The sequence below is a fragment of the Molothrus ater genome, chromosome 1 (genome assembly GCF_012460135.2).
Source record: "Molothrus ater isolate BHLD 08-10-18 breed brown headed cowbird chromosome 1, BPBGC_Mater_1.1, whole genome shotgun sequence".
Classification (NCBI taxonomy): Eukaryota; Metazoa; Chordata; class Aves; order Passeriformes; family Icteridae; genus Molothrus; species Molothrus ater.
The window spans coordinates 31,977,408-32,104,436 of NC_050478.2; the positions used below are offsets into that span (position 1 = coordinate 31,977,408).

Here is a 127,029-nt window from a genome sequence, read left to right on the forward strand (position 1 = left end):
TCAATGCCTAAATGTAACCACAACAATCAACATAAACACATGAACTGACACAAGGCATTATATTAATTCTTCATTCTGACCAAAAAAAGTCACTGAGCCCTTGCATAGTAAAGATGATAATTTTGTGTTGCCAATAAACCCGTAATTTAATCCACAGATCTAGGGAAAGTCCTCATCATGTACAATTCTGAAAATCTAGTATAGGATATTATCCATAGTGATCTTCTGTGCTTGAAATTTCAAATGTATTTCTAATTGTTTAAGTCTGCAATTTAGAAACATTGACAGCAGATGTTTCACTATATGCTAAAAAAGTATTTTTTGTACAAGTTGAGAACCCTGTTAAGAGCAATGAAATGATTTGTGGTGTTTAACATGCATAAGTTTCTTCATGGTGCATATTGAAAAAGGCATTAAGCTTGCATGAACAGAAGTATTCTATGTTAATGATTCTGCTAAAACCTGTAATTTTTATCTTGTTGAAGAGTTTTAAGTTATCAGTGGTATTTGCAGTTCTCTCTGTTCATTTTACTTTTCCCTCATATTCAGTCTAAACACTGTCAAAATAGGTGTTTGTGGCTTTAATAATTTTTCTTTTTCCATCTAAGAAATAGAACTTAAAACAAGCTGATGAGGTGTATTCTTACAGCTCTTTTCCCCATGTTTTTATTGTCCCAGTTTAGTAAACTATATGAAGTAGAAAAAATAAATTTGAGAGTTGAAATAGCTCCCTTTCTTTCTGTACAGCAGTTGATGATTGACATAACAAATAATGAAAATGTGATGGAAGCTACAAGAAAGCCAAGGGTGTTTGAAAGTTCTGAAGCTCTTCAGCAGAGGTAAAATTTCCAGTATGATTACAAACTGTTCCAAAGTGTAGTTCTGCAACAAGCAGGAAATGAGAGCTGTCAGATTGTTTCCTTTTTGTGCAGGTGTGAGATGTTCCGATGATTTTTTTTGTCATTTTTCCTATCTGACATACTGGGTTTCTACTGCTTTTTACAAGACCAGCTCAGCTTGAGGCACTGGCTCATTATTTAGGGATGGCATGATGTCAAAATTGTCAAATGTCTTCGAAGTATATCAAATTCACTTTGTCCCTATCCATACTCTGGGAGTCCTTCTTTCACACCTGCAGCAGGATGTGGTGGATTTGTGCAGCCCAAGTCCTCTTTCCACCCAGGAATGCCTTGAACTTCCCACCTGCATTCACTCTTCCTGGCTTTAGAGGCAGCCATGTTTAGAGTCACAGTCTTTCTTCTTGCAGGAAAATGTTGCAACAGGAAGTTAAAAAAAAACCAACAAAAACAATACAAACCTGTTTCTTGAGACGTCACTTTTGTTCTGAGAGATACCAAGCTAAAAGCTGGAGTGCATAAGTCAAATATAAATAATTTAATCTTTTGATCCTTAATTGTTCTTGTGTCAATACCAACGTGTGTTTTCATGTTTTTAACTCTTTGTACATCAAAAATAATACATGTATCTTTTAAAAAGTGGTTTATTTCCTCCTCCACTCAACTGATTCTTATCTACTTTGTTACTTGTTGTTTTGATGGTTTCTTTTTTTAAAATTGATCTGCACATTACTGCCCTGTTGAGTTAGAAATTTTTTTCCTCATCCTTTACTTGCTAAGGCTGGACTCTTTGGAAGGTTGAAGAGGAGTTTCCCCTGCCTAGACTTACCTTTTGGGGAGACTTTTCTGGCACAGTTCCATTGCCCTGGTTTCCTTAGTCTGAATTAAATTATGTGCCCTTTCATTTTCTGGAAAGGAAACGTAAAAGGCTTGCCACCTTCTCTGTTCCTTACGGCTTTGTTCATTGTTATTATTTTAAATCAATAGTGGATTATATCGTTCTGTTCTAATGCTTGGTCTGACTTTTACCTTAACTGGGAGGGAATTCCTGGCTTTAAGGTGATCATTAAAATCTCTGTCTCTTTTTAAGACTCTTTTTTGTGAAGAAGCTTTGGCTGTATACTTAGAAAGCAAGCACATAAGTTCTCTCTTTTTCCTTTCTTCTATTTTGGTTTTTCAGCAGACTTGCTAGACATCCTTTAAAGAGGAACGCAGCCAAAACAGCTGAGCCTCTTTGTGTATTAATATACTTCATTTTCTCTACAGAAAGGGAAGTTTTCCAGCTAACCTTGTGAGCTGATAATATCATTGAATTGCGCCTTTGTTCTGAGCAAATTTCTGAATTACTTTGAAAACAGGAACATTTTGCCTAAGGAAGGTAGGAAACATTTTTTTTTCTCCCAGCTAAGATGAGTACAAGGTGTTCAGCAAGAGATGAGAGACATGATACAAATCCTGATCTGTTTTTGCTGCGAATGGAAGATGATTTATTTGGGTTTTTGGGTTATAGGTCAATGAGATCATCAAATCTATTGTTCTAGCATGGATTGATCAAATTTCAGGCAAGCAATGCATAGTGATGATAAGTAAGACTGGAAGATCTATGGTGTGTGGTAGGCAGTTACTGACTGAGCTGCTGCCCCTTGCACGAGGAATGTTTTGTAGCCATCCTTCTGTGTTCCTCAATTGAACAATGATCTCCTAGGTTTTGTTACACTCAGCTGTATGAAAACACAGGCACTTTGATGTATTTCAGAAGCTTCTATGCATAGTATGCAGAAGCATACTATGTTATCTACATGCCAGATGATACTCCTGGCCTCCTGGCCTGGCTACTATCCAGCCACAGCCTTCAATTTTCTGAGTGCTGCAGCTTTGAGTGTGTCTCAGGCAAAACCTTTTTTTTGAAGGGCTGTGAGTTGTAACTCAGAAGAACTGATGCTTTCAGAGGTGATGAAGGATTGAATGTGGAGCCTTTTCAAACATGATGGTAGGCCCTCATAGATTCTCCACATAACTAAATGTCAGTGATTTGTTTCATCCACACATAAGGCCAGCAAACAAGTCTTCTGTCTTAGGCGTCAGGCCTAGAGCATGCTGGTGTGTAGACAGTGATTTCAAATTCCACGCTCTTTGGAGAGATGTGTAGCTACAAAAGGCATTTAGACCTTAAAGGCAATTTGTAGTATAAGCATTAGCCATAAATAATAACAATTTCAAGACTTCTCAGTTTTATATTGAGCTCTGTCCTTCAGACTCTTCTGACAACTGACAGAAGTGTAATTAACTCCAGTCACTGATTTGTCATTTTGGCCCAGCTTTTCCCCATAAAAACCTTGTGTGTAGTAATCATGCAGCAGTCAGAGAGTCATCCACTTTAACAGAGGCATGCATTAGTGTGATTGACACAAATCTAATGTAAATGGTTTCCTTATATATCTGGTATTTTTGGATGCAAATAGCCCATCATCTTACCAAACTTTTTGACAATGCTGCTGATCTTAAATTTCAAGAGAATACAGGGATATATATAAATATTGCCCTTGGGAAATACAGACCAGAAAAGGAGCATGTTCTGTTCCATGACAAATGTAGATCTAATGATCAGATATGTTGAGTTATGTGAAATCTCCTTCATGAATTTTGTCCTCTTTGGGATGTAGATTAAATAGACACTTTCAATTGCATGAACTGTTACTTTTAGTTATATAAATTTGGAAAAAATAATAAATAATAATAAACCCAGAACATTTTGCTACCCAACACTGTGTCATTTACTATAATTTAATAAATTGTCTATCTTTCTCTTGTGCATAAAATGTTTTTAAAAGAAGTCTAGACAGTTTACTGTTTGGAAGTAATGAAAATGAAAATATGAGTACTAAAAGTCACAGTACTGATCAAGGTTGAATATTGCATTTCTCATACTTTCTCTCTCCTGCTGCTCTTTTTACTTCATCTTCTGTTATAGTTTCAGATCTCCTCCTCTCTTATCTTTTAGCACATACCTCTCCAAACCTCCAGTGGTCTCACACATCTCCTATCAGCTGAACCTTTCCGCTGGTTCTGAGCCTCATATTTGCCAACTGGCCCCCTAGCATGTGTGCTAACTGGGTAGTGGTAGGTCAGGGAGAGCAGATCAGCAACTTCTGAGACAATAACTTATTGTTCTCAGAACAGTGCTGAATGCATAAACATTGCATAAAATCAATGTTGCCTGTCCTTCTAATGATTGATTGTTGCAGCAGGGAGGCCCCAGACTGAATGGACAAGTATATGCAGCTTGCTTCTTGGAGATAGCTGTATCTTGGAAAAACTATGTTTGAGCACATGGAGACAGAAAATGCTGTATTGTCTGTGCCTACTCTGGGGCTGTGAACACAAAAACTCAAGACTTTCTTGTTTGGAGTTTTAAGACAGTATGTCTGTGTTCAAATCAAGTGGATATGTAAAAAAAAACCCAGTATCTGGTGTCTCATCTAAATCCTGCTGAAGGTACAGTGACAGAGAAAATGGAGGGAAAATCCACTCTCATTTCAAGTTTGTAAAAATTACTGGTGTAACAAAAATCCTTTGTGAAGATTAAGGAGATGAACTTCCTTTATTTTTAGTACAAAATATACCCTTAATGTTACGTGCATACATTTATGCATGCTTGGGGGTTTTTTTGCTTCAAAAGGTGGAGTCTTGGTTGCTGCACCTTGAGGAAACTGTGTACAGTGCAGTACATCTCTGCTCATGGAGGCCACACTGGCCTATGAAGAGAGGCAGAGAGAACAGTGAGTTTTTGACTACCCAGCCCAGGCTGAGCTTAGTACTTCACAAACCTGATGGGTTTTAGATGTAGAAATGGCATCTGGTAGGCTGAAAGAGAGCTTGGCAACAGCCCTGAAGGGCTGCCACAAGAAGCAGGTTTGGACATCTCCTTTTTGCTTAATTCACAGAAAGTAAATATAGCTACTACTAGTAAATATAGCTTACTAATATGAAAATAGTCATATTAGTATAGTTTACATATTAAATGTTAAACATATGAACATATTACTATAACATATTAAACAATACAGCATCTACTGAAAAAAGAAACATGGCTTTTTCTTCATTTTCTGCTACCTCAAGGGCATCACATCTTAATTACTGGGGTTTTGTAGGATTATTCTGAACTGAGACAAAAGCTAAAAGTGAACATAGTGCCACAATGGTGTGCTAAGAACAGAGTACACATTCAGTATGGATACATACAATTCAATACATATATACCCATATATTAATGTAAAGAAGCCAAAACTATAGGGTTTGTTTATGTCTAACCAAGCAGTTTACATCTATGTTTGGTTTTAGTCCCATTTCAGATGGATACCTTGTGCCATTTGATTTTTTGCTTTACCCATTTTTACCTCAAACTTCTCCTAAATGTTTTTCTCTTGGTGTGAGTACTCTTTCTCTTTGTGAAAACTTTCAGTAGTTTTGGTTTTGTTTTCCGACATAGAATATCTGCTGAAGGGAAATACAAAATAGGAACGAGACTTTAAAGGTGAATATCTGACAGAACTGTCTAAATTTTCCCTGTGATAGAAAATGCATTATATCTTTCTATTGATATTTCCATGTATTTTTACATTTGCCTTCTTTGAATTACATGCATTAGCTGACATTGTGGTTTCTTCCCCTTTTAATATGAAACCTGAGAAACTCCACAGTCACTTTGTATTACATAACTCTGTATAGTCATTTATATCGTATTTTGTATTCATCCCCTTATTGCTTTGTCTATTTTTAAAATGTCTCTGATCTTTCCTAAGGACTATTTTTGGTTTGCCAATAAATGTTCTTGTACAATTAGTACAATTTCATAAAGTCTGGTACATATCTCTATGGAGATTATAACCACAGAATTTTAATTCCATTTCATTTACAACTCCTTATCCATCCATTCCTCCTACCCTGCCTAGCTGGCCATCTGCAGCATTTGTGCTCACCTGGATTGTTGTTGTTTTGGAGATGGTTCAAATTTCTGTTTAAACCAGGATTTCTTCTGGCATCTCATGTTGAATATCAGAAAATTCGTATGTACAAGCCAGTTTTTATGGTGAATTAGTTCATAATGTAGACAGAACTAATTTCTAGTAATAATAATGGTAGCAGTACTGGAAGCCATCTGGTTTTAGAGGGTTACCTAAATCTTTTCAGGTCACTGAGCTAAATGCTCTTTATTACCATGCTGCTTGGAGAATTTTCCTCGGGTGATCATGAAGAAATCATGGCCATTTGTACCAAAGATGTTCATGGCAGAGAGGTATCAGCAAGCCTTCAAGCCCAGAGGATGCATGTTTGAATCAGCTGTATTTTGCATTCACAGTTTGTTCTGCCTTCAGCAACTCACAGGGTTTTGCTCTCCTTTCAGAGGCATGTGCACTTCCACAGCATCTCCTCTTCCTGTGGTGACTTTTTGTATGTGCAGAAAACTGAAATATTGCATGTTTATTTAAACCAAAGTGCTTACTCTATGTACAACTTTAAATCAGGTAAAACTAATGCTGTTGGTTTGAATGTCCAAAATGGTTCACTGGATTGGAATTGAAATAGGAAAGAATTCTTTTTTTCCCCCTAAGCCTCAGAAATAAAATGGGCTTTTAAAGTGGCATTCAGATAAGAGGAAACAAGGCTTGAGGAGTAAAATGAAACTCATTGTGGTCAAAGTAATATCAGCTCCCTTGCAAAGACTGCATTGTTTGTATGGAGAGCCCTTGTGTTCTGCTGTAATAGCTCTATTAAAATTATCTTCTATTAAACTTGCATCTGTATAAAAGCACAAATGCCTCGAGGTGCATCTAATTATAATCCTTTATAATAGATTGAGGTAGTTATTAGTCATAAGTGGCTAGGAGTGAGTTGTGAGACCTGCTGATTACAGCTGCAGCTTTGTGATGGGTGGCATTTGTACCACCTGAATAGCTCCTACATGGCATCATGGCTCTTTGATGGCTCTTAGGTCTCCAGTTCCAGAGCTTTTGCTTGCTGTCACAGGTATGCCACAGATGGGATGATGTCCAGAAACAGTTTTGCCAACATTTGTGATGCTCAGTTTCAGTACTTTTATGAGTACTTGGGAAATACCCCTTGGCAAGTTATTACACCTTTGACTGACAGGTAATGACTGCTATAAATAACAGTGCCTGCTTTATCTGTTTCAGGAATTAAAAGTTAAATGTTTCTTAGAAGTTTAGAGTTCTTTCCTACCTCATAGGTATATTATGAAGTTATCAAGGCACAATATATTTCAGAATCTATGTGCATGTAGGTGCACATATTTAAGAAATGGTATGATTTTAATGGCCACTACATTTATAAAAACTGAAATATTTTTTGCATAACTTAAGCTAACATATTCATTGTCTAGTCTGAAGGGGAATATGAGCAGATCTTTGCCAAGGTTAATCAGGATTTTTCAGCAATTTTTTTTTTATTTGTGAAAGTCCAAACTACTTTTTTTTTATATCACGTACAGTGAAATTTTTTCTTCTGGGCATGTTTTGGCTCCAATATGGAATTTCTTGTTAAAATAAGTGATCAAAAAAGATGCACTCAGGCATCTTGGCTAGCTTAATGCTTTCAAACCTCAGCTGGGAGGTCAAAGTCAAATCTTTGAAATAAGCAAAGCAGCAACTACAGCCTCCTATTTCCCATCCTCTGTGATCACTGATAGGATCTTCCTTCTTGATAAAAAATGTCGATGTAGTTAGTTTTCTTTTCTAAAATAAGCACTTTCCAAGTAGTACCACACCATGATTTTACATGAATATGGAAGAGATACATTTGTGGTTTAGGACATTACATTGTAATGAGAAAGTGGACTTGGAATAAATCATCCATGAAACATAAGAGTTATAAAAAAATTTCCGATATTGTGGAAGTTCATTGCAACCCAAAAGATCTTTTTTCATATGTTAAGGTGTTCTATTACTCCAACCCAGGCTCTCTACCTAGCAGTGAGTGGTGCTCCTGCAGGAGCAGCTGGCACAGAGAAGACAGAGACCATGGAAGATTTAGGCTGTACCCTTGGTATGACGGTGAAAATTTTCGACTATTCAGAATACATGGATGATGAGGTGAGATGTTCTGTTAAGCAGTATGGAGATTGTTGTTTAGCTTCTTTTTCATGTGAATTATACTGGAAACTGCTGCTTTCAAGAAAAAGAAGTTAAATATTTTAATTTTAGTCTGTAGGGAATATCTATAAAGGTTTGGTCCATACAGGAGCTGTGAGAAATTCAGTCATCTGTTGGTGGAAGTCTAGTCAGTACTGGCAGAACAATTAAAGTCTATCCACAGTAAAACTGGGAAGAAAAAGAAGTGAGTGTGCTAGGAGTGTTTCCTTGTCCTTTGCAGGCTATAAATACTGAACCAGTAATATCTTCCTCCAAAGTTCCTCTGAAACTATTTGTAAATGAAAGACTAGATGGTAACACAAAATCATCTGTGTTATGTACTACCCAAAAATAACTTTCTCTTCAAACTGTAGGAATAAATGTGAGTGAATTCTGGTCCTACCAGATTACAATTAAAGTTTTGTTATTGAAACCAGTTCAAGTCCTACCATGTGAGATCATGGCAACCCTGTGGGTGAGAAGTTTGGAGGGATTCAACTTTGCAAGAAGTCTCAGTGATTCCAGTACTTTCCAGTGCTTTTGAGACATGCCTTGTTTTTCCACTGTCCTATGTTCTCCATTTTGGGTTTTTTCACTCAATATTGTCTCCTGGCCTTTTCGAACCCTCTGCATCCCTACCAGTCTCCTTTATTCTGTGTTTCCAAAGGTGATTCTTCCTATAGACATGCTTCAGCCACATGCTCTCTCTGTGGCTCTAATAGTCCAGTGCTTTCCTTCTGAATTCAATGCCAGACAGATTACTAAAAGCTAAAATACCTCTGCTTGCCGAGGTCTAGTGAGTTTTCTTCTTTTGTAAGTAGTAACTTTCTTTTAACACTTCTTTAAGTTATTTTTTTTAACAGATTTGTATTTCATGACACTGAAATCCAGAGTTGGAATATTTATTACTATGATACCTGGATATACAGGTCAGACAAAACTACATGAGAAGTTCCCCATTCACACTCAAATATGACAGAATTAAAACTGGTCATTTAGTTCAGCAGTGTATTTCTGGATGGGGAAAACAAAGACATATTTGGGCTTTTTTCAGTAATAAGAAAGAGTTCTGAGGTACAAATATGCTGGTTTGTAGCTGGCTTGAACACGAAATTCAAGATCTTTTTGCTCATATGTAAATTAAGTAATGATTTTTAACGAGGAAATTGTGAAATTGTTTAGCAATAACATTATTACTTCATGTTCATTTAAAAATGAGATTTAATGAGATATTTTTCATTCATGTCATTAAAATTTCTGGGTGTTAGTTCTAAAAATTTGAGCAGTTATATTTAGAAAAGAAACAGCAAAACCTCTAAAGGCAACCAAGCCTTCATATAAAAGCACTAAAGTTCTCAAAAAAAAAAACTTTAAAGAAGGCTGGCATTTTTAGCAATGGTTGTGTTGCACTTGGCTTCCAGACCCTGCACAGCTGCTGACTGTGCCCTCTTGATCAGTGGCAAGTGCCACCACTGCAGCCTGTGCCTGCTCTGAGTTTGGGCAGTACCTGTCTGTGTTTCTCAGATGCCTTTTTTGTGCAGCAATGTTATGGAATATTAACAATCACCAGTGCCTAATTAACTCATTTTGCTTTGAACTAGAGTCCTTGTCAGCTTTGATTGACACTCTTAATTGTGACTCTTTTGAGCTCTGTTTCTAAAAATGTTTGCACACATCAGATATTTGATTTAGCTGACTTATTCTCACCATCTTTAAATACTAATCTGTGCATTTGGATTATGGGTTTTTTCCTTCCCTAGAACCTGTGCCATGGTTGTCCCTGACATTGAACTGGTCTCTGAAATGATGTTGGCTGCTGTAGGGTTTATTGGTGCCTGTCTGTTAGCCAGGAAGTTCATCACCTTCCAACCTCTCTGCAGGGAGCTTCTCCCTGAACAGGTGAGGGTTCTTTGGGCTTCTGGATTTAACATGTATCTATTAGCACACACTCCATACCGGTGCAGCTGAATATTGCATAATAGGAGGGATTTATGCATGTTGTCTTATCTTGTATTTTAAAGACACTCTAAATCACATTTCCATCCTTAATAAATTGTCAGACATGAATTTGGAAAAAATTGTCCTTTCTTCTTACCTTTGGATGTTAGTAATGTGCTCATTTTACATTAAACAATTGTATATCACCAATTGTATATCTTCATACCTGGGATGACTGACTACATTGTGCTGCTGTGTAACACCCATGTAAACAACTATCTTTTGGAGAAGAGAGTAACAGAGTAGAAATTATTTTGAAAAACACATAGCATATTGTAATTGAATGAACATGTCTTTAAACTTTCCCCAGTAAAAGCAGTGAAAAAAGGTGTTTGAAAAAAGGGAGCTGGAAAAGCATTTCTAAATAATTTAATTATTATACTGGAAAGAATCTGTATTCAGAAATATTATCTTAAAAATTCAAACCTAGAAAATGTATGATCTCTTTCTTGTATGGATGCTGTTTTAATAATCTCCAGCTGCATAATTTTTTGCAAGATATTCCTAATATTCATTTTTCTCAATGGAATTAGAACTTGAAGAACCCTTCAAACTTAAGCCATAAACTCAAATAGCAGGCAGGGCCTTTATGAAATAAAAAACAACTTTATTTTCATGCCTGCATAATTTCAAAATTATGTCTAAATATCCTGAAGATTTCTTGACACACTTCTTGAAATTTTCTAGAGATAGTGAAATTAAACTGTGCATATCTAAAGATAATTAATATTGTTTGCTTCACTAGAACAAGGATTCCTTGAGTCTAATGATTACTTTGTCCTGGAGGCACGTTCTGAATTGAGCAAAGTAATTTATACCATTGTTTGCTGCTTCAGTATTAATCGTAGTTACGATAATAATATTAACATTAATGTTTGAAGCAAAATCTAGAATGTTCTTTATTACTTCTTAAGTCTCATTTGGTTTACTTTTAATGGAAATGGAAGAAATCAAATAACTCTGAGAAAAAATTCTGGGCTTCTGCACAAAATATACAGCAGTTCAGAGAGTTCTAAGAGTATTGCTCCAATGTTGGGACTTTTAGAACTTTAAATGTACCTTTGGGGCACTAGGATCCTAGCCTATGGAAAGGATCCTCAGCCTGCTGCAGAAAAGGGTTATCAGTCAGGGCTTTCAGGGCTTATGTTGTGAAGGGACTTCTGGTCCTGTGATACCATGGCAAATGAAGACTTTGTACACTGGACAAGCCACACACCAGGCTGCTTTTCAGATGCATATCCTGCAAACAAAGAGATTAAAAAAACAAAAACAAAACAAAAAACAAAACCAAAAAAACCCACCAAAACACAGAAAAAAATCCTTGCCTAAATCTAACAGAAATCTTATTAAGTGCAGTCTATTCCTAAATTTCCTGGTTTCATTATCTCTTTTAACTTATTTTCCCAGATGTACCGTTTCTAAAATGTGGAGATTCCTTTCCAATGCAGATAATAGATAAATAATAATTTACTTCAGAAATTTTTTCTTACTGATCATGACCTGTCCTGAGTTTGAAAATTACTTTTTTCCAAAATTATTTTTTGTGCTGTATTTGATTCACACTTAGAGTTACCACTGTCGTGGAAGAGGATAGATGCATAACATCTGTCAACTTAAAATGGTGTATTTTTAAGTTGTGAATTTGCTTCCAGTTTTGTTGTTTATTTTGGGGTTGGTGGTTTTGTTTTTGGAGGGGGGAGGAGGGAATTGATACTACCAATAGGCTGTATTTATATTGAATTCCCAGGTGTGGCTGTAAAGTTTGAATATGTTTTCAAACTTTACTCAGCTGGTAGCCAGTTAAGAACAGGGACTCAAATGGAAATACTTAAAATTAAATAGATATACAGATATATATATTTCAGCCTTTTAAATTTTTAGTCAACCTCTAATGCTGACCAAAAGCCACTGAAAGACTACAAGTGAATAAAAATGTCTTGTTTTACTCTGTGTGTAAAACGATTGTTTTCTTAATGAGCATTACCACTTAGTTTTATTTCATATGCTAACATGATCAGTTAAAATGTCTTTGTAGGGCTGTTATGACTGGGGACTTCATGCTATCAAGTCAGTTTTGGTAATTTCTGAAACAAGGAGATAAGAACATCCCTGAGGACTGGGTAAAACATGTTTCTGGTGTTTTTCCTTTGAATAAAAATAGTCTCCTAAAAAAATATTTAATGTTCTTGTGATGCATTGTTTACCCTCTTTTTCCATGTGCTTATGTGTGTCTTAAGAGACTTCAATTTGCATAAAATAGTGACAGATGATATCCCAATTTTCACAGCCGTGATCAGTGACCTGTTTCCATCTCTGGATGTTCTGAGGATGGGGAACCTACAGTCTGAGCAGATGGTTAAACAATCTACCCTGGAGCTGTACTTGCAGACAGAAGAGAACTTTATTCTCAAAGTAAACAAATGCATTGTCTTTAATCACTCCCCTTAAGATTTTTTTTATCAAGATAATTGCCAATGGGTTGTTTGTATCAGACATGAAGATTATTTTTGAATATGTTAAAGCATTGATAAAGTGCTCTCAATGACTCAGTAGTTCAAAGGCATTTCATCATGGCAGTAATGTTCCTCAGTATGATAAATATGTCCATAAGGAAATGTGTGTCCTGTTTGGAAAAGATGTGCACAGTGACAATCTAGAGTGACAAAAGCGTTTGTTTGTGCACAGTAAGAAGAATTTGCATTTGGTAGCAAATTCATTGTTGGTCAGATATTTATAGTGAGGTAAGAAGAGTAAGGGAACAAAAACACATAAATAAGAAGGTGTGGATTTGGAATGTGCATGGCTACATGTGACTTTTGTGTGCTCTGGCTTTTATGTATAGTATAGTGCAAGTTGTGCTATACACATTAAATACATGCAGGTATATGTATGCATGCATGTATACTCACAACAATTGGTTGCCCATAAGCTGAATTTAAACACTAATTTATTTTAATTACAGACAGAGTGAAAAATTGAAACACAGAAACACTGGTTAGTACACAGACCAAATGAAAAGTGTATTTATTCCCACCTTTCTTCAAGGAACATCCACATCTGCTGTATGTGGCAGCACATCCTTACCTTTATTGGAGTATATTGGAAATAACAAAGCTGGTTGAATGTGACTGATCAGAAGATTTATAAAGGATTTTGTGCTCTTCTCTCTTCTTCTATTATCCTGACAGAAGGGTGAAAAACAGTAAGGTATGCCTTGAGGTATTATGAACTTCATAATCAGACTTCTACAGAGTAGTTTGTTTCCTGCTAACTGGGTAAATCAGAAGACGAGCACTGAGGATTATGAACTTGTTCCTGTTAGACTTAGGAAAATCAGAATGAACACTCTTCACTAAAACAGAAATCCACAAGCAGGCAAGCTATTTCTATTCTCTGACTCATAGAACTATTTCTTTGGAAGCAATGTATTACTTTAGGAGACTGACTTTGTATTTTTCTGAATTCCAGCTGTACAGCTGATTGCAGAATCCACTCTGCCAAAGCAGTGGCAAAATTGTGATAACTGTTCTGTATCCTTGGGTTTTCATGGTCCTGCTGGACTGTATGGCTGTCTGTCAGAATAGGATTTGTTCTCACTCGACTGAGGTAACTGCTTTAATTTCTTTGCACTAACTCTTACCATTTTCTAAGAGACCGTATTGCTTGATGCAACATTAGCTTTGCTGAGGCAAATCTGCCAAGAAAGAGCAAGCTTACTTTTTCCTATTAAAGGGAATAAGGATGTGGAGGGGGAAAAAATCTTTTGAATAATTGTGTCTCTGTGATAAGAACTACAACAGGAGAGGAGAGGTGCTCCCTGTGTGTCCTTTCTGTGTGGAAGGATGTTCAGCTGGAGGAGCAGCCAGCAGTGTGTCACTCCGTGTTTGTTGGTGGAATTGCAGGGAATGGGAAGGGTAAGGTACCTTCCTGCCTATGCAGCATGTTTTCCATCTCACATTGTAAAGAAACTGCCAGGGCTCTTGCATAACAAATTCTTCATGCTGCCTTTGCCTGAGGCTGCAGGCTAATAACACACTGCTGAGGCCACTCGGTCAGCCGCATGATGAGCAATAGAAAGCGCAAATGTTGCAAGCAAATTCTACATTTTATGTGCTGTTTGCATGTCCCAAAGGACAGTTAATCATGGCATGAAGTAATGGACATTCAATTTGACAGATAGACTAAGTAATACTTTGTTCTGGAAGGAGAAGCAGGATGTTTTAATTAGACTTCTAGAGAGAAATCATGGGATGTCCTGCCAAAACACTAGACAAATAATTCTAATACATAACGCTTGCTTATTTATGCTACTAAATGTTGGCAGCTGCATAGATTTTCTTCTCCATTTAACACTTTCTATTAGAATTGAGTGCAGAATATGGCTATTTCAGACTTGGAGTCTCCTTTCCTATCCTTAGGCTTAATGGAAATTTGGGGCTAAACTAGCTCAGAGACAAGAATAAATTAATGTACACTGTTGGCTGAGTACAGGGATTCAGTCCAAGATCCAGTTCAGGAAAAAGTGAAAAATTCCTACAATATGAAAATGGTGTTACTAACATTCACCCTGCTCCTTCCCTTCAGGTTCTGAAAGTTCTTCATCACATGTATGTGAATACAAATGCCCATTTGGAATTAACTTTTAATGCAGAAGTTCTGACAGCTGATGAACTGTGTGATTTTATACACCAGGAAACCTGAGAGTGGAAAGATGGCAAGAAATAGGTGTTCTTGCTGGAATGTCATTCTCCATCCAAAATGGACAATACCAGAATTCAGAGAATATGTAAGAGATAGAATTCTTCCATTTTTCTGAGGTTTTGATGTAGCAAGACATGGGTGCCCAGCACTGGTGGTTATGGAAAGGCTGGAGGGCAGGGCAGGATGCTGGTAGACAGAAAGTATTACCCTGCACAGTTTTAATCCAGCTGCCTTGAAGGGCCTGTTATTTTCTCCCCTGACTCACAGCACCTCCTTTATATCTCCCGTATTGTGAAGACTAATGACCAACTCTCCTGTAATCAAAACAGATCATTATTACATAAAATGCAGTCATTTTGCTGTATTGAGTGTTCACTGAATTTTTTGTTATTTTAAACAACTACCTAATAAAAAAGCAAAGGAAGAAAACATGGGTTTGATGTTACAAAAGCTTCTTGTTTCAGTGATGTGTTATCTTCTGAAGTTTTAATTGCAGTACAATGTTGTTGTTTAAGCACTTAAGTGATAAGATTCTATTGAAATATAATTTGCAGTTCTCCTGTCATCTTCTCTGAGAGGAAAAGCCAATATTACCCATGAGGGATAAAAAAGGTTTGTTTCACAAAGATCTACATAGATCTTATGTAGACTGAGTGCCTCGCCATCATTATGGACGCTAACAAGGTGAGCCATTGAGACACAATTACAGTGGCTTTCCCTTTACCAGTTTTCCCATTTTCTTCTTCCTCTATTTTTCTGGAGACAGTTTTGCAGTGTAAATTCCTTTTTCTTTTATTCTTATAATTTCTTTGGTTTTCACTATTGCTAAGTAATATTTAATACCTAATTTACCCTTTGTCTTGCCTATTTGGCACAGAAAAGAGCCTTAAATTAGCCTATGAATACTGTAATGCTGATTGTGCCTCCTAGATGTGAGCTGATGTAACTCAGGATATCAATGATGGGATTATTGAAACTGGTATTTGGAAAGTCTCTCAGTAAAATAGCCTTAAGATTCCATTGTTAAAGTCCTTGCATCACTGTACCATGGTGATGCCTTAAGTTTTAGCTTTTATATTTTTCAGATTCAGTGCTGCTTTAGTGTGTGGTTCTGATCTTCATATTAAGTGATGGTAAGCTTTCTTCACAGAGTAGCTAGACAAAACAATTCCTTTTCTAGCTTGGGACCAAGGACAATCAATACAAATTTCAGGACTAAGAGCATAAACAATGGTGGACTGAAGAGAGAAAAACAAGAAGGATGGGACTTCATAACCTAAAGTTATAATCGAACAATTAATTCCAATATGCTAATGGACTAAAACCTATAGAAGTGTGACAACCCATGACCAGCTGTCCATTTTGTGACCATTTTGAGTCCATCTTGGGCGTAGCCCTGCCTGGGCTCTTGCACTGCCCAAGATGTGTCCATTGAGGCCTTTTAATAAATACCTACTTTATTCTTTAACTCTATCTGGTCTCTGTTCTAGGTCAGCCTTCTCAAGGCATTGATGGAAGACTAGTGTAGGAAATCTAAATCAGTCAGTCTAAGCACAGTAAGATAAGACTTCTTTCCTTCTTATTAATTATACAGCCAAACCAATTTTGTGGGCTCTCTGAAATGCTGGAATGTAATGAAATCCAAATCTAAGATCTGAATGTAATCTTGGAAAGTGATTGGAATTTTATGCTTTCCTGTCTTAGAAACTTAAACCATAGTAATCCTCAGGTTACTCAGCAAGGTGCCTGGTGGGGTGAGCCATATAATCTAGCTTTATCTGAGAAACAGGAAGTGGCTTTTTCAAGAAATATTTTGGAGCACCTAAATTTAGACTCCTGCTCTGAATCATCTTGTGATTATTTCCATTGACCTTGAGAGAGATTTTCCCCTCCTCTGCATTTGTCTGCTTTCAGGAGAACTCACATTGGCAAAGCAGACTAGTCACCTTTTAAATTAATTAAACTCTAATAAACTCATACAAAGTCAAGTTAAACATTTTGAATTTATCACCCTCTGTGATTCTGGTAAAAAACTCTAAGGTATGTTCAATCAGAGTTTGTTTAGCTTGTTCAAGGAATAGTGTATGCATTGTGTTGCAGATAATTCTCTGTGGGACTGTAATAAACATGATTGCCTTGATCATGTTCTTGTTAAACAACATATCTTAACTTTCTTTCCCTGAAAAGTTTACTGATGATTTCTAGGTTGTGATCCTGACAGAGTCATAGGCACACATTCATTGCTTGTAAATGTGGCTGCTGTTTGAGGTACAAGTTTAAGAGCTGCTGCCCCAGCTACAATATCCAGAGCTAGTATTCATCACCTGAAACCCCAGCACCTGGAGTAGAACGTCTGAGTATCTGATGGTATTAGTTGGCATTTTTAACATCCAGTTTGAAGATTAATTGGATCAAACTCCATTATTTATTTAAATCTTCCTTCTAATTTTTATTCTGTTAATTTATTATTCATTTGGTAGCCACATATATCCTCAAATAGGCATTTCAGAGAATTTTGTCATCAGTTAAGTGGCGTTTTTTATCTCTCTTATGTGTACTGCTTAATCAGAGCAGTAGTGTGTGGAGGGCTGACCCTGGTTAAATGCCAGAAGCCCACCAAGCCATAATTACTCTCCTTCATCAGCTGGACAGTGGAGAAAAAAATTCAATTCTTGGGTCAAGATAAAGACAGGGGAATCAAATACTCAGCACACTGTCATAGGCACAACAGACTCAACTTGGGGAAATTAGTTTTATTTATTACCAATCAAATCAGAGTAGGGTAGTGTCAAAAAACCCCCAAAATCTTAAAAATACCTTCCTTCCACTCCTCCCTTCTTCCCAATTCAACTTCACTCCCAATTTTCTCTCCCTCTTCACCCCATTAGCACAGGGGCATAGAAAATGTGGTTGCAGTCAGCTCATCATTGTCTCTGCTCCTCCTTCCCTCTCAGGGGAGGTACTCCTCACACTCTGCCCCTGCTCCATCACAGGGTCCTTCCCATGGCAGACAGGCCTCCATGAACTTCTCCAGCTTGAGTCCTTTCCTCAGGCTGCAGCTCTTCATAAACTGCTCCAGTGTGGGTCCCCCATGGGGCTACAAGTTGTGCCAGCAAGCCTGCTCCAGCGTGGGCTCCTCTCTATGCAGGTTCACAGGTCCTCCCAGAAACCTGCCCTAGCACAGGCTTCCAGCACAGGATTCCAGCCTTTCTGGGCCATCTACCAACTTCTCTGTGGGATACCTTTTATCCGTAGTAAGAGAAATTCAGGCTCCAAGTCCATTTAAAGAATTGAAAATAATGCTTACGGCAACTGTGCACCAAATTGAAGTCTTAACATTTTCTTATGGCCACACTTATGCACAGATAATTTTTTTTGCCAGCTAAATTAGCTTCACACAAACAAAGTGTATGAGATCTAGAGGAAGCAAATCATTTCATCACCTTTCCACTAGGCTTTTGAACAATTTATAAAGTCAGAGTTGTATTTTTGGAAGACAACTTGTAGAAGGTGTGATAGTATGATATATACCTGTCAGTGAAGGATGGAAAGCATGGGCTGTAATTAGTTGTAATTGCCTCAGTTTGAAGGTATGGTTTTTTTCACTTTTTTCAGTGTGTTCTGCATAGGATCTTCTCAAGTGATTCATGGTGTTTTGATTGCATTAGCTTGTATTGTACAACTTTTTAACACTTAGATGAGTAGGAATTTTCCTGGGGAGATTAGAAGACTATGGACATAGAAACATGGATTTGATGATCAAAAGATATAATCCATTATCAACTCTGTTGTTGTCTTTGTGGGTTAACATTTGATAGGAAAACACAGAGCTTGGAAAAGAAATATTTATCAGACAATTGAAGAGCTTGGAAAAGAAAGATTTATCAGGCAAGGAAGCTTTTAGGTGCTCACAGTAAGTAAAGCTGTTTATTGCCAACTCTTTGTCCAAATGGTTTTAGGTAAGTTGAAAGCCAGGTCAAAAATTAATTGAAATAATTGATAAATTAAACCACCTTCATCTTTCACCAGTCTTTGCTTCTCTAACAGTTATAGGGAGACTAGTTCTGTGATGCCTGAGGTGGAATGAATGCACTTCAGATACAACCAGATTTCAAAAGCTTCCTATTAGAAGAAGTTGAATAAAAATTTTCAAGTAGAAATACTGTGTAAAAAGTAAAACAATTTATTTTAGCAATTCTTTGAGAATAAAAGTATGGTGTATCCTGCTTCATCGCTTTTTAGAATTTAGTCCTAGTCAGAGAGAAAAACAGAAATTACAGTTTGCTTTTAAAAGTAGACTGTGATGTGCAAGTGTTTGATGGGGTTTTTTCTTTTCAATTTTAGTCAGTCTTTGTTCACACATTTTAGACTGTATATCTCCAGTACTACATTGATTTACTCATAATAAAAGGCAAAGTAGTCTTGCTTGTTGGAAATGCTGGAGTAGGAAAAGCAGTGTTTATAGGTAATAGGCTTGGTGCTGTCTCTGAAGACAAGCTCCAGACCAACAATTCATTCAACTACCACTGCAACATCAGCAGTGCTCCAGAGTAAGTTCCATACAGAAGTGAGAAACCTATCTTCCCTCAACAGCAGTGGTAAAATCTATTCCACAGTTATTACAGTGTTATCACAACCATTGGCTACAGCTTGTCTGGGCCTTGGCAAAGTTCATTTCTTTACAAACTGGAAAACTTTAAAAGTTGTGGCAAGCAAGGGGAAAGGAGGAGGGTGAAACTGCTTGGTGCAAACTGGAACTGACACTGCACTCCCACAAGTTGCTGTCTGATTGCAGATGATAAAATTTGGCTTTACCTCTGTTCACAAGAAGCCTTGAGCCCACTTTGTCCTAGCCTGGGTGTCTCAGCATGGTGCCTGTAGGTGTACTGAAATGGACGTCAGAAGTTGAGTTTACTTTTGCCAAGTACCACAAAACATCAAGGAGGGTCAGTCCCAGTCTGGTGAAGTTTGGAGTCTCTGTAGGTGAGATGGATGCAGATCAAAGGAAATGTTAATATAACACTCAAATGGAGAGGGCTGTATGTTGGCCAAAACTGTTATACTGGTGGTAGATTTTGCTACAAGAGGAGTCAGACAGTCAATGCAAAATAGGCTCATATAAACTGTCTGTTTTGCTCTTCATGAAGAACACGATCAAGGGAGAGTCCAGCTGTCAGTGGATATGCCCTCTTTACCATCCCTTTTTTTTATCCTTCCTGTAACTTGAACAGGAAACAACTCTACAGAAAAAACTGTGCCTTCTTTTTTCATGCCATGAAAAGCACTATAAGGTAATACACTGGCTTGTCCTTTTACATGTCTGGAAGAAGATAGCAAAAAAGATTTTTCAGTTTTAAAAACTTTCTATGATTTTAGAAGTATTGAGATAAAATCTTTAGCAGCATTTAAGTGTGTTTGATGTGTAATTTAACTGCTTTTGCAATCAGTTGTCTAATTTTCCAGCCAATCTATATTGCTGCTAATGGATTACATTTTCACCAGGTTTAAAAAAGTAGGTATAAATCCACGAATCTTAATTGAATAAGCTTTTACCCTGTTTTCTCTTTCATGTCTTGTTTTAATTTTGTCTATATTCACATCAGAGAAGAAAAGACCATTTTGTCTTCTTTATACCTTAGTTCATTTTTTGAAGTGTTTCCAAATTCATATTAACATAGAATCTTGCATTAACAGAACTTAATCTCCTTTTTGCCCATCAAAATGAATGGAAAGTTTAGGAGAAAAGAAATTTGCTGTGCGTCAGAGTGAGCTCATGAGCTCTTGTAAACTGTCATAGCTCCTTTAATGGGGAATCAGCCTTAAAAGGCTTTCAGAAATTCCTCTGATCAGGGAGGGATTTTTCAGCTAATGACTGTCGTTCCAATAGCAACCACAGCCGTGGTTCTAGAGTACAAAAGCATAACACTTCCCATTGCAAAGGGAAGCTGATGAAAGGAGCTCCTGGGCAGCAAAGGCTGTGTATTCTTCTCACAGGAAACTTGTTAAATAAACCAAGGATGTGAAGTCAACATCACAGGATCTTGTTCTCCAAGCATGTTACACCCCCAACAGTCTTGTGGCATAAAATTTGAGAGTTTATGAACCTTTAAGGATTTGCTGTGAAATTTTAGTAGAATTCTTCACATTTTAAGTCAGTGTTGTAAACCATCCACTGCTCCTTCTAAGAAAAATTAAGGCATGTACAAGGCAGTGGACTCATTGTCTGTACCTCTTCTGTCTGTCCACTGCTCTTCAGCCAAGTTCCTCTTGTTAAATGCTCTTCTACCAAGTCCCTCCACTAATCCCAGCAGGTGAGCTGCATGACAACCCAGAAACAAGTAAATTGGTCCCTTTCCATTGCATTTACAGCATTGTCTCAGTGAGCTGTGATGGAATGATTTCGTACTGTCATGTGTAGATCAAAATGATAGCTTCTTACATGATTTTTGTGTACCAATATTTCTTCCTGGTAAATGCATTCAAGTGCTACACTGAAGTGCCTTCATGTGTCTTAAGCCATCACTCCATGCTATTATCTGGAACAGTCAAATTGTGGATTGTTTTCATAATGGAAAGAATCATTCACAGCAAACTGCACAAATGAGCATTTTAAATTAAGTCTTAGTTCATAAAAAAGAGCTTAAGAGATGAACTTGTTAAAGTGCAGTGATTCACTACTGTTCATTGCTAAGTTCTTTCCATAGTTCAGAGGTTAAGATATTTTTCTTACAGATCATATTGCTTTTAATCTGCAGTATTTTCTGTCAGTTCTCATCTTATCTGTAGCCACATAACATTTTTTGAGGTATCTGCTAGAGTGGGTGAGATTAGCATGTAGTGTAGGGTTTTATTTAGCATTCCCCAAGGCATATGACTCACCCGCTCTGCCTCTAGAACTGCAGAAAATTTGAAAATGTTGCTTGATGGAGGCACGTTCTGATGCAAACTAATATTGGTACCATAATTTTGGGGTCCTCAATAGTATTTAAGTCTGGAACATTGCCACAAAGAACAAAAATGTGCAAGTGTTTATACTTGTGGGCATTATTTAAAATTTAGATCAAGAAAACCAGGATTTAAAATTAGGGGTACACATTGAGCTAAAAGAACAAAATGCCTTGGAAGCATTTGTTACCTTCATTGAGCTCACCAGTCAAAATCACCGCTGAGGTTTGCAGATGATTCATTTCACTGAAAAATCTATGACAATACTTCCACAGTCCTACTGGAAACTGCTTGCTGTTTCGTATTTGCTTATTCTGCTTTGCCCAAGGCACTCATAAGTCTGCTGTGAGTCAGGACTGTGGCAGTGCTGTGATGTCCCACCTCCAGCTGTCCCTGTGCAAGTGCACTTTCCATTTCCTACAGGCTCTCATGAACATGTTGCTCAGTTTTTAAATAAGCAAGACAAGTTCAAAACCATATACTTACATTTCATTCTTCTATTTTGCCCAACCCAAAGTATTTTAATACACTGTGCAATAGGAAAAAAAAATTAAATCTGCAGTCTTTTTCCTCTTCTACTTATTATACATGGAACTCATAATTATTTTTTCTTTTTTTTAAATACATATAGGCATTTCTTATTGACATATATTCAAGTCTTATTAAATTCTGGCTTTCATCATCTCAAAATCAATAGCAGGTGTATCCCAAATGCATTACATTATTGACTGGACAAAAAAAATCTGGGTTAGATGCACAAAACTTTTGAGAAATCTTTTTCCTCTTGCTGAACAGTATTGAGTTTGCAGCAAATTCTCTGCTGTGCTGTAAGGATTTTCACCACTGTATTCCCTAAATGTTTCAAATGTTTTGAACCCTTTGGTTCAAATTCCATCTCTGAGACAGAGAATTTAGGCTGCTTGTTGAAGATGAGAGCCTCAGTCACTGTGACAATAATGAAGTTTTCCTTGAAATCCACCTGTTACTGTGGTTCATTTTGTGCAGAATACTTTCTGTGAGAATTTGAAAAACAAAAATATATGACCTAGGATGGAAGATTGTTTGTTTTCCAGTCCTGGTTTAATAAATTCCTAGTGATTTCTGCAGGTTTTTATTTCCATGCACAAAATTGAAAGAGTGCAATTAGAAATCAAACTTCTGGGGATGATGAATCCTGTCATATGTATCTGTGGAATACTTTGCCACATTAAGTGGCAAAATTGAGGATCACATCGTACCAGAGTTCAGCATTATAATAATGCTTAATAAAAGTTGTTTTATTCTGTGTTTTCAACATGACTTAGCAGCTTTCTGTAGCTATTTTTTCCCTTACACATCTAAGGAAAGCAGTCCAGTTGTATAAAAATGATATAAACACAAAGTTTATGTCTCAATATTTTGCAGTTCTGATGAATACATAAGGGTCTTCGAGTTAATTTATTCACTGCTAAAGTAAATTTGTAACCCGATGGTCTCCACTGACCATCGTGTAAGCACCTCATTTTGGGGAATAGGCTGAAATTTAGCACAATCACCTTAATATTCCTTTGTCTGGGAGATGATATTGCATTAGATTTGTGATTAAATGTCCTGATTAAATGAGATCTATCCTTCATATTTTTGCACTTTACATATTTGCATAGAGATCTTATTTAATCCTTCCCAAGAGAAGGAGAAAATAATCTACTCACTGATTAATTTTCTGAGTGTCAGATACCTGGGGATTTCACATTCAAAGCATTTCAGTTTCAAAGGATGCAGATGGAAGTGCTGTGAAATTTTCAGAAGCTGTGAAGTAGTCAATCAAGTAAATCAGCAAGACTTTTCTGGAATTCGGAATCCCAAGATGATATATTCTCAAAGACTATCTGTGTTTCACTCAATGCTATGGACTTCAATAATTAAAAAAGCCCCAACCTTGTACATGGTGAAATGTTTCAGAAATTTTAGCCAGCATGATTTTGAATTCTTGATTTTGTTAAATTTCAGTGTTGCTTCATTTGGTAATAATTTTTATGCCTTTGTGTTACATTTCAGGGATATTTGGAAAAAACGGAAGAACATGGTCTTACCTATGTTCCAGTAAAAGAATAACAAACTTTTCTATTTTATTAATGATTTGAATATGCCTGAAGTGGATAGATATGGAATTGTTCAGCCTCATGCATTGATTCAGCAGCATATTGTTTATGGACACTGGTGAGCATTTGCTTCTTACCTAATGTTATAATTGTTGTGCTGTAGTCCATGATGGCAACCATAAACCACAGAAAAAACCAGAAAGCTTAAAAATTAATTGATTAAAGAGGAAAGCATATGTTCCTGGGAAGTTATAAACTGTTTTAGAAGAGAGAAGCAGAAAGTGAAGGGGCTATGGAGTTTTGGAAGGAAAATCCTTCAGCTGCTTTTGCTGGCGATGCCGGATGTTGGCCCCACTGATTGACTTTAGAGATGGCTGAGACACAGAAACTGATTCCCTAAATTGCAGGTGCTTAGCCTCTAACCCTCTATGTTTTCTTCACCTGTAAAGACAACAATTTCTTCGCCTGTAAAGATATCAGACAAAATCCATAGAAACTTTATGATGCTGCTTCAAATGAACAGTCTTTTTCTGCCATGAGAATAAAAGCATAGAAGATGGCCACTGAAAGTAATTCAATTGATTTGGGAGATTAAGGTAATTAGAGAATCTCAGAACTGTTGGGGTTGGAAGGGACCTCTGGAGATCATCTAGTCCAAGACATCAAGGCAGTGCCACCTAGAGTAGGTGACAACCTTCTTACTTTCCAAATGACAATTTAATTTTTTTGGCAATTAAAATATATTGTATTTCTTCACCAGAACCTGTGTAACTATAAAGTTTCCAGTCCAAAATCTACAGATAAGTGTTTTAGTGTTTTTAATTTTGTTACAGGAAGACCAATATTCTGTGTAAATACTTCACTGTTATCATAAATACATATTAGATTCTTGTTCAGATGTCATGTCTTCATGTCATCTCACATGACACAAAGAAAATACGTGACTTACAAAGAAAACATTTTGAATTATCTGTACTGTTCTTGCATCTTTTAATGCGGATGAATTGTATAAATTTTTTCACTAGGTCGTACTTCATCCCATGAAGGAATGCACCAGGCATCAACTAAATATCTTGTTAAGGAACAAGCTGTAAAGATAAAAAAAGGAAGTGACTACTCAAATCTGAAACATCTCTGGCTTGGAAAAATCGGTCAGGTCTAACTTGGTGACATGCAAAGCTAACGTCTCAATACTCTCCTGTTTACTTCCCAAAACTATATTCTTTTTGAGATAGGAAACCTTTTATTCTTTCACAAAGATTTCAGAGTTAAGATCTCAAAATCCATAGTGCTTAATAGGGTTGTTTCTTCTTTATTTTGAATGGTTTTGAATTCTTTTAAAACAAAATCTAGCCAAAAATTTAAAATTTCCATTTTTATAAAACAGGTCAAATCAAGAAAAGTGCTGAACATGAAATTCAGGAATTTAATATAACTACTTAAGAATTCTAAAATAGAGTAAAATTCATTGCAAACACAAGGAAAGAAGGAGAATGCATTATTTTATGAAGTTCTGGGAAGGAAGGATTTGTTGATTTGAGGAGGGAATAACTGCATTATTAATGAATTTTCCTCTTACAGTATTTCTTTTAAAGACCTGCTTGTCATAGTTGACATGTACACTAACATCTAAAGAAACAAGATTCTCTTCCTATTTGGACAAAAATAATGCAAATTTCCAGCATCTCAGAGCCCTTTTAAAATTTATATTTGATTTGATTTGATTTATTTTTATTTTAATTTTATTTTAATTTTTATTTATTTATTTATTTTTATTTATTTTATTTTATATTTTATTTTTATATTTTTTATATTTTTATTTTATTTTTATTTGTTTTTTAATTCTATTTTTAATTATTTTATTTTATTTTATTTTATTTTATTTTAATCTCTATCCACTTTTTAGGTGGCCTCCTTTTAATTCACCTGGACCAGTGTCTTCTGGAGAGACAGAAAAAGTATTGGATAACGCAGTAAAGAGAGGAGCATGCCCCCTCATCCTCCATGATGGTATTTGCTGGTATTTTTCTTATTGAGATCAGCTAATTTTCCTCTAATCTGTGATGAGTGATGGTTTTGTGCATTCTCAAAATGATTTGTATTTATTTTGACCATGCTTTGCTCCAAATGCATTTGGAGCCAGGTTCATTACCAAAAACCCTTTATCATCAGAAACTTTGTAAAAATGTGGTATCTTAATTGCAACAGAAATTCTGAACAAAATATTATGTGATGAAAATGTGTGATTATTTTTAATTGTAAAAGGTCAATCCCAGTTCAATACTTCCATGGACGTTTGTATTCCAGATTTCCTGTAGGACAGAACTGTTGATTATTCAACTGAGGTTAAGCCGGGAAATGCACAGTGCTTCAGTGTTTTGTCATTAATATTAATGAAGTTACATTTTCTTTCTCAGTTATGATAGGCAGAAGGTAACTATTAAAGAAATTCATAATTTTTAGTATGTTGCCTTTATGAATCCAGCTGCTGGCAGCTTCATTATTAAGCCTAAGCTCCATCTAGGGTTTGAAGTGTCATATTATAGCAATCCTGTATTTAATACATGAAATAATTACTATTTAGCTTTCCACTACAATAGCTAGCAGATGAAAGGGAATAGGAGAAAATATAGTGTTTGAAATTTAGTGCAGGTTGAAAATCTTGCTGTTCTTATAGGTAAATGGAAAGAGACACACTAGATTTATTGTGACATTGAGAGTTCCCTGAATTGCAGGCTCATGTGGTCATCCACCTGTCAGATGTGCCCTTGGGGCTCATAACCAGACGTGCAACTGCTGTGGGACTGCATCAAGGATGAGGCTAGAAATGAAGTATTTTCTGTGACACACAAGTAGATGTATGCTCACCAGGCTGTCTCACCATTTAACACTTCATTGACCCTTGTCTGCTGAGAGTCTTCATCTCTTTTTCCCTTTTTATTTTCAGAGGTGTTGTGCAGTATTTGCCTCCAACTTCCTTTCTTCAGGTTCCCTGATTACCATCTACAGAAAGATAGCTGGCTTCCACTTCCAGCAACAAGCTTTTGTTCCACCAATAATCAAGAATATTTGAGCCACAGTACAAGCAGACACATGTCTTCACCAGGCAAGGATTCAAAACTTCCCAGCAACTGATCTGAGGTTCCAATGCATCCTAAATACGAGAGACCTCTCCAATGGCTTTCAGGTCTATATCATGGGCTAATGTACCAGACAAAACTCTATTATTGCTGATCTTTACAATCTAATGATGGACATTGGATTGTGGACTGGTGAAGAACAGATGCTTTTTGTTAAAAATAGAAGACAGTCCCTTCGCTAAAGTGACCTAAAGATCAGATGGGTAGGAAGCTGAGACAGAAAATGTATTTAGTTTAAATAGAGCAATGATTTGCAAAGTTTGCTGTGCTTACTTTTTCAGTTGGTTGTTTTTTGACAAGAAAAGGTCAACATTTCACGGGTCAAACAACATTTGGAAGACTAGGTAGAACAAAACAGAGATTGAAGGAGCTCTGAAACAATAATCATAAAATCACAAATCATTTAAGTAGCAAAAAACTTCTAAGATTAACAAGACCAGCCATTAGTCTAGCATTGCCATGTCGACCCTTAAGCCACGTACCTAAGTGCCACATCTACACATCTTTTAAATACCTCCAGGGATGGTGAGTCAACCACACCCTTGGTTATTCTGTTCCGGTGCTTGACAGCCCTTTCCATGAATTAGGGTTTTCAAAGGGTAGCTGAACACCAGAGCAGAGATTCAAGACAGAGGGAAGGACATAATGGGGTCAGCAAATCCTGCCCTTGCTTGTAAAAACAGGTGAGTCTGATCCTGGTTTGTTTTTATCTGCTTTCCTGTTCCTTGGAGTGCAGCTCTGTTCTTTTACAGAATATTTTTTTTGTCTGCTCACCCCATGGATCACTGTGAAGGCAAGGAGGCAAGGGCTTGTCAGGTCCTCTTGTACACCACATACCTTGTTTTGGTGGGGTTGCACTGGCCCATCACCCATGTTTGCATCCCTCCTGGCATGGAAGTTGGGAAAGAAGGAAGTTTGAGGTGACAACTGAGAAAGTGCTAATTTTCATGATGATCTCTGTCCTGTTTTCTAGAGCAGTATTGAAAAACAGGACTAGTGACCATGGAAGGTCCTGGCAGTGCTGATGTTTCTGTGTGTCCTGTACTGCCCTGGAGCCTCAAGCCATAATGGCCCATTTAAGTGTGCCAGTCAGTGGAGAGCGGACATTTGTTTTAACTATATTTTCTTGTTCAACTGGCTGGAGAGCTTGCTAGTTTTAGAGACCTCCTGGTTCATGTTCAAGAATATATAGATTCAAGCACAATGTCTACTGGATATTTACTAAGGATAACTAATGTCTTTGCAGAATATATCAGTTAGTCTTTCTTAAGACATCCTATTTTGATGCCAGATGACAACATTACAAAAGAAAATTTTTTTTTTATCTTTGGGGTATTTTGTTTGCTTCACCCAAGTGCTTACAACAACCAAATGGTATTCATTATCTCTGGATATGAGTCAGCACATGTCTATGGGGATAAACTAGTGGAAAGCAAAGACTGTCATTTCTGTTATAAAATGGTGATGGACACTACAGACAAGTATTTTGAGGTATGTTGGTAGCTGGAAAGTATTTTGCCTTGTGCCAGCAATTTAAAAACTGATTTAAAAACTGAGTGGTGACAGGTCTTGTTTATTGGAGCTCTACATAGCTGTGGGGAGCTACTTGAGGAGTTCCTAGGGAGCTACATTGACATGCCTGCTTCTGTGAGCCCAGCCTTGTCTGAGGCTGCCATGCAGTGGGTGTAACTGGAATATCTACAAAGGGAACACGTAACCCATCATGATGCTGTGCTTGCATGAAGTCATTGCTTTCCGCTGTTCAGGGCTTGTTGCAGTGCAAACTCGTAACACTCTTGATGGAAGTTTATGCAGGGCACCATGCAGCAACAGAGCTGATAAATGGACTTTGTTGGTGCCCTTATGGAAGAGCAGACTGTGGCTCAGTGTTAAAAACAACCTCAATTTTTTTTGTTTGAACAGAGATTCACTGGGTTTTTTTGTACTCCACAGAAATTAACACCACTTATTTTCTGAGGCTGGAAAGATAATCTATAATGCTGTAGATAGTTTGCCTTATCTTTTAATGAGTTAATGATGTAGCAGGCCTTTATAAGAAAAGCAATATTTGTCTTTTGTTTCCAAGAAAGGGAAAATGCTTTTAAAATTAGATTAGTTCAAAACAAGGACAGTACCTTAAGCATACAGTAAATAACGCCACTACATAGCAGACCTGGAGTTGCTTTGCTGCCCAGCTGCTGTACCTTTTAAATCTAAACAAGCCAGAACTTCTAAGTGTCATCATAGATTTATTTTATTTACCCATAACTTTTTTTCATACATATGCTTACCTTACCTCAGTTCAATGTAATTTGTATTTTTCGTGTCAAGCAATATCTTAGTACCCATCATGGCTCCAAATCTCATCTTCTGTTTCTAAAATCTGATTTACAACATTTGCTTTGTTTTCCTGCCCAGAAGAAAACCAGCCAGTTTTCAGAAGATGAGGATTTTGCTGAGTAAGTGAGGGACAGACTTCATTGTTGTTCCTTGTCATTATTTGTAATCTTTCTTCAACAGATACCATCACTGTGGTCATGTGTAATATCAGTGATTTCCAGAAAGAGACAGAGGCCCCTGCTGGCAGAGATTAGCTTTGTTGAAGCAGTTTGTACTATTTGCAGTGTCAAATGGTTTAACACACAAACTTTTCTTCTCAGTGAGCTCTACTAGGATTTCAGTGTCATTGGCTTTCACTTTGCACATTATCAGACAGGAGCTATATAAGAGAAGGCACTCTTGACAAAGCCATCTATTGTAGGAGCTTCGCTCCAAGAGGATTAAAGAAATGCTTGAATTTCAAAGATAATCATGGGGACCTCTTATAGGGATTGTAGATTTTTTTTTTAGCCTGATTTGGAGGTTGATGTGATAATCATCAGACCTGCAGAAAGAAGCCTTCTCAGGTATCACTAGTTTTGTTTGAAAATGTTGGTAAGCTATTATCTTCTCTCTAAAGTCTGGTGACTGAGAGTGGTATCTCAGTTTGGCAAGCAAAGTGGCAGGGCGTCTTAGGCTTACAGTTTGGCAGTCCTGGAAAATTGATTGTGAAATTAAATCCTGTAAGTTTTTATGGGGTCTTTTGATGGATCCATTGTGAAATGATGAATAAGGCTGACAAAGTTCTACAGTGAAGTCAAAGAGAATTTGCTTCCAGTAATGATTTGGTTGGACAGGTTTTTAGGTCTTTATTAGATGCAACCAGATTAGACACATTATCTCTTTATTTGAGAAGGTTCTCATCAATGGTTTTTTCAAGGCTTTTTTCAATAATTTTTTTCAGTGACGTGAGACATAAAGACAATGAAGGGGATATCTCAATGACACATGTAGCAAATATTAAGCAAAAAAGTCCAACCTGCTGTCTTCAATCTCTGGTCTTTCTTCCCTTAGAATCTGTATCTGATGTTAAAAAAAAAAAATTGTGGAAATAATTTTAGATGCTAATATAAATTATTAGAATATAAAGTACAAGAGATTTCTTTCAATGTCTCAAACATAGTTTTCTGTGGAAGGAATAATTTCAACAGACACATTTCAAAATTTTAGCAATTGGATCTCATCTAATTTTGGGCCAAGTCTTCATCTGGCCTCATTCCTCCTATGGTGTTCTATGATCCGCAAATAACAGCATGCTTTAATTAGTCTGGGAGAGATATTCCAAGAGTTAATAAAGTTTGATGCAAATTTGTCATTAAGTGGTTTATTGTCCTTTGGCCTTTGTGGTGCAAACTGCCAGATGTGAAATTCTCATGTGCTCCTACAGCCCAGTCAACCTCCCTTCAAGTTCACTGGGTCTCTCTTCTGCGTTCAGTCAGGGCCCATCAGATTCCTGGTGGGATGCTTTGGAGCAACTCAATGTAAAGAATGTGTAACCAGACAGCTCTGCTCCTTGGCAGACTTTCAATATTTGATAAAGGAAAAGAATGTTTCTTTCCACTTCCTCAAATATTGCAAGCAATAGAGAATGCTGAGGTGAAGACAATGTACCTTTAGGTGTCAGGAGATTATCTCAAAAACAGACAAAAAAAGGAAAAAGGGGAGGGGTAGAAGGCTTGGTACAATTAAAAGGAATTTAGGAACTTCACTGAGAAAGTTATTGAAGTTACTTTATGTTACTGTTATTTTATTGATGTTTTGTCATCAGGCACAGAATCAATCCTATCCTATAAGCTTCTAGGGGTTATGAACTTCTGATTGGAGTAGGTGGTAAACAGAGCTTGTCTGGACTGGCAGGATACATCTGTTCCCTGGAGGTTTTCCAAATTACACAGAAGAAAGCAGGGCCTCAGGGTAAACTAATAGATATTATTTTAGTCTGTTGAGTTCACCACTTCAAGAATGTGTTTTGTTGTTGCACAAGCTCGATAAAATCACAGGCAAAACAGTGGAATTTACACTAACAACTCCTATGGTTCCTGTGGTTTCCAGCTGTACCTCTTTTCTTTATTTTTGAAAACTGGGTGGTCAAAATATATTTTAGTGTCTCTCCCCTTATATGCTTCACAGAATTTTAGTAGTTTCTCCTCTTTTTCCAAGGCAGCTGCTTCACATTTTACAAAGATGTGGTTGGAGTTTTGGTGTTTATAGTTAGTGATTTAGTGTAAATTTTTGTGTGTCATTGAACACATATTGGTTTAGGGGTGTAAAGTTAAAGTGGGTGAACATAGGAAAAAATGTTGTCCTTGTTGCATGTGATTCCCTTAGTCACATAAACTGTCCATATGCAATGATTAGGAATGTAATTGATTGAGATGCTCTTATTAGGTTTACAGACCATGCAAGGCTGAGCCCTGTGTGAGCAAACAGAAAAGGAGGGAACATTTTTGGTTTTGTTCTGTGTGGACAAGCAACATTTCTGAATCTCAGATGTGGCTGAAGGAGGATCTGATTGTGGCCAAATTTGGTGGATGCCAGTCCCCAAAAAGCCCTTCTGTTTCCTTGGTCCAGGGCCAAACTACCACTGAGTATGTAGCTCAAGGCTTTCTCAGTCTCTGGTTTTCAGGGGAAAGTAGATGCTGTTCCGCTTTGAAAAAGGCAGTGTGCTCCTCAGTGTGTTCATGGTGTCCAACTTCTTGTGCCCTCCTTCCCTGGTCAAATGAGGTGCAGTGTAAGATGCGGACTTAAGTGGTCATTTCCTCCCTGCTGTTTCCAAGCAGGAAAGTTTCTAAGCCTCTGAAGATTTGCTTTGCTAGGTTTTGTGACAGCTTGGTCATAACAGCCAGCATTGACCTTATTCTGTATTTCAAATGTGGTCACTCTTGAATGCAACTGATGTGAGTTGGTTTCTTTCTGGAAACCCAAACCAAAAAAGCATTCCATGTTTATACCACATGGTCCCACACCATGTTTCCCTCAGGGCAGCAGTGGGTTTTGTTGGGTTTTTTGCAGATAAGAAAGCTTTCCTAAATAAATTCACTAAAAAAAAGGTCTTTCAGAAAAAAATAGAATTTAAAATGGATCTGATTCTTCAATGCCATTCCCACACATTTTTTGGTATGGTAATGGCTATTCTTGATGGCAGCTCTCATGGCTGCAATATCCCTTTTTAGTGCATTCATGGGGAGAGTTCTTCAGTCTTTACCACTAGATAATGTCAAAACTTCAGTGTCTGATACAGGGGGAAAAATGGCAAACTGCATTTGGATGTTATACAGCAAATTAGCGATATGTAAATAAACCGAAAAAAAAGTAAAGAGAAGTCAGCAATGTGTTGCCCCCACAAACATGTATTTCACACTTTTTCTGTATCAACATTTTAACAGAATATGAGTGATTGCCTCCTTTCCTTACAGGTAGATCTTGCCAAGACAGGTGCCAAGAACATGCCCACAGTGTTTTTGCTGACAGATGCCCAAGTTCCAGATGAATGCTTTCTTGTGCTGATTAATGACTTGTTGGCATCAGGTGATTAAACCAACAAATTTTTTGAAAGATCTTTTCCAATGACAAATGATCTGTGTTTTCATTGAACTTTAAAGAGATTATTTCTCTTTCAGGTATTTGTAGGGGGAGATTTTAGGGAGGCCATGTCAAGCCATCCAACCTGAGCATTGAGTCAAACTTGGTTAAGAAAGCATGGCCTGTTGAGGAGACAAAATGCTAAGGCTTACCATGCAAAAGTATATTGATCTGGGGGGAAATGAGAATGTTCCTTTGACTTAATGTCATTTTTGCTTTGGTGTGATTTCACTAATTTCAAGCAGTGCTGCCATGACTGTACAAGTGTAGCATGTAGCAATGAAGCTTCAACCATGTTTGGAAAATTAGAGAATCTGGACTCTGAGTGTGGGGATAAAATGGAAGAAAAAAACACACCTCTGGACAGCTAGAGTGCATCTTGAAAAATTTTTTTTAAAGTTATATTTACTTTTGCAACCAGACTAGTAAACAATTTAAACAGCCTGTGACAAAAAGAACAACCATTCTGAGGGGAACATAATTTAGAAGTGAACACCCTATCAGGGAAAATTCAAAACAAAGTTGTTTTCTACTCCTTAAAAAAAAAAATTTAAAAATCCTTTTAGCAAAAAGACATAAGGAGAAGGAGAAGACTGTTTTTTTACTAGATATATGTGGCATCATACTGTTATGTGCTTAAACCACATTGGGCTAAATACCATGTAGAAAATTATTTTTCACATGTTACCTACCCCTTTGTCTTTTCACAGGAGAGGCTCCAGATCTGTTCTGTGATGAAGACATGAAGGTCACAACTGCAGCAGTTAGAAAAGAAGTCTGAGCCTTGGGCCTAATGGACATCAGCAAACACTCCTGGAGGTGATTTTGAGGCTGTGGCTGCAGCAAAAAGTAAGGCATATTTCAGGGGCAAGAAACAGTGATGAGCTGATCAAAATAGCAACATATTTCAGTTATCTCATAACCCAGCATATGTTGGCATACTTCTCTTGAAAGCTTACTCACTGACGTGTGGCATCAAATTTGCGTCTCCTCTGTCACCCCTGTAATAACCTGCCTGTGTGGAGGTTGGTGTACACCAATCTTGCTCCTAGATCTGCTGTTGACTTCCTTCCTGTTCATAGGAAAGTCACACAGCTGCTCTGTGTCTCAGTTTCATGTCTTGGACATAATGAGGCACTTCAGAGAGAAGGTGCTCATGAGGAGTCTGTAGTGCTGTAATGCAATTGTAAATACTCTTCCTACTTTTACACATAGTAATTCTGTACATGTACTCAACTCTCAAACTTTTGCACAAATGATTGGAATTTCATGGAAAATGTTAATTCTTTCTACTTTTCCTATGTCATATAAAACTGGAAAAATTAAAGTACATCTGTAAAACTGTTTAGCAATACACGATATGATATCATAATTGCAACAAGTGTCTCACCTAAACTCTCTTTTAGAGGCATTGTTTTGGAGGGAAACTGTAGCTCTCTCCTGAGAGCTGGAGAGCAGTAGCTGGGAAAACTGGTTTTGCAGTGGCATCTTTAGGAACTTTCAGGTTGTGTAGGCTTCAATTCCCTCATCATCTGAAATATCTGTGTAGCTGATAAGAAAGTGAGAAGTCTGAAAACCATTAACCCTTAAGAATGAGAATGTTTTGGAAGGGATTTCTGTCTCATACTTTTTGTATTTAAATGATCGGCTTGACTGGGGATTAGAAGAGACTTGCCCTAGCAGATTATTCCACAATGATCTTCTATGCAGGATCCGTTTCTCAATTTTCTGAGGTGTTTAACCACCACTGTTCTAAAGAGCATTCTGATTTGACTATGAGATTTTACCAAGTTCTTATGCTTTATAACATACCACTTTCTCTTTTTTCCCCCTTCCTCTTCTCTTTTTCCAATCCTGCTTAAGGTTCCCTCCTAACTCTAATTTTGTTACCATTACTTCTTCATTACACAAATTTATTTTGCAACTTAAAGGCCAATGGAGACTTCCATACAATCTAGTGTGACATATTCTGTATCATTTTCTATTTTACAGACCTCAGTGACACGTTCAGTAGTGGTGCTTACCTTCTGCATTTTTCTTTCTGACAGTGCTATTTGTCTCTGTTTCATTTACTCTTGCGTTTGTATATTTTTTTAAGAAAGGATGGGGAAAAATTATTCCTAATATCTCTCTTCATTTTCTTTCACAATTTTACCCTTTATGTTTTCCTTATTCCCACAGTAATTTCTTATTTTATTTTCTTTTCTGTCCTTTTGTTTCCTTTTCTTTTTAAGGGCTTTTTGAAAGCCAGCTTTCAAACTCCTTTTACCTTGCAACAATTTCATCAGTACCCTACTGTGCAAATTAGCACTTCTGGAGGCAAGAACAAGAGATACCTATTCATGTTGCAGGGGAGCAAAGTAGTGACATTATAGTAGTGAAGGAGACATAAATTTCATGAGTTAACACACTGCTAGATATCCATATAAAATTTTAGTCAGTGCAGGGTGACCTATCACCTCCTTATTTCCCTAGATTTGAAGAATAAAAGACTAATATAATGAGAAAGAGAACAAAAGGGTGAATTCAGACAGTTTCCTAATGTTAGAGCTCAGTGAAGTGATATAGTCTGATTTTTCCATTTCATTTTAGAAAAATCAACATCCTACATTGAGCCACATTTTCCCTTGATCTCACTTATAATCTTACATCCTGAAGAATCTGTAGCTCAGGAATCAAAACTACACAGTGCTGTTCTTTGAATCTCCTTGGTTTTGTGTTGGTTTTGTTTTGCTTGTATTCAATCTGGACATTGCAATCAGTTCTGCTGTCAATGTACTGAGAACACATCTTGTAGGTGCAAATTTGAGTTGAAAGTATGTCAGGTGAAGACAATGGGTTGCACCATTATAAAATATGGGTCCACAACTGAAGTGTATCTGAGGACAGATAAGCACCTAAGAATTTCAAAAACTTTCATAGCAAATGATGAAATAAATTATAAAGGAAGAATGATGCTCAAGCAAAAAAAGTAAAGGTTAATGTGCTGATGGGTCTAAGGCACACACAAGATGAGGCATTTCTGAAGCTCAGTGATTTACTTGAGTTATAGATTTTTTTAATATCCCAAATCTCTGTGCAGTAATCAGTCTTAAATACTCTGCACATCACCAAAATTTCTTGGAAAAGTAAAGGCCAGAAGAAGCAATTATTTTTAAAAGCATGAATATGATGAGATCAGTCAGTCTTGCTGTCTCTGGAGCTGCATCTGATTGTACTTTTCTTTACATTACTTTATTGGTCATGGTAACCCTACAGCTTTTCTCCAAAGATGTGAACACCATGCCTGAATGCCTCACAGCCGTCATGCCCTACACAAGCACACTTTAATGAACTCTTTCCAGTAAGTATACTCTTTGCAGCATTTCATCTTTGCATGTTTTCCAGGTTCTCACTTCAGTCTCCTCAGTGCTCTTAAACATTACTATAGATTCCAAAATCAGACATGTTAAATGATTTTTCTTTTGAATTGAATCTCTGTTATTCAGTCCATGTGCAGCCAGTTTTCTTCATGAGCTGCTGATGGGTACTTCCAATCCTTGCTCCTCCATCCTTGAGCAAGTTTCTTCATCGTGTATTTTCCTCGTGTAATGTTTACAGTCCCTCAGTGGTTGTTGTGAAGTCCCAGCATTAAGAACTAAATTTTCTAGTTTTAGAGAAATGTAATTTCTCCAATTTCCTTCCAGTTTGGCATGACTACTTTAGTCATCACATCCTTATTGTGTCTCCTCCTTCTATAGTCCTGTCAGGATTTAGCTGGCTCCCCATTTTCTATGGCATTTAGTAGTACAGTAATTTCATGCTTCAACCAGAATTAAAGTCACACATAGGCAGAGTGGGCGTTGCCACAGGCAATCTTGTCCATATTTTTATGATTACTTTTCTTTTAAATTATTGTCTTTCATTTCCAAATCCTCTTTCATTAGGACGCATTAGCCTTTTCCTTGTGGCTTGTCTTGCTACTGACAGAACATCTATTTTTATCTGTGAATCTGAGAGGAACTTGTGAAGCCCCATCAGAGCTCAGTTTTGGCCAGCTGTCATGGTTTTTCCTTCAAGGGCATAAATACACATCTATCTGCTCGAGTGCTTAAATCTCAGCCAAGGAGAACTATGTCTTTAGGGTTTATGGTTCTATGTTAAACTAATACTGACCCCAGATTTGTTTTGGATTTTGGTTTGGGTTTATTTTTTGTTGTTTGTTTTGTTTGATTTAGTAGGGAGTAGCTATCGAGGATTTCTAAGTTCTGTAGCACAGAAAACATCTGTTTCTTCTGTTGGCAGGCTCTTACAGAGTTCCTGTTTCTGTATGAATAGCTCCAGGCTTTTCTGATTTGGATGTCAGCCATCTCTTCTTGAGCACTCAGAGAACTGACTTTTAAGGATACATCTGTATAAGTAAAATTATGAAGGGCATTTTGTGGTCCTGAGGACTAGTAGCATGAAAAGGCTGGTATCCATATGGCTTAGGTTCTCCCATGCTCTGCTCACAAAATGATGGTGGTGGCATAGAGCTGGTCAGGACTAATTGCTGATCTGTGCAGCTCCTGATTCCTGCTCCAGCACTGCTTAGTTTCATGTGGGAAAACCATGAGAATGCACTAACAATTAAATAGGATGAGCCCCATCAGACCAGTGGCCAAGTATGTGCCAATGTGCTGTTTAGTTTTCTGTATTGGTCTGTTCGAAGCACTTAGTGAACCTAGAGGGTCTGCATATTTGAGATGAGCAGGAGGAGGCTGAGCCAAAAAAATGACGTGTAAGATGCACATCTGTAGTGAGAGTGACCTGTGTGAGGCTCAAATGGACACTCGAGAAAACAGGGGGGTGGTGTTCTTAGGAGCAGTGAATTCTACATGGAAGTTGATGCTGATTTCACAAGATAATGGTGCTTTTTTCCTCAATGATCATCCTCATTACTTCATTGTGTGTTTAAATCTCAAAAATCCTCAAAGAAAAGGATGTATCTATCTTTGAAAACGTACTACATCTTTCTATTTCTAGATGAAATACCTTCATTGTGATATTTATATCCTGGTTGTCTTGCAAGACATTCTCCATTTTTTACATGGAGAATTTCCTGTTCTCTGGGGTTTTTTCCCTCTGTCAAATTAAACTGTAATGTATGGCTTGGACAAAAGATAAATGTTTTCAAAATAAGACCTTCTTGCTTATTCAAAGATTGTACAAAATGTAGTCAGTAATAATTACTCAATTTTCCTCACAGCTCTCTTGCTAGCAGATCACATGACATCTTCATTATTCTGCGTGCAAAGCAAGCAGTGCACAAGGTCCTTTGTAGTATAGGGAATTCACTGGGGAGAATGCAAATGAACCCTGAAAACATGCCATATCAAATCTATGCCTGGTGTGAATTTACCAAACTTCACTAAAGCTAAAGGAGAAAGAAGGGTTCTGATGTGGTCAGGATCTAGTTACATTCTTTTTATGACTACCTTTTCAAGTATATGCTGTATCCTATATTTTTATTCACAAAAAAGTAATTAACAAATAGTTATCTAATCAGGGTACTATATTATATCCAGGGCTGTGCTGGAATTTCCTGCCTAACAATACAGTATAGTAAAAATCTCTTAGCTATGTGTTTTAAGGAAAAATAATGGAAATTTTGAATAGTATTTCACAGTTTGAGCTCTAGGGCCAGATATTCCAAGAAGTAATTTATTAAATGATTGAGAAATTGTTCTACACTTCATTCTGTCACAATAAACTACAAAGTTTTTGTGTAAGTAATTCATTTTACCTATTACTACATTTTTATTTGATTTGATAATTTCTCTTCATTCCCTGTAAGGTTCCTAGAATCCAGTTTTGCAGAATTCATTTACTTTCTCTCCTCTTAGCCTTTGTAACAGTTTAATTCAATTGTTACTTACTACTTTGTAAGCCTGTACTTGTAAGATTGTATTTACACATCTGAATACATCTGCCAAGGGCAAGGAGAGAACAGAGGAGTTCTGGGTATCACTTAGCATATCTAGAATTTAGATGCTAGAGTAAGGTTTAACGTAAACAATCCTTAAAGCCCTGTATTGCCTTTTCAGGGGTCTGCAGTTCATATAAACTAATGCAGCTCCTTATATATAGAAGTAATTCTTCTAAATCACTTCTAACAAATTACAGTGGATAGGGAAAGCATCTTCTCCCCTAAAGTTCAGTGTAAGATTGATGTAAACAGTAATCATTCCATATAAACAATTTTTCAATAGTCGGGGAGATTAAAATATTACTTAGGACATAAGACTAAAGAAAACACTAAATTCTGATTTTTTTTTTTTTTTTTGGCAAATGGCCCAAGACTTTGATTTGAACTCTTCTTGCAGTCCAGTACTTAGAGAGTTAAGTCCAAATATGAGCAGTGTGAGGAGTGTAGGAGGGTATAGCAGATGAAACTTCAAGCAAGTCTGTGTATGGTTTGCAGCTTTGGAAGTGTGATAGATTCAGTTTGGCACCACTACTAGAGCAAGGGCACTTGGACCAGCACATCAAAGCAGGGACAGGTCTCTCCAAGCTCTCCACTGCTGCTGCTGCTGCCATAGCAGGGATGGTGTGCAGGCCTGAGAAGGTGGCCACTAGGGGAATGAAGAAGAGAAAATTGGATTCCCTGGGCTTCAACACTGCTCACCTTGAGTCTTGGTATTACAACTGAGCATAGAATTTTTTCAGAAAATGAGGTGTCATGGGGGAGAAACATCTAACTGAAGGATACATAGTGTAACCAAGAACCAAATTCAGAAAACTCAACAATGTTCAAGAGTCGTGAAAAAGATCTAGCAGATTCTTCCCCTACATTTTCTCTTCTTCTCTGATTCAGAGATTTGTGGTAGAGACCATTTATTCTTGTATCTTTTTGATTTTTTTTCTTCTGTGTGTGCCCATCTTTATCATCAACAGTAAATTCCAAGATCTTTCTGTGTCTTTGTACAGTTTTAGTATAATTTTCACCACTTGACTAGAATTCTACATGCGCATTTCTGCCACTTGCCTCTTCAAACAGTCAAAATAGATGATTTCTTCTGTACCTTAAGTACCTTAAGAATTTGTAACATTCCTGGACAACCTGGGTATTTTTTGTTTGACTTGGTTCTACTATCTAGGTTATTTGCATAAATTCCTGTCTTATGTTTTCTGGTGCAGATATGTATTTTTAGAAACTATGAGACAGTGGCAATTCTTTTCCGTTTGCCATTTTATCTTCTTTCCAGATACCATTGAACCATTTTCCATTGTTGGTATCTTTGCATCACTTTATCTCTTCTGACTGCTTTAAAACTCAGTGAAGTATTGAGCCAGGTCAACCTCTTACTTTCATTGCTTCTTTTTTTTACTTCTTTTCTTTCAATTCTCTGCTCTTCTTCCTTTTTTTGTCCAGTTTTCTCTTATAGGAATGTCAGTTCCCAATTAGCCTAAAGGTAAAATAAGCTTCTCACTTCCCCAGCATGCCTGATGGCTCTCCTGGCTCTTGTGGCTGTTGGACAAGTTATAAACTCTTATGAAACCTTTTGGATGTTTTCTATTGGAATTAACAACATCAATTAATATGGTTTGAGAGACCCTGCACAATAAAAATAGTTCCTTTTGTAAGAAGCATAGAGGAGAGATTCCTCTATGATTCCTCAGTCTTAACAACCTGATGTCTGTCATTTTTACCAATTAACCAAGAGCATGTACAATGGCCAAAGCATGTGCTACCTGCAATAAGCAGGTTCACAGGAACTGCTGACGACTAGAATAAATCTTCCTTCTCAAATGTGAGCTGCTTTGTGTAGACCTGGTAATATCAAGACCCAGTCACAGTTTTATTTTCCCCTGAATATTTCGGCCTTCCCTTTTTGTACATCTCTTTCCACTTTTATTAAGAATGATCCCTTAAAATTCCCATGCAAGCTAAGATCCAAATCTCCTTTTCTTCCTGCTCTTTTAGAGGGGTCGCACAGCACAAAAAGAGGCTTGAATAGATTTAGGTACTCGATTACTCACTAACAGGGTTTCTGTCACCATGACCAGCTGAATGTGCACCTTCTGTCTGTCTGCATGCCAGCCAGTCCCTGTGCCTGCCTTATCATCTATACCTACCAAACTGAGAAACTGATACCAACGTGGAGACAGCAAAAGGAAGCTGCAGAAGTGCCATGTTTGTATAAGAGAAAAGGAGCAAAACCTATTTGCCCAAGGTTGCTGACAAAGTTTATTAGCTGCCAAATTTGGCTTGGAGCCTCGGCTGTGTACTGGCTGGTGCTGGACCATGGTTCATTGCACGCCTCTCTTTGATGGCCTCAACTTGCCCTGTGATTCTTTTCTCTCCCTGTTCCCTCCCTCCTCTCTGCAGATTGTCCTGTGTTCCTGTCCTGGCACTGCCATGCTGTGAGCATGAGCTGGGAACTTCCCAGCCCTAGTTAAGTGCCCTGCTATTGACTGGCTTCCTGAGTAGCCATGGGAAGCCCTTCCTGAGTAGCCATGGGAAGCAGCAGGAGGTTCATTGAGAAAGATGAGGGGGTCGAGGTACAGTTTCAAGCTCATCAGTTTCCTAAGAAAGCAGTGGAGATCGCTGAAAGATCGATAACTGAATAAGCTGGGAAAAAACAACACTCTTTTTACTCCTTGCTGCATACTTATTGCCTTTGGTGTTGTTCAAGTTCATCCCTGCTAAAAGTTGAATTTTAATGGTATGTTACTGCCTGATTCCTTCAGATTTCAGGGAGCTGTCTAGCACAGGCAGAGAAGTGAGGAAAAGAGAAGCACATAATTCATAACACTGTCTTTGCAGAATCGTTCCATTCAAGAAGGATTGGAAGGAATCTATAAGATCTTATAGACACAGAGTTCATTTAACCCTTTCCAATGCAGTTAAATATACTCACTAGAGCTGTAGCAATTAAGGCTGAAATATTGCTGTGCACAGTCCAGGTGAACCAAAGACTTCTGCATCTATTCAGCAATTAGACAGGTAGAAGTTTCCCCTGGAAGGGCAATCCATGGCACCACATGGCAAATGCGTTTAGCACTTTAATATCTGGGCAATTATTCTGTTCTTGCCACTGATTGATGCAGAGTGTGACATGTTTGTTTTCAGAAAAAAACTCCAAACAAACCACATGCATTAATGAGTTTCTCTTCAGGGGAAAGGAATGTTCTCAGATTCTTCTATGAGTTTTAGCAAGCTGCCTCTGATGTCCTTCCCAGCACAGGAAAACCTGTAGCAACCTCCATGCTGGCAGTGAGACTGCTGGAGTTATTCACATAGACCTGGAAAATGCTTTCTCTCATTCAGACACTGCCATTGCAGAAGTTTTATTCTGGAGTGCTATTATATTTGAGACCATTTATTTGTATTGGGGGGTTTTAATCAGGTAAGACTGAGGATTTCAGGAATTCCCAAGGAAGTGCCGTCGGGTTTTAGTTGAGTGCTGCACCAGCCGGCTGCATTTGCAGTGTTCACCCTGCTTTCAGACCCATACAAAATGCAGCAAGAGTCGTGAAGCGAAGGTGAAGGAGAGGGAAGGGATGTCTGGTGCTGCTTGCAGGGAGCGGGCGGGCGCTGCCGCTGCCCGGGGCCGTGCGGGGAGCGGGGCTGCGGGACCCGCCCGCTCCAGGCTCCCGGGCGGCCGCTCCTGCGGCGCTCCCGCGGCACACGGATGCCTCCTGTAGGACTGCGCGAGATGCTTGCAAATAAACCTGGCGTTTGTATGTTCCATCAGCTGCTCCTGCTTTATTTTAACAGACTTCTAGTGTCATCGGGATAGTTATTTGTTGTCTGGTGAGCTCGGGGGGGGATATCCAAGTGCATTTATTTTTGATGTGATACCAACTTCTTATTTGAAAGAAACAGATATGATTGCATGGAGAAAAGAGGTTTTTGGTTGTTTGTTTTTTTTTTTAATTTAAGCATTATGTTCCTCAACACTTCTTTTCTTTTTAGACAATTTATAAAGATTTCTCTGACCTTAGCGACTGTTAGCGAGTTTATTCTTTCATATTGGTGTTAACTGCTCCTGGTAAGTATCTTTCTTGTTTGATTCCCAGCAAGAGAAATAAATGGCAACTAACAGAATAACATGATGCTTTATTGACAGGGAATTAAGGGGTTTGTGTCATCAATGTATGTAAAGCAGTACTGGGTCCATGAGTCATGTGCAGCTGATGGGAAGACCAAAAACCAAAGAGCAGAATGCAAAAAATAATAGGATGAGGCAGGGCAAAGGTTTTAAAGTGACGAGGAAAGCGTCCTCAAGAACCCTTTGAGATAACAGAGAAGGTGTGTCATTGTTGTGGGTGGAGAGAGAAGGGGAGACAGGAAGAAAAAGCAAAACCAAACTAGAATGGTAGGAGAGGCGTAAAGCAAAGGGTCTGAGGAGGAGCAAAAGGAAAGTCAAGGGAGAATGACCAAAATAGTAAAGGGAGGGGCAAGAGGACAATTGCAGAGATGCATTAGGGTATCAAAAGAATGAGAGGGGCTGGGTGGAAAAGACCACCCTGAAGAAGAGGGAATCTTAAGAGTGTGCTATTCCCTCTCCATCAAAGATTTATAGGAGGTGGTGTCCCCTCCTTCTCTCTAGTGCTGCTGTGTTCATGTTTCATTTTGCTTGCTCCATTTTAGATACTTCAGGAAAGTCCTTTGTTTGTTCTCAGCACAGAAGTCTTGTTAGCTAGTGCTCACCTGTGCCTGGATGGTGCTGTTCCTTATCATTGATCAGCAGTGTGAGGTCTGCTACTGAGTGATTATTTTGGCATAATTGACACTTAGCTTCTAATTGTCTTTTTCACACTTCCAAAAAAATTGAGCAATAGTAGTTGATAAAGGATTTTTTGTTTAATGCTGTATAACAATATTACAGATTAATTTTATTTAGGGTAGCTTGAAATTAAGCTAATGGGTTTTTTTCTCTTAAAAGTTCAATACAAATATGGCATCATGTTTCTATTGCTTTAATAAAAAATGGACGATTTCTGAGATTAAATGGTGAAGGAAAACCATAAAAAACTCCCAGTGTTTATGAGAAGGAAGTTTTTGGGGGTTCAGTTGGGTTTTTCTTTTCCTCTAGCTCTTTATTTCCAAAAAACAATTGCCCTTCTGGAAGATACAGTTTATCCAGGGAAAGTGGTTTAGGCTGAGCTCAGCAGGGAGATGGTGAGCAGCACGGTCAGTATGTTCTATGAAGAACATGCTTGAACATGTTGCTGTGAACATCCTTTTTACCCTGGGTGAAAGTGTCTGAACAGAAGCAACAGTGATCCCCCCTAATCGTGGTGCCTGTTGAAAGCAGGCATTGCAAGACCCTTTTCACCTGGAGGGATAGGGGCCAGTGTGTGGGTCAAGGACAAGAAACAGTGAGTTCAGAGGTATTTGAAGGGAAATGGAAAGTATCAGAACTTTAATAAATTCTGATGTCTTTGATTTCTTGGGGGAGAGGAGAGGAAAAGAGCCCTCTTCTGTTTCAGCACTGGAATTGCTAAGCTTCATTTTAAAAGAGCACAAGAAAAGAACAGGGTGTAGCAGTTCTGAAATCCATGTACTGAGTTTCATGAGATTACAAAGGTGCTTTTATACCTCATTTGATATAAGATATGGTCTACAGTATTTTAAAATAATCTGTGTCCAAATTCAGCATGACAGGCACCCTCCCTTTCTTACTTTCATCCGGTGTCACATATCACTCAGTGCAGAATAAAAGGATCAGGATTCTTTAATTCACCTCTTTGAAAATAACAGCCGTGTACATCTCTATGATCTTTGAGTATTTTATTGTTGCTGTCTTTTATGCTGCTTTTCTGCTGCTTAGCACCCACCATTAAACATACCAAGGGTAAATTCCTTATGCTCTTAGCTCATCATACTCCAAGGTATTTTACAACGTTCAGTGTGGCAAAGATGCCACCTGGAGTAAAATTTAGTTTTCTCTCTTTGCCTCTGAAACTCCTCCCTGTCCACCCACTCACACTTCCCAGTTACCTTTTCCTTCTAGCAAACATTGACTTGGCTTTTTTTCCTCAGTTTTGATAATTGCCTGCAACATGTGTTCATTTTCAGTGATATTGGTCTTTTTTGTTGTTCACTTGGCATGTTTCAGCTAGCTCAACCTAACTGCAAAGAGTTAAGATTTATATATTTGATAGTAATGACTATTTTACATCCTGAGAAAAGGTGGAGGGAGGAGGCAGGAAAAATTCCTGTATAAACTATTTGTAACTTGCCTTGAGGGTTTTTTTATGTTTAAAGTCAATCAGCCAAGGCCTAGAGTAGAGAGATTGTAGAAGAATGAGCCTACTTCACCCTCATATTTTCTTTCAAAATGTATATGGGTTTAATGCTCAGTTGTCTTTAGCGCTAATGAATGGTTTTGATTTGTACCAGCCTAATCTTCATTTTTGGCTTCAAGCTACTTTATGTTTTCTAGTGAACTGCTGTTAAATCAGATTTTGTTACTGTATCAACTCTTTTTTGTTTGCTTCTTTTTCCCCCCCTGCAAAGAAGGCTAAATTAGCAATAATAATTTCCTTTGCCTACAACCCTGAATGGGCATATATTGAAAAGTACAATGTAGTATTATAAAAAAAAATCCTGGAGATAAATGAATGGCAGAATAAATAATTTATGCTAATGAAATTACTGCAATTAGTAGTTCCACAATGACCCTTTTAAAAGCCACAGCTGTTAATGTCAGGAAGTGCTGTCACCGCTGACCTTATCATAAGAGAAAGTGACAAATTGAAAATGCAGGGAAGACCAATCCTCAAAGAGGTCTGTTCGGGAACGATTAGTGTTTTCTGAAAACCAGTGTGAATTACAACCAGCTGCTCTCTGGCTCGGCGTGGCTCCCATGCTGTGCCATTTTGTTAAGCTCCATAACAATAGTTATTTTGCCCCATTGAGACGAGTTGTCTCGGGCCACTTCCAGCTCTACCAGAACCCACTCCGTCCCTCACTGATTTACAAATGAAACTGTTGTTAGAGGGCTTTTCAGGGCTGCTGAGTAGAGACCTCTCATAAGGATCATGTGTGAGGAGGTTGTCTTTCACTGGGAAGAGCTGTACTGCAGGGTGCGTGTGTGTTGCAAACAATGAAAAAAGGAGAAAAGGGCTGAAATGCATTTCAGTTGGAAGCTAAATGCTGCTCAAATCTGCATAAAATGCCTATTCCTGCTGACTAGCCTTGCTTCTACAAACGATTTTTTAAAAGACGAATTTGTACTACATTGCTTCCACTAATGATGTTCTGGTTTTTTCCTATTTGTAGAGCAATTTGCCTCTGCTTTCCCAAAATGCAAATTATTCTTTATTTAGTTCTTGCTTTAATTTCTGTTTTTCTGATCACAGGTGAAATAAGTATTCTTCTAAACCAGCTCTGAAAAGGCACAAGGAAATAATGAGTTTTCTTACTGAGAAAAATGGCAAGCCTTTCTGCATCAACCTGATTGTAATATTAATGATGTAGGCTTAAAACATTTGACTGCATCAACAGCCACTCATGAGCAATTTTCCCAAAGTTCCCTAAGCATTATTGACAATGCTTTGGTAAATTATGTGTGACTTTCCTAAGAGTTGGTGTAGCTCATTTAATTCATATTAATTGATTTTTGGCTTCCCTTGATTAATTGAACTGGGTTCGTCTTGTAGAGAATGCAATAAATAATCATTAAAATGAGGGAGATGTGACTCCACAAATGATAAAGTTTAAGTGTGCTAGAAGTCATAGAGGACAAAATGAAAGTTAGTTACAGTGATGAAGTTAAATGGGTTTTCTTAGTATTTCCCTTTTAATTTTGCATACAGTACTCTTGTTTAGACATGTATGTGAATTTATACTATTAGTATATGTGGATAGGGTCCTCTGAAACAAAAAAAATATTAAATCTGGAGATTTTCTATATATTGTTTATCCTGGGAAAGTATACTCTAATTCAAAGGACTGGAGTGATATCTTGTATTTGCCAGTTCAGTTTTCAACAAATTTAGAAAATGGATCTTTGAACTTTGATCCTGAACCCCTCTTGTTGTCAGAGGTGAATAAAGACAGGCATTTTATCTCTTCATTTTCCTCAGAAACACATGACTTAATGGCCATCTGGAGTTGTTTTAAATGTGCCTGGCCTGTTTTGATTTTTACATAGTATGTGAAGAGAAATTTCTGGCCTACAGCTGCATTTTGGTCTCTGTGATGAGAGAGAAACCCCATGTGGTTCTGTGTGGGACCCACCAGGGACACACCCGAGCTCTGGGCCCCCTTCTTCAGTGTGCTGAGATTTGCTTGCAGCTGGAGTTATGGTTGGTGGTTTGATTCCTTGGCTGGCACATAGGGAAGACTCTCCACTGTCACAGCTGGGAGTGAATCTGAACTCCATGAGAGACAGCAACTTTTCTTCTTAATCCCCCTTGAAGCTGATAGAAGGTAATTTTAGCACAGAAATGTTGCTGATTCTCTGACATTTTATGGTGTCTATAGGCTCAGCTTTAGGGGGAGAACTCCACAGTGGTCTAAATCCTGCCCTCATTGGAATTTGTTAGTCTATCTTTTAGAAGCACAGATAAGCAGGGGTGGCACAACTTTGGAAATATAAATTGTGGTGTCCAGTTCTGTTCAAACTGAAGTGGATGGCAAAAATGCACTTCACTCCAAACAGGAATTTCATGATATATGAAGTGTGTGAGGACCAGTGTGATAAGAGCAGCCACTCTACTGTATTTCTTTAACCTACAGAGGATTTCTCTTCGACAGGAGTTCCAGAGGTGAAGTAGAAAATCCATAGAGTATTAACTCTGCATGTAGCAGTATAGTGAACTGGTTTAATCTCTGTTCCTAGTTTTTAGGAGTGTTTAGTAAAAAAATAATAAAGTATGTTGAAGCACTGAGCTTCTGTGGTGATGATTTGATGAATGCCGGTGCAAAATTAATTAATTTATATGCAAAACAGCTGGGGAAGGCTCATTTTACTTTAATGTTTTTTACGTGCTGACAGCATTATATTTAGGGTAGATTGAAGGAGAGTTTTGTCAATGAGCCATCCTTAGAAACATACATGGACATACTTAACTTATATAGATATACTTAATTTTGGAAGCATTTCTTTGTTCCTGTGTTTCCATTTGTTCTTTTTCCTTGGGTATGTACAGCCACTCAACCAGAACTCCATGGTTTATGGGGATTTTATGGCTTCTGCCCACACCAGTGTGAATGTCCTGAGTGCCAAGTACAATAGGCAGTACGACTACACCGCTCCAAATAGTTTTCTGGAGTAAATCATGCTTTATAATGTCCTCCTGGACAAAAAAACAAAACAAGAGGCTGTCATGACACATGGAAATGGTAAATGGCATGCAGAAGCTTTCTTCAGAAAGAAGAAAGCCAGAAGCCTTCCAGGTAAACTGTGAAAACTTTCCTTTCCTTTCCTTTCATCCTTTGTAAATAATCTTTATTTTATAATCTTTGTTTTATTGCATGGCTGACAGACCCACAGCTCCAGGCACTATCTCTAGCCAGGCACTTGAACATTGAGCCATTTTTACCCTGCACTCTGTAGCTTTACAGAAGAATATCAAATGAATTACTGTTTAGTATTTTTCTTAAAGAAAAAGACATAAAGTCAGCTCAAACAAATTGAAAAATAAATGAGTGGGGAGATTTGGGATCTCTACAGTCATCTGGTAAAACTCAGTATTACAGCTCTGTCAAATCAAATGGTCAAATTTTGAAAAGGTAAATTCGGTTCGTTTTGTAAGATTTCAGGAGCCCACCAAATCAGGAGTCCTCAACACCTTCTGTATGATTATAGTTTAAACCCTAACATTTGTCTTCCACTTTGTTTTATCAACCCTATCCAGATCAGATTACCAAGACCCCTCTGGTTAAAATATATCTTGATTAGCTGTCAGACAAAATTATTGGTAGGTTAGCAGAAAAACAAAAAAAAAAACCCCAAACCATGCCAAACACACAGTTATTTGAAAAAATTTCTTTATATGTGAGGAGATATTGTTGCTGGATATTTTTATATGAGTTTCTCAACTGGCAGGCAATGAATTGCTATTTCAGCACAATAACAGGTAGTTTTTGTTTGGCAGTCTCTGAACCGTTCAGCAAGGCTCTGCTGGAGTTGTCTGCTCAGAGTGAATACCAAGCACTTCTCAGGGCATCCTTCTGCCCTTGCGTTGGCGCCTTTGCCGCGTGCAGCAGCTGCGCCTCTTTTGCACCTCGGCAACACCAGACTGCAGCCCCAGCCTCAGCAGCAGACAGACATCTGAGCATCTCAGGTGAGCTCTGGGGTCTGTGGTGGGTGCACTTAGGCTGCCATTATTAAATTATTTATGTCCACAAAATTCTGTCAGGTACAAACGGAAAAAAAGATAAAAAAATGAAAAGACAGTGCTGCTTGTTAGAGACCCACAAAACATGAGTTTTGTTTTCAGTTCAGCTTTTGGATCTCAGAACCATGCCTAATGTTCTGAATAATGTATTACCTTTTGCCCTGCAGGTAGAAGATCTAAAATCCAAACTTGCTACTTAAGAGGCAGAACTGCAACTGAAAAATCAAGGTACTGAAGTTTTGATTGCTAAGGTAGGGTTTCAGACTGAGAAACTGAGCCAAGAAAAGGCCATTGCAGATGCAGAGGAGCTAAAGGTCAGTCTATTTCTCCTATTTACTGATGTTGAGGTATATTTAACACAAAATAAACCTTTTTTAGGTGAACAGTTTTGAACAACTTCCTCTCCAGGGAGCCTATAGTCTACAGAATTATTACACTTACATGTGTAACAGCATTTCACACCATGATTACCACTTGACCTTTCTTTACATTATGCCTTTTCCTAACCTTTTAGCTGTTTTAATAAGGTGAAAGAACAATAAATACTGAACTCATTCAAGCATTTAATGGATGTGGATCTTGGGAATCAGACCTATTTGTAATACAGTAAAGGTCAAAGAGTCATATCTTAACACTTCAGGTTTCTAAAGGCTTTGAGGCTCTAGGTAAATTGAACAACTCAATTGATACAGTTCATTCCACCATTTTACAAGGTATAAACCTTGAATCTTAAGATTATAATAGCATTCCTGACAATATATGTCTTCAGCGTTGACTCTCCTTTTTGCTCTCAGTTCAGCCTTTTAGCACTAAGTTATCAACATCTGTGTTGGAAACTCAGAGGCTCACATGCTTTACTGTTCACCACAGAATGAACAGAAATGCATAGTTTCATCAGGAGTCTAAAATTTCCATCTACAGTTGCAAGCATGGCTTTTGAAATAAAGCACCAGTAGTATGGAGTGCTGTAAAGTGAAGTTCCTCTGCATTTAGAGTCTGGAAGGCTCATTCAAGTCTGGCACTTTGCTACAAAATCTCACGTATGTTGTGTCATTGACCAATAGTGCAGAAAGGAGTTCTTAATTGACTTGTAATAGTTGTTAATAGCCTGATTTTGAGATACGGAAACTTCAAGTTTCCAAATATTTTGAATTTCCAGATATTCACTAGCAGGGAAGACTGTCCTGTCTAAACATTCAAAACGACCTCTCATTTTCTTCTATTCTGTTCCTTAAATACTTACCACCAGATGATATTTAATACCTTTCCAAAAACTTTGTCTCATCCTAATTTTTGATACTGAGATAAATGAAGACATGATCAGGACCTTTATATTTCTCTGGATTATGCTAACTTCAGCCTTTTGCTGATCCATATCTCACATACAACTTAAAAATGGCGATGAAGTTTCAAGTCCAAGTGGTGCAATTAATTAAACTTGTACAAACGGGATCCAACAGCTCAACATCCTACCAAACACTTTTCATGTGATGCTTTTTCTTTATTGGTTCCATATGCTTCTGATAAATTTGGATGTTCAAAATACACCCTTAACACAATTTTAATTACTTCATTAAGTAGCTAGGTGAAACACACAGAGTGATTATTGTGAGATAATCACATCTTTGGGCCACTTTGTTTCAGGCATGAAGTTCAGCGCCTGACACTAATGATTACTGTACTCCACTGTTCATTGCTTTATTGCATTTCTGAAATGTTTTCATTGGAAATGAAAGTGTCATTTTGTGCTACATTAATCTAAAACTGTTTCATAAGGCTAACGATAGTTTCTAAACACTAATCTTCTCTCATTTTTTGTTACCAAAAAAAGCCCAGCAAATGAGAATACATCTCTAGCTAAGAAATTTGTGAAGACTCTTCCTAATTGATTAAAATATGTCACCCTTTAAAAAATTATTTTTGCTCTCCTGTTCTATAGATTTTAAATTGGAGCTTACAAGAGCTTTTTGAGTTTTACAACCTTAAGCAAATATATACCTTGGAGGTATTGACTTGGAGTGAAGTGTTACTTAAGAAAGAGTAGATGAAGAATGGAAATCACTTTAGATCTAACTTATTAGGAAATTGAGCTCAGTCTGCATTCCACATAACTGTGGCAGGGCTGCACACCTGTATAGTAATAAACAAGGGTTTTACCATGAAAATGACACTGGCAAGGTTTTAAAATAGTGGGCAGTAACACTGCTGTCATTCTAGTGGCCATTACTGTGCTCTGAATGTTGTCAGCCAGAGCAGCTTACACGGGAAGGTGCTTATGCCATTGCCTTTTAAAACAGGACCCACCCTCTTAAAGTCAAAAAACATGCAGATCATGGTGTAGGTATATGTGTGTCAGTGACACTAGCTGAGAATTAGGAACAAATCATAAAAGCTGCATCACAGAAGATGAGAGACATATTTAACTTGATTAATAAAGTGTCATTTATAATGTAATGCAAAATGATTTTTAATATTTGTTATTCCCACAGACAGTAGCTGTGTGTGTCCTATCTAATAAATGTATACATGGAAAATGTCCCCAACAATTGCAGAAACAGGTTTTGTAAGGGTATTAAATTCTTACAGAGGCTTGTTACTGCCAATGCAGAGTTCTTGATCCAAGTATTAACATCTTGATCACTGTAATATCTTCTTTCTCTGTAATTAAACTAGGTTTAAGCAAGACCTAACAGGAAATGAGTCTGTGAGATGAGCATGAGGTACAAGGATAAGGATGAACCAAGTATAACTGACTTCAGCCTCAGGCATTGTATCTTTAGAAGTGTGTATGGTAATCTTCCAAATACACAATTGCTGATGATACAGAATGCCCCCCAGGTTTACTCTCCCACATAAATTTGCACCAAAGAAATCATAATCTGCTTTTAAACAGGTAATTAAATTGTTGCAGAAAGTGGTGGAGGCACTCAGATTTCATGTAAGACTGATGCTAACTGATGTAAAGTCACTGATCTAAGCCACTGTTAAGCCAAAATAAGTGTCTTGACAAAGCTGCTTGAACTGATGATTATTCAATTTCCAAACCTGAAATTAAGTACAGTGTTTCCATATAGGATATTTCCATTTCTCCCATTCCCTCCCTAGTTGTGACCTATGGTTTCAGACTCGAGGAATAAAAAGAAGGCAAATTTGGCAAAAGTTGTAGGCTAATTTGACAAATTTTAAATGTTTTCCTATACCTCAAAACTGGAGTGAATATTTTGCTATTTAGGGAAAGCTCCAGTGCAACACTGGACCACTCATTGCCTTTTTGGTATATCCTCTAATTACCTGAAAGAAAACCCTTCGAAGGGGAAGAAGGGGCTGTAAGGGAGAAAAGTTCATGCGTCTCAAAATCTTAGCAAAAAGTCTTCACTCTCTTGCTTAGCTCCAGACTTTGCATTTGAACCTAGATAATGAAAGGCTTGCAGCTTCCTACTGCAATGGCATGGGCCACTGAGTTCCCCCCTGTGTTCAGTAACTCCTCAGGAGTAACACACCGCCCTAACATCCCCCAGCTTTTTTGTACAGATACCTGCTCTCCTGCCCTGCATCACTAGGTAACACCCCATCCCTCAGGCATGGCAGTCACACCACTCTGGTATCATCTGCAAATTTGCTGAGGGTGAGCTTGATCCCACTGTCTGTGTCACTGATTAAGATTTGAAACTCTTCTGTGTCTCCTCCCAGCCTCCCATGCACATCCAGCCTCACCAGCGTGGCAGTACAAAAAGCAGAAGAGGCCTTGGCTCTGTGTAAGCCCTGCTTAGCAATAACAAAAACATGTCTGCATTATCAACCCTGTGTTCAGCACAAATCCGAAACACATCTCCAAACCAGCCACTCTGAAGAAAATTAACTCTACCCCAGCCAAAACCAACATCCTGTCACATTAAGGGAAAGGGCCTAAGCAGAGAAGGTGGAAAGCCACAAAACTCTTTATGGGAAAGGTAAATATCAAATGGACATCAGATAATATCTGAGATGAAAGAAGAAACTAACAGTTAAAAAAGAGAGTTAGAGAAAAAGAAAATAAATCACATCTTCATTTTCTTGCAGCTTGAATTTAGGGGGAGAAGATTTGACCCTGCATTGCTCTTTTCTGTGTACCTTTGGTGACAAACTCAAGCCAGCCTGAGCACCACTGGGATTTACTGAATGCCAAACCAGGAGAAAATGAAAGGGAGAACATTTCGTTATATTTATCCAATTTTCCCCTAGTTTCCCAAGCAAGACATAAATCACAGATTGTATTTGTGACAGTGAATACTTGTGTATTTTGGGGAAAATATTTTTGCCTTGTATCTGAATCAATTAGCTAGTGCAGGGTTCCAGTTTTACCTTTGAGGTGAAAGTAGGATTTAGCTTCTGCTTCTCAAAAAAATTGCACATTATATACACTGGAACTTCTCATAGGTTGATGACTCTTTGCAAGATTTAATCAACTATGATAAGGAGCATATTTCTCAGCATTGTCTGAAGGTCGCCAAGGAACATTACTTGAAGGATCCAGACTTCAACCCAAATTATGTTCATACAGAATCCTTTGCAGCAGCTGGTCTCTGTTCCTGGGCCATCAATACAGTAAAAATCAGTATGTATATATCAGCTCTTGAACTAGCCCTGATGGGGTAATTTTGGTTAATGATTTTTTTTATTATTTTATTAGGTTCAGCTTAGTGTTCTGGGGAGCATGTAAGAACCACCAGAGACCAAGTGGGAAGTGTTCTATACTTGGCAGTATGTATGCATGTATTTCCTTTTATTAGGAAGTGGTAAAAAAGGTGTAGCTGTCCAGGACTTTTCAGCTGTCATTACAATGCAACAGTTGGGAAATATTCTCCAGATGTGCATGTTTCATTTCAAACATCCATCCCGGCTCTGGCTGTCTGGAGTATGAGACAGGGCTTATCACTTGTGATTCCCTGGAGCACCTGGCAGCAGGATTTCTCCATTCATCCTAGCATTAGAGCATGCTCATTTAATTACTGAACAGTAAAAAACTTATCAATTGTAGATGAAATCTACTCAAGTGTAATGCCTGTCTCATTTCCACCTGTATTCTAAAATCATGAAAGTGATGCTTATAAATTAATTCTAGTTGGAGAGTAGACCCACTAAGCTTGCATTTAGTTTGCTAAAAATGTCCTTCTATAAGATTATCATAAAATCTGCTGTAGTCAGTAAGAAAGAAATCTTTGCCTGACTCACTGTTGTGTAGAAAAATGGGTCTAAAGCAAAGATATGTAATAAAAGACTACTGAGATTATCTTAAAGTCTTTCATCAGCAGTAGTTCATAATTTTTGTGATAAAGTGAGACCAATTTCTTCTCTAATGTACTAATGTGATTTGTCTTTTTCTAGGTGTATTGTGAGAAAGAACCAAAATATTGTGCACTGGCTCAGGCTAACACTGAATTAGCAGCAGCTACAGAAAAACTAGAAGTCATCAGGGAAAAGCTTCTTGTAAGTATGGCTTGATTAATAAATTTCATTCTCAAACACCTCGAGCCCCCTTAATTTCCTTAACTTTTATTTATTTATTTATTTTAATGTGGTTTTTTTTTATGGATTTTATTACTACCTAGTTCAAATATTAAAGGCATGCTCTCATTAGGGATTATCACTATTTTCCCCACAAGTGTACTGAAGAACATTCTGCAGTTTGGGTGGCAGCCCATGAAGCATTTACCCAAAATGACAGAATTTCCTCAAAGCCATCTAGGCACGTTATAACAATAGGCTAATATTTGGAATGGTGGTTGATAGAAGTAACTGGCTGTGAGTTTTCCAAGGAATATATGCCAAGTTTTTATACCAGTAATGACCTACTGCAGTATAGCAATAACATCCAGAAAGGGCTTTAGATGCTGACATTCATTTGTGTTAACATTTGTCATTAAACATCCGATAAAAGCACCATCAAATCTCCTCTGATTTTCTGAAAGACCCACAAACACGGGTACACGTGTGTGCTCACATGCACATAGAAGAGGAAACTTTGTTTAATCTTTTACTGACAAGTGTCTTGTGGGTTAATGATGTAATTGAGGACCACACTTGTCATCAAGTATCTATTGAACTTTTGAGAGGGATTATTTGTTGTGTAAGTACGCATTTAATGGAGTAACTGCAGCACAAAGCACTCTTGATACAAAGACATCTCATGGTATCTTGGGAGATGGTGGGTGGAAGGAGTTTCTGCTGCAAGCTAATCAACCTTACTAAGCAAAGAAATCTTCAAATGCTTTGAAAGCTCTGACATTAATTAGGTTTAAAAGACCTTGACTTTGCCTCAGATCTTTTTGTTGGTAATATTTAGATCTGTAACCTCACAATTTAAGATATCAAGCAATAAAGAGTGAACAAATCTGTAATGTGGCATTTATTCTCATTGCTTTCTCTTGAACTGGCATTTTAAAAGAATGGCAAACATTCACTTTTATGGAGACTCTTGCAAGCCTGTGAATTATGGTATTTTAGAATTTAATTCTTTATTTCAGGAATTTCCTGGTTTTCTTCCTGCTATTTTAATATCCTTTTTTTTTTTTCTTGTTGTGAAGGAGATACAGTTTTAATGGCTAAACAAAGATAGATTATACTGTCTGACTTTATCTTCTGATCCCTCTGACCCCCACCCCAAAAATCCCATCAGCTGTTACAGCAGGTATTTTTCTTCCATGTGAAAAAGCCTTAGCCTTATGACCTTGGAGTTGCCCATTTAGATCAAAATCTACCCTAATGAAGCCTCTATCTGCACTAAAAGACAGCTTTATGGAAGCATCATGTTTTTTATTTCACACACCTATACTGATGTATGTCCATAAAGCACAAACACTTTTGGACAAAAATAGCCTTCTAGTGTTGTTTTGGGGAGATTTTATATTTTTTGGTTTTTTTTAAATACACAGCAGTCCCCCCTGAAACTCATAGAATCTTTTATTGTTTTAATGTGTTCCTCTGAAAAAACCACTAATGCATCTCTTTTCCTTGCCTGACAATATCTCAAATAACCTTTTCCTGGTTTAGGTGACCTTGCATTCAATCAGCCTCCAAATCAAAATCATCCCTTTTTTTGCATTTTTTTACTTCCCAATTTTTTTTACATTTGTTTACTTTACCTTTTTTTAGTTTATTTACTTCCCCTTTCCTCACCTCATGCATTTTTCTGGGGGTTGTTAGCAGCAGTATTTCTCTCAGCTGTGCTTAGTTCCTAATAGGGAGAATTCTGCACTACAGAGGAAGTTGCAATTCCTTTGCATTTTTCTGTTTCCTGTGTTAGGTCAACACTTGTCATACTGTAATTTACTATGAATATTTTTACTAACCACTTCTTAAAATCCATACTGCATATTCAACCAGGATTCCCTTTACATGGTGGGAGGATCCCATTAAAGCTCTTATTTTTATAACTGATTCATACCCTTGCTGATCCACCTGATGAACTTTTCTAAGGAATTGTAGCTTTAATTTTTAATTTTCTAGCAGGTATTAATCATAATGATAATAAGCTCCAGAGCTCATGGGGTTGTTGAATGGATAACTCTACAGTGGGACAAATTCATTGTTAACAAATGCAAAATAACATATTTGAACTTTTTATGAGTACTTCTTGATTGCTGTTCATTGATTCATAATTTAGGAAAGAAGACATGGGGGCTGATAATGAAGAATTCAAAGACAACTTTGAAGTTATTCCCGTATTGAGTTCAGAGTAGGAGTAGGTTACCCCCAAAGATCCTTCTAAACTTTATCATTTTATGATTCCAAAATAAAATTGAAATTTAGTTCATCCAGTAATATTTTATAAGATTAAATTCAGCAGAAGAATGAATATGAAATACCTGTCTAGCCAATGTGTCTCCTATATATGCTAAGATCTATTTCTAACATTTAAGTAAATATTATATAGTAAAAATTCCTGCACGCATCACTCAGGAAAACTTGGTTTTGACTTGTTTCTCATAACTGACTTGTGATTACTCCAGAAATTTGAAGATGCCAAGAAGAAATTCAGTTTTATGAAAAACCTTAAAAAATGTACCCTTACATAATTCATGTCTTAATCTACCACTTCTGTACTGTGGATTATTAGCAATTTTTTTCTTTTTTTTAAGACAAATTATTCTTCTTGGGCATTTCTGTATTTGCTTCTTGTGGTCCACATGTTGCATTTATCTCAGGAAGAATGTCCAGTCACTGTTTTCAGGTGCTCTGCTATACATCCTCCAATCCCTTCACTTCAAAAGCTCCATTACAGTGCAATCCTTTGCAGAGGCCAGTGCAAAATGTTGTGCATTCAAATGTCTTGCAAATTCCAGATAGGAGTAGGAGTCTCATCTAATGTATGAGGTGAGGTGATTTCCATTTGTGAGGTGATTGAAGTTACTGAATTCTACAAACTGCTTAACTGTATATATGCTATATCCAAACAGCTTCCATACAATTGCACTAGCAATGATTTCTCTATCTATTGTACTCAAACCACATAATTTCTCATTAATGGAGAGAAAATGTTAAAATGTTATTTAAAGAAAACATTTGAAAGTGATTGAAGTAACCTAGTTTTAATTACATGTCTAATTTTATCTAATAGTTGTGTGGCAGACTGGAAGTTATCACAATGTCTGTAAGCAGTGTATAACATTAAGACACATATAAATGATATTGATAGCTTCCTGAGGAAACTAGAAGGAAAACTAGAAGGAAAAAAAAATGTAAGTTAACATGCACCAGAACTTCAAACAATCAATGAAGCTTAGAAGGAAATTTTTTCCAGAATTATGACAAGTTGGGATTGTGACACCCACTTTATAGAATGTTAATTCAAAAAGTTTCACCTATAGAAAATTATATGGTTGAGAGATGTATTTCTTCTGATGGTTAGTGCCTGGTTTCCTGCCTGTGAAGTGTTAGAGGATGATGAGAGACTGAGTTCATTAGAAAAGTTCAGCAGATGGAATGAAGTCTGCAGACTGGTGAGTACAGGATCCCTTCTTGTCTTTGCACCTTGCTCTCTGGGCTCATTCTTTTTCTTCACGTAAACATGTACAATGTGGTCAACAGTGAATAAATTTCTGTAGAGTTTCATCTTTATTCAATGATCCTGAACTGCACTGTTCAATGTTACATTTAAAATCAGCTTGGCTTCCTCAGCTGGAAACTTGCATTAATCCATATGCTAAAGGACATGGTGTGCAAGGTGCTGTTCATGGGGATGACTGTAACGTACAACAGTAGCATTAACCAGAATTACCTGATGAAAAGATGCAAATTCAGCATGAAACATTGACATTTTACTGTCATCCATCTTTTGAGTTAGAATAAAATGCTGTAGATATATCAGGCAGTTTTCTTTGTCTTTTCTAGAGAGTTTTACATATAGCAAAGTTTCAACAGTTCAATTTTTTCAGCCATGGTACTTGATTTGCTTGATTTCATTCTTCATTCAGTATTATGCAATGTGGACCCCTGGCCTATGCAACCTGTTCCAGCTGGTTCATGTCAGGCTTTTTAAAGGTAAGATTCACTGTGGAAGGAAGTCTGTGAAATTAGTATAAACGGAAGGCAAATTTGTTTTTTTTTTCTGGGAGAAGAAAAAATGAACCATGCAGGCACTTCTTAGCAACAGGTACTTAGATTTTATTTACCTTAGCAGCTGATAAACCTGTGTAGCCCATCAGCCTGTAAAAAGCTCTTAGTGCTTGACTGAGTTGAGTAAACAACTCAGAGTTGTGCCCATAAAAACAAGAATTTTTCTGATCTTAAAGGAAGATCACTCTCTATATATGGACATTTTTCTGTGCCTGTCTCTCTGAGCTATCAGTCAACTGTATCCAGTCAGCAGGATTGCCCCCTATTCTTCAGTTCATTTCTTGCCCTTTTCCCTTTCAGTCATTTATTTGCCTGTCTCTTTTCCATCTTTCTCTATCAATTTTCCGAAGAATAAACTTGAAGGCAGAGCATCAGATGCTAGTGATCTCTGCTTCTGCACTCATGGATATTCTGTGCTCCCTGACTCATAATTCAGCTTCTTTCTGTTGGCAGAGAGGCGCAGGGAGAGTTGTATGTATTTTTCATATGGAAGTTTTTGTGGCCAGCAATTCTCAGCAATGATAACCAGTGCAGCTGTTAGTAATCAATAACACACCTTCAGTCTAGGCAGCACAGTTACTGACCTCCTTTCACTTTCCATGGGCTCCAGAATACATCTTTAAATGAGAAATGGTGAAGGGATGGGCTGCCCCCACAGTCAGTTCGCAGACAACACCAAGTTGGGCAGGAGTGTTGATCTGCTGGAGGGTAGGGAGGCTTTGCAGAGTCAACTTGACAGGCTCTCCTCCCAGGCACCAAGGACAAGAGAAAATAGCTCCAGGTTGTGTCAGAGAATTATTATATTGCATATTAGGAAAAATTTCTTCACCAGAATGGTTGCCTGGTAGAGTCACCATCCTTGAAGGTACTTCAAAGATTTGTAGGTGTGGCATTTGGGGACATGGTTTAGTGGTGGGCTTGGAAGGCAGAGCTGGGTTCACAGTTGGAGTCAATGATCTTAAAGGTAATTGCTGATCAAAATTATTTTATGATCTATGGGCAACATTGTTAGAAATATTGTTACAGTAATCTTTTTTGATGGTGAATATACACAGGCTGGTACTAATAATAGAAATACACTGTGTAATTCAAGCATTTTAAATGTTCTGAAGATGATTAAAAAATATTCTGTGGAGGATGATGCCTATGAATCCTTTCTTGTATGTTAAATTTTTAATATCCCATCAAGTCCAACAATTTCTATATAGTAAATTGATAACAGTAAATTGAATGAAAAGGTAGTTAGGAAATATCAAAAAGGATCGTTTCTTCACAAGAAAAATTATTTTATAAGTATTTTGAGTGGAAATAAATCAGATTTCAATCATTCATGAGACTAGTTATCTGCTAAAAATATTTGTGAAAATTAGAATTTTTACATTCATATATATTTCACAATAAGTATGCCTATACTATGCAAGAAAAGAAAAAAAAGAGAAGTAAAGTTTAGTAATGCTAAGGCTAAAAAGTTGGGCCAAGCTGATCCTTTTTGCAGAAGTGGTACAATTTGTATTATTTATCATTACAATCACTGTTATTAATATATGAGAGCACTTAAAATATACTCTGTGCCTGACAAGGATTATCCAAGGGCACAGTCCAGCAGGCTTGCTATGGAGAGTAATTGTTCTCTGCTGTGATTTGTGGAGCAGAGTTTCCTGTCACAAGCTTCCTTGAAAACAAGTGTATTTAAAATACATGGTTTATCCCATAGGGTGTTGAATTTAGGGTGCTGGGGTATAAAATGCAATATGTATTTCTGCTGATGCTAGGCTTTATTTATGTTGCATGCTATGAAAAGATGACAAAAGGGAATGGTGTGTTTTGTAGTGACAACTTTCCTATTCAGAAATCATAGGATAAGAACTGCTGTGATAAAGGAGACTATTATGTATCAAAAAAAATCAAATCCCACAGATATTGAGGCATTGCTTACTGTTTGTCTCACTCTCTCATCTTTACTACCTGAGCCTTTGATGGATGAATGTACTTGAGCTATAGCCAGCTCTGTGTTATCATGCAGGCAAACTTGAGGTGTCTAGAAATAAGTCTCACCTAAAAAAGAGTAGAGAATTGTTACTGTGCTCCTTCTTCTTGTGCCTTGAATGCTAGATTGATGAAGTTTTACTTATTTCTGTTAGATGCCCTTACTGAGGGTGAGTCCTCATACTTACTGAGTGTAGTAGTCTCAGTAGTCTCTCAATTTAAGATTCATCACCATAAAAAGTGTATTGGCTGCCTCATTATCCCTAAAGAAATAAAGTCAATGTTCTTTATTAATCTATAAGATGCATCTTTCCCCCTTTGCCAATAAACTTCTTATTTTAAATTTATAAATAATTTCTAAATTTCCTGGTTGCACACCACCAATTCAAGCATCAAACCTGACAGAAGAGAGCCAAATCTCTGATCCTGCAATAATGGTAAAAACAGCTTTTGTGGAGGTATGCACAATGTGTTCCTGCTGCTGTTTTTTCATTAAACCCCACAGAGGAAAATTTTGCCCTCAAGTGGAACTCACAGTTGTTAGCTCTGCATGTTACTCTAGAGAAACAAATTGGTTTGAGGTAGCTTGTTTTGACGCACGTGCAGTATGAAACCCCTGAAAGCAAAGCCAGGGATGTTGCTGCCTTCTGAGCAGAGTGCAGAGAAGTGTGGTTAAAGGTGCAGATCAGCATGCAAAGCTGCCCATGAGCAAATTACTGAATGTTTTTGTGTCTCCAGGCTCATATGCAAAATTAAAATTGTGTCTCGCATTTTTTGATTTAAACTGTTGTTCGTTAATGTACTTTTGGTGGTCCAGGAGCTGCAGGGAAAAAAACCCACAGAATTTAGCAAAACATTTCCTCTGAAGTTTTGTGTCCCTCAAAGTTAAAGATACTGCCTAAAATTATTGCCATTAAAATATATTATTTGAAATAAAAGTAATAATACTTTTAAAAAAACAAAGCCCCCAAACAGCAAATCTCAGCTACAGTATTTACCCATGCCTTTTCTGTACAAGCTCACGTCTTCACTTGAGAAAGCAGCTGAAGAAACAGTCCTATGTCAAGATGATTAACAGAATAAACAATATTACTGGGCTAGCCAACTGGTTGGTTAAGTGACCTGAGGGAAGAAGATTTTGCCTGAATATTCATCTTAGTGTGAGTTTTTAAATAGTTGAAATTTTTTGTTGATCAGGAGGCTAAGCCTACATTTTTGAAGATTGTGTGGGGAAAATAGGTGGAGGAAGTGCAGGGGAAGACTAAGGTGACAAGATAACAGTTATTAAAAATCCTTTAAACTAAAAAAAGGACCCAACCAAACAACCTCAAACCACAAATAAACTCAATAAAATTGCATGAAGTAAAATGTGCTCCACCACAATTTTATTTCCTAAAAATCAAATATTGCTGAGAAACTGATATTGGCATGATTGCTAGAGAGAAATCTCAATAACGAAGTCACCACATTTATACACAACTGTGAACACATTGTGACAGCCTGGGCAGCCTCTGGTTAATGAGCAGAAAGACTGAATAATCCTCTAGGTCAGGATGGAGCCGCCCTGCATCTGCCCTTGTTGCACTTTAGATTGCAAATAAATAGAAGGCACCCATCAGATATTTGCTATTTGCTTTTGGGTTTTTACAGAAACTAATAATTTTTAAATAAGAATGAAATGTATTTATGTTAAAATTATATGTATTTCAGTGTGATTATTAGCTTTATTTGCAGACAAACATCATTAAAGCTACTGCGTGCCTATTTAACAGAACCACTGGAGTCAGCCACAGCATTGCTGAGCAATCTCTCCTTGGTCTTTACTGAAATTGTTCTGTCTCCATTCATCATCTAGAATTTTAACAATTCCTTTTTTTGACAAATACATGTATATGACAGGAAATAGAAGGTACAAGGAATATTTATACTATGACAGGAGTTCCCAAGGCAATCTGAATAAATATTTTCAGTTGGATTTCTTAAAATCCCTGTGACCTCACTTTCTAAGATCACAGTGTGGATACTTTTGTTTCTGCAAATATAACAGAGGCTAGCAATCACTATTAAATCAGTTTGGAAAAAAATTATTGTAAGAGCATAAAACTAATCAAAATACCCCAGCACAATTAAAATAGAATATATGGGGTTTTTTTCTGATTCTGTAGTTACTATGCTAGAAATGTAAAATATGTAAATAATCTTTTCTTTGGTAGAAACACTGTGAAGTTGATGTTACTATCTGCATATGAAAATTTTGTTTGTCCCAAGACACCTGAGATAGTCCCTATTGGCCTGGCCTTGCAGTCCTCCAAAGCCTTTGGAAGCTCTGTGCAAGTCAATGGCCTTAGCCCATGGTTAGGCTCCAGGTCTTGAAGATTTACACATAATTAAAAGAAGTTTATCTCCAAAATTTGAGGGATCTTATTGTGTAAGTTAACGTGGAAAATATTGGAAAGGATTAATTGAGAATGTCAAGCCTTTTCCTCTGAGAATAAATTCTTTTTGACTAGAACAGGAGACAGTTAACTTCTGAAAAGCATCAAGACTGATGATTTTGTCTATATAGCATTGACCTGGAAGCTCAGCCATTCAGACTAATAAATCAGGCAATTTATATTTAATCATTAACTAACTCCCGAGCTGAACAGCTGTTCAAAATTAGAAATGGGTCACCCCGGCCAGGATGACATTACAGGCAATCTATAATGCATTAGAATAAAATTATAGTGATTTTTAACTGTCTGGAAATTTATTACACTGCATGTTCCAACTCTTAAACCCTTGTTAGCCAATGTCACTAGTGATTTATGGTGCTTGGCTGGTATGGTAAAATTACTGAAGATTTAAATAGACAATCATTCTATGTTTAGCAAATCTTCAAATTTCAAAGCTATTTTGGAGAATGAGGTGGGTATTCTTTATTGTTTATGACTTACCCATCAGTGACAACAAGAATAAAGAATGGATAAATCAAAAAGCCCTCTTGTAAATTAATGGATTTATTGTCTTGTTGCCCTCAGTTAATGATTTAAAGAAAAATCCAATGACTTCTGTAGGCAAAAATGGATGTCTAAAATACCTCAAAGCAAAACTGCTACATTGCAAAGATTGCTGTTAGAACCTTTATCAGGAATGGTCTTTACTTGCCACCCATTGGGCATCTCTTATAGATGGAACTGGGGTTTAGGAGGCCTTGACACACCAAATTCCTGTGTTTACACTGTGAAGCACATACATGTTAGCTCTTTAAAGCAGCATACTTTGATTAAAGATACTTCTATTTTCTTAGTACTAAAGATTAGATTAAAGACACTTCTATTTTCTTCTATCTTCTTATAGGACCTTCTATATTCCTCTTTTATAACAAAAGACTTTGAGTCCTCTGTTATCATTGAATTCTGTCTGTCTTCCCAACACCGAATGTTTAACCATTTCAGTAAGCATTTCTGATTTTTCTGAAAAACATAAGTGGAAAATACTTCATGAATATAAAATTTAACAATTATTTTATTGCTTTCATTTTGTACACGTAGAAAATTGTGTTTTAGATGAGAATGAGTTGTTATTTGAGATTGATTTTATAATCTGTACAGCTTTCAGAAATGAGCATGTGTAAAAGTTTTCTTTTAAGCTCTGAAGCAGATGACACCAGCAAAAAACGAGCATTTAGTATCAAATTACATGAAGTATAGAGTATATTTTCATTCCAAGATTTTCATTGATTTAGATTACATCATGTAAAGGACTGGAAAAATATTACTTGATTACTATTATTGCTCTGGAAAAGCAAATGTCTGTATGGGCAGAGCATAAATGGCTGTCCTAAAAGTAGTTCCTGGGTGCTTTCTTTCTTTCATCCTGGCCCTTTCTCTGCTTCAGTCGCTGGAGAATGATTTCCTGAGGCTTCCCTAAAGCAAGTGAACAAACTATGAGACAATTTTATCTGCAGCATTTCAAACAGTACAAACAAAGAAGAAAGGTTATGACAGTTTATTCCTATTTTACACCAAGAATTTTATCCATTTGAAGATTACTCTAATGGGCAGTCAACTTTTACCTTCCTCTCCATGTCAAAGTTATTTGAGCATGCATTCATGCATAGGTTCATTCCTTTGCTGGGAATTGTACACACAGAACAATCAAAGCATAATGTGCCAAAACTGCTAGTTTGGGATTTATGCCTTGTCACAAATCCTGATTGAAAAAGAGAGGATCCATATCTTAAATGTCAATTTGCTTTAAAGAAGATGTTTCCATTTTCCGAAATTCTTTAGTAACCATCTTAAATTTCAAATAGATGGTGGGCTGTTTTTATCACACAACTGGAATAAAATAACAGATTTCCAGATAGCTGCTTATAATAAACATGAAGATCTGAGACCATTCCTGACTGCTCATTCTAAATATCCCAGGGTTAACATGGTTTAAATGAACTCTGCAAAAGAACAAGGGAAACCAGGGCTCTCTGTAGAAAAAAAAAAAAAAGAAAAAAAGAAAAAAAAAAGTTAAGAAAATTATTCTAGAGTTAAACTTTGACAGAATCATTGCAGCTGGAAGGAACCTTCTGAGATATTCCAATCCATCCTCATTGATCAAACAGAATTGATTAGACCAGATTGTCCAGGACCATGGAAATTCCACAACCTCTCTGGGCAGCCTGTGTGTTTGGCCACCCTCACATTTTCTCCTGTCAAAATTCCAAATTATTGCAGCCTTAGCTGAGTAAGATGTTTGTAGTTAGTGGGTAAAAGAAGAAAGATAAATAAATCCCTGCAGGTCTTCACAGAATCATAGAACATTTGGGGTTTGAAAGGACCTTAAAGACCATCTAAGTTCTAAATCCCCCAGTGCCATGGGCAGGGATACCTACTCTGCTGCCTTTCTCCTCCCCTTGGAAAAAAAGTAAAAAAAAAAAAAGTAGAAGTGACATCTTTATTCAGGTTGAAACAGCTTTTTCTTCCTCTTTTTTGTCTTCTAATATTCTGGTTTCCTAACCTTTTCTGCATGTTGTTGGAACTGCCTGCACTGGCAGCAGGTGCTGCCAATATTGAAATGTGTCTACCATGTTTTATCTGATCTAGACAAAAGCACCAATTACTGAAAAAATCAGTAGAGAGAACGTTTGACAAAGAGTTCTATACCGTTGTTTTCAGCCTCAAAGGTTTCAAGTCACCGCCAGAAATTCTGGATTGTTTCCAGCCTTTGCAGTCTTTGGAAGTGTATCTTGCTGATAGAGTACTTCTCCTGTTGTACTTTTGTGTGCTTCTGGTTAATAATATGGAGATTAAACATTCTGTCCCTTCCATGGTGCTCAGAGTTAACACCTTCTAATTTTGCTTTGCAGTCCAAAAAAATGCATTGGAGCCAGTCCATTGAAAACCTCAAAGCACAGAAGAAAACTTTCATGGGGTGGCATCTTATTGACAGCAGGATCTGTGTCTCACTTTGGAACCTTCATAAAACATCACCAGGACCCAAAGGGACATTTCTGGATTCTTCCTCTAAAGGTACAAAAAGTAAAATTTGAAGTACAGATCTGTATATGCAAGGGCCTAATTGAAGGTATTTGTTTTCAAGGATATGTCCATATGTACACTTACACGTATATCTATATATATATATATATATATATACATATATATAAATATATTATATATATTTATATATATATGTATATATATGTATATGTAGTGTGTGTGCACAGAGGCATACTTTCCTCAGATTACAGGTATCTTTTAAGGAAAATGAAAGAGAGAGATTCTCTGGCAGAAGAATATCCCTTCCCTTTTCAATTCTCAAAGGCAAAGTCTGCTCTTTGTGACACCTTTGTAACAGCAAATGCTGTAAAAATGATACAGAAAGACCTATTCTGTTCAGCTTCTCAGCTCCATGAAGAGCATGTAGTTATGATAATCCCCGTTTTTCTGCACATGGAGGAAATCATGATAGTACTCAGTAAATACATAGAAGTTCCAATCCTTGCAGTTGTCTCTGCAAAGCTTTCTCTCTCCTTACTTTTGAAGCTTTGGACCATTATTTTCTTCCTTAGTGCAAATTCTCCTCCCCCTTTTCATACTTGTTTCCTATTTCTTATGTTCATTATATCACGATGAATGTCGTTTATTCTCAGAAATGTGTGAAATGGGCAGCACTTACCTCATTTTCAATCACAGATCTATGACACAGCAGGTGAGCTGAGTTATGAGGACCCTCTGAAAATAGAATTAAAGCCAAATTCAAGTTTCCAAGGTCAGCACTCGGAACAGACATCTCTTTGTAGACATTTGCTTTGTGCTAGAGTTTAACAGTTGCTAATTTGTCTAGAGCTTTGCTTTACCTGGAACCTCTCCCTGTTCTTCTCCAGCAAAAATTTGCTTGCAGATAAAAACCTTTCTCAGAAACCTCTTTCTATCTTGCAGCCTAGGTAGAAAAAACTGCCCTGTATATTTTCAATAGTAGGACTCTGGAAATAAATGTCATTCTTAACTCTTTTAAGACTCTTCTGAAAAGGATTGAACATTTTTATGAATAAAAATAAACCATACTGTGACGTTTTACTTCTAAAGATGCTTTCACTGAACAGCAGTGAGATAAAATACCACATTTCAGTTTTGATTGCCTGCAAGTGAGGAAGAGTGGAAAATAAGAGACAAATACCCTTGAAAAAATAAGAGACAAATACCCTTGAAAAAACAAATACCCTAGTTATGTTAAAATAGATGTTTATTAATAGTTCTCTACAGAAGGAACAGCAAGTAGTTTTATGTCATTAAGTATCAGCTTTGTGCAGAGATGGTGACAATAGATGTACCTATATATTCAGATATTTTTCGTTCATTGTGTAAAATTAATATTAGGAACTCTGATAATACCCCAGTGCTATTGTTTTTCACAAGGAAGTATTTCAGCTTGTGGAAGTTATTGTATTGGTTGTCTTACAGTCCAGAGATAAAACAAATCATGTATTCAGTCTTTTGATGTATTTAGATGAACGTGTTACACATGGGAGATAAATATATTGCATGCTTGCAGAAGGGAGTGTATGCCTGCTGGGACCTCTCTGCTTGTATTTTCAGCACATTCATCAAAAGTTAGGTTTATTTTGGGGTCAGAGATTAGAACCAAGAGTTAGACAATTTAAGGTGGTATGTGTTCTGTAATACTATGGTAACTATGACACTGTGCCACAGAAGCTGCACTAGAGGTACGGTGCTACTTTTATTACTAATAATTGTGCAAATTTAGCTCACCTTAAATATATGTAATCTTTTTCATTATGAATAACTGTCAGATATACATGGGGGTTGTTTTTTTGTTTCAGTGTGTAGTTTTAAAAGAAGATTCAGTCTAAAAGCCAGCAATGAGGACTAGACATGTCGAGAGAGAAAGGAAATTTTGATGGAAGACTTTTTAAGATACTTCTGAATGGGGGCAGGAGGTAGTTTGGGTTTAATACTGATGATGCAGTGCTTTCCTTTATTTATGACTTTTGAATTCAATCCAAAAATCACTAATAAGGAAGCCTGCAATAACACCATGAAGGACTTGGTGGGGGTTTGCCCTTTACTTCAGTAAGGAAAAAAAATAATTCCAAGCATCTGGTATAGCTCCTCTATCACACTTCCACCAGCTCCTCTTGTTTGTTCCAAACAACTTGTTTATTCACTCTCATTCTGTTGTGCTGCATTAAGCATTTCTCTTCCCACCCAAACCTGTTTGGTAAGCAGTGATTTCAGGCTTTCCATTTCCATTTTATTCCATCTCCTTGCAAGTGCCTGTGAGGGGCTGGTACCCAGGAGGTGTGGCTGTGAGATGGCTGCTCTGTGACAGACCCTGCTCAGCAAAGGGGCACTCACATGAGAGCTTTGCTGCAGCTGCTGCCCCACAGGGAGCTCTGTGGCTGCCTCTGCCCCTGGAGATGGCCATTCTCTGCCTTTTGAGGGTAGCTGAACTATATTAATAAGATGCCATGGGAATCCTGCTTTAATAATTTTTTTTTTTTTTTTTTTGTGGATGAATACTGATTTATGTTCCAGAAATAGGTGCTCAGAGCATACAGAAGCATTGAATTTGCAATATCAGAATACAATGACTTTTATAATATATGATGCATTTTTAACTTTATTGAACTATAAATATTTTTATGAAGTAAATGTCTTGAGAGAAAACACTTTTGTAAAGTCTGTTATAAATATGATAAACTGCTTCTTGTCACTTTTCTTTCATCTGAAACTCCACAGGGATCCTCCTTACTTTTCTGCCTTACTTTAATTTATATCCCCCCCAGTTGTCTTGTGCCTTGCACTGAGTCATGTCTTGCTGCTTGGTAATCTTGCTGGATGATAATATTCCACTCTGATTCTAAGGCTCCTTTTCCTGTGACAGAAGGCCTGGACCCAACTGCCACGTAGAGGGTTGATGCTACAGCTGTGGCATGGAGTAAGGGGGGTGATAGGATGTCAACAGAAAACACCACTGTTCTAACAAACTGTGAGTGCTGACCTCTGATGATAGATCCCCAGCAGCAGGGAATTAAATGGGTAAAGAATAAATATGGAGCTGACCTTAAAGTCGTATGTCTAGGACAGAAAGGATATCTGCATGCTGAAGAATTGGCTTTTGCATTTACTGCCTTCAAGTTCCCCTAATTTTCATCAGAGATTTTTGTTGAAATGCACTTACTTAAAGAATTGAAATATTACAACAATTCTGCTCATTTATTCATAGCATCATTTCCCTTTTAAAATTGTGCTTGAAAAGGTGCCCTTCTTATGCTGTTTTCAAGTCATGAGAAAGAAATTAAGTGAAGGTTGATGTGCACTTCTTGTGTGGGTCAAACTACTTTTTCAACAGGTAAGGTGCAAAGCCTGATGGTAAAACTTTACTTATACTCTACAGTTTGGTCAGCAGATCACAGCATGTGCACCTCACATGCATGTGCAGCATTCAAGGCAAAAGCCAATACTGGGTCATTTCCTGGTAAACAAACATATTTTTAATTCTTATACTTATGACTGAATTATATGTTAACTGATAGCACTGGCAAGTAACTGATCTCCTCATGTGTTTTCTTATCTTCACTTAGATTTAGGGTGATAATGCTCCATTTCAAAGGGTGTTCAGAGTATTTTCTACTAAATTCCAGATATAACACACAATTGCACAACACACAAAATGGTCATAGTAATGCCTGAGTTTTAAAATAAGTCTTAATCATCTAGCCTGTCTGCTCATTTGATTCAGCTCTTTTCCATTATCTGTCCTGGTTTTTTTTTTCATTCTTTTTTCCAACTCTTACAAATAATCATGATTTTTCATTCACACTCAGGGGTACCCTGCTCTGTCAAGTTATATTGTCTGATTACTTATCTTTCCACTATTATTTACTCCTTTTTCCATGCCCGTTGAAATAGATTTCTCCCAAGTCATTCAGATTCTAATTGTTCTTGAAGTCCTTCAAGGAATTGTTTATAATTTAAATCAGTTTATACCAAAAACTGTAACACAATAATATGTATAAATATATAGATATAGATTGATACAGATATAAATATAGATGTAGATATATGCTCCCCCAACATTTCTATGTCAATTCCATATTTCCATATTTGCTTATAAGAAAAACCACGCTATATATATATATATATATATGTATAATTTTTAATATGAGGAATAGCAAGAGCATAGGTAGAAAGATGTTGAACTCAAAACTGTCAAACTCTTAAACACTGGGCAATTCTTTGTAAACAGTTTAACCACATGCTTTTAGAAAAACTTCACCATTTATATTATATAAAGGAAATCTTTCTACAACCAGTATTTATCTAATATTGGAGGGGGGGAAATTATATTTTTCAGGTAAAGTTTTCTGAAGACCATTGAAAGAGCTTTGGCTTTTGATAAGACTGTAAAAATTGAAAACATGTGTGACTCTATTGATCCCATACTTGATCCTCTGCTTGGAAGACATACAATTAAAAAGGGAAGGTATGTATGCTTGAGTAATCAGAATTTTTCCATGACAACTGGATCTATATTGCCTTAATTGCCACATTTTGCTTAGTGCTTCAACTCCTCATGTAACAAATTATTTATTTTTAAATAGCAATGGCTAAAATCTGAAGATGAGTGGATATTAAAATGTTAGTATCTGCATCTGATTAGATAGCAAAATTATGTTCTCAGTTTCTAAATTGGACTCAAAATACTATATAGATGTGTGTCTCTCAAACTTGAGTGGAATTCTTTGCTTTATTACTTAAAAAAATTAGTAAAACAAGGAGTAGCATATATTATAATTCAGCTTAAAAGAAAGGAAAGTATTTCCTTTCCATGTTAGGCATCTACAGCGAGGGAGAAGGCATTGGAAATTAAGGGGTAGATTTGGATTTAACAGTAAAGGGTTTTCCAGATGTAATATCAGCCTGAGAAAACTGTGCCATAATTGGTTTTTTGACCATCTCATGAAGCAGTTAAAAAAAAAAAAGAAAGAAAAACAAAAAACAAAAAACCCCAACAAAACAAACAAACAAACAAACAAAACCAACCAAAAAAACAAACAAAAAACCCAAACAAACAAACAAACAAGAACCCTGGAAAGTAAGACAAATGAGGAAAAACTGATATGGTAGGACACAGGGCAGAAATAAGTAAGCCAGAGGTGGGGACTGTTTCCGTTGTTATTGCTGCCAACCTCCCACGCATCAAACCAGTGCAGCTGATCCTGGTTACAAATTCATGTGTCACAGAGGTGTTAATGCCTGCTCAGTTTTCCTCCTAAACTTAAAAAATACCATTAAAGTACTTCTTAAGATCTTATTTAGGTACCTTTTAGATACTCATTTTCAGGGTGATAATAAGGAAAATAAAGGAGATTGTACTAGGTGCAAGAGAATTTCAGTCTGTAATGTCTTCCATAATGTCTCACAAAAACTTTGGATTAAATTGTTGAGTCCTTAATGCAGATGACAGCCTAAAGAATAATGTTGATTTGTGGTTGCTGGAGAGTAAACTTATTAAACCTCATTGAATATTTCATCTGATGAACTGAAATGCCATGTTTCTGCTCAAGTATGAATTTAAGTCTGAAAGTGTTCCTCTCTTATATTTTTGTTTGCAAGAAACACATCAAGAAGGTAGATTTTTCATGTTGTAGAATGTAATGTTTATTCTGATACAAAGCCAGACATACTCCTGGGGCATTTCTGGATGGATCTCACATGTTAGTCAAAGAGTGGTTAGAGTGCTTACACAGCTTCACATTGTTGAAAGTGAAAATATAAAAAAAAATTATAAATAAAGAAGTTATCTTATTTTGCACAGATTACTCTAGATTTTTCTCCTTCCTTTTCACCCTATATTTCAGGCATTGGTACATGCACAGTAAATCCAAGCAGTAAAAACCAGCTCAAATCTCCTTGTATACATGGAGCTCCTGGAAGATGCACTCTTGCCCTACGCTGTGAGACCTTGAAATGATCCCCCTTTGTTGCATTTCTCTGCAGCTGTATTTGAAGTGCTTCGGAGTTAGAGCATACAGTTTGCCTTCCAAAATCCATAGTGAAGGATCTTTACTGAAAATTAGTGTTATACTGGTCGAAAAGAGAGATCAGAATCTGCACAAGGTAACAGACTTTTAAGGAATGGGAGGATGTGAAGGGATGTGAAACAACAGAAAGAAGTTGGATTGAAAAGGGCAAGGGTCACAGCAACATAGCTTTGCATTTATTTAGCAAAGCCTTCCACATAGCACAATGAAGCTGTGTGTGTGGACACAAAAGCAAACATATGAAACTATTAAAAAATAGATTATTCTGCTGAATATTTACGTGGTATTCTGTGCCTGATTGAAGATGCACAAGTCACCTGTGAGGGGTACATGTGCCTGTGTGTGTATAAATATAGATACATATATATATGTGTATATATATATATATATATATACACCACAATATATATGTACCCCCACAATATATACCCCATTTATTTCCAAATAAGCAGATTTTGCCTCATTCTTGATTAATTTCTGTTATTTTTTTCATTTTAGTATTCTGTCAGGTACTTTGAATTTTTTCTTCCTAATAAAGAAAGACTAGAAAGGTATTTGTGATAGATATGGTGCAGTCCAGCAGTTGAAGTTCATTAATAATTGGAATGTTGCAGAGTATGAAGTAATGAATACTAATTACTCCTTTCATGTCTGACAGCACCCCATGGACCAATACATCAGCCCAGACTTTAATTTGGTTCTAGTAATGGTTTCATCAATAGTACATTAATTCTGTGTTTGAAAAGATGTACAGTTGAACCTGACCCACAGAGTAGATACCACTGTCATAAAATGGCCACATACTGACAACAACTGGATAATTACAAATAATTAAATCCACTGAGCTTCAGACAATCCTAATTTTAAGTAAAATATATCTTATCATATCAATCGACAGAAAGCATAGCTAGGGAGATTTATCAACTTGTATTCCTTGCAAAGCAAATTTACTAGCCTGTTTATTAGAGAACTTGCTGATCTGTGAACCACATCAGAAGAGTACCTCTCCTCTTCCTTCTTTGCAAGATGGTTCTTATGTTGCATTCCTGGATATTCTGCAACACCAGCTCTTGGTTTCTGAATGAAGCCTGCAAAAGAAATTCTCAGCCTTGGAGAACTTCAAATGAATAAATTTATATTTTCCTCAAAACCAGATCACAACAGGGTGAACTAAAGGTACTTGTTATCTCTGAAAAGCAGACTTCATGCTTAAGTGCCTTAGCACATATTTAGAAGCCTAACAAATTTTGGGTGTTCATATTTGGATACATTTTTATTTTCAATTTTGGAACTGCAAAATTGCTCAGTTGTTTCTAATGCGCTTTAGACTGTGCCTGTATGTTCAAAATTGCTTCAAAAAGCTCGGATTTTTGTTAAAATATTTCAAGATATTTGCTTTGAGAAGGAGGAGAAAAGGAAAAAAATAATAAAACAATTTAAGAAAATACCAGTTGTAGTACATAGCTTTATGTAAGCATGACAACCACAAGACAAAAAATAAGTAAAATTTGGGTGCAACAAATTAGCAATGTGGGCAAAAATTATTCAAGATGCAAATACTTAGATTTTTTTGGAGCAGATAAACCAAGGCATAAAAGTAAACAGGTACCAACTCTATGTGGTGTTGGGTTTTGGCCTTCACCTGCTATAAAAGAAACTATGCATTGAATAGGTTTGGTATGGATGGCCATTAATATTTGCATTTTTACCTGTATGTGTCCTATCCTGCTTCCCCAGCATGTCTCTTTTGGAAATCACTGTCTAGGAGCATTACCTATAGCAGATCAATGTTATTTTGGCTCATAGGAGAGAAGACAGAGGAATAAATTCATTGTTCATAAGGCTCCTCTTTGCATTTGCACGAGGTGTTACCCTTGCTGAACTCCTTTGCACAGTCACAAAGAGGTAGTCATGTGTCTTCAGCTGCAAGATTAGGTTATTAAGAGTATTTTTAAGCTTTCTTGAAGTTTGATTTATGTGCAAATATAGCTTGTATGAACAAGTATCCATTCTTATGAGGCATGACTATTATTCATGAAACAGCAAGAAAATTTGCTCCGTTTCTCCACAGGGAGAAGCTTTCCTTGCCTTGAACAATCTTGTCAGCTGTGCAGCTTCAAGGCAGTGCTTTTCCCACTGAACTAGTTTGGCCAACTTGCACAGTTTGCCTACTGAGATTGCCTGGTAACAGCTCTGTTCTGCACTTGTTTTCGCCTGATTTATTCAGCTTCGTTCTCTGCATTACTTGTTGGGGTTTGCAAGTCAGTTCCAGAAGCCTTTAATTTTAAGCAGCAGGAGCTGAATGAAAGCTTCTCTGGAAAATATGTTTATCCCTTTTTCTTCCCACTGAAAAATATTGTTTCCCTGTACTTTCCTGTCCAAAAATTTATCACTTATTTCATTTTTGCTGAGCTGATCCAAAACATCTTGCTACAGGAAGCTATCCCACCATTCTGCCATGTAGAGTTATGGTCTGTTTTGGAGAACATCTGCCCTGAAAGGGCAAAAAAATGCTTTAATTTTGTGTTGCATTAAAGTGTCCCATAAGAAAAGATGTTGCATAAACTCTCAAGCCATTTCATTATATGAAGTCATGTTCCTGTATTCAAAATTTCTCACCTTCATGAGTTCCTCTCTTTGAAAGACCTAGGCATTGTTACCTAAGGCAGAACATACACAAGGGAATAGCAGATCTTTGTGTCAATCAATCAAATTTGACAGATCAGACAAGATGTTACACACATCCCAGTCTTCTCATAGCTGAGTGCTTACATTACCTCCTGGAATTTTTTGGTTTTGTATTTGCTTTGGCTAAATATAGTTTACAGTCAGGCATATACAGATTTTTAAAGCTTTTTAAATCCTTTTTGAATCCCTTAATCTCCTTTATTTCAAAATCTATGAGGATTTCAACAGGAAAAAAACCCAAAAAAACTAGTGGGGAACAATCTCATTTTAATTTACTTTGTTCTTAAATATCAGGGAACTGGGACTTGCATGAAAGATGCTGTGTCTGTTTCTGGGTAGAGTGGTGCTTTAGTTCCATCTGTTCTATCTGCTGCAGGTGAGGGAACAGGACATTATGAAGAAAACATTGCCAAAAATAGAACTTGTCTTTTGAAATTTCTCTGGTGACTATTTTTTTTATATTCCTTCTATCATGGACTTCCATTATTCATGCCTATTTTGCTGCATTTCTTCATAATCCAGAATTAAACTCTAAACATTTTACTGAAAAAAAATTAAGTCATCCTACTGGGTTCCCCACCTCTCTGTTTATCATTGTTGCTTATACTCTTGAACAGTGCGAGAGCAATAACAAAACATTTCTTTTTCCCAAATCTGTAATTAACAGAAAACCTACAACAGCTGCAGTAATAAAACCCACCAAGTCATTATGTAGGTTTTGCCTTTCATAGGTGATAATCACTGAAATTGGTTATTTATTGCTCCTGTGAATTGAGAACTCCTAAAGGAAATGTTTTAATCCAGAACTCTAAAACTTGTTATATTTCCTCATAGATGTTCTGAAACATAGCCTGACTCCCTTAGCAAAGGTTTTTATTCTGATAAAGCAAACTGAAGAATGTGTCTTTTGTCAGAACTCTTGTTTCTCCAGTGTGTGTGTGTGTCTTGAAAGCAAAGCAAAATTGTGTTCTCCATGTCAATCTCTACAGTTTTGTTCCCTCCAGCTGCAGTCAGTTTTGAAGGCTGTGGAGAGACTGTATTGCAGAACTGGACAGTGAATACACGTCCACCTGAGAGAGGCTGTATAATCTGAAGGTCATATGGCTGAATTATTGTAGTATTATATGAGCATAAGCCTGGAAAACCCATCTCTAGCAGTTTGCATGGCAGTATTGTACAATATATGTGTCTGATGTTGAGTTTTGTAGAATCATGGGTTTCCCAGCACTAGACATAGTAGTTTCCTTAAGGAATTTGCTTAAAATATATCATAAGCAGCTCTCTTTTCTTCCTTCTCCCTGGTGAAATGCAGAAGGGTCTCAGCACACCATTATGTTTAGCCTATGTTTTGTAGCTAAGGGCATGTCAGAAGCAGGCAAGGAAGGGTCTTAAGAGCTGAAATCTGTGTTCCTGGCTCTGGAAATGCCCTGTGATAGCCTAGAAACAAAGCAATGTTAAAATTTCTACAGAAAGTACTTGCTTTATTCATGTCCTGATGTTACTTTCATAAATCGCATTTTAAGTGTTTAGTGTCTATGTTAATGCAATCACTTTGAAAATTGAGTTAGCAAATGCCAATTTGAATTTTATGAAGAGTTCATGTTATAAATGTTCCATGTTATAAATGTTCCATTGGTCCTTTTTTAAACAGAGTTTTATTACTAATATTTGAATCTCCTTTCTTGGCAGAGAACATTCAAAACCATTGCTGTACAGAAAATACTGGTTTTAGGCTTGTGTGGCAAGCGAATCTTGAAAATTGACACACTGTTCACTGGGCAAGTCAATGACAAAGAATTGTGTCACTGGGTCACACCAGACTAGACACATGGCACACACTGTAGTCTACAAGTTATTTTCAATTTTTTTTTGTGCTATGCCACAGAAATAGGAAGGTGAACTTCATGTTGCCTCCCTGCTGGGCCTCAAAGTGGCACAGAGTATAGGACAGTGATCCCTTATCACTGAAGATAAGGGATCAGGAAATGGCAGCTCTTCAGTAATGAATTTCAGTAAATAAAAGGTGAACCTAGGATAACTCATTCTTTCATCCAACAAATAATTAATTTGGAATGAAACATTTAATAAATTACCTTAAAAATCTTTATTTTTGTTGTTTCAGTTGCCAGCCATTTCCTCTACTCTAGTCTATCCATTTGTAATAAATACACGTCCCTGCTTAGTGTTTTAGGCTATATATTTAAGGAAATTATAGTAAAACTAACAACTATTTCATTGGCATTTGTTTGAAAATTTTCCTAAGTTTCTGGTAAGCTATGATGATAGACATTTATGCCTAAGCCACAGACTCTTCAGTACAGCAGTGAATAATCTCCCTGTGTCTGCTGTATATACAAATAAAACTACAAAAATTAAGAAATACTCTGTGTATTTGTCTTATACTTTTGGTGTGTTCAATCATCCTCATTTTGTTTCTTAAGTTGCAGGTACATAAAGTTTGGCTTGTGTGTGTTTGCTATGCTGCTACGATCATACAGTACACATTGTTTGCAATCTGAGATACCTATGAAGTTTTAATTTAGTGAGATCCCCGTTCTTGTGCCTTTTATTCTTTCCCAGACGCACCAAGATTGAAGACAAAAAATGTGAATTCAAAAAGAATTTTCATCTCATCCTTCACACTAAACTGGCTAACCCTCACTTACAAGCCACAACTGCGGGCTCAGACCAAGTTCATTAATTTCACTGCCAGCAGGGACAGGCTGGAAGACCAGCTGTTGGCAGAGGTTGTTAATGCAAGACTCACAAAAAACATAAGGTAAGGACTATATTTTGATTTGTCTCTTGCCTGCTCTGAAATTTTAAGTCGAGAATTAATATGTCTGTTTTAATCCACTGTACTGTAAATGTTAGAAGCCCATATTAGAAAAATTTTAGGAGTCTGGAAAGTGTAGAAGGTTCTTTCACTGATTCGTTCAAATCTGCACTCCCAAAGGGCTTGTCTTGACCTAAAGCTCTGCTAGAAATTAAATTCATTGTGATATTATTCCCACACTTCTCTCTACTGCTTGGTTTGCTCTGTGCATTGCATTTAATTTACAGAGGAGGTTTAAAGCCCTCTGCAGTGCTTTGTGCTTCAGTGATCTTGAGCCAATAAGTGTAAATAAAATTCCATGCCAGTCTGTACAAGGATATAATGGCACTGTTAGGAGCTAGGGCATTTGGTTAATAAATCACAATTTATTCCTGCAGGGATGCAGTTCAGTGGCTGCTGCAGTCATACCAATATATAGTATGAGGAGAAATGCTTTTATGTGGCTAGAGGAAGGACTTTGGACAGGATGTAATCTATGAGATAAAACATGAAAAGAAAATACTTAGGGGTGTGAAATTAATAGCAAGAATACCTCCTACTTCTCTAGTGTGTCTTTCCAGTTATCTCATGTAATTAACTAACTTTGTCCACAAAGATTTGCTCCACCTGTTTGAGGTACTCCTGCTTCATGCAAGGGCAAACTGGGTCAGGGAGTTTAATCACCCTTTGAAGAATGAAAGCCATATACTTGGGAATGAGATCTGAAAACAGCTGTCCATTTACCTCTGCATCTGCACATTGTTCCACCTGGGACTGCATGCTTACAAGGCCTGTGTCACCCAGGGTTTTGGTGTGAGTCAGAGTCTGGCTGAGAGCTCCCCACAAGACTAGTCAAGCTCTTGCACAGTCAGAAGGTCAGTCCAGCAGAGCAGACTATGACAATATTTTCCCACTCTGCTGCCAAAGTGAGGTTCTTCAGCCTTGTGCTATTCTCTGGTTTTCTTAGCTGCCACATAGATTACAAGTTGCCCTCCCTGAGAAGATCACAGTCCTTTTGTGTAGCATCAGGAGGAAGGGCACTAGGAGAGGGATAAAGTTCTGGTGCATGACGACCTAAACATTCTCACTTTGGGTTGCAGAACTTCAGATCTAGTACACTGGGACAGAAAGCAAACTGGCCTTTCAGAAATTAAATCAAATCAACTGATGTAATTAAACAGAAAATATAACTCACAGCTCTATAGAACATTATTTCTTGCTGTGGTTGTTTAAACACAATGTTTTTGTTTGCTCTGCTCGTCAGTCCTCACCAAGAAGCCAGAAGGGTTTCATAACTGAGCTTAGGGAGCTGGAGGATGACATGCTGCTCAGCCTGTCAGCTGCCCAGGGCAGTCTCCTAGACCACAGTGAACTTATAAAGAAAATCAAATCAGCAAAGTCAACTGCAGCAGAAATACAACACAAGGCAGTAACAATTGAACTGTTTCTAAAAACTTAAAGTCACCTGTAAAATGTCTATTCTTATTATTCTATTAATATTATTTTAAGTGTAGCATTTCTATGAGCTAGAATAGGAATAGTCAAATTGCTGCTTTTCCAGAAAGGGCTGTCCTCCCCATATTCATATTTTCATATCTATAATATGTAGTTGTCACATGTTTGACTTTTATTTTTTAGGTGTTTGAATTAGTACTCACAAAATTAATAAATACCAACATGAAATTTCAACAAATGTATTAATATATGACTGCCATGTTTTCCCAGGCAAACAGGCATATTTCTGCAGAGGACAGTTATTCCCTAATGCTTCTCTAAGATAAGAACTTTACTTACTTCAAATATTTGCTACTGCCTGAAATAAAGTCAGTTTTCTAGAGTATATCCATATTCTTTTCCGTATGGATAGGAATATTTTGGTAATTGTGCAGGATAATTATGAGACATTAAAAATAAACAGGACAGCTGTCACCATTCAGGTAGCTGAAGCCAAAGAAAATAAAGCTCAGGGTGACAGGAAAAGAGAGCATTACAGACTGACAGCTGGAAGAGCATCCGCTCCTTACTCTGGGAGTGTCAGCCTGGGCAGCATCAACCCCATCTACCAGCTTCCACTGAAGGTAAAAATGTCTCTCAGCTTTTTTTTTTCCAAGTGCAAGAAACAGAATTCTGCCTCCAGCAGTGATGCCTGATACATTAGTTATTGCTCGTACCAGATGTTTACATTGGCAGGGCTGCGTGTCGGAGTGAAGAGAACACGATGTGATCTCCTGCTGGTCGGTACCACAGTGAGTCCCCATGGGTCTCTTTGTTGGCTGCCTCCATTCTGACAGTGCTTTCTGACTGTGCTTGCAAAAGTTTACCTTCCTTCTGTTAAGCCATCCCACAGGGCCAGGAAGGAAGACTTTGGAGGAATTCTGTGTAAACAACTCCCCGTTGTAAACCTACCAAGTGATCAAATGCAGTGAGTAAGGGAGATCACCCACTCTAAAATTACCAGCTTGTTCAAGTGAGAGAGTCTCCATGCTGAGATAAATAAGGAAGCAGGAGAGTATTGCTGTTTGCAGCCCTCACCCCTGGTTTGCTGAAAATTTCCTTTAAAAGCCTCTTTTCAGCCTCTTGCATTTTACACTGCTTGGGTCAGCTCTTTATAGGAGCCTACAGTAGGAAACCAATTATCTTATGGGTAGTAAAGCAAAAAAAGCAAAATTCAAATAGATAAAAATAATCGTACTAACTCTCAGGCCTTCAATGCATCTTCCACAAAGCAATAAAACAAGCTGAAAAATCAGGAGATATTCAGTGTTGTATCTCTAACCTAAAAGAAACTGTCACATATTGGACCTTTCTTTTCACAAGCCAAGGATTTTTGAAAATTATAAGCTCATTTTCCTGGCCCAAATGGCTTTTCAGGTGAGGAGAAATTTTCATATTGGTGATGATGACATTAACTGGATTTACTGTTTCTCCTCTGGAAGCTCATGACTGTGCCCAAACCCTGTGGTTGTGTAGTTTCTTATACAGAGTGACTGCTACTTCAGTATCAACAAAAATTGCAGAAGTTCCAGAGATGCTATAATGTAATTATTTTCATTTAAATGCTGCAATATCTTCATAAAGCTAGGTTCAGGATAAACAGCATGATTTAGCTGCTTGCATTTTGATAATTAGGATTGAAATTGATCTGCTATATAAGTAAGAAGTAAATAATACATATCCAAATAACATTCGAGCCATTGCTTTTCCTTTTTATTTTAGTAACTGTATGCCCTAGAAAAAGTCAGGGCTCAGGTGTACTGGGAGTCAGAGGTGTCTCTGAAGCAACTCTGATGACCTTTTTCAATTTTGTGTGCTGTCATGGTTCTTCTAAGTAGTAAAGAGATAGGACTCCTTGAACTGGATTTCCTTTTTCAGTTCAGAGTTGAACACAAAAGAATCCTGTTGACATTTTAACTACACAGCCATGGTGTATCATTAGAGTAGTTTGGGAAAATTGCTTTTGAGTTCTATATCTTTTCTGTTATTATTTCTGGACACGTGCCTCACCTAAACACTTTCAGATAAAGTCATGCATTCTCTCATAATTTTTTAGTAGCAATAGTGGTGTTTTCAAAGTGGAATTTTCTTCACTATTTGAGTGCCTTTTCCCTTAAACATCATATACTGTATCTTGTGAGGAAATTCTGTTCTACCATGATTTGTCCACTCCCCTAAAACTAGAATTTTAACTCCCTGCCACTCCTTACTTTAGTAAATGTCCCATAGAGGGTTTCCAGTTTGTTGTATCTAGATGTTTAACAGTAAGCAGACAATGGCAATACCAATCAAAGTAAACTCTTACCAATACTATTTTTATGTATGCGTGGTTGTGCATATATATTTAGTGTTTTATTTATGTAATTGTGTATTATTTATGTAATTTAGTATTTTAAGGCAAGTCCTGAGTTCCTTGGTTGCACTAGGGGTTTTTACATACTCAAAAATTATCAGTGTGATCCTGTCTCAGTCATCATGCAAAAGGTACAACATCTGTATTTGGCATGCTTCCAGGCTATGGCAGTGATGGATGGGTTCAGAGGGGTAGATAAAGATATTTAAAGATCCACCAAGAAATGGAAGAAGTGAGTGGACTCGACATATCCAGAAAAGGAGAAAAAAAGCTCTTTTCAGAAACTAGTTATACTGTCCAGGGCAGAATGTTGTATTGCTCTGAGGTAGGAAATCTGAGGGTTCATTTTTCAGGGCAAGTGCGTGTGAGAGTAATGCCTTGCATGACAAATTCAGATCTTGAGAAGCAAGTAAATAGCTTCTAGAACTGGGTGGTCAACCAGAATTTGAGATCCATTACTGTGTTCCTTCACAGCCTGTTCTCCTGATGAAAAGTTTATGAAAAGGTAGTGTGGTAAAACACGAGTCACAGCATATTTGGAGAGCTGTGATTCTGATTTCTTTTAGATTGAATATAGATGCCTGAGGAGAACAGTCATTGATAAACAGACATACAGTAAGCTATCCTCTTAACAACTATAATTGTATTTTTCAGTGTTAGTTCTCATTATGGTATTACAGCTGGTAGATAACCCCACAGGATGACAATTTTTCAGGGTCTCCCTTTTGAAAGTTCTATGATACCAAGAAGGACTCTGTATGTCTTCAGCTGTGAATACTGACACATTTGTTTTCCAGTTGTGCTGGTTTTGTCTTTCAGTCCCAAGTGATGGTCCTATGGGCCTGTTGCTCCACATCCCACAGTCACCATTTTTACATGACTTCTGAGAAGGCAAGCTTAGTCTTAGGTACTTATTTTGCCCAACTGCCCCAGTTTATGTGACAGTATTGCTTGCATGTAATGAGGTCCTTTTTATTCAGAAGTTTCTCTCTTTTGTCATATGGTCACTATCCTGCAGGGAAATAGGAAAAATCATCTTCTCTCTTGCTTCCCCACCTGCTTCCCTTCTTGCCTTCAGTTCTCTCTCCTGATGATTTCTCTGATGAAATGACCATCAGTCTCAGATACACTCAAGTCTGAGAATGGTGCAGACCTGAAGTACTTATCAAGGCACACCTTTTGTGTTAGCAGATGTTTTGTCATGTATAGGAATTGTGTGGAGAAAAATCTTGTTTCAAGGTACACGAAAAGCACAATGACAGAATTAGCAAAATGCTAAGAAGAGAGCAGTCCAGCCACTGCTGTGTTTTTCATCCTGTCATCAGGACTAAGCCCACTTGAAGATCATGAGACCCTACATAAGCCTCTTATTTGCTTCTGGTTCAAGGACCACTTAATTGTCTCCCATTAAAGAAAGAACAATTGAGCTCGAAAGTGAAATGGGGGCATGCAGGGCTATAAATGTGTATAAACTGGTGTATGGTTATATGCTTGTGTGTATGTGCTTATAGAATGTATGTGTAGTTATATTTTCTTTACTGAACAGAACAAAGCCTTGTGGATTCATCTGTCACTGGGATGGGATATGCATTACTGTAGGGAAATTGGGCACAGTTTGTTTTCAGCAGAAGATTCAAGTTCCGAAGTTTTTTCCACCCCCACCATATTCATGGGAATGGGGAGGATGAAAAGTGTAAGGCCATAAGCACTACAGTATGAAGAAATTTTTAGAGCATTCCTCTGCTTGGCATAATGCAGGTTTCCTTTGTACTGTTTTCTACCTTTTGACTAGATGAGGGCCAGAGGGCAATTTTCTCCATGCTCATGTAATCTTGTGCCCCCTGTGACTAAATAATGGTCATTATACAAACTATATTCAATTGTATAGGGCTCTGTGGCTTTATACGTAGGATTACTATTCCCCACAGACAATAGTGAGAATACCAGGTTAATACAGCTGTGACCTCACTGTGCTCAATTTAAGCTCAGGCCCCACAAGGTGAGAGGCTTGTGCATTTACCCACTGAACCAATCAGTTAAAAAACTGATGTGATATCTACCACATGTTGCTCCCTTTTTCATGAGGGAATTGCTCTGTACCCCCCATAAGAGTTTCTAAAGCTCAGTAACAATGCTGAGCATCTATCAAAATGTCAAAAGGTTCATTATCTTAAAACCAAGGGAACAGATTTCTGCAGGCTTTTTCTAATACCAGCAATAAGGCCACTGTTGAGAGCTCGCAATTTTGTTTGTTGAAATTGTAAGGGTTTAGTGAAGTGCTTCAGAGGAAGTAATATGCATTGCACAAGTGATAGTGAAATTAATGGGGGCATTATCATTCTTTTTCCTTTCTGCTCTGCTAATTTTCCCATCTCCTACCCCTCTATCACTCACCCTTCCCCAATTATTTCTATTGCAGGCAAGAAGCTTGGGTTCACTATAGAAGATTTGGAAGATTTCATAACATGTCTCTAGGACAAAAGCAGGAGATGATTGCAAAGGAGGCATTCAAGAAAGCTGCCCCACATGGCCATTGGGCTCTTTTCCAAGTGAGTGTCAAACTGCCTTTCTCCTGGGGAATACCTCCTCAACTGGGGAGATGTTCCCAGAACACAAAATACACAGTGGATTACATCAAAAGTTCTAAACATTAATAGTTCTAAGCAAATAATCTTGTTCTGTTTGCTTTTGCTTTTGGTTGTAACAGGATAAACATCGTATTAATAGGGTTTATGTCACTCTTTGCTGAACAGTGCACTCTCCCAGGAGGAGCAGGAGAGATAACACAGAAGGCCCTGGTGGGTGGGTAGGACTGCCCTCAGGCACACCCTTCCCCCACCTAATTAAGAGCTCCTATTCCATTTAGCCAGCCATAATGGAGACTTTAATGAAATGGGTCTGGCTGTCCCTGGGGAAGCTGTATAATTAGTCCTGGAGTGCTGCTTTTCTGAGATAGCAGCCACAGCTTTGGCCAGCTTTGTATGGACCAAGAACCCGCTCTGCAGTGGACAAAGAGATCCGTGGGATGCCCTGGCAAGCCGTGGTTTCCCAGCACAGTAACAGAGTGAACAGGAGCACAGCAACCATAAATGCCACTGAAAAAAGATGCTCCCTCCCCAGTGTTTTGTGCTCAATAGCCAATGTTTGTATGTGACAAACTGTCAGCCCTGAAGCCAAATGAAAGTGCATGTTCCAGGCCTTGACATTAAGGTGGTTATGGGAATGGGATGGCTCTCTCCTCTCCTGGTTTAACCTCAGCAGCCTGCTTTGTCTGCCAACCAGGCTGCCTGCAACAAATGAAGAGATGGGTTAAAGTCAGTGTTTTCTGCCAGATGAAACAAAACCACCATGGGATTAATGAGGGGCCCTGGTGTGCTAGGCACTGTGGGAGCATGCACAAACTGCCCCCTTCGTCAGCAATGAAACTAGAAGTGTGCTTAACCATATTTCATGTAAGTGAGCTAATCGTGCCAGCCTGAAAACAACCCTGCATAGAAATGTTGTGAAGGGAAGAGTCAAGTTGGTTTTCAGGGAATGTCAGGGTTCACAGCTGCTCTGGGGGCAGTGTTGTGCCTGAAGCTTCAGGGATGGATGGGGAACTTCTGAGGAGCTTCTGGTGTTACAGACCTGCTCCATTTTCCAGCCTGTTATGCCTGGCTCTTGAGGGAGGAGAGAGGCAACAATTTTGTTGTAAAGGTTTTTGATAGTGAAGGATTTTGGGAAGTCTGAATGGAAACTTCATGAAGATGTTGGGCCAAATCCCAGATGGCTCTAAGCTAGCTAGAACTATTGGGACTTGGACGCACTCAGTGTTTCTCAAGATTTAGTCTTCTGCATTTGGGCCCAAAAACCCTGTAAGCTTATATTTCAAAAAAGTTTTGGAGCAAAAAGATGAAGTATTTTACTATGGATTTTATTGGAGGCTAGAGAGTACATAATTAAATATTAAAAAGAAAAAAACAAACCAACGTACACCTGTGATTCTGACTGACCGTGGGAAATACTTTAAAAATTACTTTGGCTTCAGATCTTACAAAGGCAGTTGGCACAGTGGTTGGCAAACTGGCAGAAGAAAGACTGACTTCAGGTTTTTGTGTCAGATTGCACTCTTCTGTCGCTCATAGTTAATATCTCAAATTCAGATATCTGATACATTGAATGTTTATTTTGTTATTATATTAAGGCTTTAATCACTTCCACTTTACATTCAATGGATGCAGCCTATATGACAATTCAGGCGCTGCCAGAATGCAATCATGTCATGTGATATGAAAGTCTCCCTCTCTTTCCATTCCTCTATTCCTTTTTCCATGTGGTGAGGGACAGTTTGGGAATATTCCCCCAGCAGACCTCATAATAAAGTGATGCAGCAGTTAGGGTGTGAGTGACATGTTGTATTCTTTGGGTGTAATTCCTCCTGCACTGCATGGAGATTGCCAGCACAATCAGGAGGTTCTGGCACATCACTGAAGGGCCAAAGAAAAGCTCGTGGATGAGCTGCAATTTGAGTTGAAATATTAGTACTGTAACAAAGAAATGTGCAGTGTGGGCTTACAGTGTGTTTAAAACATCTTTAGCCCAGCCACATTTTAAACTTTTCTCGATATTCCTGTTTTTCACCAGGAGGTGCTTTGGAGGCAGATACTTTTCCATTATAACACTCTTCTCTGACCTATCAGTGTCTTTCCACTGTCTTCATATATTTAGAACTTTAAAGACAGCTACACTCTGAAGTAGTCTAAGACATATTTCCTAAGCAGCAGGCTAGCTGGAACCATTTTTCTGTCTAGCACTACTGTCTTGCTCCTGGTATGTCTTGAAAATGTTTTGTCCTAGGCCCCAGTTCTACAGAGAATTAATGAGAGTCCAGATGTCTTCTGAGCTATGCTTTTCTTTGTATGTGATAACACCCACAACCACAGATCACTTAACCCTGAGTTTATAATATTTTCTTTAGCTTCAGAATCAAATTTTAGAAGCTAATGGTGAAACCTCGATACATACCAAGAAATAACAATGACTTAACTGTTATCCCATTAAGAAGTCATAATGACAATGCCTTAAGGAAAACAAAATTATTTGGTTTTGTAAAATAACCATATTGGCTGTTTTTCAATGGAATATTCATCTAAGTAGCTGAGTGGTTCAAAACCTTGGACAAACTCCTTGAGCAATACATTATGTCATCCTGATTTCTGTGTCTTTATCAGTGCTAAGCCAGCTTCGACCACAGAAGAGCACATAATTCCCCAAGGAATACTAGAAATTCAATTAAAATTACCCTCTACAGGGATGCTGGCTAATTTCCATGCTGCTCTCTATGGTTTTGACCAGGTAAAAGTAAACTAAATTTTTCCCTTTTGTTTGCTTTAATTACTCCTTCCCCTGTGGGGTCAAGTGGTAGCATTGATGACCATTCTGTGGGAGGCCAGGACTTGAGACTGCTGTGATTCCAAACTAACCCAACAGCTGCAGGGTGCCATCCCTCAGTGCCCTGCACCACCTCTGTGTTTCCCATAAGTGTTGGGCAGGAGGAAAGGTGTGGCACTAACACAAACATTTGTACTGTTCAATATAGACATGCACAGGTATGCATGCAAAGACAGAAAAAGCATTTATTGCACCAGCTTTAGCCAGTGGTGCACTTATGGGAAAAAAAAAAAAAAACCAAACAAAAAACAACCAAAAAAAAAAAAAACCAAAAAAACCATGCATTCTCTAAAGCCAGAGCTCTTTCATTAATGGTACTCACATATTTTGCTCTGCTCTAAATTTGCCTAAATGCATGGTCATGACCATTCTCCCACAGAGTGGATTTACAAACCTGGGTGTTCAGGAAATGGCTCAGTGCCCTCTGTATGGGTTCCTGCAGTCAGGCATAAAGAAAGGAATTAAAGAGTAAGGGTTATGTGCTGTTTGTTTTGTCTTCTGCTCTTTCCCTGTGTAAAGTTCTGCTTGGTGGGTGGAAAGAAGAAGGACGAGAAAGAGGACATGAGAATGAGGAGAACAGGCACGTCACAGGTAGTGTGCAGTCTCCTTCCCTCCAGATCCCTGGTTATCCCTGTGTGCTACCCCAGGAACTTGCAGAAAGATCTTCAAGCCCAGTGTGAGTCAGCTTCCCTGCAGCAGTGGCAGTGCTGGAGCAGTCAGCTTGTTCTCATCAGCAAAGCAGACCATGATGAAGGCAGCCCTAACTGCACACTTTTGCCTTCCAGCAGGGTATTCTCATGGAGCTGCTGGAGCACAGCACACATGAGGGCAGAGCTGGGATGTGAAAAGGGTAAGAGCTCCTTTAGAAAGGAATACTAACCAATGCCAGGGAAAAATAAAAGAAAAAAAAGGGGAAAAAAAAAAGTTGGGTCAGAGCTACAAATGGATTGATTTTGATGGTGTGGGATAATTTGGAAAGATATTTGTGAGAAAGGAAGGATAACTGCTATTTTGTGGCTGAGCAGCTGACTATTAATAGAGCATTTTGTTATTTTTTCAATTTTTTTATAACTTACTGTTATAATACTTTTAATGGAACGCTGAAAAATTTAGACTAAGTTTTAAATAAAAGTAGTTCATATACATTGTTATCCTGTTTCCGTCTGTTTAGTGAAAGAATATATATGTATATATTTGAATTAACCAATTTCTAAGCTTTATACTTTAGAGAACTCTCTTTTCTCACCCACTGTTCTGAGCAATAGATGTTTGTGGCTTACCACAAATTCCTGTGCAGACACTGTCTTTACTATATTTCTGGTTAAGGTGTTTCTTGTTTTTAATTATAATAAAAAAATCAAAGTATGCCTAATCCAGATGAATATATTTCATGGGTTTGTGGTTTTATTCGGGGTAGAAACTTGTGTTGTATTTTTTCATGGTTGAACTCAACATTCTGATTTAAGGAGATTTTTTTGTCAGACATAAAATCCTTCACCTTTGCCCAGATTCTGCTGCATGTTGCTCAGCTCAGCATGATCTATTTCCTTTTGAAAGACAAGAGTTTATCCCTCTGATGTACCCTCCACACATCATTATTTTCAAGGGTAACAAAATTAATTTTATGTTTATTACTTCTTAAACTAAAGGATAAAATATAGAAAAATGTCAGAGACATAAGGATTAATTTCTGCCAGTTTTAACAGCAAATGCCAAATAACCTAAAAACCAGATGAATCCCTGTGCTGAATATCATCTTGCTGAAATTCTCTATTAACACTATAAATATGGAGGCAAAATGAAAAATATTAAACTTCAACTTCAAACATGACTCTTTGATAAATGGTGTAAAAGTTCAAGGAGTTGTAAGGCTTTTTGATAAATGTTAAACTAGTAAATTTTCTGCTTTGGATAAAGTCTGTGGATGACTTAGCTAAGAAGCTATAGTGGTTATCTGAGTAACATTTATAGACTTCTAGGTAAAGACTCTGTTTTTGTTGGTTTCAGTAGCAAACCAAACAGTTCTCCTTTCCTAAGGGTCATTTGGGAACTAAAATGTCACTATTAACAATTTTGCATCTGGGAATTACTGAAAAAAATACTGCCTAGTAGCCTCTGATTCTTTAGAAACCTGTTTCTCACTCTGCTTCCAGCTCCAGCCTTGTGAGTGCTCCCTTTGGGCAGCCGAGGCTGGCACAGCTCTCAGCAACACTCCCTGTTGCTAGTGCAGAAGCTACTCCCTTTGTCTCTGACAGGGGACCCTTGAACTGCATGCCAGAGAAGGGGAGTTTAAAAGCATCTGTTTTCCTCTGTGCGATTTTCACACTTCTGTTCCTGGGAGACTGAGGTTTGGCCCTCAGGGCTGGAATGGAAGGCTCCAGATCAGCACCTGAGAGCTCCGTCTGCATTGCGTCCTCAGCAACTGCTCAGAGGCCCACAAGAAGGTAGGAAGTGGTCAGGTAACCACATACCAAGGTAATTTCCACTCAATCACATATTTATACTGAATAGGGGGCATGCAGTTCTTTCCCTGAAGCTGTTATTTAAGTAGCTGGCATTATGTGATGCTGTTGGTGAGTATGAAAATAAACCATATCAAAGGGGGGTTGTGGGTTTTTTTCTGGCAGTGGATGCTTGAACTTTGCAATATAGGTAAAACCAGTTCCACATCAGTAGCTAAGGGGAAAAAAATGCCCTTCATTATGTTAACAAAAACAGGGGTTTACATGTGCATATATGCCAAATTCATTAGGCAGGTAATGAAGCATTTGCACAAATGTAATTACAAACAGCAATTCTGACAGTTCATAACACTGCATTAATAATCACTACAATTAGTTCTGATGATGGAAGCAATTTACAGCACGTCACATGTATAAATAATGGTGCATTTCCTGAATGTGTCATTATTATGTATTAAGGATGCCACCTTGTTCTGACTTTCTCTGCAATGTTCCCCTTGAGTCAAAGTTAAGGATATGAGAGTGATTTTTTTTTCTGAGCTACAGCATATTTCAGACTTGTATAGTTTAAATACCAAGTTGAGGTCATTTGTGTAAGTTCTGCATGTGAAAATGTGAAATGTCTAAATAAAAGGCAGTAATTATTTGTTACTGAATGATATAGAATATTATTGAATAGATCCTCCCATTTGAGTAATTTAAATACATTTCAGAGATATTTATAAAGAAATAAAAGAGACAGAAAGGTCTCCCCTTGATGATATGGTTTTCTCCATATTTCCCAGCTTGTATTTACTCTGAGAAATTAATTTTGTTTTTGTCTTCATACCCCTACTAGCCTTTATTTAGTTAGTAGGACATCAAGCTGTTTTTCCTCTTTGTGGTACTTGGTGTCATAGTGAAATAATTTCTTAATTTTATTATGATGATTTAATAATGCTTCCCATTTAGAAAACAAGTCCATGAAATCAGCTTATTCCAACCCTTAGTTTTCTTTGCTAATAAATCTTGCTGCTTTAAGCTGTTCTTTTCAAACCACAATTCATAAGCTGGATAATTCATTTTGCTAATTAATGAGAGGGAGTATTCTGATGGCAGGGAATACCAGAAAGGTCTGTAAGAGCAAGAATTATTTCTCTCCTCTTGGTAATGTTGCTTATTGGCCTTTCTCATTGTACTGCTTAGTGATTCATTACCCTGTTGTTTCATAAGGATTTTTTTTTTTATACAGATATTGGAGAGAGAAATAAGACAACAGGTTTTTTTAAATGTCAGTTGCTATGTATATATGCATGTCTATGACCTTGTGTATATATATATATATATATATATATATATATATATATATATATATATATATATATATATATATATATATATAAAATCATATGTATATAATTTATTGTCCTTTGGGAAGAACTTCCTGAAGGCAATTAAGCACTGACCAGAAAGCATAAACTGGGCAACTTGAGCTACCTCATCAGCCAGTGGAAATTGCCATGACTCTGTTATAACTTCACCAGTTTATAGTTTTATAGTGTTTTCCTGAGAATATTTAATCTTGTTTCTCAGTTTTTCCTTTTTCTAAGACAAACTCCAGCACAACAATCTGCAATAGATAGGGTCTCTTCATGTGAAGTACAGAATGCCTGGTCCTGCCTCATTGTCCCACTCATGCCCTCCACCTTCTGATCCCCACACGTGTTCAAGGACTTGTCACTGGATGTTGTTGTGGGGGGAAGTGGATTTTGTCCTCCCCATTATCCACCCACCCAGCAATGGCTCTGGGGTTTTTTTGGGTACAACAGACCAGTTTTGTATAGAGTACAATGGCAATTATGTGAACCTGACAGCCCAAAATATTTCTAATGCAAACTCCACAGCTTTCTCACACTCACAAAAATGTCCCTTTTATATCACCAGCTTTGATTATCCCAGTATAATCAATGTCCCAGAAGTGTGCAGCTGAATGAGCTTGTACTGCATTAGAATATTGATATACTCTTGCAAAAGACAAAGGAAAAAGCAATTTCTTGAGATAAATATATATGAAATTAGAAAAACGTTAAATGAGTTTTTGTTGCCGACAAAGAGAAAAGCAGGTTTATTCTGGCTGCAAGAACGTTCCGTTCTAAACCCAAGTTGCTGGCATTTTTCACAGGGGATCTCTGTTCAGCCTTCTCATCACAAGCATGCAGCACCGCATATTATATTCTAGCGGCTTTTTTTAAATTTTTTTTTCATTTGTTCTTTGAACCAGTTTAAAATAAAGATGGATTAGCATTTCACATACTCAAATTGCTGCATACAAGTTTATGTAGCAAGCAGGCTGGAATAGCTGCAGCTATCTTACTTGTTCTGTTCTGTCACATCATGTAATATTTAAAGCCTATAATTAAGTTTTTACTCGAACTGTTGGGAGGCAAATACTGCCCCCAAGGGCATAAAGGTTCCTGTCTGCAAAGGTTTCATCACAAACTGGCATATTTTGCAAACCAAAGGGGAGCAAAAAGAAGCTTCAAATGCTGAGAAGCCAAATAAAAGAGAAAGACAGTGGTTCCTTGAATTAAATGTTTTACTACCCTTAACCACATGCTTTCTCTGTGGCATTATGACTAGAATTCTACAATAAACTTAATGGTTATATGATGGTGCAGTAATGGGATTATTATTAATTCAATTTTTACCAAAGTTCTTGAATACTTCCCAATTTCAAATAATGTAGAATTTCAGTAACTAAACGTTCCCTAGTGAGGAGATATAAAAGACTGCAATCAGATACAAGTTTTTTATTTCTCCTCCAAGAAAGGCACAGTAGGTTACCTTCCTGTCACTCATGAGGATTATGTTTTTAAAGATCTGTATGGGAAAATACATGCATTTGTTCGTGAAGTTATGTTCTCTCATATAATGTGGTGTTTTGAAAATGTGGTTTTCTCTAAAGTTTTTTTATAAGGGCTAAGGTGGGAAACAAAGCTTGGATAATGCATTTTACACCATTACTGAGTTTTAGTCCCAAATTTTCTATTTTGCTCAGATACCTCTCATTGGATTGAAATAAAAGAAATCTAGTTTTAGTATTATTTGCTGAAAAACTTAAACCCAGCAATGCAAATGTATAACCATGAAGCTTTCTGAAGTTGGGGTTCTTTTATGTCTCCTAAGAACAGCTTTGGTTTGTCCTTTAAGCAGCTGACTTGTTTTATTCAGTGATGCATTCTGCTCCTCAGGTGGGTTCCACAGGAAAACTCCTTGATGAGATCATGTAAGGTGGCCACATCACAGGTGCCTGGGACTGCAGGCTCTGCTGAATGTGTCTGCAAGAATTCCTCAGCCCAGTCCTGGTGAGAACCTTCATATGTAACCTAAAGCTCTGAAAACACAGTATGTGGTTTAACCTAAGGGAAAGAGAAGACCACGCACTTTCTCATCCATCCTGCAGCAAGGTCTTGTCTGGCTGTGAGGGAATCAATTTTGTTGATGATTTATCCTGAGCAGATTTTGGCTGAAAGGGTCTGTGAGATGTCCTACTGCTTGTCTACTTTTCTTAGTACAATTAATTAGGAACTTGAATCCAGTACTTTTTAACACTGCTTGTACAATGAGCTTAATGACATTGGATACACTTAGGTCTCCATTTTCCTAGGAAAACTATTTTAAGGTGCTTCCATTTAGAAAGTTTTGGGTAGGCATGGGAAAGTATCTCTTATGGAACTGCACTTTAACCAATGTAACTGATAAACTCACCAGTTTCAGCAGTCCAGAATGGCACTATCCTCAGAACTTACTCTTTGCACATTTTCTTCCTCAAGAAAACAATGGAAATATTGTACATTTCCTTGCATCTCACTCTTTCTAAAATAGGAAAAAAGAGCTTGTAAGACTGTTTCTAATTTTCCACTACCCTCTCACACATCTGTATCTGTAGCTTTGTCAGGTTATCACCAGCTGAATTATTCAAATTTCATTATTGAGTTTTCATCCTGGACAGCAGTGTATGTGGAACATCCATGACTCCAAAGGGCCACATTGCCAAAGTTGCTTCTAATCAGCAGCAAATGTTAAAATTTTTGAGGCTACAAAAAGAAAATGTTACTTTAAGTTTAGTTCTAAGAAGTTTTGCATGGAAACTGCCTTAATCTGTTTTCATATACACAAATAACAAATGTGGATGTTTATACAGGGGTGTGTGTATATATGTACACACATATATATAATATAGTATAATATACTATATGTATTATATAGTATGTACTTTTTAATATGTATATAAATATTTAAAACCCCTGCCTGCTTCTCCTCAGCTGCTGAGGAAGCCACTTTGGAGAACTGATTGTACAGAATTTGCTGAAAACAGCCAAGAGATTTTTCAAGCACCCTTTCCAGACTTGTTATTTTTCATTGTCCAAAGGTAAAAAAGCTCATTTATGAGGGAAAAAAAATAAAAATTATCATGTTAGGTGTGAACAGGCCATTTGTGGAGCCAGGCTGAGCTGGGAAAAGTGCCCCTTTCACCCCTGGCAGTGGGTTGAAGCCTGCCTTTTGGCTGTGAGCAAGAGGAGCAGGCTGGTGTCTCCTTGGTCCCGAAGAAGCAGAATTTCATATGTCAAAGAGCTACACTCAGATGAAGGCAATTGGAAGTAACTGCTCAGAAGAAGATGCCCAAGAGTAAGTTGCCATGGAGATGGAAAGGCTAAACACTACTGTACTCCTGACCTCCAAAGAGGCTGATTTCTCCACATGACAGCTGAGGTCGTGGGGGCATGGTGGGAAGCTCATCCTGCCGGCTCCAGCTCTCCCTCTAGCCTATGGATAAGTAAAGAATTACTGCTTTACTACTTTAGGTAGTCCATTAACCTTCAAAAGCCTGAACTTTCATTCAAATAATTGCAAAATAAGTATAGGTGGTGAAACCTGAACAGAATCACTGCTATTTGTATGCCCTTTGGAAAGTTTAGGGACCCAACCCTTAGTGTGGATCCACTGGTATTTTAAACACTGAGGATTCTTTCTTAGTTTCTTGCTGTAATTGGAAAAAGTTAAAGCCCAGAATTACCAGCAAAACCAGAAAATCATTCAGTGACTAGCAGCCAAATGAATGGATGGTCCTTCACCAGCAGTGGGGCTTTGTATTCACTGAGTAGATTACCTTCTCTTTTTAACTTCTTGCTTTATGATGAGTTCTTTTAGCTACAAATTCATTCCACAGGGTCCATTAGAATAACCCACTGTGTGTCAGCTTTGATAGACCTCACCTGGGAGCAGTCATAAAGACAGAAGGGCAGCAAGCTCCTGCTTCATACCCCAGTAACCCACAGCCTCCCTCTGTGCACATGACTCCCACAGATGAAGTAAAACCTGATTTAAGTGCCAGCAGAGAGAGACTGGTAAGTGCAGATTGTCTGACAGAATTGATCTTCCACTCGAGGTAAATAACAGGGCTTTTTTCAAAACCTCAGCACTACTTCAAAGTGGCATCTTAAGATACAGCTTATTGTGGGTGAGGTTAGTGGTGCAAGTTCAGGCACAGGTAAATGGCTGGTTGCAGAACCAAAATGACTTCAGAAATAAGTGCTTACTGGTGTTATTTTGAGCAGTAGCTTGTTGTAGACTGTTCTAAATGCCAGAAGCTGTTAAATGTTATTGTGATTTTGTGAAGTGGACCCTGCATTAGGAAGAAATAGCTTTTGTGAAAAGTACCACTTAGAGCTAGAAATATCTTTCAGCAAAAACAACTTCAAGCCTCTTTTAAATTGCAGGCAGCTCTATGACAATAAGTTCAGAGAAATTCTTTGAATTCAGTGAAGTTTTTACAGCACAGGAGATGGGGAAGTCTAGAAAAACAAATTTGACAGCTACAGCTTTTATTCTTAATTTATTTATTACTTTTTATTTCATTTAGCCCACTGAAAGTATATTTCACCCAAGTCCTGTCTACATAAATCTTGATCTGCTCCAAAGTCCCAAGTCTTATCTTAAATATCCTGATAGAGTTAGGGTCTTCCTGCTCTATAGGAACAGTGCAGTTATTAGTACTTGGCTCAATACTGAGCTGATTAAGACCTTAATTTTTAATCCTGTTAAAATTATCACCACTGTCTATCTCACTGAGGCCAAAGCAGCAGTACAAAACCCCATGCAACACTCCTGCACTTGGAGAGATAGAGTGGAATAGCAAAATGGCATAAGAATCCTTGCTTGGCTGCTGAGGTGATGCAGACTTGCAGTACGTAAAATACACTTGCCTGAGTAGTGACATTAAAATAAATGCAAAGCATCCTCATGAAGTAAGAAGCAACCCCACAGAAAATGGAAGTGTCCAGAAATTATGCAAATAGTAACTATGCTGGGAATTCTTTGGTAACCCTGTTCCCTTGTATCAGAACATGCAGCTATCATGTCTACAAGCTTCACAGAAATTTCTGAAATTTTGTAGCTACAGGAGAATATTTCCTGGTGTCAGCATTACCAATAACATTATTGATTCTTTTCCTACAGCTTGAAAGGGAACTTGGCACCATGTTTCTTGGCCTCTCCAAATCTGGATTATGATGGATACCACAAATACATAGATGAAATGCTTCCATCTGAAAGCTCTGTACTATATGGACTGCACCCCTATGCTGAGATGGGATTCTTGTCAACATCAGATAATCTCTTCAAAACTCCTTTGGAAAAGCAATCCATATCTCCATGGGAGAGGGATCAGGCCAGTCTGCAGTGAAGAGGTGAAGTTCTAAATCCAGTGTATTGTCAGTGCTTTCAAAGACAGGTGTAATACACATTTTACTGTGTTATTTCAGCAATAGACTTGATTTTGGGGTCTGGGGGTGGAGGGAAGACATCAAATTAGAAAAGATCATATGAGCGTTAATGGTTGTGATAATGCACAAGAGGTAATGCACTAGGAAGACATTTGGACCATTTTCTTTTCCACATTGAATTTATTTAGGGTGGGAAACAAGGTATGGATCTATCTCACCTTTTTCGTTTTGTTTTGTTTTGTATACTTTTTATAAACAAGTACAGTAAGAATAACAATAGAAAAAAGGCATGGTTGGTTGAATTGGTGGGTCTAGTCTTGACCTCTGTCTTTTGTTCCCATCTCCTGCATGATAAAACTCCTTAGGGTAGCTTTCCTATGCCTTCCCACTTGTGCCAAGCATAGGAAGTCCCTCCTAGCCTGCAGTCCTGACTTTTTCTGCTGCATTCACAGCACTGCCTAGCAGTGGTGTGCAGGCTTTCCATGCCAGGAAGAGCAGCCCAAGCACAGGTTCTCCCCCTGCTTCCCTTCCTGCAAACTTGTTCTGAGCAGGAGCCTTGTGTCTGCTCCAAGACTTCCCTTGCAAGCAGTAAAGGAAGAGGAGGTTTTCAGGGAGTTTTAGTTTTTGGTGGTAGTCTGAAGAGGTGAATCCTGGCCAAAAAGGGTGTCTGACCATCTCTTAGCCTCAGCACCTCACCACAGAACCTGAAGTCTAGCAGAACAATAACATTAATACTGATAAACTATCAGATGCTGGTTGGTGTTAAATGCACCAACCCTAATACCAGGATAAGCTTTGTCCCTTAATATGGAGTTGGCTGGGACATGGAAGTTCTGTTCATAGTCAAGATATATCAGACACACAGATACATTAGTATAGCCAAACTCCTTCCAGAAAAAATTTAAAAGGATGGGTTTTAAGCATGGAACATCACTGGTGCTTAAGAGATTAAATTAATAAAGGAGCAGGGAAGTAAAATGTAATCACAAATCTCAGCTAGTTCTGTTTTCAGAAGATTTTGCCATCTTCTGCATCCTCCTGAGTGTAGGTCTGAGAAACTATGTCCAGATGCCCCAAAGCCTGGCACATGATGTGACACTGAGCCTTCAGTTCCTTCTCCTTACCAGAGTTAATTAAAGTCCCCTATGACTGCCACTCTGGTTTCTCCATCCCTTTCTTTATTTCCTCCCTTTCCTCTGAGCACTCTTTTTTAAAAATCCTTCTATTTTTTTCCCTTTTATCACTATCAGATCATGGAGGCTTTGCAGGAGGAAATGTAACAGCTCAGCATGCAAGTAGCCAAACATCGCTTCATCTCCTGGGGGGAGCTTGTGCTTTTCATGCTCAGTCCCCATCCACTTTAGCGAGTCTGGACCATAACATATGGCATTCATCATTAAGTCTGCCAAAGCTAGGGCTGAAACAGAGGCTGAGCTGCATTAATGCTGTGATTTCAATTCCTGCTCATTAGCACTGTTATGAATTGTTCTTCATTTATGTTTTGTCTCAGTTCCAGAGCAAGGCTGCAGGGAGAGAGGCTCTTTTTGGGGGTGAGGCATGTCTGTGCCTATGCTGTGTTTTGCCTAATGCCTGAGACAGCAAGGACTGTGGGTGGTGGAGGGGGTGATGGAAGCTATTAGGTACTAAAGAAATACAAACTACTGACTGAAAAATCCAGTCACACTTGACTGAAAATCAAGACAATTCCAGGGTGTACCCTAGTAACATCAGTCATCCCAAGTTCAGGACAACGCATTAGTAGGCTTCAAGGGTCAGTGTTACCTGAAAATGTAAAGCTAAATAGAAGCTGCTAAGTGTTAATTGGTTTGCAGTCATTCCTCTCAATACTGTTGCCAAGAAGACAGCAAAGGTGATGGAGGGAGCATCTCTGTTTTTTATCTAAGAAAATGAGATATTTGTGCTCTTCTGAAGAAATCAGACACTTGAAAGTAGAAGAGTCAGAAAGAGTTGATTTGCTGGGATTTCTATTGCATCAGTTGTATTGTCCTGAAGAGGTTAAGAATGTCCTGGAGATGCATTCTGGAAATGCATCCTCAGAAGCTTAACATAGCAGAAATCATGCAGGAAGACTATTGCCTGGAGACCCTATGCTCTTGTTTGCCTCAAAGAGTAAGGTGATGAACCTTTTCCTTTCAGAGAATCACGGGTCTTTTAAACAGATGGACCTTGGTCTGAAGACAAATTACTTATTTCAGGGCTTTTTGTGCCTCTTTTGGAAATGAAAGTATAGTTATTCTTTATGTTTGTCTTTTATTTTTCTCCAAAGGGGGAGCTGATGTTTTCTGCTCACATGGAAGTGCCACAATATACACATTATACACTCTTCTGTGATGTTGTGCCAGACAGATGGACTAAACCAGCATATCCATCCACATACAGCTTTGTCCACTGCTAAGTACCCCACAGTGACAGGGTTTAGCTACTATGCAGAGCCATTCCAGTGATTTAAGCCCAGCAGCCTTGTTCCATTCTTATTTCTTCCAAATTTTGTCCTAATGAAAGTCATTTTCCCTTGAGTGGGTTTTGTAGGAACACCAAACACTTTGCTAAAGCAAAGGCTCTGTCACCTCCCCTTGTCCCAAGCACCAAGCATGTTCAGCATCCTGTGGGATTCCTTTCTGTTAGCCTGCCACCAGCAGTGGTTAGACATGGATGAAACAGGCATTGTTTCTGGAAATTCTTCTGATACCTCATGGCAATATATGCTGCATTATGCCATTATTCAGAACCTCTGTCAGAATCCCTTATGTTCCTGATTTTTGCACTTTGCTCTGGCTTATTGAAGTTTAAATATGAAGTTTAAATACCATTGAAAATGGTATCAGACAGTTTGAATTTAAGAAGGCATCAGCTGTTAGCAAATTCTGGCAGCTTCTTATGGTGATGTTCAGGTTTCTCCCCAAGACAGCAGATTTAACAGGACTGAGCATACTCACATTCTCTGCTGCCAGCAACCCATCCCATGCTGATCATCTTCTACAACTGATTCCAGACATACTTACATGGGGGAAACAACAAATTCCACTGAAACAATCACCTCAGACTTACATAAGCTTATACTTTCTGGTGACTTCAGCAATGTACTTTCTCTATAGACAAAAGGACTCTACACTTGAAATCTGTAATTTATTTTGTCTAAAAAAGCAGCTCAGACACAGTTAAGGCAGGAGCTATGGATGCTTCTCTTTTAGCATTGCTGATTTTCTCATGAGGTGCCAAGAACCTGACATCTGGAGACAGGACCTTGTGCTGCCAGCAGTGGTGAGGCTTTCTGGCTTGTTCCATCCTCTGTGCTTTCTGACAGGTCAGCAGTGATGGGTGTAGGGCACCAAGCATATGGTTTCAATGTCAGACATTTCTCTTTAACTACTGGTGTTAGCTGTGTTTGTCATGCTGTTTGGAGAGTTAATCACAGCTTAAATAAAAAGATTAAAATCACCTTAGCATTGGAATAATCCTTTCCTGAAAGCAAGGGGAACAATCCAAACTTGTCTTCAGGCTACTCAGAAGTATGAGGACAAAGCAGCTAAGGAAATAAGAGCTTGATTGTATACTTAAAAGAGGTTTAAGAATGCAAGTTTTTCTACCATTCTTATTTAACTAATTCAGTGCACATATCATGGTACTATTCTATTTTCTTCTATAAAAGAGTTATGAGGCCTAAGGAGAAAAATAAATCAAGTGTCCCAATCCTCTTTGTGTAGTTGTTGCCAGAGTAGGGGATGGAAAACTTTCACCAGTGTAGTGAATAAAGCAGTAATCTCATTTCTTGTCACAATCACAAAACATGAGCTGAGTTGTTTAGAGCATGGTGCTAGTAGCACCAAGGTTTGTGGGTTCAATCTCCATATGGATTATTCATTTAGGAATTGGACTCCATGATTCTTATTGGTCCCTTCCCTCAGAATATTCTGTGAATCTGTGAATGTATGTTTGCATTTATTCTGAACACCACAGGAGTGTTTGGTAACAGTGTAATTCAAATTCTGCATGGTCACCAATGGCGCTGAGCTAAATGCTTCACTTGGCTAGCAGAAAGGTAGCCAGGAGCTCCTCACAGGACACTGGCTGGGCTGCTACAATTCTCTGGAGAAGGGCAGACCTCACACAGTCTCAGGCTTGAGTATGATGGCCCAAGAGGTTGAAAGTTCTGAATTAAAATTACTGTCTGGATATAGAATTACTGAAAGCACTTTTTTTTTTTTTTTTTATTTAAGCTGTAATCCAGAGCAAGAACAACTGGCCTTTGGATAAGGTATGCTCAATTGCAGATGTAACCAAAAAGACCAAGGAGGAGTATGACCACCCAGCAAGGGAAGGAGCCTGTATCTGTATGCCTTCAATGCAAGGTAAGAAATGAACTTAAATTGCTTGATCTCCTACTTCAGGGACTCTATTAGGCAGTGAAGTTGCTTCAAGAGTTGCACTAAAGCATTGTGACCCTATGAACAGCACCAAGAAGCTTAGGCATGGCGCTAGATTGCTGGCATTTGTCACTGTGGCTTTAAATTTCATATCAGCTTGGTGTTCTAATCATTAAATCCACTTCCTGCACTTAAATAACTGTTAAGTTATGTCTGAACAAGGTCTGCATTGTAGTAAAGCAGCAGCTCTAATCCAACTGAGGTTCAGAGCTTCAAGACTATTCCAGAAACTATAAATTTCACAAAAATGAACTTCTAGACATTTTTTGCAGCTCTCAGAGGTGCAGATTAGGGTTAGTAGTTAGCACATGCTAGCAACCTGGATCAAGTAATCTACACAAATGCAATTAAAAAAGAAAAACACAACCTAACCCCCACAAAAAAAACATCAACCAACCTATCAACAAAATCCCCAAACCCACAAACCAACAAACATAAAAGCCCACAAAAAATGTCTCTATCCTGTTTTTTTTCTCCTACCTTGACTGAAAGTTGCCAACTCTAAACAAAAACAGATATAAAGAATTATGAATGTTTTATTTGCTGGGTCATAATGCTTATAAAGCTTTTAGGGAGACATACCAAGAACAAAGGAAGTACTTGAAGGAAGTCTGTACTGTCGGTCCCTTCTAACTCAGAATACTCAGTGATTCTGTGATTAGCATGAGGTATAATTAGGTGGGCAAAGTGTAAGAATTAAGATTTTTTTTCACCTGGACTTTTAAGCAATCAGTTATTACAGTAGCTGTATTGTAGGGTTGTAGGCTGTCCCTGAATGGAAACCATGTTCACTTTTTGAGCTGCAACTCCTCTTTTAACAACCTTCACATGATAAACACCATATTTTGTTCTTTTGAATCTGTATCTTCCTGAGACTGAAGCATTAAGTTCAGACCTGCTGTCAACATGAGATTGTTGTTTTAACTGAGAAAAGCTGTCAACAAAGCTACAGCTCATTAGAGAAAGGTGAGTGACTCCCAGTGGCAATTAGAGAAACACCATTGTTACTCATACTCTTCACCAGACCTGAAAGAAAGCCACTCTTTTGGAGAGTTGCTACTACAGCAGGTAAACTCCAAGAGGAAAGTTAGGGTAGGGGAATGAAGCAATAGCAAGGATACCATTTGAATGTTGCTTTTTGGAATGGGGGGCATCAACTTTTCAGAGGTGTTTTTTTTTTTAGACATCCGTCAGTCCAAGGGCAGTACAGTTCATTCCTCCTCTGGAGATGAGGAAAGCATCAAGGAACCTTGTGTGTGCAGTTTGGGCTTGTGTTGGTGTTTACTTATATAAAATTTCCTATCACTACAGTCTCTGCTTTCAGTAAAAGGGCATGTTAATGGATCCACAAGTACAGTCCAGACAGATGCTATGGACTTATCTCTGAATTCGAACAAAGAGAGGATGCATAGCAGGCCAACAAAATCTCAATCTAAATCAACCACATAAATCTGTATGTTCAAATGTAGCCTTAACTATTTAGTAACTGTTTAAGCACAAATGATTCTGGTCTTGCACTACAGAACAGCATGTAAAGGCATGAGGTAGCCAGGCACCACACAGGACAGTGGGGCCAGGAGCAGAAACATGGTTCAGGAGCTGACTTCAGCAATGCCAGACATTTTTTTAAAGGCTATTCCAGTGGATCAAAGGGAAAACAAGAATGTTTATGAATGTCCAGATTATAAAAGCAAAAGCAGGAGGACAACTTGTGTTTTGACTTTCAAGCTGAAAATCAAGAAGTCGAGTAAATGGATTCTGGCAGGAATAGCTTCACTCCTGTCCGTTTCATACTAAGCTTTCAATAAAACATGCTGCTTCCTCAGTCTGCCTGATAGTAAAAAGAGAGATTTTTCACAGTCAGCTAAAGCAAAAGTGTCACATTAAGGATTGTGTTTTTGTCTCACAAAAGCACAATCCTTAATGTAACACTTATGTGGTCTATGTTGTTATTTCCTCACTCATCAATGTTGTGCTCATGTGTTTCTCCATATAACGATTATTGATCTCCAAGTACCATTACACTTGCTATGGGAAAGTAAATGGGAAACATCAGCATCAGGGTGTAGCTTGAATCAGAAAATACTCTTCTTTAGATCAGTCTTTATTCTCTCTACATAAAAAGAAATGTGTATATTACAAGATTTTAACATACTTAACATGCAATACAAATATCTTGCATTTAAATGAAGTTGTTTGAAAGCCTGGTTGTACAAATGAAAAAATATCTAAGTATGAACTGTAAGTAAAAAAATTTAATCCTGAACTCTGATATAGACCAGTTACAACAGGTGGGTAGATGCTTCAGGCAGCAGGTGCATTACACAAAAACTGCTGGTGAGAAGTTTTGTTGGATTTTTTTACTGGGATATTTTAAATTCTTTTAAAACACTCTTCTACTTTCATGTTTTGGTGAATAATTGCACTTTGGAATAAAACTTTCAAAAACCATCCTCGCATTGGTCGATTGCATCACCTTTGGCTGGAATATAATGACATTCAGATGAAAGTATCTTTTCCTTCTTTGCAAGGACAAGTTCTATAAACTATAGGTGGTGAAACAGGTTCAGAAAGCAGAGCTGGAAAAATCGATCTTTATGATCAAGCTGGTAGACAAGGGTGTTTTGTTTCTTTGAAGACGGGATGCTTTGAAAGTAGTTGTTAAACACCCTTTCTGCAAACTTGCACAATTATATAAATAAAAATATTGCTCATTTTGACCAAGCTCTCCATCCTGTGGTTGTGTAGCTCTACTAAAAATTAACCACTTAAGGTTCAAGAGCACCATTTCACTTAACATATAGGTCTGTGCATGTAGATTTCTCTACCAAAATATTTTCCTGAGAGATCTTTTGCATAAGACCATATCGATCAACAAGTTTCCAATAAAGAAATGAATATGCTATGTACTACAATTCTATTTTATGTAAAACATAGTAATAAACTTCTGAAGTCAAACTGTTAACGTATTAACCAGTTTCAGGGACGGCTTGAGTTCAGTGCTCTCAATTGTCATCTGCCAGTTGTTTTTGTAAACTAGAAGATATGAGAAAACAGTGTTAGTGCTTTTTAGGAAACTCATAAATTTCCATTGCTGAAGATGATAACTTCCAAAACAGTTGGAAGTTAAAAACTTCTATACACTTCAGCCAACCAACAGAGATTTCAAAATAGGCAGAAGTCTTTCAATTTTTTAATCAAATTAGTTGTTTACACAGACAATATACACCATTTTAAATAAGCTGATTTCAGCCAAGTTAAAAATCTGAAATCCAAGAAACTTCTTTTGCATAGGTGCAGGATTTGCCCCAGGGCACAAGAAGTCAAATGTTATTTAAAGGGCTGTAACAGTTTAAAAAAGAATGACCAGAGGGCAGAGCTCTCACCTTTCCAGGTACTCCTTGACATTGTTGTAGCCATAGAACTTGGCCAGGTGGATGAGCATGCCGGTGGCACAGCGCCCGTCCCGCCGGCGGCAGTAGCTGCAGTTGCACACCCCGCGGCAAGGAGGACAGATCCAGGACTGCAGGGGCATGAGCATGGAGGGGGGGGAAAGGCAAGCTATGAAAAATGTTATACTGGACTTCCTCAGTATACTTGCTCAGAGAAATGTGAGTATGGCTTCCCCACCATGTCATTGCTCAGGACAACGTTTTACAAACCTCTATCAGCCAGCCAACCTTATTAACATTTCCCAAATTCTGCAGGATTAAAGAAATTATTAAGTGCTTGAATACTTCTTACTCTGAAGCCTCAGGTTCTCTGATGTGCTCAGTATTAATTTTTAAACAGACTGAAGTCATCTGTAATGCCTAACACTCATTCCTTGCTAGGATGACTGTAGTCAACTCCCTACAAAGAGATGGGCACCCACTGAGACAAGTTCCTTTGCCTCTCTCTGCCTGCTGGTACAGGACAATTCCTGGGACTGAATTAACCAGCTGGTACATAAAGTCAGGCACCCCCAGCTGCCCAGCAGCTGCACATAAAAGCACAGGTGCTAATAGAGCAGCCACTGTCACACTGGGCTAGCACATCATGGCCATTAGTTAGCACTACAGATCTGCTCTTGGCAAAAAGGTTTGAACCCCGTTACCATAAGCATATTCTTAACATCACAGATTAGTAACAAAACTGTATTCATTACACTTTCATTCCAGGTTCAAGAATGACACTTACTGGATCAAGCAGAGCTGACTTCACATCTTCCCCATATCGATTTCGAAGACAGGGTCCACAGAACTGCCCCCTGACCCCTCCACAGCCCTGCTTGCGACAGATTGTCTTTGTATCGGTTGTCTTCTGTCGACACTGGTGGCAAGTACTACCCTAAAGGTGGAATGGAAGAGAAAAACATTTGTATGAAGGACATCTTAAATGCCCATTGATGAGCTTTCCTAATAATAAGAAGCACAAACTTCAAACCAAAGTCAAATTAAACAATGAAGAGGAAGTTCTGTTACTATGATAAATCATATAACGATGCTAGGAATTTTACAGAGTCAGTGCCAAGTTTCAGTTGCATTAGAAGTCTCAAATTACATGAACCTCATAATCTTAGTTCTGGTCCTTTCTTCTCTCTAGGAAAAACCTAAAACTATTGAGAAAATTATCTTGTGACTCATCCCTGCCAATACCATGAAGCCTGACATACATGGTAAGATGATCTTTATGATAATCAATAGCCAAATCCAGTGAAAGCAAGGAAGGAGGACTTCCATTAAGAACACTGGACACTACATAATCTGTACAGAAATGTCATTTCCAGAGGTACAAAGAACAGCAGGGATCACTATTATTTAACACGACATTTTTATTAGTGAGAGGGACAAAAAGGATGCCAACTCTTACCAGTGGCAAGCAATAGCTATGGCAAACTTGACTTAATAGCTCTGTGGCACAAAAACACTTTTCAGGGGCAAAAAGCCAGTGGGGAGTATCAACCACCACAGCCAAGCCCAGAGAAGTCTGGCAAAGCTTTCAAAGATGTACTTGTGTGACATAATAATGATGAGCTGAACTCCCCAGAGTCTCAGGAAAGGACACCTTTTAGCAAACACCAGTGAAATAGTGAGAGACTTTCAAGTGACAGACACACAGAAGAATACGGCAACCACTTACAAGAACTTTGTCATAGATTTTGTCCCTAACAGTGATTGCAATGTTGTCCAAGTCCTCCTCAGTTATGTCTTCTACCGGGCGATGAGATGAGTACTTGGTTGATCTCCTTCTTTTGCGAACTCCACAATCCCCCTGCTAAACAAACTCATCTCAATACCTTTTGTCTGATGTCATGAAGCATCTGTCACCACACTTGGTGACAAATTCCTTCATTTACAGTGAGTATGCAGTCCACAGATGGCAAACTACGGGCTCATGCACCACTGGAAGAACAGAGAATAGTTTCCAAATCATCCCTGCCTCTTTCTCTCCCTCTCCCTCCATAATCTTTTCTCTACTACACTTTTTATTCATTTTATTTAATTCCTTTCCTTTATTACTACTTCTATTTGCACAAATCCTTGACATGTTTTACTGCTAACTTTTCTTTGCATTCCCTCTCCTCCTCCACTGTAACTCTTCATACTCCATTTCTTCCCTCTCAAAATCAAGAACTGTGATCATCTGCCTTCCCAGGCTTTCATCCTTCAATCTCCTTCTCTAGTTGCTTTCTCCAATGACAATCTCTAATGTCCTGCAAAAAAAAAAACTCTACTAAAGTTTTAGGTTAGTCCTGACAATCCCAGCCCTTTTTTATTAACCTGTTATTTGGAAGAGAGTACTCCACTCACCATTAAGTGATGTTTTTTTCCCTCTAAATAATCATTCTCTTTGACCCCTATTCATGAACAATCTCATCAGACTCTTAGCCTTCCCATACCTGTCTCCGAAAACCTCATTTGTCCTTCACTCTAGATCAGTTCTGTTCTGTCCAAAACAGTCATTTACCAGGCCAGGTTCTCATTTGGTGCTACTCCTCTTCTTCTAATAGCCAAGTTCCCTCTATAATGCTTTAACTATGCCCAGGACTTGCTCCTACAAGCAGAACTGGGATCCAGCCTGTAAGGATTCAGACTTAAAGGGTCTTCCTCATAAGGGCTATAAAGAAAATATAAGCAAGACAAAGGACCACCATAGGCTAGAGGAGGAAAAAACTGTATTTTTAAGAATAGGAAAGAGTAAAATCTGCAACTTTTCAATTACTAGCCTGTACATTAACAGTTTGCTGGTGCAGATTCCCTTAATTCATTCTCAGTTCAGCCATTTAACTCCCATCTTCCTTCTGCTATTTCTTCCTTCTCTGCTATTTCCAGAGAAGGATTTTTAACCATTTTTTCCTGAGTCTGGTAACAGAGAAGATCTGCTTTGCCACCTCCACCACCCCACTGCCTTGCCACTCCAAGGTTCTGTACATTATGGGCTCTAGTAATTTTCAGATGAAGAATTAATAACAGACCAGAAGTTAACTGCCTTGTTATGCCTGAAAAACACTGGTCACAAATAGAGCCCACTTAACAGGTGAAAGATGAGACATAAAAGGCCTGGAAATAACTTCTTCTGTTGCTAATCCCAACCAAAGATTTTCAATAACTTTGCATAGGATGTGATGTCTGGTCTAAGTGCTGGCCAACAATTTAAATGTTTCCAAGTTCCTCACTACTGGAGATATCAAAATCTGGCAAATACCACACTGAGTCTCTTCAGGAGGTTTTGTTGTCTGTAGCTACAGATGTGTTCTGCAAATTTGACAGCTGACACAGTAAATTTTTCCAAGGCAAATTTTTCTGGTGGACGAGCAGTTCTGGTTGGGTTCATTCGGCGTGTTATCTGGCCTTCAGAGAATGTCCTCCTTGGGGTTTTCTTCTGTTTCTACAAAGAGAAGAAAATTCCAGTAACTGTCTTTTCAGTTATATTTGTAGTGTTAAACACTAGAAACAACCTGAAAATGTCTGTACTTAGTGTACACTTGTACTATCATGAATTGATCTACTGTTCTCCTACTCCTTATTTGTTAAGCCAAACCCCACCACCAAATATACTCCCTACACACTATTTTTTTTGCTACTTTCAAAAATCACACCTTAACGTCAAATTCCGTTCCAATTAACAACACAGAATTATGAACTATACCAAAATCACAGAACTATACCAAAATTTAACACATGGGTGGAAGCCAGTTCTCACTGCTCTTTGGTAGCTAAATATTCTGATTTTTCCACAATCTGAATACGCAATCAAGGAACATTGAGGAATACACAGTTTGAGGAACAAGCTGAATTCTCGTTAATTTTCTTTTAAACTTTTTTAACTGAAAGTGTATTAAGAAGCTGCTTCCTTTAGTTCAAGATTTCTAGTTTTGGAGATTGTTGGGAGGCACAAGATACCCTCTTCACACTGTCACACCTCCCAATTATTGTGTGACTGAATTCATGCAGCAGAAGTCCTGCATGGACATCTACCAAAGACATGGCCCTTCAAGGTTTCTTCAAATCTTTTCAGTTTATAATATACATGGAAAAATGCTACTCAACAGAGAAAGCTGCTAAACTAAGCTTTCTCAGCTGCCTAAAGCTGAGAAAAGTAAATTGAAATAACTACTGTATAATTTTTGTGTTGAATGGCTCAACTTCATGAGCATAGTTCTGCTGGGAAGGGTGGATTTTAGAAGAAAGGTCTACAAGAGGGAAATTAACAGAATCTAAATCCAAAGCAAAGTAACTACTTTTCCTTATTCCCACACACTCAGACATTTGTCTAAGATCTCCAATAGTATTTCTGGAGCAAAAATGATGAAGTAGCATCTCATCTTGGTCTTTGTCTTTCTTCAAAAATTATCTTTAAAAAATCCATTTCCTCATGTAATCTCTGTCACTTTGCAAACCATAGCAAATTTATACCAATGAAGTGACCAAACCCTAAGAAAACCAGAACAAACTTGCTGAAAGTTTCTAATGAAATACATTAAGTCCAACACCTAAGTCTAACAAAAATTACTGTCACCACCAACCAGTACTGGGAACTTACTGCAGGGGTCGAGGAGGGTGTTTTCACTGGGAACAGGTCCGGTATGGAATTCAGTTCTGCCAGCAGCTGGGCAAGCTGGAATCAAGTAACGGCACATTGAAAACTCACTGCAACTTACAAAACAAGCAACACCACCTACCATCCATCCATTCCTCACATGCACTTCAAATTACAGCTAAACATGTGCAAGGAACCTTTATGGAAGCATTTAAATAAACTGGAGTTCATAAAAGGGGTTTATTTACTCTGCCATGAGCAAACAATACTAACTTTATAGCTCCCACTAATTCTTACTGGGAATTAGAACTAGCCAGATTTACATAGTATCTTGTCAAAACAGCACCAAAGGAGCACATTACAACATGGCAATGATTGATAACAAGAAATTAAGTTCATATGATAGGAAGGAGAAAAAAAAGACAGGGTGCCAGAAGACAGTAAGATGTTCCCACTGAGCTTTTACTGACTGCAGACACATCTGTGCTCTTTGCCAGAGAGCTCTGCATCTCCTTAAGCAGTGCAGACACTGGGTACACACTCATTACAAAGTTAGAGAGCAACTAAGCCCCACTGGCAGTTCCCCCAATGCATGCATGCTCTGATCATGTACAGCATCAGAAGCACTTCAGCAGGATGATGATTTCTTGCACCGTGCACAAGATGTCTTGGAAGTACATTTCCACATAAGCAGTGGCGGATAGGTACAAAAAAAGCACTGACCTGTTCTGGAATTCCAGAATGAGGCTAACTTCTGAAAAGCCACTGGTAGTGGGGATGAGCCAAGCTGCTAGCTCTCTGAGATTGCCACAGCCATCAAGACATTAAAAGCTGAATACAGTATTTCTCAGTAAATACTTCAGCGTGGCATCTATTAAGAGCTATTTAATGCCATTACAGTACTGCTCCTAGGATGCCAGTGAATTTCACAGTGGTTGAACTGCAAGGAAGAGTGGAAGGTGAGAAGGACTAAGGAGCAGCAAGACCAACACAACAGCAGTGGGAACACAAGAGAGATTAGAGGTGCAGGTACAAAGCTGAAGCAAGTTTTTATACAGGAGCTGCAGGCCCAGGCCAAGAGGTATTGCTTGAGCCCCAAGATTGCTTGGAAGCTGCAACTTTCCCTGAAACACAGTAAAACTGAAGGAGCTACTAAAGACTGAACATCAGTTTGGATTACATAGCAGCATGATAATTAAAGAGAGCTGGTGGCATGTTGGATAATAAAGGAAAAAGCATTAGTAAATGATCAGTTGCTCTTTTCCACACCTACACACACATACACACACGTTCAGCAGTTATATAGTAAAGCCATACTGTAAAAAATCACATCCCACACAGCTGAGAAATTACATTTATCATCCTCAGCAGCTCTTAGCTGGCTTTCCAATCAGTAACTGCAGCAGATCTGTCACACACAAACAAAAAGTAGAAACACTATTGTGCAAACGACACCATAAACCACCTGAAAGGACAGCTGGTTTTCTGACATGTTTTGAAGGCTGCAAAACTTGGTCATTTATAACTTTGTTCATATCCACATTAAAAATTCTTAGTTCTACTCTGGTTTTAAACTTGACCAGGCTAGTCCCTACTTGAGATTATTTTAGGGGCAAATGTCTGAGTGCTGAGGGTCCTCCAGGGTTTTCCCAGGTAGAAAAATTCACCATAAGATTTTCCCAAAGTTCCAGCACAGCACCAGCAGGGACCCTAAAATTCAAGTATGCTCAAGCTAAGTAATTGGATGTAAATGTCAGAATAAAAAACACTGCTCTTAAGTCTTACCATGGCTTTATTTTCTTTAATATTTATGGCTCTCTTAAGCAGTGCACTGGAACTTTCCTCCTGTGTTTCTTTAATGTCTTCTTCAGACTCTGAAGCAGAGCCCTCTACTTTGTCCGACCGCTTGAGGCTTATTTCTTTTGAAAGAGGTGTGAGGGATTCACTGTCCTTTAGAGGTAAATCAGACAAAGCCTGTTCAGGCACTTTTTTCTCAGATGATTTCCTGGTGGGAAACTGTAAAGCAACACGAAGGCCAAAGCTTCTTCTCTTGGGGGAAACCTTCTTCTTCATCTCTTCCTCCTCTTCTTTCTCATTACCCAACAAATTATCGCGTTCTTCATCACTCAAGTCTGACTCCACCATCTGGAAGTAAGAAAAATCCCACATTACATTATTGCCTCTGACATAAGAGAGCTAATTTTTAAATCACTAGTTCTAGACAGCAGTGTTTCCACCCAAAGGCACCACCATAAATTCACCTAAAATAACATCTTTTTACAAGTTCACAGTACACAACATCTGCCTGTGCAGAGATCAACAAAACATCTACATATTAGCACTGTCTGGGATACAGACATGGCTGTCTCCTGAAGAACAATCTTGCCCAGTACAATCTACAAGCAGTGGAAGTAGTTCCCATTTCTAATATGTGATGTTACATTAAATAAAGCATTCTTTCCCTCTTTTAGGACAACACTTTTTAATTCAGCATGAAAAAAGAGCATCATAGTGCATCAGAAAATTCCTACAGGAACATAACTTTACACAGAAGAGACAGAAAAAAAAAAGAAGTCAACATAGACATTCACATGTAGGTGTGACTGCCTTTACCAGAACTTCTTTCTTGTTCACATTCACCTCGTTTGAAGCGAAGCCCTCAAACGCTTCTGTCTCAGAGTCAGTGTCCTCAGTGAAAATCCTCCGCAGCTCTTCGGTGAGGTATCTGGACTGAAACTGGAGCCCCTGCAAAAACACCACTCAGGAGCTGTGAGAGGCAGTCAGATACAGAGTATTCACACAGCCACAATAAACAGGCTTTGAGGGTCAAAGCAGTGCCAACTAAATAGCATACTGTGAAAGCACTTTGCAGGCAAAGCCTGTCAAAAGAAACAAACAACAAGAAGATAACATTCAGTTTCAATATTGAGTTGTTTTAACTTTGCAAGATTTTTTTTCTTCATTTTGAGGACAGGGCTTTTAACTGAGCTACTTCTTGTGGGGGAAACTTTCTCCTTCACTTCTTCCCTTCTTCATTACTACCCAATAAAAATAAACTATGAGTTTTCTTGTATGTAAATTATCATGTTGTTTTATGTATATTCTTCTGTTTTATGTATTTTCTTCACCAGGCCTTGAAAAGAAGAAAATACAAATGAGAGATAGGGTCTGCTCCTTGCGCTGTTACACCATCACTGAACTGACTGATACCAACACAAACAATCAGAGCTTTGAACAGCCTGACCAATATCCTTCCACCTTTCAACTTCTCAACTCGCTGGTTTTTTGGTGCAGTTTATCATTCCCATGTGTTCTAAGGTAGACAGCTCCTCAATTTCAGCCTATAGACCAGGAAGTAAAAAGACCTCATTAAAACGCTCTTCATGGTATGTACGTTACATCCCAATTAAACACAAGGCTTTTACTAAATACAAGTGTATTTCCATACTTACAACAAGAACTAGTAGAAAACCATTTAATCAACCTGTTCCTGCTAATCTCTTGAGAGACTTTTTCCTGGTAGGAATATAATCCATGTTCACATCACACCTGCCTCTTGAAAGTCAGCAACATATAAGTTTATTTCCCCAATTTTCCTCTGTTACTTCTTCCTCCCACACAAGAAACAAAAATTACCTTTAATACAATGCATTTGCTAAATATCTTTATTCTTCCTTTCAATTCCCTCCCCTCCCTGACTTTAATTACACATTTCTTTATTTTAAGATAATATCTGGTGAAAAAAAGATACAATAGATGAGTGGAAAAAACTTAGAAGGGAATGGGAGGGGGGAGCCACTGCATATGCTGTTTCTTTACACTTAAACATCTACAAATTATTATGGGTGATTGTAATGAGTTTTCTCTGAGGAAAATTACTTTATTCTTTTGTTGATAGCTGCAGTGCAGCTGCTTGAGAAAGGAACAAACACAATAGGGAAGTTATTTTACAGTTAAATTGTATTTCTTGGAGGAAACTGAAGATTTTATGTATTCTGTGTTTTTATGAAATTCCACAATGAAGGTTGATGGGGGAAATATACTATTTGTTAGCCAAAGTAACTAAAAATAACACACCTACAGGTATGCTGCTCATCTATGAAGAACAGTCTACATCAGGTAAAATACACACCAGGGGTACCTATTGTGGGAGAAATTGTGGGAACTCTGCAGAAGCGCAGAGATGATCAGAGCAGGACTGCAGAAAGCCCTGAGGAAAAGCAGGCACACAGAGGTCACTACTTGCTAACTCATTTGCACCTCAGCATCCAAGGGAACACCCGATGCACTAATAGCCCATTTACCACCCCAGCAGGGCAGCTACCTTGCCTCCTTTCTCAAGAACTGCTGAATTTTTCTGAACTTCCCATCCTTTTGCCCTTTGCACCAAAACCCTTTTGTTTCCTGCACAAGTACCAATGGCCTTTTGCAGCAATTGCGGTGTTTGGCATCATGAACACAGGATGATGCTCATCCTGATGCAGGGCCCTGATGTGCAAGGACTGCACATTATGCTGCAGTTGGATGGAACTCAGAATATTTTTATTGTACCATTTAGTGGTAAAGAAATTAAATTCAATACTGATCAAGATTTAAAATAATTCTCATCCCAAGGGAAACACAGAAATGATAAGGAAGGTTGCAAATGCAAGCTGTAAATCTGGAACAAGCCTCACTGGGATTCTCAGCAATGCATGTGAAACTATCTATCTATCTCTTCCACAGCATTTTTCATCAGAGGATTTTAAAATGCTTTGCAGAAGAGATCATTATCATAACTCTATTTCACAAGTTGGGAAATCAAGGGAGGGAAAAGTACAGTCAGGTGTCTGCAGCCCCCAAGTAGGCAGAAGCTCCCACACAAGGTTTCCCCTCCAGCACCAATACCTCTCCCCACTGACCCTTCTTGATGCTCCCCACAAAAACACAAACACAAGAGCAAGCTACCTCCTGGTTTGCTGAAGTTGCCAGTACTGCTGTCTAGCAACAAGATTAGAAACCAATTTAGAGCCCAAAAATTTAATTACATCTTAGACACTATCTTTCTCCATAGCACAGACTGTGGCTCTACCCCCAAAAGGTTTCTGCACTCTCCTGGAGTAACTTGCCTATAAAGGGTGAGAAACAATACATATTTGTAACAAGCCTTATTCTGTCTCTTTCTTTGGCCAACACTAATCATCTTCCTTGTCATCAGCACCTCTTAACCACGCACTGACCTGATGAACTAGGAAAATAAAAGAAAAATAATTCAATTATCTCATTAATGAAACAGAGGGACCTCTGCAAGAGCACAAATGACAAAGGTATCTTATAACACATTAGCCCATGGCTATCAAGCATGTAATTATATGTTTCCAAAAGACTAAAAACTAAATTTTTTGCCACCCAAGACAGCACACCAGTTCTATTCTTTTCTTGTGAATTCAGCTGGTATCTCCAGCTACCAGAGAAGAAAAAATATTAAATCATTGTGCTAATCCAAGCCACTTCATCAAGAGAGCAAAGAACCAGCAGACTGCACTACTGCAGCAGGAGCTGATGCTTTCTCTGGATTACCACTATTAAAACACAATTTTAATGCAGAGACAGCACAGAGATATTTCTGGAAGAAATATTTTGAAGTCTACATACTCACAAATGCCCATCTAATAACCAGCAACATCTTTCCAGGATGGTAATTCCTTTTTTTTCTGTTTGCTACACTTACCTATTTCACTTTAGCTCATCTTCCAATGAAACACATTTTCTTTTTTATATTATAAAGGAGTTTTCAAAAGCAACCACTAAACCCTAAATACTAAGTTTGTTTACATTAAAGTTTAATATGGGCACTGTAAATTACAGGTTAAGGTGAGAGTTATAATTCACACAGTTTTGACACAGGCTCACAGTATTACTGCATCCCAAGAGCATAACTGGACTATGGCAACCTGTTCCTACCTCTTTTCCAGACTCCTGGGAATCAAAACTAGGACAGTTGTTCTCTGACAAGAAGCTCTGTTGAGAAGTATCATCTTGGAATCCTGGAAAATCTTCACTGTCACTGGGGGTATTAAAAATGTTGGCCACATCCTTGGGTACCTGTTTCTGATTCAAGACAAGACAGAAAACACGAGTCACATGCACCAACTTAATAGGAAAACTCAAATTTGCAACCATACAACTCATGTTTATATTCCTATGCAAACACGAGTCTGTAGCACAAAATATGCTATGTGTAAATTGTACCTTATTTAGCTAAACTCCAGGAAAATTCTGTATAGACTGTTTTAATCCCTGAATACAGACTCAGGATCTGGGATTGGGATTATGATGCAATACACAGGGTGTTCAGCTCCACAGGAAAGTACTTCAGAGACATAAAACTACATGTGTGGCTCATCTTTGCAAGTAGGAGCTCAGGGCACTCTTACCCATGGGGAAACCCACCACCCCTCCAGCTCTTCCAGAGCAATGATGGCTCAGAGGTGAGGGACACAACCTCAAACAGAACACAATGCTAAAGTACAAAGGAACCTGACCTTTAGATCCCACAGTACCATTATGGATTTTAGCAGACACTCGGCTAACTCCAAAAACAAAACCAATGCAACTCCTTCTCCTTGGTCAGTACTGTCACAGAGCTTCTCCTGTGATACTGGTTAAGAGAGTGAAAATGTGCTAACCAAGAACATTTCTCCTTTGCTAGAAGCCCAGCAGGAGAGGGGGAAGCACAGCCAAGGGCAGGCAGCAGCCTTCCTGAGGTGACCAAGGTCACAGCTTCGGCATTCAAAAAGTCCAGTCCCAGCCTAGGAGACTCATAACACCACCTCCAACCATTCCACTGGGCCATATACTTCACAGCAAACACTTTGGAAAAGGCTCTGCATGTGCCAGGATAGTAAGAAAGCCTTCAGACAGGTCCCATGTGGGCTGCTTTAGGATCTGGTGTGTGTAAGGATGGGATGAACAGACCAAGCCTTAAAAACCAAGGAAGAAGGCATTTTGCCAAGTTTCAGAACACATTTTCACACATTCAGGTATCACCTGCAAAACCATTCTGTCAGTCACACAAATGCTCTGGGAGAAAAGCATCTGCATTCCTCACCAGCATCCAGACACTCATCCCCTACATCCCCTGGACCACATACACCTCACACAAACCACTCCAACCTGAAACAAGCCTCTCTGCTCTTTGCTAAAGCCGCACTCTCATTAACTCTCAGGAATATGAGATCAATGACTGCCAGGTCAGAGGCCAATTCCTCATCTCAAAGTGCTGTTTTCCAGCCCTGAATACCCACCAGTACATCTCAGAAATGAGGTTCAGAACTGAGAGCAGACTACCCTTTTCCACTATCACAGAAACCCAAGGCATATAATGATGATTTTTTTTTTCAAAGTTTACTTGTGGCAAGGCAAGTGACCCAAAGGAGGCTCATTATCCAAAAGTTATATAGCTGCAAAAGTTCCACTTCCATTAAAATAGCAAGCAGTACCTCCACCAAAGCATCACTCTCTGAAATAAGCTACAGTAAAGGGTGAAAAATTTTATTCCAGTTCTGATCTTATAAAGCTGATGTAGGCTGATGCAAAACCAACTTACTGTTGCTGGAGCAAGAGTAGATTTCACCTCTGAAAAACTGACCCTCTCAGGCCTATAATGGCATGACCCAAAGCACAGTTGCTGAAGTCATGCTGTCCATATCCAAACCCCTTTGGATATTCCCTCACTCCTACCTCCTTCAGTGAACATCCAGAATACACTTCGGCTGCTGTGAAAGTAAGAATTTACTTGATACAGAGCAGTGCTAAAATGAAGGATTGTGCATTTAAATGGAAAAACATATGAGGAGCTGAGAGTCTCCCTGCTATGAATAAATTGCTTCCAGGAGCCACTGCATTAGTTCTTGTGCTAATCCACAGCTGAGTTAGCCACTGCTGTGATTACTGTATGCCTGATTTCTTCTTCTTCATGTATTGCTTCTTCATCTGCACCAGAGGAGTCATTTATGAGGCTATAATTATTGATTTTGAACAACAACAAAAAAATTCTTTCCCAGTAGGAACTTAATTTTTTGCATTCCCAAATTCTGTGGTACTGGTACTGATTTAAGTAACTTACTATAGAGCTCCAAGGATTTTTAGTTTGTGTCTTGCTCTCCATAGCCTGGGTAGGAAGAATCTCAATTTGGTCACTGATGAGTCCCTGTTTTACCAGAAGGGCTTACATTAATAACAGACAACTGACAAGGTGGACATACTCCAGAAGTTTAGAAAGGAAAGCCTCATGGTGAATCTTGATTAGCAGAATTATTAGAATCTATTTCTGCACCTGAAATTGCAAGCCACATTTATTTCCAAGTCCACTGACATAAAAGACAAGCTTGCAGCAAACATCTCTGTCGTGATGGGCTCCTCCACTGTCATTTATTGTGTAGTCCTGGAAGCCACAGACATTTCCATCTTCAACTTTCAATTAAAATACATTCTGAAACTGATTTAAATCAGCATCAGAGCCTAGGTTTTCCACTCTTGTCAACAAATTATTACACACCAAGAAATAAAATACATATTTGTCTAAACAGAAATGTCAAAATAATCTATTTAAAACATCTGTAAAACACAGGCACTCCAGGAGAGGATCTTTACACCACTAAACCCCTAAAAAAGTCAGGAAGGCAGAGATGTGATGAACATTGCAGGCTTGCTCAGGGAAAATATTTCAACATGAATAGGATGGACTGCTGAAATGCTGCAGGTGTGAGAAATACTGTCTTTTAAATACACCTGTTACAAAGGCTAAATACCAGAAGTCTAGTGAAAGCTGGAAATAATTCACAGCTGCTGAAAAAGTCAGTCTTATTTCTGGCAGGAAGTTTTATATCTATTGAACTCATTTATTTTTGCACATAAAACACACTTAGTTGTTTAAAACCCCTACAAGGTACTATTCAAAGTATCAGACAACTTTCCCTACTACAGATGGCACACAATCCAACAACTGCCAGAATAACAAATCCTATGTTTCTGTTAGAAGTAGTCCAAAGCTCAAGACATCCACATCTCTCAGGTTTTCCTTCTCTAAATTAGACAAAATACCACCAGTACACCTAGGAGCATACTGGGATGTGTTGGGCTGCATGGAGATCCCATTCCCACAGAACCAGGGGCGAGGAGCTGGTATGTGCCTGTGGAGGCTGGCAGGTCTGTCACCAAGGGCAGAGGGTGACAGAGGCTGGTAGGGTTGTCAAAACTGTTTCAGTCACATGAGCTATTGAAAAGTAAAGAACCCAAGGTCCCCAGCAGTCACAAGAACATTTTTCCAAGCACTATCCCCATGAATTCCACCTTGTTAGGCAATGAGAAAAAGAAAAGCCCGAGGCAAGCTGTTTTGCCATCCACATCAAATGGAAGAATTTTCATGTTTCAATTGAAAAAGCAACTTTCCTGACACCAAAGCCAGAAAAGATGCAACTTGCCCTGAAGGCTGTGAGGAGAGAACACTTGCCTGCAAGCAAACCAATATATTTGGTGGGAAGCATATTATTTCTACAGCACTGACTACCATCTTTAATTTTTTAAGACTTATTTGCACACATCACTTTCCCTGCCAATTGTCACACTAGAACATTCTTTTCGAATGGTGATGTATCAGGAGAACCTACAGCCTGAGAAAGCAGGGCTAGATGTAGTTCTCTACTTTTGCTCCTACCATGGGGAAAAAAGATCAGTTGGGCTGTGTTCCCTTAATTCAATTTAGCACAATGTATGGGCATTCCTACTCAAAGCAGAGGACACACAAGTTCAGTCACATTCAAACTCAGTCAGACTGAAATAACCAAAGTTTAATTCCAAGCAGATACTCACCAAACCAAACCTGTGCAAAGTCACACCTTCAGCACATGCTGGAAAGTCTCTTTGACTTGTCCCAGGTTCAGTCCAAAAGCCAACCTAAGGCACACCTCCCAAGGCCACTGCACTTGGCTCATACCTCAAAGGAACAACCTCAAAGGAGCAACCGAACAGGAAAGCACTCCAAGGCTGACAATTGTGGGCAGCACTACAAGAATAGAGGGGCCCACCCGGAATGTCAGTAGGTGCCAGACCAATAAACCAGAACTATGCAGAAGATCCTGATTTTTCCACTGGAGTCACAAAGGCAAACAGCACTCTGAAAGCTTAATTTTAAGCATCATACAAATGTGTGAAAGACATGGAAAGCATAGACATACCATGTCCCATACTGCAGTGCAAAAGAATTACACAGATTGGATGCATGGTCAAAAAGACTGTCAACCACACAATCAGCCCAAGACTCGTTGGGCATCAACAAAATCTAGGAAGGCGAGGAAGATCACAGATGACCCCCAGAATTTCTCAACATCATTAAAGCACAAGAAGCTGAAATCCCCTGGACAGTGAAGTGTATTCCTGGCATACACAGCAGGAGATGGAAAGGCAAGTGAGTGTTCTGAAAGAAGGAGGAACAGCTGATAAAACGAGCAGTCATCACCCACTTTTATGATCTTCGCAGGAATAATTTGATTCTAAAGTAAAGATGTATTATGCCTGAAGCTTTAATCTGTCACAGCAACAACTCCTGGGACTTTGAGGGTGCCCCCTCAAAGGGCAACAACCCCTCACTTTGAGGGTGCCAGAACCTCAAAAGGTTCTGGCAATTTTCACACCAGTAAACCTACTGCTCCATGAAATTTTGGTAAATTCTGCTGTTTTCAGAACAGCCAGCCAAATACAGTCTCTATATTGCCTTATCTAGACTGATAATAAGCAAATGTCCATAAAGCTACTTTATCCTAAAATAAGGAATGCCCAAATATCGCAATCACATGGCAAATCATTTAAAATGTCACCTTCCATAGGCAGTACCTTCCTGGAAACTATTTCCTACTCTTCAAAAATGCTGATAATACTGTGAGTATCAGCATGCCAGCATATGAACACAATCCAAACACTATCAACTGCTACTATTTCTTACTTTATACCATCTAATCTCTCACCAACCCTAACAGTTGTAACAACTATTTCTGAATTTATTCTGCATAATTCAAGAGCATCCCATGGTGATGCCTAATTACTGTCCAAACCCTGGTATTTCAAGGAAAATACTTTTCTACAGTACCATGATGCACGCTCACTCTGTGCCTGGACCGCTCAAGTCTAGGACTTGAGTTCAGGCCTTGTGGGTGCAAACAGTCACAGCCAGGGCTCCTTTAACAAGCTCTGTCTATTGAAACTGCTGTGCCAGAACCTGGTAAATCAGACCCCGGGACAGGAAATGGAACTGCAGGTCTTGCAATTCAAAACAGTTTTGTACTGCTGACTGTCTTCAGCAATTGTTTTCAAATTGGGGCATGTACTCACAAGCCTATCTGCCCGTCAGCAGTGACGATCTGTGACTTCAGAGGCAAAGAAACCTTCACCACCACATCATTCTGGCCCAGCCAGGACTGAACTCACTGCTCACCAATGTATCACAAAGACAAGGCAGAGCCAGCAGAAGGTTGTGCTCAGACAAAAATAAACTCCTGTGAGAAACAGGAAAGCACCAAGAACAGACAGCTGAGCCTTGAAAGAAACATGATGTGCAGCGTTTAGCTGTGTACCAGAAAGGGAACTAGAAGACTGCAAGAGTCTTGTGTTACAACACCAGAGGTGAGAATTGAGTGCCATTTGTGTCTATAGTCAAACAGGGTTATCCCAAACTGTTTTATAGCGCCCTTATCTTCACAGTGCCAAATGGAGAGCCTGAGGTCATACGGAGGTGGAAGGTCTTTGCAAGGACAGAGGTTCTAATAAATATTCCAGTGGCTCTATTACACTCCAGTTCCACTGAGACCCCTATAAAGCTCTAACTTTCCATCAGCAAGAGTTGAATGAGATGCTGAACTTCTCCTTGCTCCTTCCCACCACCTGGGAAGCTCAGCATGAGCTTGAAGAGAGTCAATTGACTTGAAGAGAGTCAATTTACACTACATGTAAGGAAAATGGTAAAACACTGGAACAGCTTGTCTAAAGAGCTGGTAGATGCTCCACCCCTGAAAACATTCAAGGTCAGGTTGGATGGGGCTCTGAGCAATCTGATCTAGTTTAAGATGGCAACACTCCTTCAAGGAGGTTGACTAGATGAGGTCCCTTCCAATCCAAAGAATTCTATGATTCTATCACGATACCACCTCCGAAGATTCGAACCACCCAATCAGCCTGACGCACCCAAGCATGCGCCCCCAGGCTTGGACCAGACCACAGCCGACGGAAGCATGCCTCTCAGGCCACTCAAATATGTGCCAGCCTTGGCATCGCGGCCTTCCAAAAGAAAAAAAAAAAGAAAAGGGGGGAGAAAAAAAAAGGGCAGAATTAAAAATAAATAAATAAATGTATTAGCTATTTCTAAAGCGGTATCCCCAGGCTCACAACTAATTAATTGTCAATGATCCACTCCAGCCTTTAATAGAGCCGCCACAAGTCCCAGCACAGCTGCAGTTGCCCCACGCCGCTGCTGAGTGTCCCAGGGCCGCCCTCAGGGCGGCTTCCACCCCATTCCCGGCCTTTTACAGCCGCGGAGCCGCCGCGCCACGTGGATGGCTCCCGGCGGGACCGCGGGCCGCCCGGTGTCCCGGACAGCGCGCTGCGCCGGGGGCGGTGCGGGCGGCCGGGGGAGCCGCCCCGCCGCTGGCGGTCACTCGCCGGCGCTGGCGGGCAGCTCCTCCGACCCCTCACGCCGCGGGCGGCGGACAAAGGCCGCCGCTGCCCCGGGCAGGCGGAGAGCTGCGGGCCGGCTCCCTGCCCCCGCCGCCCGGCCCCGCTCCGCCAGCCCGCGGGCCGCCTCACCTTGCCGCGGGTCCCCGCCGCCGCTGCCCCCCGCCGCCGCCGGCCGCGCCGCGCCATGGCCGCCCGCGCTGCCGCGGAATGAGGAGGAGGAGGAAGGGGCAGGGAGGAGGGGCGCGGGGCGGTGGCGGGGTGGAGCCGCCCGGCTGCGGCGGGAAAGCGGGTACAGGGACGGGGCAACCCGCGTGGCCTGCCCCCGGATGGACCAGCGCTCTTCGGATGCTGCTGCGGATCCTCTGGGCACCCAGCATCGTCCGATCTTTCCTGCACGCTTTTCGCTGGGCGGCAGCTGTTCGTCTGAAAGGGGCAGGCTTTGGAAGAAAATAGGCTTTTATCCTCCAAGTAACTTAAATATTTATTTACGCAATACAGGCGGGAAGTGTAAGCCTCTTGAAACCTCTGGAAAAAAAAAATGCGGGGGGTGGAGGTGGAATGATGCCACTTTCGAATCAAAATCGTAAAGTCCAATCATTAGTTCAGCACTGCACGTTCACCACTAAGCCAAGTTCCCAAGTTCCACATCCATATGATTTCTAAGCACTTTGAGGGATGGTGATTCCACCACTTCTCTGGGTAGCCTGTTCCAATGCCTGACCACCCTTTAAGTGAAGAAACCTTCCCAGGCAGAATCTCAGGCCATTTCCTCTTTCCTATCGCTTGTTCCTTGGGAGAAGAGACTGACCCCTATCTTTCAGGCAGTTGTAGAGAATAATAAGGTGTCCCCCTGAGCCATCTTTTCTCCAGGATAAACACCAGCTCCCTCAGCCACTCCTCATCAGACTTGTGCTCCAGGACCTTCACTAGACCCTTCACCAACTCAACTGCCCTTCTCTGGACATTCTCCAGCACCTCAATGTCTTTCTTGTAGTGAGGAGCCCAAAACTGAAAACAGAACTAGAGGTGTGACCTCACCAGTGCCAAGTACAGGTGGACTTTAAATGCATTCCCCAGCTTCCCAAGTCAAGAGCCTTTAACTTCACTGTTAAGGGACGGGAAGCAGAACTGGTTCCTTGAAACAGCAAGTCAACAGTTCAAATTTCAAAATATCACGAATGCAGGAAAATAGATCTAATCAGAAAAATGTAATTGGAAAAAAAGGGAATATATCAAATTTTAAAGCACTTTTCCTCCACACAAGTTCCCATTTAATCATATTTTCCACTGTGCAGCTAGTAGAAAGATGAACACAAAACCAGGCAAAATATTTATTGTAGTTTCCTCTGAATAACCTGTATTCCTCAATTAAGAAGTTTAATTTTTATTAAGAACTTAACAATGTTTTATGTGTCCCTTTTTGATCAAGGGGATTATTACTAGATTAGGTGCTTTGTGTTGTGATTACCCAATAATTCAGTGGGAAAAGCTACCCTTTGAACAGAGAGGTGCTCTCAAAGTTATCTGGGTGGGGTGGAAGTCTGTACTCAACCTCCCCCTGTCCCACTGGCACTGTGAATATTGCCTTGCCCAATGTAATGTGAAGCTGGTCCAGCAGAAAACTGTTGAGATGGTGTTTTCCTGACGCAGTTTTGATAATAGAAGGGTACACTTTCCAATCTGGTTGAAATTATGTTAACTCCCCTGATCAGGGCACATTTTATAAAGTTCTCTTCCTTTTCCCATCCTTGCATCTGAGTATTCCTCCTTTGAAGGGCTCCCTTAGAAGCATTCTCTATGTTGCCAGTATGGCACCCTCAAGTTCTCTGATGGGGCTATTGCCAGCTGTTCATCGTCCATCTCAAAAGGATGGACTCTGCAGGCGGCTCAGAGGGAAAGAGCTTTCTTGGGATCAGCAGTGAAGTACCTCAGTGTTTGCAGCACTGTAAAATAAAAGTGTGCCTTTGCCATCCCACTTATGGGATTTGAGAAAACAGGAGAGTAATTGATGACTATGTCTGAACTGGGGGATCTCAGAATAAGGTCTCAGGGTATGTTTCACACCCAGGTTTCTGTCTGGTGTCTTCCACAAGCCCTCTAGTCTGGATAGCTGAAATAGAACACAAGAAATTGACTTGCACATGTAATCTGGCTGAAATAAACCCGTAATAACTACCTTTATAGTTTTTGAATTTATAAAAGCAAATCAGAGGAACCAAGTGTCTTACTCTGTAGCTTACCTTCAAACACAATTGTGAATTGCCATGCTAAAAATAAATTCAGATTGTTTTGACTATTTCAGTATCTTCTGGATGACAGAGATGTAAAAGCATTATGTATTTTTTCATTTAGGGGTGCACTTCAAAATGCCCAGTGCAGTCTGCCTACTCTGATGAGTTCCCAGGTCTGACTAGATATTTTAAACACTCTACTGTAAATATTGACTTAAAATAAAAGTTAGAGGAAAGTTACATTTTTTTGGAAAGTGAAGGACAGATAAGTTCTTCCCCTCTCTCTGAGGGCAAGAGCCTCTCCATGTACAGTTGCATCTGATCCTCAGTGTAACACATGGCAGACTACCCATTTAAGTACTTCCAAGCCTTTATATTCCAACCATATGGAAGGTACTTGTTAAGAGAGAATGTGAGGGAAGTCGTTACATGCAAACACAGAAGCATTTAGCCAAAGCAGGCCATTTAAACACTGGTTTGCATTGCAATATCCACTATTGAGGCACCTGCAGTTGTCACTCAGGGTGCAGAAATAAGAAGCTTTGGGCATGAGGTGGGGAGGAGGGAATTCAGTAGAAGACAAAATGTGGGAATTATGTATAATATCAGCAAAATTGCAATGCAGACTTCTTAAAATACAAAAGAATAAAGATCTCTTGTGCAATACATTCCTGAAAAGCTTGTATATTATGTGATCCTGGGCTGGGTTCTTTCCCTTGTCCCCAACAGTCTATGTTATGAGGCACTTCAGTTTGTTAAAAGCTGTCAAGATGCTATCTTGGAATGCGAACAACAGATTTGAAATGGCTGTGTTGACTGTCCTGTGCTAAATTAGACTGAATAAAGATGAATTCTCTTACAATAGAGATGTGCAACTATTATGCTGTTACAAATACATTCTGAACTGTCTGATATCTTCAGCTATTTTATGCAATTTGTTGCTTTGGCTTTGTTTCTCTTTTTTTCCCCCCTAACTTTCCACTTCCTTTTGTATTTTCATAATCATTCTCCTTCTCAGCACTTCAAGCCTTTCTTGTCAGTTATTGTTCTTTATGTTGCCTCATTAAAAGTGTGGGGTTTTAAAATTTTTTTTTAGTTTAATTTTTCTGTGGCTGTAGCTCAAATAGTTCTCAGTGTGGATTTTCCATCACTAAATTCTGTCCATTTTCTTTACCTCTTGTCATATTATTTCAAAGTTCTTTTTTCTAACCCACAACAGTTTTTGTTTTATTGCCTTGTCAGTAGGCATCTGCTCAGATGAGGTTTAGCTGAATTCCTGGTACTCTTCAACTTCACCCTTACATACTAAGCCTGGATTATTTTGCAATGACTGGATCCAGAATACTTTCTGACCTTGCTTATCATCTCATGAGAGCATTGCTGATAATGTCTCAGTACAACTCTTTGGACTCAAAACTATACAATGAAACTCATAACAATGAGCTCTCTCTTGGGCTCAGTATGACTATTATAATCAGACTAAAATTTCCAAACAGAACAAATGTGTCCTGAAGGAATTATGAGCTACTCAAAATATGTATCAGGTATAGCAGATCCATGAGTTTATGGGATGCTCAGTAACAACATGATTCACTGTAAAATTACAGGACAGCACCACCACCTCTCTAAAGTGGCCATGTAAACAGAAAATTTGTTTCCCATGAAACAAATTCCAAGTTTCAAATTAAAAATACCACTCTAGTTTATAATTTTGGACTTTACCGCTGTGAATTAACCAAGCTGGATGAACACCAAAATGAATCCTTGCTCCTGAACTCTGCTTTGACTGCTCCCTCTAACAGTCTCTAATTTGGAGGCCATTGTAATCACAACTGGGGGCTTTACTCCCATCTTCCTGCCACTATGCTTCTCTGAGACCTGTCAAGCATTTTAAGTAGCATGCACTTTCCCACACTTCTCAATGAATGCTGACATACCTAACTTAAAAGGATTACTTTCTGCTGAGAGGAATTGTAATCTTCTTTTCCTGCTCTGCAAATCCTCTAGTAAGTGAAAAAGAAAGGCCAAGATCTGTTCTGCTGTGCAGGGCAAATCACCATCGCAGAAGGTATAGAATAAAACAACAAATCTAAGATTTACTTGTGGTCACGCTTGTCCAGGGGCTGTGTCCCTGACTATTAACTCATTGGCATCTTCCATCACTATTTCTGGTGCTTTGATACTTTCTGGGTTAGTTTCTAACAGCTGTATGAATGTACACACAATTGCTACCATGAATGGTGTTCAGGACAAAACACTCCTCTCAAAGATGTCTAGAAAAAGGTAGAGCCAGAGAATTGCCTTAACTTGAACCCAATAATATTATGTATTCTGCTAACAAAACCCAGAAACATACTTTAACTTATCTACAAAAACTACTGTTTTTTCAAACTGACTAAGATCAATTTGCAGAATATTTTCAAAAGCTGGCACAGAGGACTGTGTTGGTGGTGAAGGTTTGTGCTCCAACAGTGGGTTGTGGGTGGTATCTGACAGAACAACAAAAGCACAAATGTTCCTGCTACCTTGATTTCCACCCAGTCATCTTTCCTAAGACATGGTGATTGTTGCAACAAACTGGCTTGTGGGTGAGGCTGAGGTCTTGGGTGATCTTACACTACCAACTGAAAATGAAGGTTATTCTTTTGCAGTAGTCACCTGAATGCTGTCTAAGAGAGCCCTCCCCATGCTCTCCCAGCATTCACTTAAAATTCCTGCAAAAGGGCGGGGAGAAGTTTGCCGATAAAGCTTGCATTGCTGAAAATTTAATTTTGTGGTTTCATACTGCAAAACAATATTTTGTTTCCAGCCATTCACAAAGTAGATGAAGCAGGATTAGAGTCCACTCCCCCTTTCCATTCACTTATTTGGCAGCCAGCTATACTCACAAGGTAGATGAACATCAGCTTCAGGCTTCCTCCCACATGTTTTCTTTCCACTGTAGCAAAAAATTCAGATTCCAAATTGATGAGATCTTTGACATACTTTTCTTGATCTGAAAATCATAGGTCCAGGTGAACAGACATGCCCTTGGCTAATTCATCCTAAAATTCTTCATTGATTATTGGAGATGTCTGTCATGTGTTTTTATTAATTCTTAGTTGTATTTCAGCCCTCTCTGATGGATGGCTGCTTCCAAACTGCCAGTGAAGGGGCTGTGTCAGTTGTAGCTAATTCCTCCTTGGGTAAATTCTGCAGCATCAGCAGGGGTGGAACATTTCAGTTGGACATGGGAAATGCCCTGCTCTCCCCTGCATTCCCAGCCATTCACATGGGACAAATGAGTCTTATTGTTTCAGAGAAATGAGCTTTGGATTTTTCCTTCAGAGGAAATGGGGTTT

General features: G+C 38.5%; 2 protein-coding genes and 1 long non-coding RNA gene across 4 annotated transcripts; 2 read left to right on the forward strand and 1 right to left on the reverse strand.

Annotated features, from left to right (window-relative positions):
- The first annotated feature begins 4,222 nt into the window (after nt 1-4,222).
- DNAH11 (dynein axonemal heavy chain 11) lies at nt 4,223-81,243 on the forward strand. The gene is given in 32 exon segments (XM_054514148.1): nt 4,223-4,588; nt 4,591-4,769; nt 6,048-6,068; nt 6,070-6,186; nt 6,864-6,916; nt 6,918-7,007; nt 7,810-7,966; nt 8,078-8,117; nt 8,120-8,210; nt 9,766-9,904; nt 12,039-12,085; nt 12,087-12,119; nt 12,217-12,415; nt 13,845-13,979; nt 47,961-48,082; nt 52,963-53,101; nt 53,568-53,735; nt 54,169-54,183; nt 54,516-54,617; nt 66,076-66,138; nt 66,140-66,247; nt 69,098-69,334; nt 70,606-70,724; nt 77,554-77,629; nt 77,631-77,767; nt 79,058-79,208; nt 79,720-79,860; nt 80,485-80,491; nt 80,494-80,601; nt 80,604-80,652; nt 81,100-81,170; nt 81,173-81,243. Coding segments are annotated over 32 exon segments (3,288 nt in total). The 5' UTR covers nt 4,223-4,485.
- Nucleotides 81,244-85,095: 3,852 nt separating this feature from the next.
- LOC129046673 (uncharacterized) lies at nt 85,096-112,957 on the forward strand. The gene is made up of 9 exons (XR_008508328.1): nt 85,096-86,963; nt 87,579-88,666; nt 89,315-89,503; nt 92,752-92,865; nt 94,731-94,908; nt 96,020-96,249; nt 100,524-100,655; nt 104,891-105,387; nt 111,884-112,957. It is a non-coding gene; the product is annotated as an uncharacterized LOC129046673 (long non-coding RNA).
- Nucleotides 102,814-121,632, reverse strand: CDCA7L (cell division cycle associated 7 like). 2 transcript variants are annotated; one of them, XM_036402389.2, is made up of 10 exons: nt 121,587-121,632; nt 114,696-114,842; nt 111,366-111,497; nt 110,538-110,897; nt 108,756-108,830; nt 107,418-107,600; nt 105,852-105,986; nt 104,910-105,059; nt 104,117-104,253; nt 102,814-103,766 (listed from the first exon to the last, which is right to left on the reverse strand). In XM_036402389.2, exons 4-10 carry the CDS (start codon nt 110,895-110,897, stop codon nt 103,736-103,738), a joined length of 1,071 nt encoding a protein of 356 aa, XP_036258282.1. In that variant the 5' UTR covers nt 111,366-111,497; nt 114,696-114,842; nt 121,587-121,632; the 3' UTR covers nt 102,814-103,735. The 2 variants fall into 2 exon arrangements, with proteins under 2 accessions (XP_036258282.1, XP_036258273.1); XM_036402380.1 differs by lacking the exons at nt 111,366-111,497; nt 114,696-114,842; nt 121,587-121,632 and having other exon boundaries at nt 110,538-111,234.
- Nucleotides 121,633-127,029: the final 5,397 nt, after the last annotated feature.

Bases quoted from the DNA above. Each gene is read 5' to 3' on its own strand.
- CDCA7L (XM_036402380.1), bottom strand. From the start codon at position 110,921: ATGTGGGATTTTTCTTACTTCCAGATGGTGGAGTCAGACTTGAGTGAT. The intron at 108,831-110,537 runs GTAAGACTTAAG...ACTTGATTCCAG, and splicing joins TTAAAGAAAATAAAGCCATG to CTTGCCCAGCTGCTGGCAGA. The intron at 105,987-107,417 runs GTATTTGCCAGA...GAGTTTGTTTAG, and splicing joins TCCTGAAGAGACTCAGTGTG to CAGGGGGATTGTGGAGTTCG.